At 39.0% G+C, this 144179-nt stretch overlaps 7 protein-coding genes, 2 long non-coding RNA genes and 1 other non-coding gene across 18 annotated transcripts in view; 3 read left to right on the top strand and 7 right to left on the bottom strand.

Moving 5' to 3' along the window:
• Positions 1–6003: 6003 nt before the first annotated feature.
• Positions 6004–14131, bottom strand: LOC137176960 (uncharacterized). Of its 2 annotated transcripts, XR_010925906.1 has the most exons (4): positions 13873–14129; positions 9653–13828; positions 8370–8431; positions 6004–8067 (listed from the first exon to the last, which is right to left on the bottom strand). It is a non-coding gene; the product is annotated as an uncharacterized lncRNA (long non-coding RNA). The 2 variants fall into 2 exon arrangements; XR_010925905.1 differs by having other exon boundaries at positions 9653–14131.
• Positions 14132–23054: 8923 nt separating this feature from the next.
• On the bottom strand, positions 23055–29365 carry LOC137176961 (uncharacterized). Its single transcript, XR_010925907.1, has 3 exons — positions 28923–29365; positions 27914–28876; positions 23055–23191 (listed from the first exon to the last, which is right to left on the bottom strand). It is a non-coding gene; the product is annotated as an uncharacterized lncRNA (long non-coding RNA).
• Positions 29366–31982: 2617 nt separating this feature from the next.
• Positions 31983–55324, bottom strand: LOC137176959 (protein NLRC3-like). Its single transcript, XM_067583011.1, has 7 exons — positions 55234–55324; positions 42335–42484; positions 40408–40530; positions 38628–38750; positions 36848–36970; positions 35069–35191; positions 31983–33936 (listed from the first exon to the last, which is right to left on the bottom strand). Exons 1-7 carry the CDS (start codon positions 55248–55250, stop codon positions 31983–31985), a joined length of 2613 nt encoding a protein of 870 aa, XP_067439112.1. The 5' UTR covers positions 55251–55324.
• Positions 55325–55993: 669 nt separating this feature from the next.
• Positions 55994–66031, bottom strand: pwp2h (PWP2 small subunit processome component). Of its 2 annotated transcripts, XM_067583009.1 has the most exons (21): positions 65862–66031; positions 65378–65490; positions 63715–63809; positions 63491–63590; positions 62128–62271; positions 61911–62046; positions 61592–61827; positions 61223–61366; positions 61071–61141; positions 60727–60863; positions 59646–59794; positions 59364–59511; positions 59106–59256; positions 58661–58841; positions 58384–58531; positions 58066–58174; positions 57711–57776; positions 56985–57203; positions 56703–56853; positions 56515–56589; positions 55994–56293 (listed from the first exon to the last, which is right to left on the bottom strand). In XM_067583009.1, exons 1-21 carry the CDS (start codon positions 65877–65879, stop codon positions 56128–56130), a joined length of 2757 nt encoding a protein of 918 aa, XP_067439110.1. In that variant the 5' UTR covers positions 65880–66031; the 3' UTR covers positions 55994–56127. The 2 variants fall into 2 exon arrangements, with proteins under 2 accessions (XP_067439110.1, XP_067439111.1); XM_067583010.1 differs by lacking the exon at positions 56515–56589.
• A 1804-nt stretch (positions 66032–67835) lies between these two features.
• pjvk (pejvakin) lies at positions 67836–73399 on the bottom strand. 2 transcript variants are annotated; one of them, XM_067583441.1, is made up of 6 exons: positions 72678–73399; positions 71727–71922; positions 70997–71138; positions 69603–69720; positions 68312–68359; positions 67836–68182 (listed from the first exon to the last, which is right to left on the bottom strand). In XM_067583441.1, the coding sequence occupies exons 1-6, from the start codon at positions 72886–72888 to the stop codon at positions 67836–67838; spliced, it is 1062 nt and encodes a 353-aa protein (XP_067439542.1). In that variant the 5' UTR covers positions 72889–73399. The 2 variants fall into 2 exon arrangements, with proteins under 2 accessions (XP_067439542.1, XP_067439543.1); XM_067583442.1 differs by lacking the exon at positions 68312–68359 and having other exon boundaries at positions 67836–68137.
• Positions 73400–76473: 3074 nt separating this feature from the next.
• On the top strand, positions 76474–106683 carry col5a2b (collagen, type V, alpha 2b). 2 transcript variants are annotated; one of them, XM_067583290.1, is made up of 55 exons: positions 76474–77054; positions 89956–90174; positions 90255–90482; positions 90780–90796; positions 90899–90931; positions 91027–91059; positions 91677–91730; positions 92351–92443; positions 92550–92624; positions 92745–92789; positions 92889–92942; positions 93102–93155; positions 93292–93345; positions 93893–93946; positions 94061–94114; positions 94598–94642; positions 94735–94788; positions 94877–94921; positions 95010–95063; positions 95465–95563; positions 95652–95696; positions 95859–95957; positions 96065–96118; positions 96230–96337; positions 96518–96571; positions 96675–96773; positions 97040–97093; positions 97242–97340; positions 97854–97907; positions 98002–98055; positions 98145–98198; positions 98359–98412; positions 98573–98617; positions 98772–98870; positions 98965–99072; positions 99270–99323; positions 99547–99600; positions 100051–100104; positions 100195–100248; positions 100373–100480; positions 100768–100821; positions 100937–100990; positions 101828–101989; positions 102119–102226; positions 102328–102435; positions 103155–103208; positions 103306–103413; positions 103563–103616; positions 103761–103868; positions 104048–104101; positions 104219–104326; positions 104444–104801; positions 104914–105104; positions 105394–105636; positions 105719–106683. In XM_067583290.1, exons 1-55 carry the CDS (start codon positions 76961–76963, stop codon positions 105863–105865), a joined length of 4773 nt encoding a protein of 1590 aa, XP_067439391.1. In that variant the 5' UTR covers positions 76474–76960; the 3' UTR covers positions 105866–106683. The 2 variants fall into 2 exon arrangements, with proteins under 2 accessions (XP_067439391.1, XP_067439390.1); XM_067583289.1 differs by lacking the exon at positions 76474–77054 and adding an exon at positions 83972–84224 and having other exon boundaries at positions 90261–90482.
• On the top strand, positions 83189–83261 carry trnar-ccu (transfer RNA arginine (anticodon CCU)). The gene has a single exon. It is a non-coding gene; the product is annotated as a tRNA-Arg (tRNA).
• Positions 106684–119103: 12420 nt separating the features above from the next.
• LOC137176798 (calcitonin gene-related peptide type 1 receptor-like) lies at positions 119104–131387 on the bottom strand. Its single transcript, XM_067582732.1, has 13 exons — positions 131204–131387; positions 127842–127917; positions 126845–126992; positions 126630–126740; positions 125694–125806; positions 125484–125575; positions 124498–124624; positions 124238–124391; positions 124076–124136; positions 123924–123990; positions 122795–123013; positions 122524–122565; positions 119104–121545 (listed from the first exon to the last, which is right to left on the bottom strand). Exons 2-13 carry the CDS (start codon positions 127908–127910, stop codon positions 121339–121341), a joined length of 1410 nt encoding a protein of 469 aa, XP_067438833.1. The 5' UTR covers positions 127911–127917; positions 131204–131387; the 3' UTR covers positions 119104–121338.
• Positions 131388–131832: 445 nt separating this feature from the next.
• On the top strand, positions 131833–138587 carry zswim2 (zinc finger, SWIM-type containing 2). Of its 4 annotated transcripts, none has more exons than XM_067582729.1 (11): positions 131833–131922; positions 133139–133295; positions 133429–133505; positions 134125–134165; positions 134485–134719; positions 135051–135302; positions 135396–135480; positions 135863–135945; positions 136296–136464; positions 137705–138122; positions 138231–138587. In XM_067582729.1, the coding sequence occupies exons 2-11, from the start codon at positions 133146–133148 to the stop codon at positions 138410–138412; spliced, it is 1692 nt and encodes a 563-aa protein (XP_067438830.1). In that variant the 5' UTR covers positions 131833–131922; positions 133139–133145; the 3' UTR covers positions 138413–138587. The 4 variants fall into 4 exon arrangements, with proteins under 4 accessions (XP_067438830.1, XP_067438831.1, XP_067438828.1 ...); XM_067582730.1 differs by having other exon boundaries at positions 137705–138038; XM_067582727.1 differs by having other exon boundaries at positions 137705–138587.
• Positions 138588–138680: 93 nt separating this feature from the next.
• The window catches only part of fam171b (family with sequence similarity 171 member B), a 12978-nt gene continuing 7479 nt past the window's right edge, over positions 138681–144179 (bottom strand). The window contains exons 5-8 of one of the 2 annotated variants that reach the window (XM_067582726.1): positions 144152–144179; positions 143836–143952; positions 143616–143739; positions 138681–143171 (exon numbers count right to left, since the gene is read on the bottom strand). The exon at positions 144152–144179 is cut by the window's right edge and continues 143 nt beyond it. In XM_067582726.1, the coding sequence (XP_067438827.1) occupies positions 141848–143171; positions 143616–143739; positions 143836–143952; positions 144152–144179 (1593 nt within the window). In that variant the 3' untranslated portion in view covers positions 138681–141847. Of the gene's footprint in view, positions 143172–143615; positions 143953–144151 lie in introns of both variants that reach the window. The other variant, XM_067582725.1, reaches the window with a different exon arrangement.

The following is a 144179-nucleotide window of genomic DNA, read 5'->3' on the forward strand; positions in this document are numbered from 1 at the left end:
CATCAGCCCTTTTTTTTTTTTTTCAGAGGTGAGATTGAAAACCAATGACTAAAGCTCCAGAAAGGGTTCGACTCTGTGGCTTGGTGTGTTAGACAGCAAGTTCATGTTCATGTTTTAAGGGTCTAGGGTTTGATCCCGCATCAGTCTGTGACTTTTGAACGAAATCACTAAGAGGTGAGGTTGAAAACCAATGACTAAAGCCTCAGAAACAGTCAGACTCTGTGGCTCAGTGTATTAGACAGCAGGTTTGTGTTTTAGGGTCGTGGGTTCGATCCCGGGTCAGTCTGTGACTTTTGAATGACATCACTCAGAGGAGAGGTTGAAAAGCGTTCAGAAAAGAGGCATGAGTGCGAAGGGGACCTGGTGGAGCGACGGCTTCGTCAACACAGATCTCAAATACGTCTGCGGACGTGAGGTGGCTGGTTCGATCCCTCTCCTTCACCAGTAACTGGAGCAAAAAAACTGTGTCCCACATGGGTGGGTAAGGGGGGGGGCCTTGTCCTCCCCCGATGTTCCGCAGGTCTGTATGCAGGGGGTTATGAAACAGGAAGTCCCGTCCACCTGAAGTTTTACCGTTGCATCAAGGTGCGAACAAGTTTTTAAAAATGTTGGAAGTCTCTTGCCATCGCATGTTTGTTGCTTATTATGTCCTGTCTTTATTAATACACAAAACCACCGCCTTCCTATCGGGGTAAAATGCAAAATTCTCAAATGACACTTGGTGTCTACATACTGTTGTAGACTGCTGTGATACTTATATATGTACTCTTATACTTTATATGCACTCTTATACTTAGATATATGTACTTTGTATTTGGTTGGAGCCGATATCAATACTTTGTAAACCAACATTACAGACAGAACAAGCAAGAAGATCTTTATCCCTGGGCAGGGATTGAACCAGCAACCATGTGCTCAGGTGTATATTACCTGTGACTCATCCCACTGAGCTATCCTTCTGGTTAGACAGATAGGTGTTTATCTCATACATGTGTTATTCTTGCACCCCTCATGATACACTTAACATTTCATGAAAATGAGTTAGTTGTACATGGAGGGAGTAGAGCTTTTGTGTGGTCACACCTGCCTTCTGCAGGTTCCTCTGGCTGAGTTGGGGATTGAACCAGCAACCTTGTAAATGCCAGCCCTCTTCTGTAACCACTCAGCCAGTCAAGGTACCCTCTGGTCAACCGAAAATCCTAAATGAATTAATACCATATGCATCATGCCAAAGAAAGTATAATTAAGACACTCTGTTCTTGTAAAGCACAAGCGGAAATCCATTTTCATACTGATATTTTGGTGACCCTGGCAGAGTTAAGAATATGATCCTTGGAACAGGGTGATTTTGACACTGTAAGACTGTGATTGTGATGCTAAATCACTTAAAATTTGATGTAACATGTTTATATCTCAAACACATGTTGTTCCTGCAGCCTTTATGTTACAGTTAATGTTTGATGAAAAAACTGTTGTTATTGTAATTTGGGTATCTGTTGTGCACAGTGACAGGGTGATTGGAACAGGGTGATTTTGAGACTGTGATGCTAAATGAATTAAAATGTTTTAGTAGAAAGCACAACAAGTTGCACCTGTGGAGTCCATAAACGAGCAGGAGACAGGGGTGTGGCCTCACTGAAAGAAGCCAGCTCACAGCCTGGCTGCCCGGTGTTACGGACAAATTGGTGGTGGTGGTTGAGCCAGTGGTCTGCACCGAAGCATTTTTACGTGGAGTGGGGTGTTTCCCACCCTTGTGGTGACTTTCTGACTTTGTTGAAGTTGTGGGTTGAACCCTGAGGCACTCAGCAGTGCAAAACTTTAGCTGACTGTGTTTGACAGCAACACTGAAGTATTGAAGTTGTGGGTTGAATCCCGACTTGAGCAATGAATTTTTAAAGTTAGCAGCTGTATGTAAGATGTAAAACCCTTGTGGCTGACTTTGTTAAAATATGATAATGAAAGGTTTTAAGGTTGAAGCCAGAGCTGCTTGGAGATTTTCAATCTTCAGGAGTGTGTCTGACAGAGAGTGCTAGAAGTGAACCCACAACCCTTAAACTTCAAAGAAGCTGTCTAACACAGTGAGCTTCACAAGCAGATGATGCATAACACTTTTGATCGGAGCTGTTCAACCTTTAGAAGTGTGACTGACGTGGAAAAAGCTGAGTGACAGACTGAGGATTGAACCCGGAACATGAAAATATTGAAGCTGCTGCCAATTAGGCCGAGCTACTGGACTATGCTGCTGAAAGAATGTTTTGTCAGAGCATTTGTCTTTAATGAAGATAGTGGTTTTAAAAAGTTCCAAAATGGAAACAAGTAGAAGTCATTAAATGTTTCAAATCCCCAGTGGTGTATCTTGTATCTGACTGATTGAACCTTAAAACCTTTAAGTAGCATAATTGAACACAGTGAGCCTCAAGGGTCAAACCTTTACCAAGGGTTTTCAATCTTAAATACAGCTGCTAACTTTAAAAGTGGTTAATCAAGTCAGGACTGAAGCCACAGAGTTTAAACTTCAATGCTGCCGTCCAACACAGTGAGCTAAAGCTCTATGTTGTCACAGAGTTTACACTTGGTGTTTTCACTCCTCAGTGGTCTGGCTGGACTGAACCCATAGCTTCAACAAAGTCAAAAGTTACCAAACAGTTCACGCTACCGGATCAGGTCCGTAAAAAGGTATTTTGACAGAGCATCTAAATCTTTAGGCACGTTATTGGATTTAAAAAAACAAAAACAAGCATCCTCTGAATTGAACCCACAATCTTAAAGGTTAAGTGCAGCCATCTAACACCTTGAGCTACAAAGTAAACCTGCAACCAAGAGGTATCACCAAAGGTTTTCAATCTTCATCAAGGCAGCTGAACAAGCCAGGATTGAAGTCACAATCTTAAAGCTTTTGAACCCACAACGTCAAAAACTTTAAAGAGCTGCCAAACAGACTGAGCTACTGGACGAGGACAAGCATCACTCATGATATTGGTTTTAAAAAATCTTTGGGCAGTTCTGGCTTGAACCTTAAAACCTTTAAAGTATATTTTAAAACAGTTAGGCTGAAGGGTCAAAGCTTTTACCAAGGGTTTTCAATCTTAAATACAGCTGCTAACTTAAAAAATGACTGATCAAGTCGGGATTGAACTCACAAATTTAAAACTTCTGTGTTGTTGTCAAACACAGTGAGCTAAAGCTTTACATGGCTGTTTGGCTCAGGGTTGAACCCACAACTTGAACAAGGTCAGAAAGTCACCACAAGGTGGGTAACACCCCACACTACGTAAAACTGCTTGAGTGCAGACCACTGGCTGAACCAGCAGGACCAGTTTGTCCGTAACACCGGGCAGCCTGGCTGTGAGGTGGCTTGTTTCAGTGTATGTGTTGGATCCAAGAAAATGATCCAAAGAAAATGTCTGTTAATGAAATGTTAAGTGTAACATGAAGGGTACTCATACTCAGACAAATACCAAAGTCACTTTAATGAAAATGTTTTCAATAATTTAACATTACACTGACAGCTTTACAGGGTCAAAAATATCCAATTTCAAGCATTGTATATTCTGCAGTGGTGGGTGGTTGAAATGGCCCAAATGTTAAAGAAAAGGGCAGCTCTGCTGCTGAAGGAACGTAGCTCTGCAACACAGCAGTTCTACCTGGAGTGGGCTGATACCCACCTTTTTGGTAAGTTTTTAAGTGAAGACAGAGAACCTCAAATGAAATTCTTTTTCAACCGGTATAAAACTTTAGCTCAGTGTATATTGATGTAACTTTCGCCACCCCGGCAGAATTAAAGACATTGTTGGAACAGGGTGATTTTGACACTGTAATGCTGAATCAAATGAAATGTTTTGGTAGAGAGCAGAAACAGTTGCACCTGTAGTGTCCATAAACAAGCAAGAGACAGTGGAGTGGCCTCACTGAAGCAAACCATCTCACAGCCCGGCTGCCCAGTGTTACAGACAAACTGGTGGTTGAGCCAGTGGTCTGCACTGAAGCAGTTTTACGTGGTGTGGGGTGTTTCCCACCCTTGTGGTAGCTTTCTTACTTTGTTGAAGTTGTGGGTTCAACCCAGAGCCAATTAGCAGGCCAAAGCTTTAGCTCACTGTGTTTGACAACAACACAGAGGTTTTAAAGTTGTGGGTTCAATCCTGACTTGATCAGCAATTTTTTAAGTTAGCAGCTGTATTTAAGATGTAAAACCCTTGGTAAAAGGTTTGACCCTTGAGCCTAACTGTTTTAAAATATACTTTAAAGGTTTTAAGGTTCAAGCCAGAACTGCCCAAAGATTTTTTAAAACCAATATCATGAGTGATGCTTGTCCTCGTCCAGTAGCTCAGTCTGTTTGGCAGCTGTTTTAAGTCTTTGAAGTTGTGGGTTCAATCCTCAATCAGTCAGATACAAGATACAGCACTGAAGACTGGAACCATTTAATGACTTCTACTTATTTCCATTTGGTAACTTTTTAAAACTGGTATCTTGATTAAAGACAGAAATGCTCTGACAAAACATTCTTTCAGCAGCATGGTCTAGTAGCTCAGCCTGATTGGCAGTCTGTCTCAAGTCAGCCACACTGCTGAAGGTGGAACAGCTCAATCATGACGTCAGACCCCCTTTCTATATCGTCAAATAACTAATTAAAAACAAACTTATAAGAAAAATGAGCACTTGGACAAACATCAGCATGATAAGAACTACCTGAAATGACAGAAACCATCTTTGGGAAAAAAGTATTTGACGTGTACTTTGACTTTGACTCGTTTGGCTCATGTCCCATCCACTAAGATGGAGGGGGTGGGACTTATGACCTATACTGCAGCCAGCCACCAGGGGGCGATGGAGATGTTTGGAGATGAATGTTCAGCAGTGTGGCTGACTTGAAAAAGCTCAATGAGAGACTGAGGATTGAACCCACAACTCAAAACATTGAACCTGCTGCCAAACAGGCTGAGCTACTGGACTGTGCTGCTGAAAGAATATTTTGTCGGAGCATTTCTGTCTTTAATCAAAATATTGGTTTTAAAAGTTACCAAATGGGAACAAGTAGATGTGATTAAATGTTTCCAGCCTGACAACAGGCTTGAACCTACACCTTGAACTAGTGGACCTGAGGGGTCTCAAGGCATATTTTGGAGTTTTCAGATGATAGCATTTTTCAAGGAACACAAACTAATAAGGCAGGTTGATGTAATATTATGTGCGGCTGAATAGAAAAAAAAATCAATGGCATGACTGAGAATTGAACTGACACCTTCAAGGCAACCTGTAAACTGTTGCCCAACAGGTAGAGCTAATAGACCATGTGGTGTTTTGTCAGAGGATTTCTTAATGAAAATACTTATTTTCAAAATTAGCAATTGGCCACAGCATAAACTGTCAACCCTTAAAACTCAGCTGTAGCCGTCCAATACAGTGAAACACAAGGGTCACACAGTTACCTCAAGGTTTTCTATCTTCAGCTGAGTTAAAAGTTTAGTGATCAAGTCAGGATTGAACCCAAAACCTTAAGTAGTCTAACAGATGAGACAGTTTCCAAAGGTTTTTATCATTAGTTTACGCTTCACTTAAACTTCAAATTCAATGAGCTGTGGAGTCAGACAGGAACAGTGAGGTTGACTGAGTCAGAATTGAACCTATAACTTCAAACTTCAAGCGAGCTGCTACACCGGGGCCCTGAAAGCCTGTTTTTGACAGAGCATTTCAATCTTGTCATACAATTTGTACACCTATGATGAAAATACTGCTACCAAGAAATTTTCACCAAAAGGTTTCACTCACTTACAAAATTGATTAATGGTGATTAAAGATACTAAGTCAAAGAGCATTTCAAGAGTTTAATTCAATTAAAATATAGCATGTCTTCTGTGCCATATTTTTACCAATTATTTCCAGAAGCAAGCTATATCCATTCTCTTTCATTTTTCAAATTTTAATGCTCAATTTGGACTTGTTTCTTATTTCATCTATTTATTTTAATATGCACAGTGACCTGGAGACAGACAGAAAGCTGAGAAATACTGTAAACAATATCCATTTAATCTGATATTCCAGAAACAGTCTGATATACTGTCGCTTTATTGGAACTTTACACAAAGAAGACATAATTTGACATAGACAGCTTACATTTAAAGGGAACTCATGATGAAACAGTCCAATGGCCCTCTGAATAAAAATGCTGATGCTCCTCTGAAATTCTTTCGACCACATGTCTTTAGAGCTCAGTTATTATTAATAACAGTGCAATTTAAGTTTTGTATTGAATGAACTGAATTGAAAGCACAAAGAGAAGCTGTGTCCTTTCCCACTGCATAAGTTAACCCTCTTTAATCTCCATGTATCCAAATATTTTCACAAACGGCGACACACGTAATCAAAAGAAATCAGTAAAAGTCTAACACAGCAATGACATACAGCATAATAGAGAGAAGCAGCCAATAAGAAAAGACTCACAGTGCATTGGTGTGAATTATGGCACATATTGATCCTGTATTATGTGACTTAACATCATCAGTATCATGATCAATCATTAATGGACTGTAGCAGATTTTGTCCCAACTTCTCCTCTAATAAAGCCATGACTTAAAATATATTAAAGACTCAAATATGTCAGGTATAAGAATCAGGGCAGCAAAATTTAAGCTTTTCCTTAAAAGTGGCTGTTATTGGAGGTATGAGGTTTTCACTGCACAGAATAAACTCATCTTAAACAGACGTGTTGATATGGACAGACGTGTTAATATTTCTCCGTTAAGGCATGGAATGAGCAACGAAGTGACAGCTATCTACTGCATTGCTTCAGTCGCAGTAAGAGGAGTGTTGCCGCCTGCTGTTCTGAACATCACAGACACAAACAAAACAACATAAACGGCACTGCAACATGTGAGAGCTTTTTTTCAGAATTGCTATTTTGAAGCTGATATAACTTTGGAGACCACTGAAAGACAAGATAAAGCTACAGTCTTTGGTCACAAGTAAAATATTCTGCTGCACATTATACACTGAGTTAATAGGATATACAGTATGTTTGACATTATGATTGCACGACGACAGCTGTCAGCTGCAGTAAACTCAGTTTTGGTTTAACTACCTCTGAAGCCAGACTCTAAAACTGCATTCAAATGTATGTACATTAAACAAGTCGGTGGTGGATTTAAATCCTGGTTTCCTTAATTGAGTGAGACGATTTCTGTCATTATCAATGCTGTCTCACTAATGCCAGGAAGTTTTTTGGGGGGGACAGAGACAAGGCACACTGGACCCACACAGAAAGAGATAGAGACAGGTAAGTGGGAGGTGGCGGGGGGAGGTGTGACGGGCCAAGGCGATTTGATTGGATGTGGATGAGTGATCAACGGCGAGGCGGCCAATAGAGGAGGCTGTCCTGAGGCGATACCCCTCCCAGTGGCGGACAGATGCAAGAACGCACCAACGGGACATACACAGAGAGAGGGCCACTGTACCTAGAGAGGTTACCCTCCTGCAGAAGGCATTGGGACTCATCTAGCACATTGGGTTCACTGTAAAAAGGGGGGGTGAAGGGGAAGAATGGGAGTTTAGTTGAGATCAAATCACCACCCGAGTCCTGAGCCCCTTCCTTTTGAGGACAGCCAGAGCGTTCACTCTGTCCATAATTAGCTAGGGCTAACAGTCTTACCAAGATACAGAGTCTTAGCTACAGTACTTCACCATGCTGCTCTGAGACTGGTGAACAGAAAAACATTATAAATCAACAGATATACACACAAAAATATGGGATATGACAATGCAAGTTGTAACCAGACTGTCCAAAGTGTGTGTTTATAAAGGTTTGTAATGAGCGAGTGAATGACTGAGAAAGTGACTGAGTGAGTGACAGTCATTACGAGTAACCGAGACTAACTCAGTGAGTAAATGAAAAGTGTGGCTAAGAGACTGATTGTGTGGGTGGGTGAGAGGGTTTGCTGATTCATATCAAGTCCAACTCAAAAGTCCATTAGTTTCTTTAGGAGACTTAATACACAAGGGTTGACTGATGTCATCTTTCTCCGTCTTTGGTGAAAGGACGGGGTTCTTCCCTCAGCGTTTATCCCTGTGAACTGCCTGAAAAACAAAAACAGTGTGTATTATAAACTGTATTATTATTATTATTATTATTATTATTATTATTACTATCATTATTGTTAGCTATAAATAGCACACCATTCTTCAGTGTTGCATCCATCCAGGAATGCAACACTGAGGACTGGAATATTGCTGCAAATTGCTGATGTGTTTCATACAGGCCACTATAGTAATAAATCTACTAGTACACACTACTACACAGACAGCAACGGGACATTATCTAAATAAAATTAAGTCATTTGGACACGTTGGCATATAAAACAAAGTAAAATGAAACTAACCATATAATTTGGAGCATCAGAATCACAAGTCCAGCTGCGCTCTCAGAAATGTTGACTTGATGCTGAAACAAGACATTATTTTAGCAACAGTACAGATGATGTAGTAGTTAGCAAGACTGATTTCAAAACTTAATTCTTGCGTCTCAAGTCCTATGCTTTTCGTATTTTATTGGAATAAAAATCAGTATGCAATACTGCATCATTACACATGGTGGAGCTGCAACACAAAAATACTGCAGTGCCTGTAATCTTTACAGGAGTTCAGCCAGCAGTGGTGGAAAGTAACTGAGCACATTTACTCAACTACTGTACTTAAGTACAATTTTTACAGTTCAGCATCATCGCCGATAGACAGCGACAGGTCAGGTGCACTGACTCAGTACCATGTCTTTCTTACACAGGAATAACAACAACACAATAGACACGGCGGTCTACAACACCACAGGCAGTGACACAGACAGGTGCCGAGATGCGGTAAACATGGAGTTAAACAACACATTAATTTCACATTATGACTGATTTCTTCATAACCAACATTTAAATTAAGAAAGACTAATTATGGATGTTTGTATCTTTGTTGAGCCCTGAAAAGGTGAAAACGTCCAGCATTTCGCAAGAAAAGAGCAGCGCAATTAGAGAAAAATCTGAATAAATGAACAGAAATTGCTCTTTTTTTGTATGATACTTTTTTTTATCATCTTGTGACCTCAAACATTTATCAAGGTTAACTAAATTAAGTGTGAAACTAAGCATTAATAATATCAGTACTGTGGTCAGAGAACAAGTCAGACAGGTCATTATAAAGAAATAAGGTATACCGGAGGATAACATGTCATTTTATCAAAACAGAGTGTTTCATAGTGGTGTAATACAACAAACCACATTACATTCAATTAGAAAACTCTAAGATGGCATCTAGACAGCATATTCATGTTCTCATCAAAAAGAAACAATGCACATATCATACTGTAGATGCATGACTCACACATATTTCTTTATGTTTATTCTTTATGAGTTTTTGTTCATGTAAAAAAGTATCACTGCATGTATCAAATACACGACTTACTCTTGTTTTCTGCAGGAATGAACTCTCACAAGCAACAAGCAGCTTCTGCACAGGCTCATTCTCAAACCACACAGTCAACAGGTGACTGAACCACTTAGAAATGCAAAACTGGGGAGATGCACCTTATTCAAAACCTCGGCGAGTTTGTCAGTCCCAGTACAAGATCCAGTACATCATATGACTTCCATAAGTTATGGAAGTGACATGTTTCACTCACCAAGTGTTGTCGCTGCTCAGCCTGCTGTAGTTTAGTGTAAATTAGTCCATTTGTGTCTTCCACCATCCTCCATAGAACAAAATAATTCCAACAGGTTAATCAACTTTATACATATCACGATCCCTTTTAAAACTTCATCCTCCTCTCCTTCATGGTGCCACTTTGTCTTTGTCGATGTTTATGTCCCGCTCAACACACAGCAAAGTGAGGTTGGATAGTCTGGCCGTTAGCCGCTGTCAGGCTAGTAGTGCTAGCAATAACGTTAGCTTGATGATCCGCTTTTCTTACTCTCTCGCTCTTTGCGTTTTAATGCAGCCGATTTGTACTTTACCTCCTACCTAGATTTAAAAAAACACAAACATCACCTTGATCGTTAACTTGACAGTGTGCGACAACATGACGCATTCAGGGACACACAGGCTGCTGGCTTTTAAAACTCCCGGCAGCCAAATAGAGGGGCAAGGGCCCTATTAAGGGGGTACTAAGGGGGTGGAATCAACGACAATACAAACATACAAGACGAAAACCTCTTGGCAGTGGTGGGGGCTCGTCTCTGATCTGCAGAAGACACGACGTGGTCTGAGTCTGACTTTTTATTATTTGCCACTATCAAGACAAATAAACACAAACTTTATTCACAATATTCAACTAAACAACAAAAATACAGTTAGCAGTTGACAGCTAGCTAGTTGTTATATCCAAAGATGATAATATATATTCTGTTCTTGCTGATTAATGCTGTTACCTCTTCTTTAGAGTCCTTTCTAAAGATTATTTGACGGTTATTTTGCAAAATGTTCCACTTTTTAGGTCCAAGTTTGAGATGTGTTCAGGAGCTCATTTCGGTGCAGCTACTCTCTCATACAACTTTTTTTTCCAGATGTCAGATGTCTATGAGTTGTTAACAGCTCCACCAAATAGTGATTTTTCCCTCAAAACTTCTCACATGGTTTCATTTCAATAAATGTTCAAATGATCTAATATTTCACCAAAAATCAAAGATGAGAGAAAAAGTCCAAAAAGTGAAAACAGATTTGTGTATCAGAACTTTGTTTTTCCTTCTTTCCTCTCCCATGAATCATCTCACGACCCCTCAGATTTATCTGGTGACCCTTTGGAGGGGCCCAACCCCTAGGTTGGGAACCACTGGACTAAACTAGCTAACTGTATACAGGGTTCAATGTTAATGTTTTTTTTTGGTGGGTCAGAAATCAAATTGCCCAGTCAGTTTTTATTTGCTACTATACAAATTGTTTTATTTATTAGCAGTTATCAAATAACAAAGACTAAAGTTTATTGTCTTGTTTAATCTTTAATTAAATGAAACAGAACAAACACACAAAGTGCCATAGATGTGAAGTAACAAACATTCTTGCATATCAAAAATGTTATGACTCATCTCCTATATTTCACTGAACACTAAATTCTTTTGATCAGCCCAGTTTCTTTCATATAATGAAACAGACTCACTAACCTGATGGCAAATACATTTTTTAGACTAATTTCTTCCACTTCAAGCTTCCTGATTTCCCTCTTTAATGTTTCTCCTTCTCAGGAGTATTTATGACAGTGAAAAATTACATGCTGCACTGATTCCTCTATTTGACAGATCACACATAATTCTGAGGGATGTTTGTTTCACGCATCACACTACTAGCCTACTAAATTTTTGATTGGCTGCGCCAATATTCTCATGCGTGCAAGGGGGAGGAGGCTATGCTGTGTGCCAAAGAAGGAAAATATAATTTATGACACAAAGATCAAAGAATGATTTAAACTTTTTTCTGATAACGTTAATAAATATAAGATAAAATAAAGTGAATATACAATACATAATATGTAATATATATGTGATATATATATACGGTGCATAGGTCTCTGAAGAACCTCCCATTTCTCCATCAGACACAGACTCACATCGGAACATCTTCCCTCGGGTTTGACCTCACTGTGGGTCTTCTCTGTGTCAGGTGCAACCCAAAGCTGACCAAACACAAACCACAGTCTTTTTTCTCAAATCTACCTACCACTGACCTCAGCACCCGTGTAACATGAAATGGAAAATAAAGCCCACTTGATAATAAAAATAAGATAAAATAGATGAAGTGAAAAATAAAGTGAAAAATACTAAAATTACATGGATTGCATGATATAAGGTGGAAGATAAAACCCACTGACACATAAAATAGAATGCATACTGAATAATAATAAGAAGAATAAGAATAAAATAAAATTAAATTAAAACAAAGTGAACACATAAAATACATAGAATGTATAAAATAAAGTAAAATATTTAGTGAGCTGGCTTCCCTGATATCTATCTGTAGTATGTTCCATAGGTTTGGGGCGTAATTGACAAAGGCTGCATTCCCGATTTTCTTTCGGCTATTGTTGGTCATCTCCAGATGATCGCAGTGTTCTTGAGGGCAAATAGTTAACAAGGGAGTTAGCAATGTAGCTTGGTCCTAGCCCATTAAGGGCTTTGTTTGTATATGAGGAGGAGGACCTTAAAGTCAATACTGAATGTTACAGGAAGCTGGATCAGAGCAGCTAAAAGTGAACTAATGTGTTCTCTCCTTCTTGGTTCTGGTTAATATCTGAGCTGCAGAGTTTTGAATGAGCTGAAGTCTCTCAAGTGTTTTTTTTTGGGAGGCCAGTAAAAAGTGCATTATAGTAATCAAGTCAGCTTGAAATGAAGGTATGAATCAGCTTTTCAACATCTTTTTAGATTTATAAATGGTTGTACTTTGGCTAGCAGTAGTAAAGTAAATTCAGATGCCATATTATAAATCCTGTAAATTAATTAATAATTATAGTGTCAAGTGATTCTGCAATAATCTGCAGTGTCACTCTGGTTTCAACAGATACAGATGGTCACATGTTTGAAAGTAAAGAGGAATTTAAGACTTAAATACAAAGACATGATTTTTACAAGTGTTTCTAAACAAGCCTCTGCTGGAGATGATCCACATGGACCAAAATCCAGACTGAGACTCAGGTCCAGAAGGAGGGTGGAGGAGGTGGTTGAGTGGAGGAGTCTGGGTGTGTCTGCAGAGACTGTGTAGAAGGACAGAGCAGTAGCAGAGCAGTCCAGATACACTGATGATACTCTGTCAGATCCAGAGGAACACACAGGGATGATGGTGGACTTGACTTTGTGTGTGACAGTGGAGCTGTTCTCAGATCAGTTCAGACTGCAGCACTGAGACTCATCTCCACTTCTTCTGATTCCTCTGTCAGTCACTGCTGGATGAAGCTCTCCTCTCCACTCTACCTCCCAGTAACATGGCCCAGTCAGAGTCTCTCTACACACAAGCTGCTGCTGCTGCTTCAACCTCTCTGGATCATCAGGATACAGCTGATCCTCTCTCAACACGAACTCCTGGATGTTCACTCACTCTGACAGAGATCACTAGTAGAAGCATCTGATGAGAGAAGAAGAAACAACAGAGGTCATAAATCAGTGTTTAGTGAGACTCACTTCATCAGCTGTCAGTCAGTGATGCAGCACATCCAGTATAAAGACCAGCAGGGACTTCAGTCCTGTTCAGACCAGAAGTGGAGCAGCTGTGCAGCGTAGCCTGCTTCCTCTCAGCTCTCATGTTAATGTGTTGGAGTGAACACACTGAGCTCCGATCTCACAGACCTGCAGAGACTTTTGGCATCAAGTCTGTTTACTCTGCAGATTTCACTGAAGTACACAGAGGAATTAAAGTGCAGAGAGTCATGAACACATCATTACTGCACAAACACTTTAGTGACACATTTACTGTTGTTACATGTGACCTGCTGTTAAAGTGAAAGCAAGAGTCTCTGTGTGTTGATCAACATCTTATCTGCTTTTGAAATATCATTTGACAAATAAAAATGGAGGCTGTCATTGAAAATATTTGGAGGAAAGAAAATAAGTGATGGACAGATATAAAGATGTGATTCCTGGACTTCAGCAGAGGTTCTGGTCTGTATAAAGACCACATGGTTACTAAACGTAATGATGGTTCTGTGAAATCAGAGCCAGTGATTTGCAGGCTTCAGTCAGACTGATCTTAGAACTCTGACAAAGATGAACTGATCAATTCTTTAGTGTTGAAATGAGAGAACAAACACTTTCAGATCAGATTTGATGGTACGACAGTTGGATGAATGAGGACCACTGTCTTTATACATCTTGTAAGGCTGTCAGCTGTAATCCAGCTTTATTTCCTGCAGACATGAACAACAACAACAACAACAACAACAGTCGTCTTCACATCGACTCAAACACATGATCACAACAAGCTTCTGGCTGATCTGATTGGCTGACTGTTCTCTCTCTCTCTTTGTCGTTGTGTCCGATCCTGAAGCATGTCACCGTTCTCCTCTCACAGCTTCACTGAGGAAGGCAGCCACTAAGAAGTTTGGAGGTTCACCAGGAAATACTGGATCTTTGCTTTGATACTAACTGTGTTTAATACAAAACTGCTGAAACCAGCACGGACTGACTCCAACTCTCTACTCACATCAGAGTCTTCAGTCTACAGTCTGGACTCTTAAGATCAGACAGCAGATTCTTGTCTGAAGAACTCAAGAAGTTTCCACTCAGATTCAGCTCTCTCAGATGGGAGGAGTTGGACTTCAGAGCTGAGACCAGAGAAGCACAGCTGATCTCTGACAAACTGCAGCACCACAATCTGAATAAAGAAGAAATCATGTAGCGTTAGAAGCAGATTATTGTGTTTGAAATCATTCAATGTTTCATAATCTGTTCAGAGCTGAAGAAGGTTTAGAATGAACAAGTTTAGAAAATGGAAACTCCAAACACCTGAACCCAACAGGATGCAGGTTAAAAACTGTCAAATACAAACAGTGAAAAAGAGCTTCATTAATATTAATGACGACATGCTGCTACTTCAATAAACACACAGTGACTTAACAGTGAATTAGCCAGTGCAGCTTTTTCATGTTATATTAAATATGAAGACCAAAAAGATGCTCAGTGTGGATCAGTATAAAGTCTATGTGGTCACAGATGTTTTAATGTTATCAAAATTGATTTAAAATAAAGATCTGAATGTTTGAAAGTTTGTATCCACTCTGCTGAGGAAACTGATGGACTTCAAGTGGGACTTCATGTAAGATGGTGAGATTACTCAATCCCATTACTCGCTTCTATTTATCAAAACACCAGCTGGTCTCATTCGTCTAATTCTTTCTCCCTCTCAATCTCACACACACACACACGCACACACGCACACACACACACGCACACACACACACACACACACACACACACACACACACACACACACACACACACACACACACACAGTCAGAGGGCTACCAAGGCTGGACTGGGAGAACTGGTGTCTTTGACTGGGCCATAAGTCATTAACTAACTCACTCCCCTGCCATCGCCCAATACTTGGACTTCTGCACTTAACCGTGTTCCTTGTTAGAGCCTGACATACAGTTCATATTTGGACATGATGTAACATGTCTGCTGCTGTTCATTATATTTTCATTTATATTTCAACTGTTTTTGACAGACAGCATTATATTGACAAAACATCTTTTATTTATGTAATGTTCATCTTTTTATTTGTACCACTGACATGCCTTAAGGCTGGACAATATCTCCAGTATATTCAGATGTTACATGATATAGAGCCAGATATTATCTGAGAGTTTGCTTGTAATTCTGTGATGTAGCTCAGTTGTCTGTAACTGTTGCTGCTCCACAAAGCAAGGTTAGTAAGTTTACCACATGACTTTAAAAATGGTAAAACTTGTGAAATTTGGTTTGTTATCATGAACTTGAATTGTGAATCATAATTGAATCATATCCAAATAGCTCATTCAAATGTTGCTTTACAGATTCAAAACACTATCATGATGATGTCATCTTTTCACACTTATCTGCCTAACTTTCTAATCCTGCTTTGTGGAACAGTCCTCTGGTTAAAAGCTGCTTAACAGCAAATGATGCAGTTTTATTCTATTATTTAGCTCTGTTCTTCATTCCTAAAGAACATTTTGTTCTGGTTTGCATTATGTGCTTGTAGCCAGCTTTGGACAGAGATTTTATGAAGAATGACAACCAGGTCTATTAAAAGCTTTTTCTTAACAAAAGTGCCTTTAATTGTATGTATTGTGACTATTCCTATGTGTTTAACCTGCTCAGTCAGTATTCATTTAGGTTAAAAAATAGGTTTATTAAAATGATTGTAAAAAAAATACAAACTAAATAGTTCAATCAAACAAATCTGTCAACTGTAAGATACTGTAAAAGAAAAAAAAAACAGTTATATTAATAAAGCAATGAAAAAACAGATCATACTGTATTTTTCATTAACAGCACGAAACCGTAAATTTTAGTAACAGTAAAAAAATGTTAATTTTACAGTAACTTAATGCAACCCTGCTGCCAGTTGTTGAATGTTTTTACAGGAAGTTTTAACAGTGTGTGTGTAGAGGTGTGTGTGTTTCTACTGTAGCAGCCTGGTGTCATCAGGAGATTTAATGAAGTTAAACACAGTGAACGGTGGTGCGTAACGGCACTGCGCTCTGGCGCAGCACTTCTCAGAGGCTGCAGATTTATCAACATATCAGTCCTGCTGACTTCAGATGCTGCAGGGATTTAATGAAGTGAAGGAGAAGCTTTTCATACAGTATAAACAGCTGTGGACAACAGATACTGTAACAATCACCCACATTCATTTATACATCACTGCACACCGATTTACTGACTTTCCTGCTTTAACCACATTAAACCTTATTTTCTGTGCACATGTTGGTTGGAGAGTGTTTAACTGAAATAAATGATTTATATTTGAAGCATTAATCTGTTGTTGCAGCACGTCTGCATCCAGTAGACTATTTAGTATGAAACACAGGCGCCTGATACTGTATCAGCAGCCTATGTGACGCTCACAAAAACAAAGGGATTTTATGAGGATGACGTATGACTGCAGCGTTCTACTATAGTCATACGTCATTGTTCAGTTTTAACAACAGCTGACATTTTGGATCTTTGAGCACAAAATTAAGTTATTTGTCCACAAATATTTGGTGAACATTGTGGCTAATCAACATGGTCAGAAAATGACTCAGAAAAATATGAAATATCTCAAAAATGCCAAAATACACTGGAGGGAGGCTTTAAATAGTATTTAAATGTTTGAAAACAACATTTGAATGTGTAAATCTGAAGGAGATTTTACCTGATAAAAATCATCCTTATGTCTGCAGTTTAGTGTCACCACAACTTTCACATCATATTAATCTCAGCACAGAAGTAAGAAATGGTGTCTGACCTCAGAGTCTCCAGTCTACAGTGTGGACTCTCCAGAAAATCAAACTGCAGATTCCTTTCTGAACCGTTGACACTGGAGTTTCCACTCAGCTCCAGCTCTCTCAGACGGGAGGGGTGGGACTTCAGAGTTGAGAGCAGAGAAGCACAGCTGATCTCTGACAAACTGCAGCTCTTCAATCTGAATAAAGAAGAAATCATGTAGCGTTAGAAGCAGATTACATGGGTGCAAGAGCTCCGTCTACAGACGGATTTCCATCAAAAGTGAATTATTTGTTCCATCATAGTCTGTTTATTTTTACCACTAACACAAAAAAGATTTTACTCTGCCACCACATTTCTGCTTTTTTCACTTTGTAAATGATTAAACGGCGAGGGAAAGAGACGTTCGTTGTTCCAGACATCAACGCTTGTTTCAGCTTCCTGCGGTTGTTTATACATCGATTTATACGTCTGTTTCCTCCAAAATAATCAAAGGTATGGCAGTTTTATTTAATGTGCACTTATTTCTCTGTAGGGATGGGTACCGAAACCCGGTATTAAACGAGCCCCGAGGATAAATGATTAAAGACTGTAGTATTGATAAGCTCCGATGTTACCGGTTCTTTTATCAGCACTTTTTATTGTTTTGGTGTAATTTATTCTCAAACTGCAGCCTCTCCTCCACACACACACACACACACGCACATGCACACACACAAAAACAAACTCTCACACACACACACACACACACACACACACACAGTCAGAGGGCTACCAAGGCTGGACTGGGAGAACTGGTGTCTTTGACTGGGCCATAAGTCATTAACTAACTCACTCCCCTGCCATCGCCCAATACTTGGACTTCTGCACTGAACCGTGTTCCTTGTTAGAGCCTGACATACAGTTCATATTTGGACATGATGTAACATGTCTGCTGCTGTTCATTATATCTTCATTTACATTTCAACTGTTTTTGACAGACAGCATTATATTGACAAAACATCTTTTATTTATGTAATGTTCATCTTTTTATTTGTACCACTGATATGCCTTAAGGCTGGACAATATCTCCAGTATCTTCAGATGTTACATGATATAGAGCCAGATATTATCTGAGAGTTTGCTTGTAATTCTGTGATGTAGCTCAGTTGTCTGTAACTGTTGCTGCTCCACAAAGCAAGGTTAGTAAGTTTACCACATGACTTTAAAAATGGTAAAACTTGTGAAATTTGGTTTGTTATCATGAACTTGAATTGTGAATCATAATTGTATCATATCCAAATAGCTCATTCAAATGTTGCTTTACAGATTCAAAACACTATCATGATGATGTCATCTTTTCACACTTATCTGCCTAACTTTCTAATCCTGCTTTGTGGAACAGTCCTCTGGTTAAAAGCTGCTTAACAGCAAATGATGCAGTTTTATTCAACTGAACTCTTCTGTTCTGGTCACCTGCTTTGGTTTTCTAAACACTGTTTCAGATTTTTAAATATATTGTTAGTCAAAAAAGGTGATACTGTATAGTTGATCATGTCAATATTTCTGAGCCTAAGTGCCTTGTACTACTATTTCCATCAAAAAGCCAAAGACAGTTTGAGAGAGAACGCTCTGTTTCAGCTTTTTGTTTAACATGCAATTGTTCTGCATGTGAAGTTTCCAACTTTATATTCAAATAAAAAGTAAAGTGCAATAAGAAGCTGTGTTTTTTTCTCTTACATTGTAATTACATGATTGAAATATCAGTGATTTAGCTCTGTTCTTCATTCCTAAAGAACATTTTGTTCTGGTTTGCATTATGTGCTTGTAGCCAGCTTTGGACAGAGATTTTATGAAGAATGACAACCAGGTCTATTAAAAGCTTTTTCTTAACAAAAGTGCCTTTAATTGTATGTATTGTGACTATTCCTATGTGTTTAACCTGCTCAGTCAGTATTCATTTAGGTTGAAAAATAGGTTTATTAAAATGTTTGTAAAAAATACAAACTAAATAGTTCAATCAAACAAATCTGTCAACTGTAAGATACTGTAAAAGAAAAAAAAAACAGTTATATTAATGAAGCAATGAAAAAACAGATCATACTGTATTTTTCATTAACAGCACGAAACCGTAAATTTTAGTTACAGTAAAAAAAATTTAATTTTACAGTAACTTAATGGCAACCCTGCTGCCAGTTGTTGAATGTTTTTACAGGAAGTTTTAACAGTGTGTGTGTGTTTCTACTGTAGCAGCCTGGTGTCATCAGGAGATTTAATGAAGTTAAACACAGTGAACGGTGGTGCGTAACGGCACTGCGCTCTGGCGCAGCACTTCTCAGAGGCTGCAGATTTATCAACATATCAGTCCTGCTGACTTCAGATGCTGCAGGGATTTAATGAAGTGAAGGAGAAGCTTTTCATACAGTATAAACAGCTGTGGACAACAGATACTGTAACAATCACCCACATTCATTTATACATCACTGCACACTGATTTACTGACTTTCCTGCTTTAACCACATTAAACCTTATTTTCTGTGCACATGTTGGTTGGAGAGTGTTTAACTGAAATAAATGATTTCTATTTGAAGCATTAATCTGTTGTTGCAGCACGTCTGCATCCAGTAGACTATTTAGTATGAAACATAGGCACCTGATACTGTATCAGCAGCCTATGTGACGCTCACAAAAACAAAGGGATTTTATGAGGATGACGTATGACTGCAGCGTTCTACTATAGTCATACGTCATTGTTACGTTTTAACAACAGCTGACATTTTGGATCTTTGAGCACAAAATTAAGTTCTTTGTCCACAAATATTTGGTGAACATTGTGGCCAATCAACATGGTCAGAAAATGACTCAGAAAAATATGAAATATCTCAAAAATGCCAAAATACACTGGAGGGAGGCTTTAAATAGTATTTAAATGTTTGAAAACAACATTTGAATGTGTAAATCTGAAGGAGATTTCACCTCATAAAAATCATCCTTATGTCTGCAGTTTAGTGTCACCACAACTTTCACATCATATTAATCTCAGCACAGAAGTAAGAAATGGTGTCTGACCTCAGAGTCTCCAGTCTACAGTGTGGACTCTCCAGAAAATCAAACTGCAGATTCCTTTTTGAACCGTCCCGACTGTAGTTTCCACTCAGCTCCAGCTCTCTCAGATGGGAGGGGTTGGACTTCAGAGCTGAGAGCAGAGAAGCACAGCTGATCTCTGACAAACTGCATCTCTTCAATCTGAATAAAGAAGAAATCATGTAGCGTTAGAAGCAGATTACATGGGTGCAAGAGCTCCGTCTACAGACGGATTTCCATCAAAAGTGAATTATTTGTTCCATCATAGTCTGTTTATTTTTACCACTAACACAAAAAAGATTTTACTCTGCCACCACATTTCTGCTTTTTTCACTTTGTAAATGATTAAACGGCGAGGGAAAGAGACGTTCGTTGTTCCAGACATCAACGCTTGTTCCAGGTTCCTGCGGTTGTTTATGCATCGATTTATACGTCTGTTTCCTCCAAAATAATCAAAGGTATGGCAGTTTTATTTAATGTGCACTTATTTCTCTGTAGGGATGGGTACCGAAACCCGGTATTAAACGAGCCCCGAGGATAAATGATTAAAGACTGTAGTATTGATAAGCTCCGATGTTACCGGTTCTTTTATCAGCACTTTTTATTGTTTTGGTGTAATTTATTCTCAAACTGCAGCCTCTCCTCCACACACACACACACACACACGCACACACACGCACATGCACACACACAAAAACAAACTCTCACACACACACACACACACACACACAGTCAGAGGGCTACCAAGGCTGGATTGGGAGAACTGATGTCTTTGACTGGGCCATAAGTCATTAACTAACTCACTCCCCTGCCATCGCCCAATACTTGGACTTCTGCACTGAACCGTGTTCCTTGTTAGAGCCTGACATACAGTTCATATTTGGACATGATGTAACATGTCTGCTGCTGTTCATTATATTTTCATTTACATTTCAACTGTTTTTGACAGACAGCATTATATTGACAAAACATCTTTTATTTATGTAATGTTCATCTTTTTATTTGTACCACTGATATGCCTTAAGGCTGGACAATATCTCCAGTATATTCAGATGTTACATGATATAGAGCCAGATATTATCTGAGAGTTTGCTTGTAATTCTGTGATGTAGCTCAGTTGTCTGTAACTGTTGCTGCTCCACAAAGCAAGGTTAGTAAGTTTACCACATGACTTTAAAAATGGTAAAACTTGTGAAATTTGGTTTGTTATCATGAACTTGAATTGTGAATCATAATTGTATCATATCCAAATAGCTCATTCAAATGTTGCTTTACAGATTCAAAACACTATCATGATGATGTCATCTTTTCACACTTATCTGCCTAACTTTCTAATCCTGCTTTGTGGAACAGTCCTCTGGTTAAAAGCTGCTTAACAGCAAATGATGCAGTTTTATTCAACTGAACTGTTCTGTTCTGGTCACCTGCTTTGGTTTTCTAAACACTGTTTCAGATTTTTAAATATATTGTTAGTCAAAAAAGGTGATACTGTATAGTTGATCATGTCAATATTTCTGAGCCTAAGTGCCTTGTACTACTATTTCCATCAAAAAGCCAAAGACAGTTTGAGAGAGAACGCTCTGTTTCAGCTTTTTGTTTAACATGCAATTGTTCTGCATGTGAAGTTTCCAACTTTATATTCAAATAAAAAGTCAAGTGCAATAAGAAGCTGTGTTTTTTTCTCTTACACTGTAATTACATGATTGAAATATCAGTGATTTAGCTCTGTTCTTCATTCCTAAAGAACATTTTGTTCTGGTTTGCATTATGTGCTTGTAGCCAGCTTTGGACAGAGATTTTATGAAGAATGACAACCAGGTCTATTAAAACCTTTTTCTTAACAAAAGTGTCTTTAATTGTATGTATTGTGACTATTCCTATGTGTTTAACCTGCTAAGTCAGTATTCATTTAGGTTAAAAAATAGGTTTATTAAAATGATTGTAAAAAAAATACAAACTAAATAGTTCAATCAAACAAATCTGTCAACTGTAAGATACTGTAAAAGAAAAAAAAACAGTTATATTAATAAAGCAATGAAAAAACAGATCATACTGTGTTTTTCATTAACAGCACGAAACCGTAAATTTTAGTAACAGTAAAAAAAATTTAATTTTACAGTAACTTAATGGCAACCCTGCTGCCAGTTGTTGAATGTTTTTACAGGAAGTTTTAACAGTGTGTGTGTAGAGGTGTGTGTGTTTCTACTTTAGCAGCCTGGTGTCATCAGGAGATTTAATGAAGTTAAACACAGTGAACGGTGGTGCGTAACGGCACTGCGCTCTGGCGCAGCACTTCTCAGAGGCTGCAGATTTATCAACATATCAGTCCTGCTGACTTCAGATGCTGCAGGGATTTAATGAAGTGAAGGAGAAGCTTTTCATACAGTATAAACAGCTGTGGACAACAGATACTGTAACAATCACCCACATTCATTTATACATCACTGCACACTGATTTACTGACTTTCCTGCTTTAACCACATTACCCTTATTTTCTGTGCACATGTTGGTTGGAGAGTGTTTAATTGAAATAAATGATTTCTATTTGAAGCATTCATCTGTTGTTGCAGCACGTCTGCATCCAGTAGACTATTTAGTATGAAACACAGGCGCCTGATACTGTATCAGCAGCCTATGTGATGCTCACAAAAACAAAGGGATTTTATGAGGATGACGTATGACTGCAGCGTTCTACTATAGTCATACGTCATTGTTACGTTTTAACAACAGCTGACATTTTGGATCTTTGAGCACAAAATTAAGTTCTTTGTCCACAAATATTTGGTGAACATTGTGGCTAATCAACATGGTAAGAAAATGACTCAGAAAAATATGAAATATCTCAAAAATGCCAAAATACACTGGAGGGGGCCTTTAAATAGTATTTAAATGTTCGAAAACAACATTTGAATGTGTAAATCTGAAGGAGATTTTACCTGATAAAAATCATCCTTATGTCTGCAGTTTAGTGTCACCACAACTTTCACATCATATTAATCTCAGCACAGAAGTAAGAAATGGTGTCTGACCTCAGAGTCTCCAGTCTACAGTGTGGACTCTCCAGAAAATCAAACTGCAGATTCCTTTCTGAACCGTTCTGACTGTAGTTTCCACTCAGCTCCAGCTCTCTCAGATGGGAGGGGTTGGACTTCAGAGCTGAGAGCAGAGAAGCACAGCTGCTCTCTGACAAACTGCAGCTCTTCAATCTGAATAAAGAAGAAATCATGTAGCGTTAGAAGCAGATTACATGGGTGCAAGAGCTCCGTCTACAGATGGATTTCCATCAAAAGTGAATTATTTGTTCCATCATAGTCTGTTTATTTTTACCACTAACACAAAAAAGATTTTACTCTGCCACCACATTTCTGCTTTTTTCACTTTGTAAACGATTAAACGGCGAGGGAAAGAGACGTTCATTGTTCCAGACATCAACGCTTGTTTCAGCTTCCTGCGGTTGTTTATGCATCGATTTATATGTCTGTTTTCTCCAAAATAATCAAAGGTATGGCAGTTTTATTTAATGTGCACTTATTTCTCTGTAGGGATGGGTACCGAAACCCGGTATTAAACGAGCCCCGAGGATAAATGATTAAAGACTGTAGTATTGATAAGCTCCGATGTTACCGGTTCTTTTATCAGCACTTTTTAATGTTTTGGTGTAATTTATTCTCAAGCTGCAGCCTCTCCTCCACACACACACACACAAACACACACGCACACACACAAACAAACGAACACGCACACACACAAACACAGACACACGAACACACAAACAAACACACACACACACACAGCAAAGTCAGTGAACAGCAGATCACATGTGAAGTGAACGTTAATCGAGTTGACAACTACGCTCGTTACTTCTTAAGTGCAATTACACCTTAGCGAGTAAAAAGCCAATACTCTATCAATACACCTGATCAACAAGCATAAACATGTAGAAAAGTGATATTTTCAACTGCTCTGTCCGCAGTCTCTCATCCACCGCCGCTATGTTTTACACAACCACAGCGCGCTAGCTCGGCTAATAGCTAATTGTTAGCAACAAGCTAAAACTAAAGCTGTCTGTATGTAGTCTAACTGTTTAGCTTAGTTTGCCACCAATCTTCAAATGTGGCTCATTCTTGTAAACTCAGTTGCTGGCTGAGACAAAGCAGCCTCTCCTCTCTACCAGCGGTACCTGCAGCAGTCAATCACATCAGCAGCAGAGGGAGGAGGAGGAGGACAGGAGGAAGGACTGATACTGACTGATGTCTGTCTTCTTCTTTCTTTCTAAACTTCACTCAGTATTTTCATGTCGGGAATATTATTTATTTTATTGACATTTTACATTTGTTTCCAGAGATATTATTGAGTTTATAAAATGACTTTGCTGTTGTAAACATGACTGTTGCAGCTCTAGAAACAATGTTTAGTTATATTTATAATATAAATAAATTCTAATCCTGTTCTGAATTTATTCTTTTATCATTTATTTTTTTAAAAAGGATTTATTTAGTATTGATAACAAACTAAACCGATAAGGAGGATCAATAAGACTATTGATTATCAGTGTTCAGTCACATATGTTAACATGAAAAGTTTAAAGTTGATAAAGATAATAAGTTCAGATATTTGTGTTATTTTTATTCTAAAATATAGTTGAATAGTTAAAATAAGTAGGCCTACAAGTGTTTTGTCAGTAAGGAGAGAAATAGCATACTTTATGAAGGTCAAATATTTTATTTTATGCTTTTCATGTATAAATTGGTGCCTTTGCCAGGAATAAAAATCATGACCAGAATGCACCAAATTGCATCATTTAAAAAAAGATTTTGCAGGGGGGGCATGCCTCCAGACACCCGAGGTGACTTCATGCCTTGGCGCTCGTCATTGGACACCAGTTGAAAAAAAGTTAAGTCAAAAATTTTTTTCCCTTCAGCATCCATGAGATTATTGTGTTTGAAATCATTCAATGTTTCATAATCTGTTCAGAGCTGAAGAAGGTTTAGAATGAACAAGTTTAGAAAATGGAAACTCCAAACACCTGAACCCAACAGGATGCAGGTTAAAAACTGTCAAATACAAACAGTGAAAAAGAGCTTCATTAATAATTAATGACAACATGCTGCTACTTCAATAAATACACAGTGACTTAACAGTGAATTAGCCAGTGCAGCTTTTTCATCTTATATTAAGGTTTCAAATCTGCAGCTCTGATACAGTCAATAGATTAAACTACTGAAGAAGAAAATAGACGTTAATAGTAAGATACTCAGTGTGGATCAACATAACATCATCCTTATGTCTGCAGTTTAGTGTCACCACAACTTTTACATCATATTAATCTCACAGGGATTACAGCAAAAAAAAAAAAAAAAAAAAACTTTTCAGTGAAATTTTTTTCAAGGCGCAGCCAGGTCATGTTATTCACCTGTAATTTGTTAACCTATATTACTTGACACCTGCTAAACAAATAACACAAGATGTAAAATTATGAGATTTCAGCACCACTTCACAAATAATCATGGAGCTCTTTTTGACTGGTCCTTGGATCTTGGGCTACTCTTCTGACTAATTTTCTTACTGCTCGGTCAGCGGTCTTGTGAGGAGCTCCTGTGTGTAGCCGGTTGATGGTGGAGTGAAGCTGCTTCCACTTGCAGATAATGGTCCCAATGGTGCTTATGGGAACATTTAGGAGTTGAGAAATCAGTCAGTAACCTGTGCCATTCCTGTTGCTCAACAATCTTGTTGTGAAGGTTTTGGGAGAGCTCTTTGTCTCTAATCATCATGAGATGGTTCTTGCATGACAGCTTGGTAACAAATAATATCTTCACAGATGTCTAACCCTTTTTAAAAGAGTGGAAGTGCTAACAGCCACATGCACTAACCCAGCTGATTGTAATTAGCACAGGTAAGAGGACTAATTAATGGAATCACTTGGTTCAGTGCTTTTTTTTACTGCCTGTTCAATACTTTTGTCCTGTGTCATTCCAATTCAATGCACATAAGTTTTTTGTTGATTGGGATGTTATGATTTCTTTAGCTGTGTTGCCTTATTGATTTAATACCAATGTCTGCTCTTAATTTCATATGAATAGCTGCACTGGAAATATGTCTCCTGAAAAAAGGTTGATGTGTTGAATACTTATTTCCCCCTGCTGTACATTTCTATTTTCTTATTAATTAATGATTATTATACACATAAGATTAAGGGAAGACAACGCACCTGAAATAATTATATTTGTTCTGACTGATTACATAAGTTTGCCTAATTTGCATAATTTCATAATAAAAATTAAAGGTTATAATACAGAAATATATTGGATGAGAGTGTATATTACTAAGTTTCATTTTGATAGAAGAACATGGATTATTTTGTCCTTATTCAACTGTGGTGCCTTAAAACACATCCACCCTCATCCATGTTTAGGTTATTAAGAAATTTCACATAGACTTGGCTATGCTGCAAATTGAGCCTACTGGTATAGAAAAAATAGATGATATAAATTAGGGATGTCAATGATTCATCGATTATGGGTTAATTGCCATTAATAATTCAACTGATTGAGTTACAGGTGTTTGTGGTGACCGCCCGTAAGGGCCGCACAAGCTGTAAAACGAACGCACCTCCCTGCCTTCCGACGAAGAAAAACAGTTGCAGACTCGCAGTGAGCCTCAATCTGCTCACTGTGTCGTCTGGTTGAACTCTGAAGCATAAAGCTGTGAAAACTCCACAGAGTTGTTGTCTGGCGGCTGTGCGGTTTAGCTATCTGAGGCTCATGCTAACGCTAAACTAACATGTTGAACAGAAGCAGCTGCTCGGTTAATGCAGGCTGAGAGCTGACTGTCAGACAGCAGGACTCTAATTACACATGCTTCCAACAAAATCAACACAAAAGCGATGAACTGTCTAAGCAACACTCCCCTGATCTGAGTATAAATGCATTTTAGCGGTGACAGTAAATGGACAGATAAAGTCACAGCAACAGTATTGTTTCGTCCCCGGGACATCCGTCCAGCTGAGCAGCTGTTTCCAGCAGCTGGACTAACGTTAGCTACAGTAAACACACGTCACTCCATCATATAGATCACGTCTGCAGACTGTTTTATATAAAACTAACCAGATGATGTCTGTTGTGGGGAGATTGGGGTAAACTGTTTCACATTTACATTGTTACACTATAATGTCCACTGTACCAACAAATTATATACATTTATTTTAGTCTAAAATACAAAATGTGTAATATTTCACTCACATCATTGTATATCTGAGCAGGCTGCAAGTTATATACTGTAGATAAACACCTACTATACACTATGTACTGTACATAAAGTAACATCATTTTACCATTTACCATTACCTATGTTTGACACAAAAGAAGAGTAGACTACATTAGAAGTTAAAACAAAAAAATAAGCAAACACCAGGTTACTTAAATGATAAATAACACAAATAATGACTTAATTCAGAAATTACAGAGCTCCCGTCTGTTGCTATTCAACAACTGGTCCGCCACTTTCCAAAGCATTAAACACAGCAAACAGCTGCACAACTTCCAGCTTCACTAGAGGACAGCCCGAGCGCCCCCGCCGGCGGGAGCAGCGCTGCCATCGTAGAAGCAAACGCGTCACAGGGTATTTAACACGGAAGAGCATAATCACACCACGTACCGTTTTGTTGAGAAGAAGCTCGGCTAGTAAGCCAGCGTAACCATTTCTTCCTAAACGAAACACAAGTCAAACACCAAGCAACTGTGAGCGTGTAACAAAAGGCGCCCCTGATATCTTTCATTTCACGCTATCCACACACATCAAATGAATCCTGAGATTTCACCGATTCCAGCAATATAACTCGTATCACTATCCGACCAAAACTCACTGGAAAAAACGTAGAAAATATAGAAAAACTTCCGTTTTTACATCAACAACTACAAATTGTGTCTTACCTTTGCTGTTTTTGTAATCAAAAGTTGCGTCTGGCCGCATAAAACCACTAGTAATGGCTACTGCAAAGTCTCTGGGTCATTTTGAGTTGATTACAGCCTTTCTGTATCCACTTTCCCGGTAGGAAGGACAGAGTGAAGTCGGCCATCGTCTAAGCCTTCCATGCGAACACACGGTCTATGTCTCCATCTAGTGGTTGAATCGTAGTACTGACACAGATTCAGTCAAAAGCAATCGATAGCGGAGTTTGTGAGCTTTGATTAGAGGCCTAAACCGTCCAAATATGGTCCAAATCGACCAATGGTTTCCGGAGATATTGATGCCTATTGCTCAGGTTAGCTGAGATCGTTGCTCAGATTACATTAGGATTACATTACCTTTGATGTAATTACAAATAGCTAATTCGGAATTTTTTCTCCACTAAAACTTCTCTAACTTTGTTCTGCCTCACCTTCTTAGCGTCATTTTTGGGACAGGTAATGTTCACATGTTATTTTATGGTTTACTAGAGGTTTTGGGCTGTGACTGCATAATTTCAAAGGGGATATTTACTATAATACTGTTAATTTTTTTTTTTTTTTAGGTGGAAATGAAATCTTTCATTTATGCCATGTTCCATCTTCATTTACTCTGACCCAGTAACATCTATACTGATGCTTACACCTCTGCATAAATCTCATACGTGTTACCTTTATTATGATATAGAAAGTGTTCAATAAACTTTATAGTTGCAGAGATATACTATATTTATTATGAGTATGCCATTTTCGAGCAGGGGCCTCAGCCAGAGGCCTAGGGCTTAAGAGGTTAATTAGATCAGACTAGATGTGTTGGACAAATCTAACAGTTAATCAACATTTAATCAAAATTGCTGGAGCCTTCAATGGTAAATAACCCGTAACGTTATCCTACAAATCAGAATCATCTTTATTGGCCAAGTATGTTTACACATACAAGCAGTTTGACTCCGCTTTAGTGGCTCTCAATGTTCTTACACAGAACAACAACAACAATCTTCAGAAATATACACAAGGAATGAATATATACACGTGAAACCGTTTCTGTGAACTGTAAACAGGATTCAAATAGTGTAAAGAAGTGAAGAGTGCGAGAAGTGATGAGATAAATATTAAATGGTAAAAAAAAACGTTACTTCATATACATATATTAGGTGGTCATGTACAGTATATACAGCCTGTTCATACACCCACCGGGCGCACGGGCCAACAGTTAAGTCTACAGCCAAGGGGCACAATTAAACATCTATCTGCTTGTTATTTTCTTTTAATAATAATGTGTAATTTACGTGCAATTAGTAGGATAAACGTGAACTTGCCCAGCGCCAGGCTAACGTTAGCTGACCAACTACCATCTGTAGCAAACTGTTATTTATCTGTCCATCGTTTATCTTTTCACTGTCACTGACTCACTGATTGAACTTTCAACAACAATAATATGAATCTTACCGTTTTTATTCCATCATGTTGAATTCCGATGTTTGTTCTGTCACTCAGAACTATGAGCTACAGTTGAGCGATGCTTTGTGTTTAGATATTCCGCGCTGTCTGTGTCACGTGATTCATGTAAACAATCCCATTGGCTACTGAGATGTGACAATCTACGAAGAACAACATCTGGTTGATGCAGCTCTCACTGTTTTTTTACATCATCAAAATCCACAAACGAAATACTGAATGAATGGGAAGTTTCTCTCTCTCTTTCTTTTTTTTCTCCTCGGATCTACATTGATCTCATAAATGGCCTCTATGGACACAACAACATTCAGACACCTATTCATGTCAACAAAAATCAATAAAATGCTGCTGACTGTAAAATGGATCAAATTAGACATGTTGGATTTAAAGCTTATGTATTACTTTTATTTATCTTCTTCCTGTAAATGGTAACAATTAAGTGTAACTTCATTAAAACACTACAGAACTTGAGCATATACAGAAAAATTAGTATTTTCCTCCTACTGGGGAACTTATTTCCAACCACAGATTTACTCTCATCATCACCGCTGACTGACTGTGATCAGTGCCAAACACCAGACTTTCACATGACTTCCCTTTTAACTGCTGGTGCAGCTACACAAAGTAACATCATTTTCTGCCAGGAAGCATCATGCACATGTTGAAGTGTAGCAGCTAAAACACGACTTGAGATACAAACTGCATTTGGAAATATGATTTGCTCTCTCTGTCTGTTCTCCTGTATGAGAGTATTAAAGTGTGTGTGAGAGAGACTTTATGTATAAGTTCCTACAAAATAGTGTGTTCTCAATGTTTAATATAAGACATTATTCCTGAATATGTAATGAAAGTCTTGAACTTTTTTCCCATTTGGTTTATAGATTTGAGTTTCACACACGTACAAAAAAATATTAAATATTAAATTGGTCTAACATAAAGTTGTCCAATAATTTCAATAATTTCTTACAAATATCAGACCCTTTCGATGGTAGACTAAATTCAAAGTGAAATCAACTGTTCAGGCATTTTGGATTTTAAACATTTTAGTGATTTGTGAAATACAAATTAATCAAATTAAATGTGAAACTTCTATTATGAATTTAAATAACTGGGTCTATACAAGATGTACAAGAGGAAAACACAGTCGATGAACTGACCTCAGAGTCTCCAGTCTACAGTTTGGACTCTCCAGTCCAGCAGACAGAATCAATCCTGAGTCCTTCAGGTTGGAGTTTTCACTCAGGTCAAGCTCTCTGAGATGGGAGGGGTTGGACTTCAGAGCTGAGGCCACAATTTCACAGTGAGTCTCTGAGAGTCCACAGCCCTTAAGCCTGTTATTACAAATTATATTACATTTAAATATGTTAAAATCAAACACCTCTATGATAAATATAGACACTATGCATTTTGATGACAAAGCAAATTGTGTTTTGAGGGGTCAGCAGCTCCATATAGTGCATTTATGGTAAAATGCTGTCTGTTGTGATAAAATGCTGACTGTCAAAACACAAATCCTTAAGTCCTGAAGTTCCTTTGCTGGATTTGTATTAAAACTAGGAGGTGAAGGATAAACTGTAAAATGTAACATTGTTAATAATTAAACAGAATAACTGTGTCCATAAGTGTAAACACATCAACTACAAAGATTTTCTTGCTCTCAAAGTTTTGGTTACAACTGAAGAACAATTGTTGTGAGAATAACTGGTTTACAATTTTGGCAACAAGCAGCTGTAACACAAGCTGAACACAATTTAATAGTTTGTATGTTTTACAGTGTGCATGTATGTAAAGGAGGGATGTATGATATGTCAGTGGCTGATATTTTATTGGCCAAGAAATGAGAAAATGTAACTACTGTATTGTTATTGTTTTGGTGATTGAATTTCAGTCAATAATTGTGTCCGATAATGCAGAGCCTTTTACAGTGACTGTGGACTAGTGACATCATTGTAAACCTGGTTGTGAACAGGGAATTTTTTTAAGGTCATTTTTAAGCATTGTTGGTACTGGAGCGGACTGAGAGTAACAGAGCAGACATGGTTTTAGAGTAGATTATAGTAGTCTGTACAGTCCTGCCTCTCTTACCTTTCTCTCCTCTGCTCTCTGTGTTGCTGCCTGTTTTCAGAAGGCCAGCATAACTTACAAACAAACATAACCTACATTGTTTTAAGATTAATAATATTGGTTATCGTATTGGTATCAGACACAACAAACATAATTATCAATTGTTGTCATTGGCCCTGAAATTCCACATCAGTGCATCTCTAATGTAAAGTGATTCACACTTTACAGCATGCACTATACATTTACATTACACTTTACTGTAATATTGATATGATTGATGTAATATTGGCTTTATAATGTTGATATTTTTGTTTCCCAATCACTCTCAAACACTGTAAAACACACCCTTAAAAATGTTTATCTTTGTTACAGGTACAAAGAATACAACGTTTGGAGACCAAATAGACTCTTCAGAGTTGGGTAAAGAGGCAACAGGAAGTATCTAAAACATTTTGGACTGAGCAGATGGACATGAGAGATGTGTGTGTGTTCTGCAGTGATTGATTTATAGTGTTGATAATCACATCTGGACTTACACAGCCTTTCTGCAGTTCCTCACAGCTGGGATCAGTCTCCGTCGTCCCTCATCTGATGTGTTGTACTTCTTCAGGTCCAACTCATCCAGAACCTCCTCTGACATCTGCAGCATGTAGGCCAGAGCTGAGCAGTGGATCTCAGAGAGTTTCTTCTCAGATCTGTTCTCTGACTTCAGGAACTCTTGGATCTCCTGATGTACTGAGCGGTCGTTCATCTCCGTCAGACAGTGGAAGATATTGATGCTTCTGTCAGGAGAGACATAAGTATTCATCTTCTTCAGGTTGTTGATGGCTCTCTGGATGATTTCTTGACTGTTCTCGGTCTGACCCAGCAGGCCTCCTAAGAGACTCTGGTTGGACTTCACCAAGAGGCCATGAAGGAAACGAACAAACAAGTCGAGGTGGCCATTTTCACTTTCAAGAGATTTCTTCATGGCTCCCTTCAGGAACTCATCCAGGGATGAGTAACTGTAGTCTTTTCCCAGGAAGGCCTTCAGTACCTCTGAGTTGCTGCTGGTGTAACAGTGGTACATGTAGACTGCAGCCAGAAACTCCTGAACACTCAGATGAACAAAGCTGTAGACTGTTTTCTGGAAGATCACACTCTCTGTTTTGAGGATCTCTGTACAAAATCCTGAGTACACAGAGGCCTCTTTGACATCAAGACCACACTGCTCCAGGTCTTCTTGGTAGAACACAATGTTTCCTTTCTCCAGTTGTTCAAACGCCAGCCTCCCCAGCTTCAGAAGAACTTCCCTGTCAGCCTCTGTCAGCTCCTGTGGCCTCGTCTCATGTCCCTCATTATACTTGTGCTGCTTCCTCTTTGTCTGAACCAGCAGGAAGTGTGAGTACATGTCAGTCAGGGTCTTGGGCAGCTCTCCTCTCTGGTCTGTAGTCAACATGTGCTCCAGAACTGTAGCAATGATCCAGCAGAAGACTGGGATGTGACACATGATATGGAGACTCCTGGATGTCTTAATGTGTGAGATGATTCTGCTGGACAGATCTTCATCACTGAATCTCCTCCTGAAGTACTCCTCCCTTTGGGCGTCAGTGAAGCCTCGTACTTCTGTTACCCTGTCAACACATGTAGGAGGGATCTGATTGGCTGCTGCAGGTCGGGAAGTTATCCAGACGAGAGCCGAGGGGAGTAGATTCCCCTTGAAGAGGTTTGTCAACAACACGTTGACTGATGACTTCTGTGTGACATCAGACACGACCTTCCTGTTGTTGAAATCTAATGAAAGTCTGCTTTCATCCAGGCCGTCAAAGATGAACAAAACTTTACAGACAGCGAGCTTCTCTGCTGTGACCTTCTGTAATGTTGGATGGAAATCATGGATCAGCATGAGAAGACTGTACTGCTCATCTTTGATCAAGTTCAGCTCCCTGAATGAAAACAGAATCACCAGACTGACATCTTGGTTTTCCAAGCCCTCTGCCCAGTCCAGAGTGAACTTCTGCACTGAGAAGGTTTTTCCAACACCAGCGACGCCGCTCGTCATAACGACTCTGATGTGTCTCTGTTGGTCAGGTAAGACTTTAAAGATGTCGTGACACTTGATTGGAGCGTCATGGAGGATCTTCATCTTGGAAGCTGTCTCAAGCTGCCTCACCTCATGTTGGGTATTAACCTCTTCACTCTGTCCCTCTGTGATGTAGAGCTCAGTGTAGATGCTGTTGAGGAGGGTTTCACTTCCTGCTTCATCAATTCCTTCAATCACACATTCACATCTCCTCTTCAAACTGAGCTTATGTTCATGTAAAACCTTTTTGCACACTGAGGACACGAGAAGTCCCCTGATAAAGAAGACTGGTCCCAGTATGAGTTGATGCACTCTCTGCAGAACAGGTGTCCACAGCTGGTAGAGATTGGATCCTTCAGGACGCCCTCTTGACACAAAGAACAACTGCTCTTCCACACAAACACCACTCCTCTTCTTTTTCTCTCTGTAAAGTAAATTCTTTATCACTAAAATGCTTTGTTGATTATTGTTGAAAAATATTAAGATTTGGCCAACACTGTCTAGAAGCTCAGACAGTCACAGAGAACAGTAAAAGTTTGTTTTATTTAAACTCTCCTGCTTTCATAAACACATATTTAAGTCTTGTAAACTGACATAAAGAGATTCATTTGTCTCTCTGCTGAAAACAACCCTTAACTGCATTTCTTATCTGGCTGTCTTACTAAACATTTAGTGATCTGCTTGTAGTTTGCTATTAACACAAACTCAACACTTCCTGCAGCTGCTTCACTGTAAAAGCCTTCCATTAAAGAGAGATGATTATGTCCTTTACTGCTTTACAGTCCCTTTGGGCAGCTTATCTTGGGTTAGGTAGGATTGAACTGAGGTTAGAAGTGGTCTAAAACTTGTGGTAGACCAGCAGTCTAAGACAAACAGCATGTAACACTATGTTTCATGCATTAGTAAGGTCCACTTACTAATGATTCAGAGCTTTCAACCGCAAGCTCCAAAAATGTGGATCTTTGAGCTTAATTTTCTTCCATGTTTTCCACACTATATTTTATATAAGCAGTTAGCTGAAGAGAAAAAAAAACTCAAACACACATAATCAAGGTGAGTAAAGCATTTCTACAAATAACCTTTTCACCACATAATGCACTATTATAATATTCACTGATTCAACACAACATCTGGTAGCTTATAACAGCTGACCTGAGGTATGTTTTGAGTAAAAACATGAGAAAAGGAATTACACCTTTGAAGCACATTCGTTCAGGTTTTGAAGGTCGCAGATCTTTAAGTGACTTCAACATTGGGGCAAAGATGTCTGAATATCTTCTTGAAGTGTAAATTCTGACATGGAGGTTCTCAGGTTGCTACAGAAATACCATCTGTAGTTTGTGGCTATAAAACGCAGATTAAGATCCATCTTACTTTGAAACAGTGTCTATAATAATAGTTCTGCATCATGAATAGAAATATAAATAATACTTTATTCCAACATGGCTCTGTGTTTGAGGGCGCTATGTAGTAGGCGGTGCTACACAAGTGGATCATTAATGCAGCAATACATTTAGTCATTAGTCAATCAGTTTACAGCACAAACAGTCTCTTACTTTGTGTCTGAGGGTCCAGGTTCATTACTGAAGGTCGGAGGTTGACGGTTGGACCAGTCACTCTTCATAGACAGACAGTCCGATGCTGGAGACTCTGCTCTCTGTCTGTGGTCTGTCTGACGTCTGTAACACCACCAAGATGTTTTTATTCATAACATGTGAATCCTTGATAAATTCTCTGATGACAAAGCCATTGAAGGAGCTCTAAATACACAAACTGCTGCTCCTGCAGATATTAAGTCGCAGATTAGATCACAGCTTTTCTAAATGACTGACAGCTGTCACAGATACTAAGGGGAAGATGGGACAAATGATTTGAATGTATGTTAAATTTTAGATACTAAATAAATATTAGTAGAAATTTTAATATACAAACACAAAATCAACCATTGGGGACAGAAAACAATGTCATTGGCAGAGGTAATTTAAATTAAAGCAGCAAGCAGCGATGACCAGGCCCTTGCACCTCATGTGCATCGGAGGGAGCGGCAACTGTGGTATCACTACTGGAGGTCGGTTGACATGGCTCTGAATTTTCAGGAGTACTGGACACTGTGTGAATGGGTAAAATATTATTTCCTGTGTGCGGTACGTGGCGCTGAAGATGACATATTGGTAATTGTATATACATTTGATGAACAATGTGTCATTTAGACTTCACATCCTGTTGCCCGTAGGATATACTATATAAGTGAGATATTAATGCAGCGATTCATTACCAGAGAGCAACTGTCATGAAAATTGGGCATTGAATGCAGGAGATAAATACCACTTCCTGTGTCCACTATGTGGTGCTAGAGAACACCCACTAATTATACGTCATGTTGCTGTATATCATGTGCAGACCACACCATGTAAATTTCATGTAAATCGTTCCACGAACACTCAGAAACTTTGCAATTTAGCATCGTAAAGGTCTTTAAATGTCACCTACCAAATTTTAAGCAATTTAGCATCGTAAAGGTCTTTAAATGTCGCCTACCAAATTTTAAGCAATTTAGCAGCGTAAAAGTCTTTAGATGTCACCTACCAAATTTTAAGTCCCACTGCTTAATTCTCTAGGAGGAGTTTGTTAAAACGTCTGTCAATGGCTTCACTTTGCAAAAAAATTGCACTGTAAATTAAAAGTGGCTGAATTCCTGTTGGACTTAGGGTATGACTCCAAGAGGCGTTTTTTTAAAGTCTGGAGATGTTTCATCTGCGTACCAAATTTCGTAAATCTATGTTAAATTTAAAGGTGGGGGCTTTGACTTTGAAATTTTCTAGGGGGTGCCATTGAGCATTTTGCCACATTCAAGCCCAAGATCCATATCAGATATCAAGTTTTGCCACTTCTGATGCATGTGCAAAGTATCCTGAGTTTTTGAGCACCCCTAGCACCTCATAAATGCAAAAAGTAATTAGGGGGCTAACACAACCGATGTGCCATGCCTAAACCCAATTGTTTTATCAAATCAAAATATTTACTAGTTCGAACATGGCTGCAAAGTTTCTTGAATTTTGTGCATCCTAAAGGCCAAAAACGTGTTTGTGAAATGAAAATTGATGCACGAAATCCTAAATGGCTGATTTCCTGTTGGGTGGATTTTTTTTTTATTATGTCCAGAATGATGAGAGCAATGATCCCACTGAATTTCATGGACATCAAAGCAACTTTATTCCAACATGGCTCTGTGTTTGAGGGCGCTATGGAGTAGGCTGTGCTACACAAGTGGATCATTAATGCAGCAATACATTTAGTCATTAGTCAATCAGTTTACAGCAGAAACAGTCTCTTACTTTGTGTCTGAGGGTCCAGGTTCATTACTGAAGGTCGGAGGTTGACGGTTGGACCAGTCACTCTTCATAGACAGACAGTCCGATGCTGGAGACTCTGCTCTCTGTCTGTGGTCTGTCTGACGTCTGTAACACCACCAAGATGTTTTTATTCATAACATGTGAATCCTTGATAAATTCTCTGATGACAAAGCCATTGAAGGAGCTCTAAATACACAAACTGCTGCTCCTGCAGATATTAAGTCGCAGATTAGATCACAGCTTTTCTAAATGACTGACAGCTGTCACAGATACTAAGGGGAAGATGGGACAAAAAATTTGAATGTGTGTTAAATTTTAGATACTAAATAAATATTAGTAGAAATTTGAATATACAAACACAAAATCAACCACGGGGAACAGAAAACATAATGTTATTGGCAGAGGTAATTTAAATTAAAGCAGCAAGCAGCGATGACCAGGCCCTCGCACCTCATGTGCATCGGAGGGAGCGGCAACTGTGGTATCACTACTGGAGGTCGGTTGACATGGCTCTGAATTTTCAGGAGTACTGGACACTGTGTGAATGGGTAAAATATTATTTCCTGTGTGCGGTACGTGGCGCTGAAGATGACATATTGGTAATTGTATATACATTTGATGAACAATGTGTCATTTAGACTTCACATCCTGTTGCCCGTAGGATATACTATATAAGTGAGATATTAATGCAGCGATTCATTACCAGAGAGCAACTGTCATGAAAATTGGGCATTGAATGCAGGAGATAAATACCACTTCCTGTGTCCACTATGTGGTGCTAGAGAACACCCACTAATTATACGTCATGTTGCTGTATATCATGTGCAGACCACACCATGTAAATTTCATGTAAATCGTTCCACGAACACTCAGAAGCTTTGCAATTTAGCATCGTAAAGGTCTTTAAATGTCACCTACCAAATTTTAAGCAATTTAGCATCGTAAAGGTCTTTAAATGTCGCCTACCAAATTTTAAGCAATTTAGCAGCGTAAAGGTCTTTAGATGTCACCTACCAAATTTTAAGTCCCACTGCTTAATTCTCTAGGAGGAGTTTGTTAAAACGTCTGTCAATGGCTTCACTTTGCAAAAAAATTGCACTGTAAATTAAAAGTGGCTGAATTCCTGTTGGACTTAGGGTATGACTCCAAGAGGCGTTTTTTAAAGTCTGGAGATGTTTCATCTGCGTACCAAATTTCGTAAATCTATGTTAAATTTAAAGGTGGGGGCTTTGACTTTGAAATTTTCTAGGGGGTGCCATTGAGCATTTTGCCACATTCAAGCCCAAGATCCATATCAGATATCAAGTTTTGCCACTTCTGATGCATGTGCAAAGTATCCTGAGTTTTTGAGCACCCCTAGCACCTCATAAATGCAAAAAGTAATTAGGGGGCTAACACAACCGATGTGCCATGCCTAAACCCAATTGTTTTATCAAATCAAAATATTTACTAGTTCGAACATGGCTGCAAAGTTTCTTGAATTTTGTGCATCCTAAAGGCCAAAAATGTGTTTGTGAAATGAAAATTGATGCACGAAATCCTAAATGGCTGATTTCCTGTTGGGTGGATTTTTTTTTTATTATGTCCAGAATGATGAGAGCAATGATCCCACTGAATTTCATGGACATCAAAGCAACTTTATTCCAACATGGCTCTGTGTTTGAGGGCGCTATGGAGTAGGCTGTGCTACACAAGTGGATCATTAATGCAGCAATACATTTAGTCATTAGTCAATCAGTTTACAGCAGAAACAGTCTCTTACTTTGTGTCTGAGGGTCCAGGTTCATTACTGAAGGTCGGAGGTTGACGGTTGGACCAGTCACTCTTCATAGACAGACAGTCCGATGCTGGAGACTCTGCTCTCTGTCTGTGGTCTGTCTGACGTCTGTAACACCACCAAGATGTTTTTATTCATAACATGTGAATCCTTGATAAATTCTCTGATGACAAAGCCATTGAAGGAGCTCTAAATACACAAACTGCTGCTCCTGCAGATATTAAGTCGCAGATTAGATCACAGCTTTTCTAAATGACTGACAGCTGTCACAGATACTAAGGGGAAGATGGGACAAAAAATTTGAATGTGTGTTAAATTTTAGATACTAAATAAATATTAGTAGAAATTTGAATATACAAACACAAAATCAACCACGGGGAACAGAAAACATAATGTTATTGGCAGAGGTAATTTAAATTAAAGCAGCAAGCAGCGATGACCAGGCCCTCGCACCTCATGTGCATCGGAGGGAGCGGCAACTGTGGTATCACTACTGGAGGTCGGTTGACATGGCTCTGAATTTTCAGGAGTACTGGACACTGTGTGAATGGGTAAAATATTATTTCCTGTGTGCGGTACGTGGCGCTGAAGATGACATATTGGTAATTGTATATACATTTGATGAACAATGTGTCATTTAGACTTCACATCCTGTTGCCCGTAGGATATACTATATAAGTGAGATATTAATGCAGCGATTCATTACCAGAGAGCAACTGTCATGAAAATTGGGCATTGAATGCAGGAGATAAATACCACTTCCTGTGTCCACTATGTGGTGCTAGAGAACACCCACTAATTATACGTCATGTTGCTGTATATCATGTGCAGACCACACCATGTAAATTTCATGTAAATCGTTCCACGAACACTCAGAAGCTTTGCAATTTAGCATCGTAAAGGTCTTTAAATGTCACCTACCAAATTTTAAGCAATTTAGCATCGTAAAGGTCTTTAAATGTCGCCTACCAAATTTTAAGCAATTTAGCAGCGTAAAGGTCTTTAGATGTCACCTACCAAATTTTAAGTCCCACTGCTTAATTCTCTAGGAGGAGTTTGTTAAAACGTCTGTCAATGGCTTCACTTTGCAAAAAAATTGCACTGTAAATTAAAAGTGGCTGAATTCCTGTTGGACTTAGGGTATGACTCCAAGAGGCGTTTTTTAAAGTCTGGAGATGTTTCATCTGCGTACCAAATTTCGTAAATCTATGTTAAATTTAAAGGTGGGGGCTTTGACTTTGAAATTTTCTAGGGGGTGCCATTGAGCATTTTGCCACATTCAAGCCCAAGATCCATATCAGATATCAAGTTTTGCCACTTCTGATGCATGTGCAAAGTATCCTGAGTTTTTGAGCACCCCTAGCACCTCATAAATGCAAAAAGTAATTAGGGGGCTAACACAACCGATGTGCCATGCCTAAACCCAATTGTTTTATCAAATCAAAATATTTACTAGTTCGAACATGGCTGCAAAGTTTCTTGAATTTTGTGCATCCTAAAGGCCAAAAACGTGTTTGTGAAATGAAAATTGATGCACGAAATCCTAAATGGCTGATTTCCTGTTGGGTGGATTTTTTTTTTATTATGTCCAGAATGATGAGAGCAATGATCCCACTGAATTTCATGGACATCAAAGCAACTTTATTCCAACATGGCTCTGTGTTTGAGGGCGCTATGGAGTAGGCTGTGCTACACAAGTGGATCATTAATGCAGCAATACATTTAGTCATTAGTCAATCAGTTTACAGCAGAAACAGTCTCTTACTTTGTGTCTGAGGGTCCAGGTTCATTACTGAAGGTCGGAGGTTGACGGTTGGACCAGTCACTCTTCATAGACAGACAGTCCGATGCTGGAGACTCTGCTCTCTGTCTGTGGTCTGTCTGACGTCTGTAACACCACCAAGATGTTTTTATTCATAACATGTGAATCCTTGATAAATTCTCTGATGACAAAGCCATTGAAGGAGCTCTAAATACACAAACTGCTGCTCCTGCAGATATTAAGTCGCAGATTAGATCACAGCTTTTCTAAATGACTGACAGCTGTCACAGATACTAAGGGGAAGATGGGACAAAAAATTTGAATGTGTGTTAAATTTTAGATACTAAATAAATATTAGTAGAAATTTTAATATACAAACACAAAATCAACCATGGGGAACAGAAAACATAATGTTATTGGCAGAGGTAATTAAAATTCATTTGCATGCGTCAGAGGGAGTGGTAGCCATGGTATCGCTGCTGGAGGTCAGCTGACACGGCTCTGAATTTTCAGGATTATCGGACACTGTGTGAATGGGTAAAACTTTATTCCCTGTGTGCAGTAGGTGGCATCCCAAGTCTCTTAAATTGCATCCATGTGTCCCTAACTTGCATCCTTTCCTTGCATCTCAGTCCCTCCCACCGTGGATGCAAGGAAAGACGCAAGGAAACCAAGTGAAGAGAGAGGAAACAAGGAAATATGTTTTTAAACACATGGGACATCCTTTCATCTGAAGTGTCACATGAAGCGACACCTGTTTCTGATAACAGCTGGATCAGCTGTCATTCGACTGTCACAGCTGTGGCGATTTTTCATGGAGTTTGAGTCTGCACACATGTGCACTGTGATAACACTAATAAAGGTGAACAGTTATCACTGGCAGAGCAGCTGTTTTCTCTCTGCAGCCTGTTAGCTGTTTAACAAACACCTGCACATGAATAACAACCTGCATTCAGTATTTATACTGTGTCCTGCTCAGAGGCACATGAACCATTTCTACTGGCAGAATGTGTTCATATTATTTATCAATTATTTGAGTCTGTATTTATTGATATTCTGATTGTGTATTCATTATTTAATAAACCAGAATATGATCAGGGTGTCTTTTGAACACTGGAAATTGTTTATTTGGCTAAATATTTCAGGGAAAATTTAAATTATGTAACTCATATCAAACCCGATGCTCAGGAATTTTCAGCCTTGCATGTGACTGAATGGATATGACGACAAAAGAGCCCAATCACTATAAAACATATAATTTCCCACCACTTCTAACACATGTGGAAAGTTTCATGAATTTTCGAGTACTTTGAGCCCAAGACCCCATGAAGAGCACCAGGCTTTGCAGCCAGTTTGACACAACGGCCAAACCACATAATTACAACTTCCAGGTCTGTCACTTGATGCACATTAGCCCAAAAAGCATTTTTCACAAGTTTTTCACACAATCATGGGAAAAGGCTTAACCAGAAGTAGCTGGAAGTAGCCGGCTAGGCTGGGGGAAGTCTCTGGTGCTCATGCTCTATGGGCCCCACAGATGCGGAAGATCTGTGTAATTTTATACCCGGAATTCAAACTTTTTAGGCTTCATGCATGGATGTATAAAGAGAACTGGATACAGCGTCAGAGACGGGGCCCTGTTCATTCCTATGGACGTTGTGGCAAATGAAGCTAAAACAATGAATAAATACTATAAAAAATATAAATTTCCCCTCACTTCTGACGCATGTGCAAAGTTTTGTGAGTTTTCAAGCACCTTTAGCTCCTCAAAAATGTGATTCATTGCAGAGAAGAAGAAGAATTGCTTCAGATACAATAGGCCTTCTCACCACTCTGACCTAATAATCTCTACAAAAACAACAGGTTCCTCACACTTTCAGTGCCAGGGCCCTAATGAGTCATATAAATGAGTTGGTAGCAGCTCTCTTACTTTGTGTTTGAGGGTCCAGGTTCATTACTGAAGGTTGTAAAATGATCGTTGTACCCGTCACTCTTCATAGACAGAACGTTGGATACTGGAGGCTCTGCTCTGTCCTCCTCTTCCTCCACACGAGCACTCATCTTGTGGACTTCAGTCAGTCTGAGAGGTAAACCAGTAACACTGACTGTGAGATTAGAAAGCAACATTCAAGAGAAACAAATTACTCAAACAAGTTATTATCTCCCCGTTTTATTTCCTCTCTTTATACCCACACAAGTTCATTCTAACTCTTCTCCCCTCTACAGTCCTCAGGGAGGAAACTGAGACTTTCATAGTAAAATAAGAATGTTTTATTAACACTCACCCTGCGTCAGATGTCAGTTTTTATCCATCTGCTCTGCTCCGTTGAAGACTTTCAGTTCCAGTACTGCCACCTACAATAAATCACACGACTCTGTCAACGTGTGTGTGTGTGTGTGTGTGTGTGTGTGTGTGTGTGCGTATGTGTGTGTGTGTGTGTGTCATAAACATGTTTATGAGGATCTTTTTTGGCTTAAACAGGTTAAATTAAAATAGGTTTTGGTCAAAATGTTAGTACTTCAGGTAACCCTTTATAATACAGTTTGGAGTGTAACTTCCAGTCATTACCATGTAATTTACCAGAACTTGCAGTGTTATATAACTTTTTTCTTTTGAATTTTGCCTTCATTTGTTAGTCTAGGACAGGTCTTCACACTGAGTTGCTGAGTTCAGTGTCATCCTCAAGGGAACATCAATAGTAAATGTTAAATAAAATTTGTCTTATCAAATGTGTTGTGAGGATAAAACTTAGCCTACTTTTAATCTTTGGAAATTATTTCTAGTGTTTCTACATCTTCTTATTCTGTTGTATGATTACAGGCTTGTTTACATTTTCACTTGGTTGAACATGACTTTTTGCTGTTCCTAAAACAGAAGTTTTCTGCAGGTACTTGGTATCAGCGTTTCATCTCATATCATATTAAGTACTTTATTTGTGGTTCTGATGACGTCGCTTGTAATTAACAACCCCTCCTCTTTCACACACTTTGTTTGTTCTATTCATAAACGTTGAGCTGTTCTTGGGGGCGTTTGTCTGTTTTAATGCCAGTTTCGTTCTACATTCGAATACACATTTTCACAATTTCATCATTAGACTTCAGGGGTTTCTTATGTTTTTTCACAGTGCTGTCAAGTCTTTTTTCCTTTGGTTTTACCTGCATAACCACATAGAAATTTGTTTTGGGCTTCTCTAGCTTCTCTGTCCTCTCCTCTGCTCTATTTGTTGGTGTTTGTGTTTAGCTTAGTTATTATCGTGTATTAAAATGTGTTAAATTCCTGTAAATTTAGCTTCTGGCTGAAACAGCCCCTCCTCTCAACCAGCAGCAGAGGGAGGAGGAGGAGGAGGACAGGATGAAGATACTGATTGATGTCTGTGTTCTTCATTCTTTTTAAACTTCACTGAGTATTTTAATGTCAGGAATATTATTTATTTTACTGACATTTTTTTATTTCTTTCAAGTGAGATATTATTGAATTTATATAGTGACTTTGCTGACTGTTCTGAATTTATTCTTTCTTTAATAATTCAAATATCCTCGAATTCTTTGGTAATGAAAAAGAACCTATTAGAGTATTGATAAATACTCCTATTTCATTCCACCAGTGCAGTCAACAAAGCAACATAACTCATCACTATAACGACCATCTCTACTGTCATCAGATCATTTCAACACCCGCAGACACAAACATGGTGAAAACTGTTGGTTACGTTACCTTTAGATGCTGAAAATAATCTGAATCAAGATGATGAATGAAGGTGAAATTAATCAGCAGCTTCAACCAGGAAACCTACCAGAAGAAGAACAAACATGTAACTCACAGCAGGAGGTTTTTAAGGTCTGTTGATTCACAGTCTCAACTCTCTGTATTCATCTTTAACCTGAAGTGTTCTTTAAGGAAATCTGATAACAGAACAGCAGCTCTGAACTTTGGACTGAAAAACCCGGAACAATAGTCAAATATTAACAGACTTTATAAATCTTTATGGTTGGATCATAAAGTCTGATGCAGGGACGCTGGAAGTCAGTCAGAGTCTGGGTCGCTGAAGAGAAAGTCTATATAATGACGTCATATTTAATGCTGCGCAACATTCATGATTTCTGTATAAACTTGAACGGCCAACAATAATTTACACCAGTTTTAGAACATTTTACACTTCAACAGAAAGCAAACTTGAACACCACCACTACCGAATAGCTTAATAATTTCGAGCAAATAAAAAAAACTTAACATCGTTTTTTTCTCATCCTCCGGAGCAAGATTGCTACCTATATTGTGAACAAATGGACTGCATTTAGAAGAAATGATTACGGCTTAATTTGCTGACAACAGAACGGCAAAAACTTCCTGTTCTTTCAGCGAGGGCTTCGTGAGAAAGTTCGACACAACACCGGAAATACCACACAAACAAGTTATCTACCCGTTTTATTTCCTTTCTTTATAGCCATAGAAGTGCATTCTGACTCTTCTCCCCTCTACAGTCCTCAGGTAGGAAAATGACTGAGACTTTCATGGTAAAATAAGAGTATTTCATTAACACTCACCCCGCGTCAGATGCCAGGGGGAGAGAGAGAGAGAGACGTCAAAACTCTCCTTTCTCCATGTCATCCAGTAGTTGCTGAGTTCAGTGTCATGCTCAAGGGAACATCAATAGTAAATGTTAAATAAAATTTGTCTTATCGAGTGTGTGTTGGGATTTAAACTAGTAACGTTGTTGTAAATATTTTTTTAAAAAAAATACAATCAGCACCTCTTGGGATACTTTGAAGGACAAAGAATGCTATCACCTCCCTTTTTTAGAGATTTTTGAGCCATCCGGGCAGATGTAGGACATGCTTGAAGGACTACATCTCCCAGCTGGCCTGGAGGAGTATATTGCAGAGTCAAAAGACCATTTGTGCTGCTAGATTCTGACCAGAAGGTTACTTGAAAAGGGGAAGAAGCTTCAACTGCATATGCCAGACTATCTTAAAACTATCTGTAGGAGCCATTTATGTTGATTGTTGGCATGTCATTTGTTTAGTTATAACTTGCAGTATTATTTTGGACACTGGGTGGCGGTCATGAGATGCACAGGGTTGTATATTTAGGGGCATAGGTGACAGGAAACGGAAGGCACAGGCAGGTGGAGCACATACAGTTCTTACCAGATCGGGAACAGACGCACACTACAGCTGGCAGGATAGAAACCCGGTATGTTCATGACATGTACAAAGACTTCAATAAAACAACAAACTAAACGGCAGCCAACGGACTGGAAAATCTGTTCTTGAATCTGCGTAAGATCACTCCTAACTTAACCTACCTGTGTAGTAATGGTAAACTGGAAAAACAGGAAAAGAAAGGACATCAAAAAATGAAAATTGCCATTACACCTAAGTAAGAACTGTGTCTTCGAGTGATATTGGAGCTCGTGATTCATTCAGACGGACTGAGCATTGTCTCGCGGAACAACAAAGAGGACGCCGCCATTACCAAACCAGGTGGACATCTTCGTCACCTGCGCTTACCTGACGGTGATTGAAAACCGCAAACTGAGTGAGTACATGCAAGCATTAAGCTTTATTGGAGAAGCTATATGCAAAGCCGTATTGGAAGACGGCTATTATAATGGAGTTGGTTGACTGAAGACTGAAAGCTACGATCGCACATCGATCAGCTGTTTGAAACATTGTGCCGGCAGCATACGGCTTTCGTCAACAAGTCTTAAAGGGACAGTGAACAAATATGTCTGTTGTTAAGTCTGATGCTCAGTCACAAGATGACGATGTTGAAAAGGAAAAAAGAGTTATCAAACACACTGCCAAAGGCTTGGAATTGTTCATTGCAAATTGTCAGAAGACAAGAAACAGGAAATGTAAACAAGCTAACAAGTTGATGGAAATGCTGAAAGAGCTCATGAAATCAAAGGAAAATGCAAGAGAAGTACAATCTAATTTGTTTCAATTAATCAAGCTCTGTGATGAAGCCAAGGAAAACCATGAATCACTGGTGAATTTACCACTGCCTGAAGATGAACTTGAAAAGCAAAATCAGTGGTTTCAACGAAAAATGGAAATCTTTAAAGGGTTTATACAAGATGTAAAGGTGTGGTTACCTGAGGCTGGACAGCAAATTGCACACTCCATTGCTGAAAGTGTCATACTACGAAGTGTAGTAAATTCAGATGACATTGGACCTGATGACAGCGTTTCAAATGCCTCAAAACCTAAATCAAAGCACAAATCCAGTTCTTCATCACGTGCATCTTCAACATCCTCTGCTCGCATTAAAGCTCAGGCAGAAAAGGCTGCTCTCATGGAACGTGTTGCTGCCCTGAAGGAAAAACATGAGCTTGAGGCACAAGAAGAACAATTGAAAAGAAAGAGAGAGCAACTGGAACTAGAAACTGAACTGGCAGCAACCAATGCAAAAATCAACATACTTGAGGCCTTGGGATCAAGAAGCAGCTCTAGAGTTTCTGATGGGATGAACTCTTATTTGAGAAAAGGAACTGCTCAAAATGAAACATCAGCTAAATTAAATCCACACACAAATGAATATTTACCAGATCAAGTGCAGCAAAGACAGAATGTGTTGATTGAAACTAACTCTTCTTCCCAGCAACAGGTTGTTAGACCAAAAGAAACAGCTCACGGACCATCTGTTCGACCTCATGATACAACCCATCTAATACAGTATTCTCCTCAAAGGCAAAATGTACAGAGTTGTATGCAGGGGTATGTTCGCACTACACCCCCTGTATTGAATGATGGCAATCAAGGTGATATGTGTAACCTAATACAGAGGCAAAATGACATCACTGCTCTCCTGGCTCAACAAAGTCTCTCTTCTACTTTACCACCAAGAGTCATTCCTGTTTATGATGGTGATCCTTTACAGTACGAAGTTTTCAGCAGGGCATTTGAGAGAGGAGTGGAAAAAAAGTGTGATGACTACAGTGACTGCTTGCATTTTCTAGAGCAATATACAAGAGGACATCCAAAAGACTTAGTCCGCAGCTGTCAACATCTGCCCCCAGCCCAGGGCTATCAAAGATCTGCTCAAAGAACATTTTGGTAATGAACATAAGATTGCCACTGCATATATGGACAAAGCATTTGCCTGGTCAGTGATCAAATCAGAGGATGTGGAAGCATTGCAAGCATTCTCACTGTTCCTTAGAGGTTGTTGCACTGCAATGGAACATCTCACCTATATGGAGGAAATGAATGTTGCTTCCAATATGAAGACCATCCTTCTGAAACTGCCTTACAGGCTCAGAGACAAGTGGAGAAGTAGAGCATGTCAGTTACAGGAGCAGCGTGGACATCGAGCTAGATTTTCTGACCTGGTAGACTTCATAGAGAGACAAGTGAAGATACTATCAGATCCACTTTTTGGAAACATTCAGGATGCTAAGCCAGCTGCAACTGTCAAAAGCTCTACTAAAACGAGAAAAGTCAAGACCTAGAGGAAGCAGTTTTGCAACAGCTGTAACACCTGTAAAAACATCAGTACAAGAAAATTTGACAACAAATGGAATGAAAGGAAATGTACCTACTACCAATTCTCAAAGTTCTTGTTTGTTCTGCAACAAGAGTGGTCACACATTGGGGCGGTGTCCACAGATCAGGAAGAAGATGCACAGAGAAAAAATAGACTTCTTAAAGGAGAAGGGAGTCTGTTTTGGATGTTTAAAAATAGGACACATGAGCAAAGACTGCAAGAGTCGTTTGACTTGTGATGTGTGCAACCAAAATCATCCTGAAATACTTCACATTGAACAAAAGGACAAAGGAAAAAAAACAGAACATGCAGAACAGAGTGAAAAAGCAAGTGGGAGTAATGCTGTTCCCTCACCTCATACATGTGGGCATATTGGGGCCGGTGATGAAAACTGTACCTTTTCCATTGTACCAGTACAAGTAAAGAGCCAAAAGGGGGACACAGTGTTGCAAACATATGCATTCTTGGATCATGGAAGTACATCTACCTTTTGCACAGAAAGCTTGATGAGAAGGCTGAACATAACAGGGCAAAGGACCAATATTCTTTTACGTACCATGAACCAAGTGAAGCCTGTGACCAGTCATCATATCTCAGGTTTGGAAATATCTAGTCTGGACAAACACTATTTCATTCAAATATCTGATGTGTTCACACATAAAACCATGCCTGTTTCCCAGCTCAACATTCCCAGACAAGAAGATCTGACACAATGGCCTTACTTGAAGGATATCAAGATTCATGAAATAGACTCTGGCATTGACCTACTCATCGGGACAAATGCTTCAAAGGTATTGGAACCTTGGGAGCTGGTCAACAGCCAAGGGGAAGGACCATATGCTGTGAGGACCCTACTGGGGTGGGTCATCTATGGTCCCCTGAGAGGAGACAAAAGCATAAGGGATGAAAATGGCTGCCCTGCTGCTGCTGTCAATCGAATATCCATTGTAAACTTGGAGGAGCTACTGATCAAACAGTACAATCATGACTTCAGTGAAGGAACCAGCAAGGAAACAGAGGAAATGTCTAGGGAAGATGTAAAATTCTTGGACATTGTGAATCGCTCAGCAAAAGTGACAGATGGACACTACTGCCTAGACTTACCTTTCACACAAGAAAAGCCCAGCATGCCAAATAACTGTTGCATTGCAGTGCAGCGCATCCAAAGCCTGAAACGCAAGTTTGCCAAGAATAAGAAATTTCATGATGAATATACATCTTTCCTCACAGAAATGATTGTCAATGGTTATGCTGAAGTGGTACCAGTCGACCAGCTGAATCGAAGCGATGGAGAACTCTGGTACATCCCACATCACGGAGTGTATCACTCAAAGAAAGTAACCTTAAGGGTAGTGTTTGACTGTGGTGCAGTCTTTAAAGGAACATCACTTAACTGCCAATTGCTGCAGGGTCCAGACCTTACCAACTCACTCATTGGAGTTCTCATCAGATTCAGACAAGAGCCGGTTGCTTTGATGGCTGACATCAAAGCAATGTTTCATCAAGTCAGAGTATCAGAAAAGCATGTTGACTATCTGCGATTCCTGTGGTGGCCCGATGGTGATGTGCAGCAAGATCTTGTTGAATACCGGATGAAAGTACATCTCTTTGGAGCCGTGTCGTCACCAAGTTGTGCAAACTTTGCATTAAGGAAGACTGCTGATGACAACAAAGGTCACTTTCCATCAGAGGTAACAAACACAGTAAAGAACAACTTCTATGTAGATGATTGTTTGAAATCCCTGCCTTCGGAACAGGAAGCAGTTCAAATGGTAAGAGACCTGACTGCTCTCTGCAAAATGGGAGGATTCATGCTGTCAAAGTGGATCAGCAACAGCCGTACTGTATTGGCATCCATTCCCCAAGAAAACCGAACCAAAGAGACTAAGGAGTTGGACTTGGACAAAGACAATCTGCCAATGGAAAGAGCCCTGGGATTGCACTGGTGTGTTGAAACAGATGTCTTCAAGTTCAAAATTGCTGCACAGGAACGACCATACACCAGACGTGGCATCTTGTCCGTAGTCGGCTCTATATACGATCCTTTAGGATTTGTAGCACCATTTACTCTGCCAGCCAAACTGATTATGCAGGAGCTCTGTAAGAAAAAACTTGGATGGGATGAAAACATACCCCAAACCTTCTTGCATCGGTGGACAGGATGGCTAGCAGACCTTAACAAGATGGTAGAGTTTAAAGTAGACCGGTGCATGAAGCCCACAAACTTTGGTCAAATCAGATTTGCACAGCTACACCACTTTTCAGACGCCAGTGAAAGTGGCTATGGTACTGCCTCATACATAAGACTGGAAAACTATAACAGAGAAGCGCATGTTGCATTCATAATAGGAAAATCCAGAGTGGCACCATTGAAACAAATAACGATTCCCCGAATGGAGCTCACAGCTGCAGTCCTAGCTGTCAAAGTTGACACAATGCTGCGAAAGGAATTACAGCTTCAACTGGACAAATCCATCTTCTGGACCGATAGCACAACGGTGCTTAAATACATCAACAACGAAACCAAACGCTTCCAAACATTTGTAGCAAACAGGACCTCTTTTATAAGGGATGCTACTGATGTATCACAATGGAGATATGTTAACACAAAGGAAAATCCTGCAGATGAAGCCTCTAGAGGACTAACAGCAGACCGCTTCTTGAACTGCAAAAGATGGATCCAGGGACCAGATTTTCTCTGTAAGCCAGACAGAGAATGGCCAAAACCTCACTTGGAATCTGCAATCTCTGCTAATGATCCAGAAATCAAACAAGACATCACAATAAACGTTATTGTCCAGAGTCCATCGAACCCCACAAACTCTCTGATCAACTATTTCTCATCATGGAGGAATCTGAAGATTGCTGTGGCTTGGCTTCTTAAAGTAAAGACAACACTCCTGCAGCTGGCTCGAATGAGAAAAGAGATTCAGGCTGCTATGAGTAGCTTTGAAAAAGATCCTGGCAAGCTAAAAGAAAAGGTTGAAAAAGAGATGCAAGTGTTTAAAACAACACTCTGTGGACAGTGTTTATGTCCTAAAGATCTTATCCAAGCAGAAAGCGCCATCATCTCTTTCAGCCAGAGACAAAGATTCAAAGAAGAGCTTCTTGCACTAGAAGCTGGTAAACATGGCGTAAAAAGAAGCAGTCATTTGTACAAACTGGATCCAGTGTTGGATGATGGACTTCTGAGAGTAGGTGGTCGCCTGAATAGACTAGCGATGCCAGAAGAGGCCAAGCATCCAATTATTCTCTCAAAGGACTTACACATATCCACACTATTGTTACGACATATTCATGAACAACTTGGACATGGAGGAAGAAATTATATGCTGTCTCGCCTCCGTAAAAAATACTGGATTATCAAAGCTAACTCTGCCGCAAGAAAGGTCATTACAGACTGTGTTGTGTGTAAACGACAGCGGGGCAGAGTTGGAGAACAAAAAATGGCAGACTTGCCCCTGGAGAGGATTCTACCAGACAAGCCTCCATTTACAGATGTAGGAGTGGACTACTTTGGTCCTATAGAAATCAAGAGAGGACGAAGTCTTGTGAAAAGGTATGGTGTAATCTTCACCTGCATGGCAAGCAGGGCAGTACATCTTGAAGTTGCATATACACTTGACACAGACTCCTGCATCCATGCATTACAGAGATTCATCTGTCGACGAGGTCAAGTTATGTCTTTAAGATCAGACAACGGCACAAATTTTATCGGAGCGGAAAAAGAATTGAGAGAAGCACTCAGTGGCTTGAATCATAACAAAATCCAGAGTGCTATGCTTCAGCGAGGGATAAAGTGGTACTTAAATCCCCCAGCAGGATCCCATCACGGCGGTGTTTGGGAACGACTGATCCGCATCGTTCGAAATGTGCTGCGCTCTGTTCTTAAGCAACAAGCTTTGGATGATGAAGGATTGCAGACTTTAATTTGTGAAGTTGAAGCAATCTTGAATGATCGACCCATTACCAAAATCTCTGATGATCCAATGGATCTGGAAGCACTCACACCAAACCATCTTCTTCTGTTGAAGTCTAAGCCAATACTACCACCTGGACTCTTTGTAAAAGAAGACTTGTACATCAAACGCAGATGGAGACAAGTGCAATACATGGCAGATCTCTTTAGGAAACGGTGGACACAGGAATACTTACCTCTTATCCAAGAACGACAACGGTGGTCAAAGGTAAAAAGAAGCTTTGCTCCAGGTGACATTGTTGTGGTGGTTGATTCTACTGCACCACGAGGCTCATGGCTAATGGGCAGAATACTGGAAACTAAACCAGATGCACAAGGACTTGTGCGCACAGTTCGACTACAGACGAAGAGCAGCATCTTGGAAAGACCAATAACAAAGATATGTCTGCTCCAAGAAGCCGAGACCTAAACGGCAAGAAAAAAAGAAAAAAAAAAAGGGAAGATTGAAGAATCAGTAAAGAAGAAATGCCAACACATAGTAGATGCATTTTTTGAAAATTGTATATATAATGTATAATGGATATGGCACCTTTTTTATTATTTATTGGTAATTGTTTTGTTATATACATAAAACAATTAGGGGCCGGTATGTAGGAGCCATTTATGTTGATTGTTGGCATGTCATTTGTTTAGTTATAACTTGCAGTATTATTTTGGACACTGGGTGGCGGTCATGAGATGCACAGGGTTGTATATTTAGGGGCATAGGTGACAGGAAACGGAAGGCACAGGCAGGTGGAGCACATACAGTTCTTACCAGATCGGGAACAGACGCACACTACAGCTGGCAGGATAGAAACCCGGTATGTTCATGACATGTACAAAGACTTCAATAAAACAACAAACTAAACGGCAGCCAACGGACTGGAAAATCTGTTCTTGAATCTGCGTAAGATCACTCCTAACTTAACCTACCTGTGTAGTAATGGTAAACTGGAAAAACAGGAAAAGAAAGGACATCAAAAAATGAAAATTGCCATTACACTATCTAAAATATTTAATCATAAGCACTGCACACCCACACAGGTGTTCAGTTTCTACTTGATTAGACCTGCTCAGGTTGAATGTGGACGGAGGTGTGCTGGCAATTATGTGAGGTCTCAAAACTTAAACGGCAGAGTCAGAGAGATATAAATCAATCTCAATCTGTACATACATGCTCACACAAGTCTATTCAGCCACAATAAGTGGAATCACATGTCTGAGTTGAGCAAGACCTTTAACCCAACTGAAAGCAGACCAAAGAAAATATAAAACTTGCACATTTACATATGAATTTAATAAAAAACAGTTTACAATCATCTTTTAAAGAACAAATAAATCTGTTTGCTTTGACAGTCCAACATTATTATTCTCCATTTGTGGCGATGTTGTTGGAATGAGGTCAGGCCTACAGCATCATCTCTGCATCCTCCACAGAGGCTTCGCTCATCTCCTCAGACAGCTCCTGTTGAATATGACTTTTTGCTGTTCCTAAAACAGAAGTTTTTGATGATGTCGCTTGTAATTAACAACCTCGCCTCTTTCATATGAACGTGCTCGTAGCTGGAAAACCCAGAGTTGACTGAGCTGGTTGATATCAGCTTCATTGTACTGGTTATCTGGACGGCCAATGTGAGACCCAATGTAGCCTGCTGATTAAAATATATCCTGGTATGTTGAACTCACTGATGCCAAATTAGCAATTTTGTTGCTAGGTTTAGAAACTTTTTAAACTACCCTGGCAACTTTTTTTTTCAAAAAGCACCTAGCAACAAATTTAGCTACTTCTAAAATTTAGATGGAACCTTTTAGCAACTTTTGAAAAGTGACTCAAATGCTAAAATGCACATATTTTCCATCTAAATGACACAAAAATGATTTTTTCTGTCACACACTCAGTCATAACATACGGTCTGTCTGCCTGGCGGCAAAAGTGCATAGACATTTTTTAATTTTAAATGACAGATACAAGAAGTGGCGACACATTGTGACACCGATGAGAGTGTCTCTCCCCTATCTGTGCATTAAGTAAACGGCTGAGTAAAAGATAAGTTATTGCTAAGAAGCATTTTCTTCTTGTTCCTACAGTTGGATGTTTTAGCTTCACTGTGCAGAATGATGTATGTACAGAGTTTGACACTAGAAGGCTGTTTTCACATTCATCTGCTGAAGTGGAAAGTTTCCCTGAGGTCATTGAAAATCCAGTTTGAAGAGGCGGGCATACGAGCATAATTTGTGACATACAAACACGTTTGGAGCCAATCCTGATCCAATATTCAATTTATACAAGTGTGATGTGGAAACTTGAAGCCTCCAGTGCACAAACATTGAAAACTGACTTTACAGTGAAGTAGGAGACGTCTTCTGTAAAGTAGTTAAACTTTTAAAATTAAATATATTTACATAGACTGGATTTTTTAATGGGGAAGAAGGAGTTTTTTAGTGGAAAAAACATATCAGTCACATACTCACATATTGTTCAAAGCAGAGTATTTTTATATGTCTTAATCATAGCCTGTATAGGTCTTAATACATGTCTGGAGGGGATCTTAAAGAGTTGGTTACAGAGGTGACGTGATGTAGATGCGTCTGTGTTATCAGATCAGATGTTAAGTAGAGAATAAACGACACGTTTGTGTTGTCAAGAGAAGTAAGTCACGGTCTTTTCTATCCCAGCGACTCCTACATGATCATAAAATATGTTGTGTTTATATTACTTTTACAAATAAAAACGTGATAATAAACAAACACATCTAAACTAACAAATTTCAAATCATACTTTTCCCCGAGATGGTCAGTCAATTTGAGTGATGTCGTTGTGTATTCTACGTATTGAGGTAATGACGTCATCGCACAATGACATCACAACGTCATTTAGCAACTTTTAGAAATAAATCTACCTTCTTGTAGCAACTTCCCCTGAAAATTAGTTGGCAACACTGGTTGAACTTGCTTCGTAGTACAGACCCCTTTTCTCTCAGCGACGGCGTGAAAAAAATTTGATACAACCCCGGAAATACCACACTACCGAATAACTTAATAATTTCGAGCAAATAAAAAAAACTTAACATCGTTTTTTTCTCATCCTCCGGAGCAAGATTGCTACCTATATTGTGAACAAATGGACTGCATTTAGAAGAAATGATTACGGCTTAATTTGCCGACAACAGAACGGCAAAAACTTCCTGTTCTTTCAGCGAGGGCTTCGTGAGAAAGTGCGACACAACACCGGAAATACCACGCAAACAAGTTATCTCGTTTTATTTCCTCTCTTTATATCCATAGAAGTTCATTCTAAGTCTTTTCCCCTCTACAGTCCTCAGATAGGAAAATGACTGAGACTTTCATGGTAAAATAAGAATATTTCATTAACACTCACCCCGCGTCAGACGCCATTTTATCCTCCTGCTCCGTTGAATTTAGTTTCACTTGTACAATTTACAAGAAATCACATGACCCTGAGGGATGGGGGGACGTCAAGAGTCTTCCTTCTCCAAGTCATCCAGTAGTTGCTGAGTTCAGTGTCATGCTCAAGGGAACATCAATAGTAAATGTTAAATAAAATTTGTCTTATCGAGTGTGTGTTGGGATTTAAACTAGTAACGTTGTTGTAAATATTTTTTTAAAAATACAATCAGCACCTCTTGGGATACTTTGAAGGACAAAGAATGCTATCACCTCCCTTTTTTAGAGATTTTTGAGCCATCCGGTCAGATGTAGGACATGCTTGGAGGACTACATCTCCCAGCTGGCCTGGAGGAGTATATTGCAGAGTCAAAAGACCATTTGTGCTGCTAGATTCTGACCAGAAGGTTACTTGAAAAGGGGAAGAAGCTTCAACTGCATATGCCAGACTATCTTAAAACATCTAAAACATTTAATCATAAGCACTGCACACCCACACAGGTGTTCAGTTTCTACTTCATTAAACCTCTGCTCAGGTTGAATGTGGACGGAGGTGTGCTGGCAATTATGTGAGGTCTCAAAACTTAAACAGGAGAGTCAGGGAGATATCAATCAATCTCAATCTGTACATACATGCTCACACAAGTCTATTCAGCCACAATAAGTGGAATCACATGTCTGAGTCCAGCAAGACCTTTAACCCAACTGAAAGCAGACCAAAGAAAATATAAAACTTGCACATTTACACATGAATTTAATAAAAAAACAGTTTACAATCATTTTTTAAAGAACATATAAATCTGTTTGCTTTGACAGTCCAACATTATTATTCTCCATTTGTGGCGATGTTGTTGGAATGAGGTCAGGCCTACAGCATCATCTCTGCATCCTCCACAGAGGCCTCGCTCATCTCCTCAGACAGCTCCTCTTCATCCTCCTCCTTGACCCCCTCATCCTCCTCAGCTGCTCTCTTCATGCCCCTCTGCTTGGACAGGGCCACGGCATAACGGATGTTGTACATGTTAAAGTCACACCTGAACACAGAAAATACACATGCAAAATTACTGACTTAACATGAATCGGTTTGAATTTGGGTTTCGAGATTCTCTGTGGACACTTGTACTGTAACATGACGGCATTCAAGGAACAGAAAGAGGAAAATGTATAAAAAAAACAATTTATTTAATGTTTTGACATTGCTAAAGATCTTTGTAAGTGTAGGGAAATTGTGCAAATGTAAAATATTGACACTTACAGTTTGGACATATTGTCAAAGTGTCTCTGGATGCTCTTCTGCAGCGCCTGCAGGGTGGGCAGTACGGCTCCTGACCTGCACAGCAAACATTATCAGGTAGAGTCAATCAATCAAGTTTACTTAAAATCTTGTGCCACATTATAATTTAAAACAGATGAATAAAAACTAATAAAGGACTGGAAACGGACCTGTTCTTGAGTTTCTGTCCGTGCAGCATGAGCAGGCTCTGGGCCCAGGTCATGTAGAACTGCAGGTGACCCGACTTCTCCAAGCACGCTGCCACAAAGCCCAGCAACTTCTCAACGTAAATGTCCGGAAGAGAACCACAAACCACTCGGACTGGAAAACACACACACACACCCCCAATCCATATTGTACAAGGATTTTCAGCTTCAAATACACAGTAACATTATTTTACATTTAACTACGACACCAGGAGGCGCTGCGTTGTGGGAAAGATGGTTACTCACTCTGATCATGTGGCACCGTTTCCAGCACTTCCTGCTTGAGGGCTTTTTCATTGAGTCTGAACGCCAGAACGATGGCCGACGCCCAATCCTGAAGCCGCAGCTGCTTGCGTATGCTGGCCGGCGTCACGTCAAGGTCGAGGTCATAGGGGTCAAAGACTAGAGATCCATCAAGGGAGTAGACCAGCAGGCCCTCGGTGGTGGTGGCGGCCCAGCTACGACCTGAGAGAAGGAAGAGGGAACTACTTTATTTACCAGCTGACAGCAGACATTCCCCTCAAAGGCTCCATCGTCTTCTTAACGTGAAAATAAATTAAATTTTAAGTGTGTAATGTGAACAGTATGTGTTTTTATTTCCTTGATGTTTATAAATCCTTTAGTTTCCCCCCTCATCTAAATTCCTGAGCTTCTTCAACTTAATTTTAGACCATATTTGAAGATTTTTGTTGATGCACATTATGTTTTATTGTGAGAGCTGCTAGGCAACTTTATGATTGTACCTAGAAGTATGATTGGTGACCAGGCCAAAAATTAAAATATTTGGACTGTTTTTGCTGAATTAAAATGTTCAGAACTAACAAACATTTCCAAAACTGTAAGGAAAGCCATCCAATTTTATAACATATCATTTTTTTCTCCTCGGTCAGATTTTACTCCTGAATATTTGTTCAAAACACTTGGTGATGCCAACTTCTCTGCATGAGGAAAAAAACCCTCTCTGTTACTTACCAGTAGGGGAGAAACGCAGCGAGCTGACTCTGATGTCTGGCTTGAAGTGTCGGGAACTCATATCACCTTTAAAGAGACACACAGAGAGAAAACAACAGTGAGCACAGGGAGTGAAGTGATACAACATCAACAGAGATTGAGGGAACACGATCTGAAGACCTTAAGCAACAACAAAGTGTCTTTAATTGAACACTTTGTTGAAAATATGTCTATTTAAGGAGAAAAACCAAAGTGACTAACAAATAAACCACTGCTGTTGGGTGAAAAAGATAATAATAATAATGATACTTATAATAAAGATAATGATTGTTTTTCTTTATGAAAGCTCGTCTGACTGTTGAAGGACACTTCGCACCTCTCCTGACTCCAGGGAGGCTGATGTTGACGCTGTCTCCGTCTCCAGCTCCCTCATCCACCAGCGCCAGGCTGCCGAACTCTGTCATCTTCCGTCGGTCCAGGAACTCCTGAAGGCAAAACAGGACCACAGTCTCTGGTCATGTACATTTGCAACTGAAAAATATTCTTCTATCTTTTTAAATTACATTTTTTTTTACCAGGATACTATCTATTTCTACATTTGAAAGCACTAACAAGTCCTTCTAACTGAACAAAGTTTCAGATTTCATGATGCATTGCTCTAAAAGCTGTGGCTGAGCTGAATGTGAGGCCTTACCTCCATGGCATCGAATGACAGGTTGCAAGAGATCTCAAACTTCTTCATGAGCATCTGCTCCTTGACGTTGTAGATGCAGACAAACTTGGACTGGCCTCCTGCCAAAATAGACTCCCCATCCGCAGAGTAGCACAGCGACGTGAAGGACCTGATAGACAGCAAAGATGACACATAACCTGAATCAATCCTACAAATGAAACATTTCCTCTATGGTTTGGACCAGAGGAAATAAACTGTGAGAGAACTGCAGACAGAGGGTGTGATCCTGCCCACTCACTTGCCCTTGGCCGACTGCTTGGCTGTGATTTTATCGGTCTCTTTGCGGCCCATCTGCAGGTCGTGGCGTCCAGCCACCGAGCCGCTTTGTGTGGCTGTGTGGGGGTTCCAGAAAGAGATCTCACCGTTCAGAGTGGCCACGGCCAACTCTTGACCGTCAGGGCGGTACGTCACTGACAGGCCTGAGAAAAACATGGAAAGAAGTGTGTGTTTGGTCACTTTAAGCAGAGTTATGCCACATTATTCTGATTAGCTTTAGTCTTTGTGTTAATTATTTCAAAACATAAAGAGCCTTGAAATTCTCAAAATAAGTTTGGATACTTTTAGAAATTTTCTACAAATGCACAGGAATCAAACAAAACCTGAGAAAAAAAAATGTGTATAACCACTTTAAAGAATAATTTAAATCTTTACAAATTCATGTGCTTCAACCAATCATTATTTACCATCGGAGGTTAGGGGAAGTGTTTCCTTGACCTGCCAGCTGTCCATCATGTCCCACAGCCGGATGGTGCGATCCCATGAGGCGCTGGCCAGGATGGACTGGACTGGACTGAAGCACAGGCAGCTGACTGGACCCTCATGGCCCCCAAGGACCTAGTCACCCACAGGGAGGAAGGAGATGAGGCCAATAAGAACATGTTTAAACCTAAGCCAAGTTTTTTTTACTGCATTTCACTGAAATAATGTCATTATGTGCCTACCTCCAGCAGTCTGCCTGTCTGCATGGACCAGAGAAAGATCTCAAAGGAATCCTGGGCTCCTGCACTCACCAGCTCTCCACTGACATCTACTGCGAGGGAGGAGAACTGCGCAGGCCGAGGCGACGTGAACGTCCGGAAGTTTCGGTACCTGTAATGAATAAATGCAAACACAAACTCCTTCATACATACACTGCTAAGTCACGGATTCATATATTACATCCTCATGCTCATTCTCCATCTCTATCAAACTTTGGAAGCGAACCGGCTTCACTGTAAGTTCACCTGTGCAGGTCGAACGCTCGGACCGTCCCGTCCAGAGAAGCGCTGACGATGACGAAGCCGCTGGAGGTGAAGGTGACGTTGGTGACGCTGCTGGTGTGCTCTGTGAAGGTGACGAAGCAAAGGCCGCTGTTGGTGTTCCACACTTTGACCTGCGGAAATGAAACCACAGTTTGATGTCAGATACAAACACGCTGAAATCAAAGCACAGGGTTGTTTTTTTTTTGGTTTTGAAATACAATGAAAGCAATTCAAAGCCTGGTTAAGCCTGGTAATATAATACATAACTGAGTGAAACATTTCTCTGTTCCTGTTTGAGAGTTTTCATCCTTACAGATTCAAACACACTGGAAATTAAGTCACTTATTTTGATTTTTGACATTTTTACATGAGTCCTGATGTTTTTCATGCTCATTTCAGCCTTGCAACAGACTAACTTTTCCTTTTCCAGATTTCAATTTTCTTTATGATTGAAGCTGAGCAAGAAATATTCTTCATATAACTTATTGCTTGTGGTTATTATTACACAAGCATGAGAGCTTCTTAACAATAACAAAAAAGTGCAGATATATGTGTAATGAAATAAAATCATCTTTTATTTCTAGACTTGTTTTTTTATTTCATTTTCTTCAAGCTCTGACAATCATCATATTATTTCTCCCTTTTTTCCACAACTGCATATAAATTGAGAAAAATGCTGCATTTGGAAGACTAGTGCAGTGCCCGTTCAAAATGTGAGAGCTGTGCCTGTCCCCTAAACGCTTCTCACGCAGATTATCAGTAGACGCTATAATTTACCGATGCTCCCTAAACACCTCGCACCTTCAAAATGTGCAGGAGACATCCTGTGTTATGTCTTGAACATACATACAAAGTTCCTGCTTGTGAGAAACAGGGATAGAGCTTATCTCTCTACTTTTTTAACTCAACTTTTTAAATTCATTCTCTATAGTAGTTCTTATCGCTACAGATGTAATCCCATCTCCAACCGCAGTGTGGATTGCAATGGCAGAGTGGTGCTGTCTGTATTTACACACATACATACAGATTCCTTGCTTTATATAGAGAGATGTGGAGCACTCACTTTGCCATCATCGCCTCCTGTTACGATGTACTGTCCGTCAGGTGAGTAAGCCAGCGAGGCCATGTTGTTAAAGTGTCCCTGCTGCTTGAAGACGTACGACTCGCTCTGCCACTCCCACACCAGCAGCTGACCCATCCCTGAAATACACGAGTATCCACAAATATCCCAGAATAATAAAACACTTCTATTTTAAATTCTGCAAACAAATTTCTGAAAAACAGTTGAACTCAGTGCTACTTATTGAGTAAAATATTAGACTATTCAACTAACTCCATGCAATTTGAAGACCTTAAATGGGCGAAACACAAAAAAGAACAACAACTAAAGAGGAAAAGACTTCTTACCCGAGCACCCAAAGCCGATCCAATCTCCAGAGCTGTTTATAGCCACTGAAGCGATCCTCTGGTCTGAAATACTGAAAGGACTCAAATAATCAGCTAAAGTATTATAATTTAAATGAGAAAATGTGACGAATGTAAATCAGCTTTTCTCTCACCTCAGCGAGTGAATAAGGTTGAACTCTGGAAGTTCGTGCAGGTGGAAGATTCCCGAGGCAAAACCTGTGACCAGGATGTGTGTCGGCTTGTGGTAGGCGGCAGCTGTCAAGTTGTTAAAATCCCCCTCCTTATTGAAGAAGTGTCTACAAGAGCACAATCCTGCTCAATTAAACCCATAATATACTGTCTTTTTAATGAGATTATTGCATGTATATCCACACTTGAAAATGGCTGTTGTATATTTTAATTATGATGCATCATCAAATCCTAACTGACAGGTCTGGATTTACCTCCCATTATATGATAGAAAAAAAGAGATTTCATTAACAAAATCAGCCAAAAAAAGAATGAAAAATAAAAGTTCTTACTTGTTCCTCTGCTTGTATCGAACGTTCTTAGTCTCCTCCTTCTCTTTGGGAGCTTCAGCTTTCCCTCTGATGACCTCTCCCTCCTCTCCCTCCACCCTCTCCTCCTCATCCTCATCCTCATCCTCCCCTTGTCTCGGGGGCTTGGGTTTGTCGCGGCTTTTCTTCAGGACGAGGCCGTCCAGTTCGGTGTCGCTCTCCCACACGCACAGCGTCCCGTCCTGGCTCACCGTGTACAGCTGGAGACACAGGATTAACATACAGTTTGTGGTGATAATGAGGATTTCATTCTGTGAGCAGAGTCGTCTGTATTGAAACTCACATCCAGACTGTCCTTCTCAAAGAAACAGCCCACGATGAGGTCCTTGTGTCCACCCAGGGAGTAGTAGATGAGGTTGGCCCAGCGCTCTGCGCCGAACACCCACGTTGACATGTCTTTGCTGCCAACCACAAAACACCTGAAGGAAAAGGATTTGTTCGATCAGTCGCAGGCTTCTTTTACACTTTGGTGTCACACAAATCATTTGACTTTTACTCACTTGGAGTCATCTGTCCAGTCGATGCAGGTGGTTTCATCGTAAGGACCGTAGTAGCTCTTGTCCAAGACGAAGGCGTTAAACTCCCGCTGCTTCCCAGGTGCGTGGTACATCAACGCTACATTCTCCTTTGTGACAACAAACTTCCTGAGGAAGTCACGGTTTAATAATGGTGAATTAAAAGCATCCAGGAGAGTCACAAATATACTGTAACATTAAAACAGATTAGCAGCAGAGATGGTCACAACCCTAAGCAGTATTTCAAAATGCCAAATTTAACAAAACTAGTGCCGCACCCGTTCCAAACATGCCTGTTCATAACGGGCTGATTGCTTATTATTTCTTGAGAGCCACATATATATGTATCAATTGATAAATCTATCAATTAAAATAATAAGGATTTAATAAATTATATTTTAATCCAGACAGACTAGACAGAAGTTGCAGTTTATGGCCTTCCATTGGTTGATTCTGCTGCCAATGAAACGTGTCTGTGCTCCTATTGGCTAGTTTTACTGCCTGCGCCTCTGTTTTGTTTCTCCTGTGTGCTGGTTCTCCTCTCTCGGGCAGTTTATCTGAGCGGGGCGCATGCCTTTGTCCCACTCAGCAAGTCAGAGACCAGAAGCCCCGCCCCGCTGTGATGTGAAGGTGTTTGTATCAAACAGTCCCTGCTCCACTCAGACAAAGAGCAGAGCAGCTAGCTGTTCGTTTTGTTAATTCAAAGTTTATTAAACGTGACGTGTGTCCAAACAACTTCACACTTGACACTGCACAAAGAGAGATATCCTCCCCTCCTCCCTCTGATGGCACGGTTGTAAAGCTCTAATCATGACATGCAGTAGCAGAGCCCAGAAGTGGATCGGCTGATGGCTTGTTTATTCAGAGTTTAAATTCATTAATATTTATCATGCCGTGTGTCCAAATTGCACCAAATTCGACACTGCGCTCCTTTTCTTCCCCAGCCATACACCTGCCAAGTGTTGCATCAATCCGATGAACGGTTTAAGAGATACACGAAGGACATACAGACAGAGATTCCTTCCTTTCATAGACAGATGCAGGAAAGGACCCCATAATTTATGCCTTTATGATGCTCATATGATTTTTCTTGAATGCAAGTTGTATCTGATACTAAAAAGGATGAATGAAAGTGTTTAAAGGGAGAAATTAAAAATCTGTGCATACTTCTGTGCATAAATTCATCTTTATGTTGTTTCTTTCAGTTTCAAAAAAATCTTCCCACACATCAATAAAATCAAACCTGAAATATTATAAATTCTCGACCTTTCCTTTTCATAATAAATAGAAAACATGAGGTCTGTTGAAGTGTTGATTCTTCAGTTAGAGCTCCCTCAGACATCTTTACCTGCCGTCAGGGGAGAAGCGGATGCTGCTGACAGGTTTGTGAAAGTGGAAATGATGGAGGATGGCTCGGGTGATGAGACTGACCAGAAGCGCTGCGCCATCTGTACGACACAAACATGAACAGACGCATTTGGGTTTTTAATGTTTTCTTATTATTGGGTATCACAAGACAAAACAGGAAGAGAAAGAAAATTTTTATTTAGTACAGTCAGTATAATTTCTCACCTTCATCCACCAGGATTGCCAGGTTCCCGTCAGGAGAGAGACCCACACATGTTATGTTCTTTGTAGTGGAGACTGGCAACGTCTCAGATGTGTTGCTAGAGGACAGAGAAGAAATTGCTTCAGACTTGCTTTGGCTTTTATTATTAATAAATGCCAACTTTGCTTTGATTTTCATCTGTTTACACATACAGGTTTCATTTTAGTTCAGTACCATTCTGAAAACAAGTTCATGTGTCGGCTGCGTTACTGAATTACAGCAGTTTATATTTGAGAATGTGTTTTGTTTCATCCTGCTGCTACATTTATTCACCAACATCTGGTAATTCATATTGTACTGTATATAAAAACAAAAGTTATATGGAAGGTTAGTCGGAAACACCCTGGGCCAGATTATCCATACATTGCATCCGCTCGGGGGAACCATACCTTCACATCACCTCACCTGACGCTCTATGATCACTCAGCTGTTGAAATGGTTGCTTGCAACAGTTGTTATTAGGCTTTTCTTATTTGGTATATGTGTGTAATGATTTCTTTAGACATATTCTGTAATGGTTTTTGCATGTAGGCTTCATACAGGTAATTTATGATGGAAATATTCAGTTGCATTCAGATTTGAGCATCAGTGGCCCTGTTTACACCCGGTATTATCATGCGTCTTGGGTCGATTCGGGTGGCCACTTGTGATCGGCTCTCACTTCCCTGCTCTATATGAAAATAAACACGTCCATCATTTCCGTTTGCAAAGACCAAATTCATTGTTGGTTTGAACCGGCGGGAGGACCAGGGGTCCGTGTAACCTCCGTCCAAAGCTATGTTCAACTTGTTTGATAACAGGATAAACAAATATATTATGAGTTAATGTTCATTAATGTTCTGTGCTCTTCTGCACATCCAAAAGGTCAGTTGTTACACACACACACACAGTCCAGGTTCATACAGTGAAATTGTTTGGAGTAAAGCAGCTGTCCGCAGCAAAACTAAATACTGTAGTTATCAACTTGACAGAACAGAGGAAACTATTCAACAGTGTTTAGCTTCTGAAATATTTTTTAGACAGACAAGCGAAAAACAAATCATTTTCTGGTTTTGGTTTAATTTCTATTCCAACTGCCAATTTGATGAGGAAACGGGAAAAACAGGAGAAAACGGGAAGTTGTTTTTTTTTGTTTTTTGTTTTCTTTTTTTCACATGAAAATGGAAAAACAAAATAACGCATTTATCCCGTTACCAAACAAGTTGAACACAGCTTTGGATGGAGGGCTCATGGACCAGGAGGCAGCAATGCAATTCCTGTGTCTAGTCTGGCGAAAAATAGAGGACAGCACTTGAATAGGCGATCCCTCAATGTGGACCAGGCCACATTGCGTTTACACTACTAAACGAATGTGACCACATGCGGGACAGACCACCTCTGAATGTGGTCTGAGTGATCGGATCTCAATGCGTCTTGCGTGTGTTCACATCTTGTAATTAGAGCTGTCCACTTGTGATCGGATCACCTGAGACCAGATGTGTGTTGAGCCTGTACTTCAGCTATAAGTTCATGTAAATCTATGGTCTTTATAGATAAAATAAATTTCACTTTTTTATATGTAAAGTGGGAGGAGGGGGGCACCACACTGTGTTAATCAGGCCTGTAAACACCCAACTTAAAACTTACTTTTTCAGGTCGAAGACAGAGACTCTGTTTCCAACTGGACTGATCACAGCGTTGCCATCTTTGGAAAAATTCAGATTCCCCTGACGATAGACTGCTCCGAGTAGATTTGAAAACTACAACAAACAGCAGATTGCTTACAGGCAGATATTAACAAATAAACCCACTCATACCAATTTACAAAACAGTAAAATGTTCTGCTTGAGTTGAGACTTTATTAAAAGACCATCAATTCATTGGCTCTTCAGTTGTGAGTTATTTTAGCTGAAAACGGAGAAGAACCCATTTAAAAACGATAAAAATTAGACAACCAAATGATTTTTGGTGTGACAGACGTCAGCACAAGTTAAGTGTGAATGCTCACACTTTAACAAAGCCACACAGTTTACACCTCACTGATGTGCAATAGCAGTCTAAACTGAACAGTTTTTGAATGAAGTTTGGTGTGAGTTCTCTCTCATACATTAGCTAAACATCACGTACTTACCCTGTAAGCAAACTTCATGTTTCCAAATATTCCTTACACTTCATGCATTTATCTGGTGTCTTAATATTTATATAGCCCGAGTAAAAGTATTAATATTACACATGCTTCTTCCTCCGCTGCTGCTACACCACACGTGTTTGCATTTTGTTGACACTTCACACATCCGGTTTGATTTGAACTAAACCCAAACACACTGCGCCCCCTGGCGGAGCGGAGGGTAAACGACTGAAAATGAGAAACATGGCACATTAATTTTAATAATAGAAATAACGCCTCGCGGTTGCCAACCAGTCAAGTTACAGTTTCCATCCAAGTCTATCCAGACTCATATTATATTTATAGTGGAGACTTTGAAGGAATTTAATACAATCACCACAGTTTCAAGGTGAGTACCCAAGATTGGTGTCACCATCAATATCCGACCACAATCAGAATACTATGATGACACAGTGAAGTTGACCTTTGACCTTTTGGATATAAAATGTCATCACTTCATCATTTTATCCTATCAAACATTTGTGTGAAACTGTGTCATAATTGGTGGGTAAATTCTTGAGTTATGGCCAAAAACATGTTTTATGAAGTGACTTTGACCTTTGACCTTTGACCACCGAATTCTAGTCAGTTCATCCTTGAGTCCAAGTGGACGTTTGTGCCAAATTCCCTCAAGGCATTCCTGAGATATCGTGTTGAAGAGAATGGGACAGACACCGAAAACATAAAAAAAGCATTCATGGTTGGTGTAGGTTACTTAATCTCTGTTTGAAAAATCACAAATGTTTTGTTCTATCTTTGTGAAACCCTCCTAAAATTCCCAATTAAATATCAATATTACACTTTTAAATTCATAGTATGTCTGTTTTACTTTGTACTGGGTTACAATGGGTTTGCTCTATGGTTTGTTTTAGTTCATGTGGTGTTACAAATATTCTTTTAGCATGTCCTATTGTAGGAATAGATCCCTTCTGCAACATTCAGGTGTTTGACTATATAAGGCTAAATACAACTTTTTTCAGAAGGGAAGCAGTCAAATCTCTGATGCAAGTCTTGCAGGGTAAGAATGAATCGACTGTCATGTCAAATTTCAATACCTAATAAGGCTGAAAATAGGTTTTTCAGCATCTCTAGCTAGTGTTAACCTTAAATAATCATTTTAAAAACAATTACAGTACTATGAAGCAACTGAAATCCCATTAAACATATAGGGTGACAGTATGTAACTTTTGACAGAAAGAAGAACAATTTTTTTTCTTTTCCAGACACATAACTTCTAAAATATACACACTTAAAGGTTTTGTTGCTACAGCCTTGGTCTGATATGACCAGTAGCTTATGGTAACTAATGTTAACTAATGTTAGAACACTTTAAATACTGCCTGACTGACATTGATGGTAAAGTAAATTGACTTTATGCTTCTTCTGTACTTGAGCTCTTGTTACACTACATCACAGCATGTCACAGGTAAACATGATGATATCTTTAAAGGGCCTTTAGACAGATGTCGTAACTACAAGATTCACACGCTTCCATAATGCACGTGAGCTGCATATGCCTCACTACACATAGTGAGAACAAAAAGTCCTGCTCAAAATAAGTGACACACTTGGATCTGAGCAAAACCAGGCCGTCCTTTCCAGTTGCTGCCTCAGCAGCCTTCACACGATCCCTCCTGTCCACTTTCATCCAATACCCTCTGCTAAATAATTCAGCATCTGGCAGCTACAGTACGTACACGGCACACGTGTGGAAATGGGTTGACGCCAAACTGAAAACAATACTGTACATTACACCACCAAGTTTAGCACTTAAAGGACACAAAAAGTCAAGTTTCCATGGCCATTTTTCAGGACTTTATTTAAAGAACTCCAAGATTAAACATCCCAAAAACAGCCTAGTAAACAATTACACTTGTAGCAATTTGCACCACCACCAGCTCAACAGAAGTGCTCACTTGTGTAAGCACCTCTCTTTTTTCACCTCAGCGTTTTGTGCCAGAGGTCAAAACAGGGCACCACGTGCAACCGGACATATTTTTGGCCCCCGGTCGAGCACTCCAGACAGCCGTAAACGGTTTCCCGCTTCTGGTTTCCCATGCCGCACAGCGCGCAGGGGCCCTTGGGGATGTTGTGCTTGAGGAGGTTGACGCGTGTGTGGGAGCTCTCCCTCAGGTAGGCGGTGGACACGTCCGTCATGCTGGCGGCTTTCTCATAGTAGTCGGTCACCATGTCATCCATGTAGGTGTCAGAGTGGGTGAGCTCTTCAAATGTCCGGTCATCTATGCAAGTGGAGGTGAATGGGGAAAGTAAAGTGAAAGTAGAGTGTATTTATTATGTGCAAGAGATCATTACTGTACCTGCCCTGAAGGGGTTTCCATAGATGATCCCTGACAGGAACCGGCGCAGTCGGCCCATGGAGAAGCGACCGATGAAACCACCCAGCTGCTCCCTGATCTGCTCCCTCTCAAAGCCCCCTTGAGACTCCGGGGCAACACAAATATCTGTCATAGAGGAATAAAATGTTAATTTTTGGTTTGGAAAACAGCTTTAGCAGTTTGTTAACCCAGAGTCGACCAAAACGTGAGGTTTTCCATTTCAAAAATGGAGCTCCAAAAATTAGACAATTAATCAATGAGTCGTTCAGCATAAAATTAACTGGCAACAGTTTTGATTATTGTTGGGTTCTGGCCAATCATCATGACATCAGACATCATGGCTACATGGGATCAACGTTTTGACATTCTGATCGACAATTTGCTGACATTTTATAGGCTGAGTTCAACAGGATTTTGTGGAGCAAATACATCGTATTTACAGTACCTTAGGTGTGTATACCTTTGGCAAGACATCAGCTACTTTTAGATTTCCTGCTCCTACAGAGTCACCAGTATGGGGATTGATCCCATGACCTTGGCGTTATTAGCATCACTCTCTAACCATCTGAGCTAACTGGTCTGTTGTTTTACAGTTTGACAGACAGGAAGTCAGTTTCAAAATAAACAAAATCAGTTTAAAAGTGTTGCTGATAGTTCAGCTGCTTTCATCACTTGCACATAAACTGACATTTCAGCTGCAGCATGCATCTCTTTAGGACTATATATTTGGGGCTTATTGCATGATAAGTAATTCCAGAGTGAAACCATTAAATTAACCCTTTCTCGGGACAACCAGTTAAAAAATTCAGCAATATCAAGTTCTTCCTATTCACTGTTTAATTCCATTTGCCACAGTTCAGTCATGAGACTGAATGACACCACGACTGTAGATAAAGAAACCACCCTTTTCCATGTATAATGGTGGAGAAATTGCAGTGTAACATCATATAAGATAAGAATGCACGGCTGCTGAGGAGTCTCAGGTGTTAACCACAGCTGATGCACCCACCGCCTTTAATGTGGGAGGCAGCTTTTAACTATGAAAGGAGTCAAACCTTTAATTTTTCACAAATAACATACTACTTATCCTTTAAGTGCCCTATTGACTTTCATCTCTGCTTTGTTAGTGGTGGATTAAAGCTGGAGTCAGCAAAAATGAAAGTCAGCAGAACTATTTCAGTCAACTTTTTAATTTAAAGGTTCAAATTTCAGCACTGAAAGCTTTATTTAGTCATTTTTATGCATCAGAGGAGCATGTTTACTCTCTGATCACATTTCAAAGAACAACGACACCAGTCTGCTGAAGTCATTAGAAAATATTTTGTGAGTATAGGTGAATGATGGGGAATGATGTAGGTAGATTTCCTACCGAGCCGCCCGTCCAGTCGAACGAACAGCTCGCAGATGCTGAAGGCGATGGTGGTGTGAGCCGGGATGACGATGGCCTTGTCTCGACCTTTTGGGTTTCTGCCGTCATCGATCTGAAACTGTAGCAGAACAGAAAGCTGAGTGACACACCTGCTCAGGTGATGGAGGAATAGTGGGTCCAGTTGGGAGAGGAATCTGCATTTTGAGGCAGATTGTTGGGAGGCGTGTATATGATATTTCAATATTTTGCAATTATAAGTTACATATAAGTTACACAGTGCTAAAATATTCCAAACAATTAAATTTTTTTATTCTTGCTGAACTCAAACAAGACTATGTAACTTATGCTGAATGTAGCATATAGAGTCCAACAAGTCCTCCAAATTAAAAAACCCCATAGGTTGATTGACCATGCATGACCCATAGGAGCGTTTCATAATCAGGCGCCATCAGCAGTAATCAGACAGCATCATTTCTCACTTTTAAACATAATGATTTTTTATGGTGTGACAGCACTGTGATTAAGGTCTGCTTAGGTTTAGGCACAAAAACATTTGGTTAGGGTTAGGGAAAGATCAGGGATTGGGTTAAAACGTTGTAATATGGAAATTTGTCACCTTATATGGACGTAATATGAACAGCGCTGCTCCTCTGCAGCATAATTACTACGGCCGCTAGATGGCGTCTCTCACTCAAACGTAACTACAGATCATTTTTGGCGACTGACATTACGACCTATAGTGACGTTTTTCTAGAGAGGACATGCTCCAAAAGTCACAAAGTCAGCAAACTGTCTAAGTAATGTTAGTTACACAGTCATATCTTAAGTTTTAGAATCAGTGACATCTCTAAATCACTTCTCAAAACGGATTTAAAAGAAATGCCTGTAGTTTTTTTATTGTTTTTTATCTTATATTTGAGATATTTTTTTCCGCTTTATTCCATTTTATTTTAATTGTCTCATATTACTGCCTAATTGTAGGCAACTACTTAAATGTTTTAATCCCAGTTCAACCATGTAAAGCAAGCGCTACTTAAATAAAATGTATATTCTTATTATTTGTTATTAATCTGGCTAACATTTGCCATCATAGTCTTATAGTCTTATAATAGTCTCAGCCTGTAGCCTGAAGTTTAAATATATTTCATTATCATTAAAGGAATTTCAAAAAGTGTTCCAACTAAATAAAATGTTAAAGGAAACTGGTCCTGAACTTAAACCTGTACATTTGGAACAGCTTGGGATGAACTGGTATCAACATGATTCCACTGCAGTTGTATTTGGCACGAGTTGGTTAGGGTTATTTATGTATTGGTTAAGGAAATCAATGTAAATCAGTGTAATATCCTCAGAATTGACCTAAACCAACACTGTTTTCGTATGTGACGGTTTACCCTCATGGTAGTCCCTCTCATCCCGGCGTGAACCGTCAGAGAGCACTGGCGTGTGGTGCGGATGCTCTCCACGACGACACAGAGAATGCTCCGTCCGCTCTCTCTGGATTGACGAACCAGACAGTGATCCAGGTCCACTTTCCTGAAAGACCACAAAATGAATTCCCAGCACTGTGTGCACTCTCTAAACCTCTCCCCATTAGTTGTTTGGTTGTGTGTTCTTGCAGATAATCAATATTACCAGCACGACTACAATTTAAAGCCCGACAACACAACATTCACACTTGATTTTCTGTGTTGCATGTAGCTCCTGTCCTGTAGTATATGTGCCAGTGTAGAATAACACAATCATTTATTCATATTCTTACAGGGAAACCCTCTTCTCACATTTCCTCTGCCACAAGGAGGTCAGAGGTCAGACATCAATGTGTTGCTGCTGTCAGGAGAAAACTTGAATCTAGATATCTAAAATGTCACATTTTCCCATTTGTTATTGGAAAAAACCCATAACAGATGACTTTTGTGATAGCTTTTAGATCTCTCTTTTCAGAAATATAAATATTTAATCAAAAAATAGATCATATAACTTTATAATTAATAAAACATCACATAGATGGCACTTTATCTAATCAGCCTTAAAGTAATATGATGATGATGATGGTGAACATGAAAATAAGAGCGCACATTCAGCAGCTGCTGAAAGGATAGAAAAGCAAGACTGTATTGATACCTGGAGTTGAGTTCCCGCAGTAATGTGGGCACCTCCAACTCGTGTTTGGTCACAATGCCAAAGGAGGCTTTGACAGCCACAGAGTCGGACCCGCTGATGTTGAACCCCACATCGTTGATGATGTGGTTTCCCAGTCGACCGTTGAGAGCCAGGTCAGATTTGTCCTCATAGTTGAGGAGCTGATAGGACGACACTCCTGTATATATATAAAAAAAAGATATTCAGTGGAACAGTACTTGTATTTTTAAAAAAGTTAATTTCTTCTTGAAACATTATGAATATGTACCAGAGGTTTATATATCTGGCACTGTCCAGCATTATTACAAACAACAGTAACAAGTCAAGTAATGGTAGCACTAAAATCTATGTATTCATGTTGACACTCTGGCCCATAAAGGGAGGAACCTCCAATTAAAGCTGGTGGTTATTCTCTCAATAAATTGATTAATAATTTGGTTTATAAAATGTTAATAATGGCAGAAATGCTCATCACATGTTCCCAGAGCTCAAACTGATGTCTTCAGAGATCTTATTTGGTCCAACCAATGATCCAAAACCAAAAGGTATTCAGTTTTCAATGATGTAAAACACAGAAAAGCAGCAAATCCTCATATTTAAAAATGAAGCATTTTGGTATTTTCTTACTTGAAAGATTACATTTTTAATTTTCTGTTGAAAGATTAATTGACTAATTGTGTAAGTTTTACCTCCAACATATTTGTTTGAGTGGCTCAAAATCTTTTCTTTGCTCTGATATTTTAGCAGGTAAGACTACACTTCTAACTCTAGATTTGTTGGGGGTTCTTTTGGCCAACAAATGAAGATATGAGCTAAAAATCTTCATGCAATCGTAGTACATTTAGGATATTGAATTGCTAAGTTGTCACATCTAGCATCTCTCTAAACAAATCCTCAGATTTGAACCAAAAATGTCAGGTTTCATCCATGTACCTGCTGTGATCTCCTTCTCCCCTACCAGGATGTCTTTCAGTGAGAAAGGGGTCGAGGCGCACTTGTTCTTCTTCCAGAAATGCCTCTTCCTCTTCTTGGTGACCAGGCTGAGGGGCTGGTAGCGGTCGGCCTCGCTCAGGCTCGGGACGGGGATCAACCTCCCCGTGTCTCCAACCTGCTTCACAAAGTTCTTAGTGGCTGCGGCGAACATCTCGAGTGATGCATGAGTGTCAAAAATATTCTGGACAAATACCTCCTGCAACTACAGTGCCACATACACTAGTGGGTTTGCTGGTCTTGTCTGGCGAGCTGAACAATACTCTTCTCAATGGGGAAGCAGGAGTGTTCTTTCAAACTTGTGAAATGTTAAATAATGCACGTAGTGTGTAAGGGAATATCTGTGTTAACCTGATAGGTCACTGTAGGCCAGCAGCTTCCTGTCACATGACAAATGAAATGGAAAAACAAATTACAGGAGTATTTTTTTTTTATCAGCACATATGACCTTTTTCTTTTTTTTTTAACCTGTATTTGAACTTCTTATTTCTAAGACGCCCTAAATACTTATAAAAGTCTCACTGTGAATTCAAGAGGTGCAGAATTAAAACAAATTACAAAAGATTAAAAATCAGTAAAATTGTTGCAGAGAGAGTATATTTTTTCACCTCTAACTGCTGAGTGAAACTATAAATATCTGTATCCTGTCCTAGATGCATGTTTCCTTCGACTCTGTGATACATGGAACATCTGCTTTGAGACTTTCACTGAAAAACGGTCTGGATTATTTTTTTTTTTAGGGATGTCTCTGTGGTTTTTGTAAGATCTAATGTTTTTTCATCTAAGCTTTTTTTAGTTTGGATAATGTCCACCTTTTCTGACTGGTGGCCTCCACTCACTGTGTGTGTGTGTGTGTGTGTGTGTCCTGCATGATCATGGGCTGATCTCTCCTCTCTCTTGTGGTTTCACTACTGTCTAGTCTATACAACCAGAAATAGCTGGTACGTCGTGCACGTGGCATTTAAAGCCACGTGCACGACGCTTTCTTAAAAGCTGAGGTCAGTTTTAGTTTTCTATACGTTACATTGCACTCTGTAATTTTCACTTCTTGGCCAAAAGAGGTCATGTAATTTTTGGAAAGCATGATTTAAGGATAAAAAAAAAAATCATCATGCTGCAATTTATGCTCAGGCATGCAGCCTCATGTGCCCTTTGTAATTTCAGGAATAGCTACTGAATTTTATAATGGGTTAAAAGCAGCTGTCATGTAGCGGAGAGCAACATGTGTCATTTTAAGCATTTTTATTTTATATCTGTTAGTTACTTTTGTTATAATGCAGCAAGAAGAGAAGCAAAAAGTGCGTGCAATGATGTGGTCACACAGAACGTGAGGCAAATTCTAGACGCAGGAAAAAAGTAAAAACCAAAGTGATATACAACAAATCTGTATGCAGTTTTTGAGCTTTTCTCTGTTCTTTACTCTTTTATTTGTAAAATATTGGATAATTCTACCTCAAACAGTTAAAATTAAACGATCTGAGACAACTTTGGTGGAATGGCTAACAACTCATAGACATCTGAAATGTGTCAAAGAGCCTCAACCAGACATGATGTGTTGTATTTTATAAACTTAATCCCTTCATAATGTGCTTAGAATGTATGTGGTGGGCATAGCTTATATGAGGCTTCAGCAGTCTGAGTTAGTCATATCAAGTGTATATCTGCCACATTTACAGTGTTTTTTAGTAAATAAAAATCCCTATTTGTCTCTCGTCAGACACTGTTTTCCTGTTCAGCTGCAGTGGAATGATAGTAACAAAAAGAGGGAATTTGGCTCTAAAAAGACAAAAAGATATTGACTTGATTCGACTCGTTTGGACGACTGAAGCTTCATATTAGCTTCAAATAAACACATTTTTGCACAGATGGAGGACTGTGGATTTTGTCCCTCATCCCATTATTAAGGGATCTTCTAATGGTCAGTATGAACAGGAGGAATGATCACAGCAAGAAAAACATGTTTCAATGTTCATCTGGGCACCTAACTGTTGTTTTAGGACAGACTTTGAAGAATAGTGATCCCATCCTTGAAGACAAGACTTTACCTAAAGTAGTTTTAAGTACTACAGCCCTGAGAGGAAGTACAGCAGCTGAATAATCTAATTATCCTTTGAAATAGCCTAAAATGACATGCTCAGTATCTCAGGAGGAAATTGATACTGGCTGTTTCAGGGACTGACACTTATGACCTTTGGCAAAACGGATATGTTTTCAAACTGCTAGTTCATCACGCTGCACAAAAAAACTACAAATGTGCAGAAGCTTAGGTCTCATCTGATGACTCCCTTCCCATCTGCTTCAGTTTCTGTCTCCTGTGGCTCTGCCCCGCTCTCTGACTCCTTAATGGAAAACCAGTCTGTTGCTTCAAGCACCTTAAACACTTCCTGAAGTTGTTCCGCAAAGGAAACAAGTGGAATCCACCTCGAAACAAGTGAAATCCACCTCATCCATGACAGAAATGTTACTGTGAAAAACTTTGATAATTCAATTCAAGACAAAAATCACAGCTGAAGATTACAGTATAGTCTGTGTAGGAATCACTAGTGGAGACGATGGCAGACAAGTCATGATGTTTGTTTCGTTGTCTACCTCCGGGACATCCCCTCAGGGATTGGCAGTCTGCTTGACGCACCGACCTGGCAGAGTTTTGCCCTGGAAAACACATCAGATGAGCGTAACATGCACGTTGCAAATCGCTCAAGCTGGAGTGCACAGATCAGCAAGATGAATTTCAGGTAAATAGCAAAAAAAATTGACAAAACACAATTTTTTTTTGTCTAAATGTTGCTTTATTTTCAACACACATTTTCATTTGCAATTGATACATATTTGTAACATACAACCTCCCTTTTCTTTCCAAAAATATGTAGCAGGAGACCAAATCTTGTAAAAGAAAGAACGTGATACGAAAATTGCAAATAGAAGATGCTGTACTCTTCATTAAAAAACTTATATTGGGGTTAAATATGTGAACATACGATGAGTGTTTTTTTTTCATATTCTTTGCCTGTTTTATTATATGAAAAAATGAACAAAACCTATATGTCATATCTGTGAAATAATAACAGTTTGTAAGAAATTCAGTTATTCATTATTAATGATAGCCACGTGTTTTTTTTTTTTTTTTTGGCCTTTTTTAAAGTTAAACATAGAAGGTCAAGAGTGAGATGAGAAGATTGATACCACTGTCATGTAAATATGAAGCTATAACCAGGAGATGGTTAGCTTAGCTTAGCATAAAGACTGGGAACAGGGAGAAACAGCTAGCCTACTTTTACCCAAAGATAACAAAACCAGCCTACTAGCACCTCACCAATGTATACGTTATATCTTGTTTATTTAATATGTACAAAAAATGCAATGTGAGAATGCCAAGTTTTAATTTTGGGGGGCGATTACGCTCTGGAACTATTTCTTGGCCGGGTGCAGTGACTTCCTTTCCCCAAATTTCCCCAAACTTTGAACTTTCCTTTAATTCCATGTTTGTATAATTGGTAATAACATTTGCTAGCAATTGCATTGACTTTTTGGTGTATTTTGTAGTTTATTAAATAAAACATGTCAAACATGTATTTACATATATAAACCTTGTAAATTCCTCAAGTTTAAAAGTTTAAAGTTTATTTGTAATGGAGGTTTTGTCCATCAAACCAAAGAGAAACATTATGAAAAGGAGGGATTCTGGCATGCCAACAGTAGCAGAAACTGCTGATTTTGTGCTTCTTCCATGTGCAAAATTTGGTTGCCTAAGTCTATCAGACATAAGACAGTTTGTCAGAGGGGAGGTTTTTGCTCTGAATACTTGTTTCATACTTGCAAAAGCAGCACTATCTTGAATAAAAATCCTCAACTTAAACGTTCAAAAGTCTTTGTTCAACAGCATTATGCAGGCCATTTCTTCTTTCATCAGTTTCTTGGTTGGACAGATTTAATGCAGCCTTTAATTAGCTGCATCTTTCAAGGCAACTGTAAGAGCCTGAGGAGGAGGCTGGCCTTGAAATGAAGCAAGAAAAAAATGATGAGAGGAGGAGGAGAGTGAAAGAAGAAGGGGGACAGAGAGAGAGAGAGAAGGAGCTTGTTTCAGTGTGCAGTAATCACTCATCCAGGAGCCCGTTCCACTCAGGGATATTTGGATTTTTTCAGTCTGGATGCTGTAGCTCAGGGTTGGGCTCTCTGACTTCGCTGTCTGTCTGTGTGTGAGGACGCTGCATGTCTGGCGTGCAGACATGGGCCCCTCGTTGCGCTCTAGGATTACTCTCTGCCTGGCCATCACCTTGGCTCAGGTGATCGCTGTGACCTGCCAAGAAGATACGAAGAACGGTGAGTGACAACCGCCCCAGATATGACTCTGTCTTCTTTCTTCTGATTGGTTTTCTGTGTTGATACCTGATATGTTCAAGTGCAACTGAAAGCTTGGAACAGAAAAGATCGTAAAGATGTTTTGGCTTGATGAAGTCAATGAAATATTCCTCTGCTTCTGTGCTAACACAGAAACTGAAAGTTCATCAAATCACTCTGGAAAAATTACTTTCAATCCCACTCGGAAACACAAATGTTTCAATACTGCAAATGCTGGCTATATGTCATTATTTTTTTAATGTTTGTTTCATGTGTGATTTATGACAACAATGTTTCCTCAAGATCTGCTGTCTTCAAAAGAGTCATGATTGAGTTACTACATTTTGATATCTTTGTAACTGATGCCTGTAAAAACATTTTTCTCTGTATTTCTTATGAAACTGACAAGTTTTTTTTTTCATTTCTGTTTGTTTTTCTCATACTCCTGGTTTATGTTTTTTTTTCTTTTTAAAAAAAATTAAGGATGTGGTTAGGGAATTTGCTCCTCTCACTGTTTTAATTTATAAGTTAAACTGGGGCTGCTCTTCCTCCCAACAGCTGGACCACACTGACCTTGTGGTTCGGGAACTAAAGGTTGAAATCACACCCACGGCGTGGACCAGAAAGGGCTTATTATGCCTTAATGAAACACCATTTTACTGTTCATGAAGCTGCTAAAAGCCACAAAATGATGATGATTAGTGCGTTCAAGTGGTGTGGACACACAAAACATCTGTAAAAAAAAGTGAAAACTATCAGGAATTAATTGGAAAGGTGATAACAAATGATGTGATTCTCTTGGAAGAAAGAAGTAATATTGAGACAAAATCTCTGATTCAAAATGATTTCTTAAAAGAACAGGATGTGGCTTAACCTGTTTGGGCACGTTTTCTAAAATAAAATGTCCCAGTAGATGTGATCTTGGGTCAAAAATACCCCCCCCGCCCCCTCCCCTTGCAGGCTTCAGTATACACTAAAGAGCATGCAGGGCTGGCTGGGCTATTTCAGTGCGAGGTTGAGGCTGAATGAAGGGGTTCTGAGTGCCACGGCTATAATGATGTGGCCTTGTGGATGGGGTGGACAAAAGCAGGCCACTAATTTTGGTCAGACTCCGGGCCAGAAGCAGACAAGACACACCCAGAGTGAGAGGATGCTGGATATGAAATATGCTCCACTCGTCTTTTATCCAAGATTACCTCCACTGAAGCGTTTACGCTTCAAAAGGAGAAAGAAAAACTTAACTTACAGATGTTCACCTACATCTGAGTTCATTCTGAAAGGTCGTGACATGTGCAGTAGCTGTTTTATGACTCTGTCATCTTTCAGTGCAGTTCTGCTTGGTGAAGGCGTTTTCTCCAGCTGTGGACTGACAGCTGTCCCTACAGGCCCAAACTTTGGAGCTGGGTTGATTCAACCAATAAAAAGTGAAAAATGTTACGGGACAATAATTTACACAAACACTGCTGTGTTCTAATACTGCTGATATATGTCTTAACTTTCATTTTTTTGCTTTGTGCTGCATCTTAAGTTACAGTTTTACGTTGTTTTTTCTGTTTTAGAGGATCATCTGAAGTCTGTTTATGGACACTTCAAGCCTCAAGAGGCCTTTATAATCTTGGTCCCTTTATATTATTGCCTCACTATGCTGCTGCTGCTGCTACTATAACTACTAGCACCTAAACTACTGTGCTAATTTGGCTCTTTTCTTGACATATTACAAAGTTGAAAATAAAAACATTAAGAACTGATAAAACAATAATGTTCTCTGATGATAAGAGTTGTTTGTTGACCATGTAATCCATCCCCTGTCATCACTGGCCACTGTGAGCTTCTGTTTAGTATAATAAAATAATAGTTCAATATCTTAGGAAATATTTGCTTTCCTGCTTAGAGTTAGATGAGAAGATTGATACCACTCTCATGTCTGTTGAGTAAAAATGAAGCTACTGCCAGCAGATGGTTAGCTTAGCTTAGCACAATGCAACAGACGGAAACAGCTAGCCCGGTTCTGTGCAAAGGTTAAATATCCGCCTACCTACCTATAAAGCTCCCAAATTAACATTTATCTGATTTGTTTAATCTGTATAAAACCAAAGTGTAAAAACTGTTATTGCTAGCTGTTTGTTCTTTATGCTAAGCTAAGCTAACCAATGCTTAATTAGCCTGCAGACGTGAGAATGGTCTCAATCTTCTCAACTCTCACTCATATGAAAGAAAATAAGCATATTTCCTAAAACAACTTCAAGCTTCAAACAACTCGTAAACTATTTAATATAATTTTAGCTGTCAAAATGGGAATTTAAAAAATAAGTAATTCCTAGAGGCCATCGATAGCATGGAAGTAGTGTAGTTATCAGATTTGCTCCCAGGTAGCATGACCTGGAGAAGGGACACAGTTCAGATGACGTTAATATAAGGTGAAAAATGTCTATATTAGGAGGAGTTGGGCTGGTAGATGGCAAAATGTGGACTTTTTGCCATCCACCCAACCCAATTTTAAACTACTTTACTTTAACTGTAACCCACACCATGTTTCAAGTGATCATTTTAACCCAAACTATGATCTTTTCCAAACCCTAACCAAGTAATTTTTGTGCCTAAACCTAATCAGACCTTAACCACAGCGTTATCACACCATAAAACATCATTATTTTTTAACAGTGATTTGTAACAGTTTTGGAAAGCACCGATATAGGCGACGTAATAGAAAACGCTCCTATGGGTCGTTCTGGAGTGCTGGTACAATCGACCTATGAGGTTGTTTAATTATGAGGATGTGTTGTCAAAAAAACAATACTTGTGATTTTTTGGCTTTAATTTGATTATTTAGACCCCTGAAGGTGTAAAATTATCCAGATTATCCAAAAATGCGAGGAAAGCGTGAAAAAAAATTATCATAACTTTGTGTAGCAGAAATATGTTTTTCTGCTTTCCTGTCCTATGAATCATCTCACAACTACATGTGTGTATGTGTGTGTGTGTGTGTGTGTGTGGGGGGGGGGGGGTCCCTATTCCCAGATTAGAAACACTGATCTAAACACCATGCTGAGGGATCATGTCAAAAACTGTGTCAGTCATAGGTAACAAAATATAGACTCTACATTAGCAGGCCAAAGTCTTTCCTGCAATTAGTGTCGAAAGAAACAATTTGGTTGTCTAAAAGTTGAGAAATCAAGTGTAGATCAAGTGTAGTTTGAGACTGAATTCAGCTGCTCTGTTTGTTTCGGGGCCAGGTATGTCAGCTGTTGTTGTGTTGAAACAGTGTGCTGAGATTTATGATACTGGCTGTCAGCTTGTTAAGACATTGACTAGCCATTTAGCATTTTAGTGTGCTGTTTTTGGCTTAGTGTGTGAATGTGTGTTTGAATGGGAAAAAGTAGATCAGAGACCAACACTTGCAGGTTTAAAGTGGATAAAACTTTCTTTTCTCTCTCTCTAGTGGCATATTTTTCTCACTGCTCTCAACACAAATCAAATTATGATTTTAGATTAAACAGGTTACTAATCTGTAAATTGCTGTAGTTTGAGGTTAGGGCGGTAGTTTCCAACATTTTTGGCTTGTGACCAAAACTTTCCCTTTTTTGGATTGTTTTATTTGACAGACCCAGACATGAAGAGGTGAAAGTATACAGTATCTCACAAGAAGAAAGCAACAAGTGTCTCAATTTCCAGCTTTTTTCTTCACTGAAGTCAGTTTATGTGGGCTGAATGTTTTTTTTAATAATAAACCTGAGTTGAGGAGGTTGGGGGGTCTGCAAAACCACAAGGTGAGAGAGCAGCACAGACATATTCCACTTAAAAAGAAGCCTAGAGTTAGTCATGATAAGCACTCACATATTTTAAAATATCTGCCCCCTGCCTAAAAATATATAAACTTTAAAATCATAGGGTTCTGCAGGTGACAGCTTTACTGTATGTGTTCAGTTTAAAAGATGTATTTTATCTGTAAAGCTCAATGACAAGGTTGAAAGGTTCAGTATTCCAAAAAACAAGACAGTTGTAGAAGGAAAGAAAACTAACAAATGCTGGAAAAAAATAGCCAAACTCTGTGGCCTGAACAACCTGCTGAATAAAGCTACAACTCTCTTTTGGTTATGTTTTCATAAAGCGAGCTACTCTGCAGGGAGAAGCAGGTTTCAAAGCGGGAGGCTTCTCCGGGTGTGGCGTCTCTGCGCTCTCCCAAATAAAGGCAAACCACAAGTTTTACCCCAATCCCAACGTATAATACAGCAGCTGTGGTTTTCCCTGAAATAACTTGTGCTTTTGAAAACGAGCGTCTCTCGCGGGGAGAGGCTCCACCGCATAATTAGTACTTAGGACGTCACTAAACTGCCTGGGTTGAAATATGCTCAAGAAGTCCTTATAGCAGGTGGCTATATTTGCCCCCCCCCCCCCCTTCTTTTTGGTGCTGCACTTTTTCCTGATAGTTTTTTATAAAACACTGATGGACAAAGGAGATATAATCCTAGAGGGAGTACACTTTACCAGAAAAAAAATGTTCTTTTTACACAGCAAAAAACATTCATCATAACATGTCATTTTGTCTTTCATGCCATAAAACCTTATTTTCTTAAAGCAAGACAAAAATCTGCAAATAAGGAATAATAATTACACTTCTGAACATTTTCCCCTCCCTGTCAGTATATGGAAACAAGTATTTATAAAATGTCACTATTTTTAATTAGATGAAATGATTTCACACTGCTGGTTTATCAAAATTTTTATTCATAACTTGCTAAAATTAATATAACACCAACATTTTAACAACTTCTTGAGTGTCAAAATCTTATTTTTAACACCCATTAGAGTGAGGCAGCTCCAATATTTCCTTTTTTTCTTGAAATGGCTGTATTTTGTACAAAAAAAAAATAAATTATAGGATTGCACTGGCACATTTTACTCTGAATCTTGGCACATACCTCTTGATTAAATTACATGTAGATGGGGTTTGTGTGCCATGATGAAAAGTATAGGTCTCATCTGGTTTTATGTTTAGAGAAAGACACTGCTGCTGCAGAGATGATTGCATACTTGCATACAGACACATTTATAGACATATTTACAGCCAGGAGCTGTCAACTTCAACCGCAGTCTAGTCACTCTGACTGGATTATTGAAATGCCTTGCTCAAGTGCGGCTCAGGGGCAATTTAAATTAATTTAATTTACAGACATATACTGCTCATTCTGGTTTCTTTTTGACCTAATTTTAGCGAAAACTAAAATGTTACAAAATGCAAAACAAATGTACTTCATATCATTTTGCCACTGTATATATACTATTAAAAACAGGGTTTTTAGATTGCTATATATGTATAAAACCTTAGTTGACTTGTTGCTTAGAAAAAATTATATTCAAAAGAAGCACTCCAGAGATCTAGTTAAACATTACCATAAAGTTTGGCGACTTGTGAAAGACAGATCAAAAAATAAAGGCCAGGATATCCCAACTTTTGGTCCGTAATGTTGGTCAAATTCTAAAAACTGATGAATACTACAATTCCCATAATACATCTTGATAGCATTTTTACATTAGACCCTCCCTGCCTGGTAAACGCTCATGTCTGTGGGATTCCACACCCCTGTTTTACATCAACTTTCCTTTAAAAACCTGTAATCTCCAAACTGAAGTCGATATGATCCTGATGACCTCACGAGGACTATTTTCATCCTCCACAACCACAGAAGACAAAACTGTTTTATTCTGGACTGAACAGTTTTCTCCGGGACTCAGTGTGTCATGGAGTGTGTGTAAAATCCGTGGAATTCCCCTTTAATGTTCATGGGTTATAATCATGGTACACAGTCGATTTTATTGGCCCACATATATAATTTAGGTCTTTCTCTTCATGCTGACAGATAAGTACATTTACTCAAGTACAGTTTTGAAGTGTTTGTGCTTCTCTACAATTAAAAGGGAAATATTGTACTTTTTACTCCACTACTGTTATTTGACAGCTACAGTTAACAGACTGTACTGTTGTGTGTACAGAATAGACCAGATAACAAAATCACAGTAATACAACATAGAAAAATAGAAAAAATCTATAATACGAATGATCACAACTTTTATTATATTTGAAGCAGCTTTTCATTTGAGTTTTTAGCTTTAGAGAAGCCCCAGTGGCCTAATGGATAAGGCACTGGCCTCCTAAGCCAGGGATTGTGGGTTCGAGTCCCATCTGGGGTGATTTCCAGCAGAGTGGTGCAGTGAAAGTGTTCTGGGCCTGTAACCCCGACGATGATCAATGGATCAAAACCATCCTCTGTCAGGAAATCTCTATCTTTCTTCGCAGTGCTTTGTTCTTAGATTACCCTCATGCAGGTATTATTGCAAAGTGGGAAGATAAAAATTAATGCTAAAATGCTTAGAGGGCGCTACAATAGATGGCTGACAATGACACAGCAATGCCATCTGATTTTTATTGTGTTACTTGGTAAAGGCTGCAGCCTACTGGCCAACAGTGGAAAGTACAGTAGAGTGCATTCCTTCATTGTTGTGATATTTTGGGAGGATTTTATTTCTCAATCTAATATGACATGTTTTGAGACTTAAATATTTTGGGATCATGTGGAAAATAAGGATTCTCATCTTGCTATGTTATATGTTGGATTCAATTATGTTTTTTAGATCCATAAATAAGAGAAAAGACTACATTTATTTTGTGTTGGCCTATTGGTTCACATGTTCAAACATTAATGCTTCTGCTGTGGTGCAATTTATAGAATAACACTGATCATGTCCTCCAAAAATGCCTGATTTTATTTATTTTAGAATTAAAGCCATACTTTACTTATACCTAATGTCTCCTACATGCAAAGAAAATGATTCATGACCTTTAGAGTATTTTCAAAAAGGTGAAAATGAGACATTCACCAAGTCAGTGACACACCTTTTAGATGGTTTCCACATGTCCATTGCTGCTCTGCTTGACTCAGACAGCTGCACCGAAAAACAGCAAAACCTATTCCAACAATCAGATATGGAGCCCAGAGCCGTGTCGAGTCTGTGTGTGCGACACAGGGGCTGTAGTGTGTGAGGACGAGGTGTGTGAGGAGCTAAGTGACTGCCAGACGGCTGTGACCCCAGAGGGCGAGTGTTGCCCTGTGTGCTCCACTGCAGCACCAACACAGAGTACAAACACTAAAGCAGGTAAATGAAGTTACTACTGTTGCACTTTCCTCCTGAAGGGATCGTTGGATAACTATCATTATGGGGTTTTTACAGTAATACATAGCATTTAGCTTCTTATCTTATACACGCCAGTTTTATGCTGTCATCCAGGGTGTTTTTCACCCTCTAGCAACAGATCTAGAGACTCCTTACCATTATGGGAGACAATATGTCGTCTTCAATTATAAGAGCCAACAAATCAGAGCAATTGTTACTGATCTACTAGCTTTAACAAGCAAATAAGGGAGAGTAGGAGTGATTTAGCAAGTATATTGGTGTCTAAATTTGTTGTTGTCTTGAGACTGACTATGAAGGCCCAACAGGTTCCTGCAGCAACTAGACAGGTGTTTTAAATTATTTTAGCTAATTATACCTCCCCTCTGGACTGTGTTGATGTCTAAAAACTGAGCTTGACTGACATCACGCCCCCGTTCACTTATTTACTGCTCCACATACAGTATAACAGACACTAATAGTTTACTATATAGTATGCAGTAAATCAAGATTTTGGACAAACTTATAAATATGCATATATGTATATATATTTTTGTGTTTTGTGCAGTTCCATATGTATTTTATTATTCAGTTTTGTGTATTTTAAAGGCCCATGAAGGGATGTGCATCGCAAACTAGTTTAGGCAATAAATGTTGCAGTATATGGCATTAGTTCATGCTATATACTTGTCCCTATACAAATAAACATAAATAAATAAATACATTCACTGACAAGTATAGTGTTGCAAGACTGTAATATTTGCAGTCATAAAAAGTGACACATTGCATTGTAGAATTGTTAAAAGTCACTAAAAGAACTGCTGCACATTAATATAGTGCACTATGTAATAAATAGGGAGCGATTTTGGAGAAGAGTTTTCACCTTTCTCTTTCTTATTAGTTCATGATGTTTGGGGACAACTTTCACCTGAGCAGAGGTCTAATCAGCTAGAGTGATTGAAAACACCTGTGTGGGTGTGCAGGGCTGTTAAGATTAAAGAGAGCATATAACAAGGACGTACTTACAAGTAATGTTGTAATATCTAAAGTTAATGTAACTGGAAATTTGGTACACTTGTTCAAGAGAAGTGTGCAAACCAGAACATTTAAATTTTAAAAAGGATATCTAGTGTCCTATATTTTCATGGAGACTAATATAATTAGTAATATATGCTTATACATTTAATGAGCCATTAACTGTGGTTCTGTGATGTTTACATGAGAGGTTATTAAGTATTAAACATAAGGAGGTAAAATAACAGCCTTAAAATGTCTACTGGAGACTACTACCAAAGAATCACATTTTCTGACTTTGAATGAGGCCTGCAGAAGAACAAGAGGATTATAAACATCATACAGTAGTTGTGAGTGAGTTCTATATTTCACCAGTGGTTCCTCTTTATCACCTGATTACCTGAAACAATGAGATCATTCCTGCTTTCAGACAAGTTGACCCGCAGTAAGAGGATCGTTTATATAACTGATCTTCTCGTCTTTAAACAGGAAACAAAGCTGTAGATGGAAACCCTGAAAACCTCCCTGCCAATATACACTGGTAGTCTTTGCCACATGGTCCAGTTGAAGCCAACTCTTTGGATCACTGGTTAACTCACGAGCGCTATAAACTGTCAGTCCTCTGCGGTTCAAGTGTTACTTTTGCTGTTTGCTGACACCACAAGTTCTGAGTAAAACCAGTTTTCTCAGTATTATGTTTAAAGGTTTTTGAGCAACTGCTGTGAGAATCCCGACCGCAAGAATCATAATTGTTTTCTCTTGGTTTAAACGTCTCGAGAATAGTCTGGATTAGCTCCACTGCAGCGGAGTAGAGCTAAAATAGAACATCTACAAAAAACTTTATATATACTTTTATACTCTTACAAAATTTAATACACATTTAAGTGAGAAAAAAGCTTGGAGAGAAGTGGTGGAATGTAACAAAGTACATTTTTTACTTGAGTTTTTACTTTACACTTCTATTCCACTAGATTTTGGATGCAAATATACTTTTCACTCCAGCTTTAGTTACTTTGAAGATTCAGATTATTAATACAAAATATTATACTAATACACTCTGAGGTATTTTCATAGATTAAGATACCCAGTAGTATATAAAGTAGGTCAAACCTTCCTTTACCAGCTGTGACATTTGTGATGTGTACACATAATTGCATCAATAATGATAATGCAGTAATATAATGTACTGTGTATTATTCAGGAATGGGACATTCTGCATAACTTTTGGTACTTTAAGTATATTTTGATGCTAATTGATACTTAGTATTTTTACTCAAGTAAAATTTTGAGTATTTCTACACTGTGGTATTGCTGTTTTTACTTAAGTAAAAGATCTGAATTCTTCTTCTGTCACTATTAGGATTAGTTTAAGTTTTTTTGCTTTCTGTGAAGTATTCTTAAAACATGAAAACTGCAAACTATTCTAGAGTTGCATAAGAAAAGAAAAAACTTATACATCGTTAATTTGGTGGATGCAGTGAAGTTCAGATATAATTATTGACATACATTTGGTTTCCCCGCTCCTTAGCTGTGATCAACTTTGTCTTTCTTTGAAAGTGCAATGTATGTTTGCGTTGATGCACACAGAAAGTTCTTTGAGTGAAGGTTTTTCTTGATGTACTGGAGGTTTTGATACAACAAGTAATGCAATATTGCTGAGGAAAATTGCGAAATCCTGATTTAAAGCCCCATAATGATGCACGAAATACCAACTGAAAAGGAACCACCCACGATACTCACGTGGCTCCTGTTCTGTCATGAGGGTACGTGCACAGAAAACGGCAAGACCTACTCCAACAACAATCAGATATGGAGCCCAGAACCGTGTCTAATGTGTGTGTGCAATACGGGGACTGTGGTGTGTGAAGAGGTGGTGGGTGAGGAGCTAGGGTGTTGGCCTGTGTGCTCGACAGCTGCACCACAACCTCCTAGCAAGGACAATAAAACTGGTAATAAAAGTTTAAGAAGCATCTTGATCCTGATATTTGGCAAGGAGAATTTAAACTGGTCTGTCTGCTCCATAAATATCCACATTGGGGGTACATATGTGGATTTTTATGATGTTTAACAAATAGAGGAGACTTTAGAGTACTAGAGTGTAAATGATGCCTCGTAGCCACTCTACATTTCTTCTTATCTCATTTGCATTTGAAGATGAATGTCCTTACCTCTTTCAAACCACTTCCCCATCTCTTGTCATTGTTTCTTGCCAAAAAACAAACTCTTCAGTCTCTTCAGCCAAAAAGTTCATCCATTTCTTCACGATTTTTGTGTTTTTTAGTTTTCATCTCATCATTTTCCTGTCTTGTTGTCTCTTACATTTCTTTGTATCTACTGTGGTGTCATCATAACAAGGATGACATATAAGTGTTTACTATGCTCTGTTTTGCACATATTTTAAGTTGCTTTCAATGGAATTATGTACTTAATACCCTGTTTACATCTTTTACTGTCATGAACTAATAATTTTGGCAATATTAATGAAGATTTTCACTCCCCAAAAACAGCCTCATGTACCACATGAGTCCTCACAACCTAACACTTTAGTTTATTCTTTTACAGATGCTTATATATCCAAAATAATATTCCAATAGCATAAAATTACACCTTGGTAATGTTTTGGAGAGACTACGCTGGTTAGCAATGTATATAAAGAGATCATGAGAACTTTAGATGTGAATTGCATGCAAATTTATGGAACTTCATTGTGTTGTTCACTAAAATTTGGCTAATACTGACAGATAAATACCTCATCTTAACTTTGGTGGAGGAAAAATCAACCAATCAATGGACTCTTGGGTGACTGGCACTTGGGATGAGAGAGTTTAAATAAAGAACATAATCAAAATCAAGCAATCTATCAAAAAAAAATGCAGTACATACACTGCACGCATAGCATTCAACCAAGTTTTTAGTCATATTTTTATTCAATTTTCATATTTTTCCATGTTAATTTAATTACAGTGTTCTACTTGATATTTTTTTTATAATGTATGGATTTCTCTAGGCCTGAAAATGGTCCAACTTAGTCTAAAAAAATATATGTATATATGTATAACAAAAGCTCACAATGTGAGCTTGAAATTATAAAATGTAAACTGCACTTTGGGTCCCTATATTCCCAGAAAAAAGTACATTACAGAGGGCTTGTGGTAGGTGCAGCCCTGATGACATTTTAAATCTGAAACCACATCATACCCTCAAGTGCATATGCCAACAGCATGTCTACAAATAGAGACTGGAAACCAATAAACAGCTGGTCTCATTCCCCAAAATGATGTGTTACACCAGCTATATCAGCTGACCGTGAATGATTTCGGGGTACTGATGTCAGTTGATGTTCTGTTTCATCAAGATTCCTGTACAGAGGATGGCAAAGTCTACTCCAACAATCAGATTTGGAAGCCCGAACCGTGTCGAGTCTGTATATGCGACATGGGGACGGTGGTATGTGAGGACGTGGTGTGTGAGGATGTAGGTCACTGCCAAACCTCGGAGACTCCAGAGGGAGAGTGCTGCCCCGTGTGCTTGGCAGCGGCACAGCGCCCAAACACAGATACTGACACTGGTAAACTGTAGACTGTCTGTAACGTGCAGAAATATTACATGGATGCATCTTCTTTCTTGCAGTGTTCAGTGACTTTTTTCAGGACTGCTGGTACTCTTCGTCCTCTCTCACAGCCTGAAAGCCTCCTCTTCAGGCTCCATCCTGTGCACACCACCTTGAAATGTTTTTATTTCTACAGTATTGGGCTCTGAATTTCCCTTTTTGACTGTATTTTCAGTTTATGTAGGGAATACATTAATTTTTTGCCGGATAAGATCACTTCTCAAACAACTTTTGTGCTGCAAAACTGTTGGTAGCACTTTCATCTGCATTTTTTTGTTTTAACGTGTAACTGATCAGAAGAAATTACAGCCTTTTTCATTATGAAAAAGTGGACATACTACCAATATTACTGCCACACAAAAGGAGATTGAGCAAGTAACTTATTTACCAAATAAGGTGTATTCCTCTGGGAAATCACTTCGCCCTTCGCCATGTTCAATGTCATGTTGTTCATTGCACTTTTTATGCACTTTTGATGATGGTAATTACTACTTTTATTGGTGTTTGCATTTATTTTGAGTTGCTGTCTGTTTCAGCACCATGAAAGTATTTAAATGAATTATTTCTTTCTTTAAAAAGATTAAAGCCCCTATGTGTAGTATTTGAAAAATTGTGACTTTAGCGACTCCTAGTATCAAATAAGACAGCAATGCATGCAATGTTATGTACTTATCCCACGAATCTGAGACACTGAAATTAGTGGACTGAAGCAAGAACGTCACATTTTTCTGCAAAAACATCTAAAGAACCAAAAAAAAATCCCGCACACTGAATAGATGCATCCAAAATGTTGATTTATTGAGCACAATTATGATGTTTTGACTTCACGTCTTCAGTAGGTTTCACAATTTTTCCACAAACAAAAGCTTCTTCTCTCAGAATAATTTGCTAAAATCACAAAAAAAATCTACACATATGGACTTTAACCAACAGGGCTACTCCAAACTTTTCAGAATGATTACTGGCATGAAAGTTAAGCATGTTGCAGTATGCTGTTAATGTTTTTCTGTTTTTGACTGTTGGATTTCAGGTCACATGGTCAACATTAATTAAGACACTAGTTTAATTTCCCTACGTTTCTTTTTCACAAAGGCACCTGCACAGAAAATGGAAAAGTCTACTCCAACAATGATATGTGGAACCCAGAGCCGTGTCGGATCTGTGTGTGCGATATGGGGACCGCCGTGTGTGAGAACGTGGTATGTGAGGACCTCGGCAACTGCCAGAAAACTGTGACCCCAGAGGGCGAGTGCTGCCCCGTGTGTTTGACTCCAGCATCAACATCAACTCCCAGTACAGACCCAACAGCAGGTAAGTGTCATTTATTCTGTCACCTTACTGAGGGCTTGTTGTGCTACTTTTAAAATATTCCACCCTGTTTTCATCCTCAGTTGCAGCTGCAGAGTTGAAAGGCGAAAGCTGCACAGTGGAGGGGGAGCTTTACCAGCACAACGACATCTGGAAACCCGAACCTTGTCACGTGTGTGTCTGTGACAACGGCGTCGCCATCTGTGATGAGGTGCAGTGTGAAATCCTGTCGAACTGCGAGAAGGTCGTCACACCTGAGGGAGAGTGCTGCCCTGTGTGTGATAGCTTCGCCAGTGCCAGCAGGATGATTGGTGAGAGGGACAAGAGGAACTGTTGTAAAAAATTTGGTGGTTTCAGACACCATTAGTCACAGAAATATCAATTATATCAACATTGACACATATATCAATTATGTTAATTTTACTATAATTGTTTTTTGTAGTGCTTTACGATTATAGCATGATCAAGTGTCAATTTAATTAAAGAGTTATTAGAAATTAACCACTAAACTACTAAATTGCATACAGTTAAGAGAGCATATCACTGTGTAGATTAAGTTTAAGTATAAATGCAATTAACTTTCTTATTTTTCCCATATTTTCTTCAAGCAATCATGGGTTACAAGGTAAGTCACAATTACTACTAACATGGATTCATATTACAATAATTGTGTTAACTATTAGTTGCTCTTTTGATAAAAAATAATGTTGATTTATTTGCTTTATAGGGACAGAAAGGTGAACCTGGTGATATCCCATATGTAAGTAATTACAATGACAATGCATCCAATTAAATCTCTTATTGAATGTTTTCTGTGTCTTTTTGAACAGTCTTAATGATGTTTTTTTCTATCAGGTGGTGGGGCTCCCTGGACATTCAGGACCCGCGGTGGGTTTTTACTGCTTTTACTCTCTCTATGGATAACTAGACAATTTATAATATATTTTTTAGTTAAGCACAAAGAAGAAAAATAGTCAAATAAAGGATTTTCTTCTTTATAATATATCTAAACATGCTAATTTGGACTCTAGAGGGCGCCAACATTGCAACAGCTGCATCTATTATAACTTAGCAGGAGCAAACATTGTACAGCAATCTTTTTTTTTTTTTTTCTCCAAGTATTTGTGATTGAAAAAAAATAAGTTTTATGTACAGTGCATGCTGATTGTGTGTGATAGAAACATAAAAACATGCTGGTGAGGCAGACAGGCATATTTGATGCTGCCCTTCATTTAAAGAGTGCAGACAGCACAGAGTTACATGCAGGTGTCTGGTGGAAAACTAAAGGATATAGTGCAATAATCACTGGAACCAGGAAGGCAAAAGACATTAAAATGTATATATATTATTCTGTGCAAAGACTGATGAGCCTGTATTGAAATGCTGATGACTGTAATGCACTGTAGCACATTTTACCAGCAGTTTGAAGACAATGGCTTTGATGGTTGTATACGGCAAATCTCATCCATAAACATTTTTATTTATCTCATGTGTTTCTGGTTCAGGGTCCTCCAGGAGCTCAGGGACCCACTGGACCAAGAGGCTTTAAAGGCAGACGGGTATGCATGTGATCATCTGTCAAACTATTCTAATGGCATAGGTTTTTGTTTACGGAAAAACGTGACAATCCTAGTGTTGAAACTAGTGTTTTAACTGGCTGGATCATCTTCTCTGAACTTTGTACTTAAATTTTTGTACTCTTCTTTCACTTCATCAGTTTGTATGTAAATCAGACACCAACTCCTTGTTAACATAAAAATGCTTTTTTATTTTGCAACCTAAAAACCTAAAAATCCCCTGTAGAATCTAATCTGTTGACACTTTGCAGTTTGTCAACACCTGCTTAACCTAAAATACCTGAAATATGAACTGATATGAGTTCACATCCAGCGAATTTATGCATAGTGCTACATTCAGCTGCAGCAAATGAGTGTTAGTGAAGAAATCAGATGTTTACTCATTCACTCAATCACTATTCCAAACACACTAGTGGTTTATTAGAACCAAAATCACAAATTGTAATTTAAAAAAACTACCAATCTTACCAGAGGAGCGATAATTTGGTTTAAATGAACAAGGTATAATGTTATGAAGATGCTAAATGTATCCGATTTAACAAATGATTAATTAATTGTCTTTGCTATCCATCATTAATGAAATTTCACCACACAAACTGCAGGGATTCACGGGGCCTCCAGGATTTGATGGAGAGCCCGGTGTTCCAGGAAATCCAGGAGAGCCAGGACCCCCAGGCCAGCCTTCCCCTCCTGGGGTGAGTGTCTCATCTCTGTAGAAGAAATACAGCAGTTTATCAGAACATTAAACCACTCCTCTACAACGCTTTAAACATTTAATTGAAATCATTCTCCTCCTAAAAGGGACACCTGGTGTCACAGATGGCTTCAGGTTTCGGTGAGAAGTCTGGTCTGGCTTCAATGGTGTCAGGAACAAGGGTGAGTGCTGCAGAGCTCTGTTAAAGCAACTGTTAAAGACATATTTTGCATTTATGCAAAGTTAGGAAGTTTGCTATGGGATAAAATATAAAGGAGTGTGTGAATTGTTGCTTTTTTCAGGGTGAAGCAGGACCACGAGGACCTCCAGGACAGGCCGGTTCACAAGTAAGTTTTCTTCAACTTTCTAAGAACACAAGACTTGATGTATGAACATATTTACAAGTTTCTAAACTGAAATGATTTTACCTCTCCACTCTTGTTCAGGGCCCAAGCGGCGGTCAGGGAATCCCAGGAGAAGCTGGAGAACCAGGATTAATGGTGGGAACACTTCTGCTTCCTAATTTCAATTTCATCCGAATCAAGTGTGTGTGGAGATCAAACCTTGTTACTAAACCAGTGATGTTGGAATTGAGTCAAACTAATCTGTATTGAACCTGTCAAAAATTGTGACATTTCCTTGTTTTTGTTTGTCCACAGGGTGAGCCAGGTCATCGAGGACCAGACGGCCCACCAGGAAAAGCTGGACCCGATGTGAGTGAAACATACATACATCTGTTTTTGTTGGCATCAGTGCTGTCATTAGCATTAGACATTAGTCATTATCACTTACTGTTAATATTATCAATGGTTATTTACTAGTAATGATTACATTTTTTTTTCTGCTCAGGGAGAAGCTGGACCTGCTGGTGCAACAGGAGAATTAGGATTCCCTGGATCACCGGTAACCAACCATTTCCAAATGTTCATACTAAAACTAAATGACTATATTACGAATCCCCAACCAGTGACACAGTCAAGCCATAATGAAATAAAATGGTGCACTGACATCTATACGCACATCATCTCTCCTAATATAGCATATGTGCATAGAATTTGATCTATAGACAGATGCTCTTTGCTGCCCCCAGTGTGTGTCATTTTATATTACAGCGTTTAGTGTAAATGACAAAATCACAACAGCCAAGAATCCACACAGTTTAATATTTGAACTTGCACATCTACAAAGTGACATCTAATGGCAGCAGGAACTTGCCCTCAGTGAAACAACATTAGAGACCAGTAAAATTTGGGCATAATCCAAAGGATGTTAGTTTACTGTTTTGCAGACAAGAGAGCCTGAAAATGTTGGAACGTGCATGTTTGTCAGGAAATTTTCATTTTATTAGGTGGTTAGTTGGCCAAATTGTATTGTACATTCATTGTTTGAATCTAATGTTTTATTTGATCATGTAAAGTATATGTCAATAAACCTATTGACTCTAAACTAGGGTGCGAGAGGATTCCCTGGTCTTCCAGGTCTTCCAGGACTGAAAGGTCACAAGGTAAGTTATGTTTAATTGAAAAGTCAAACGCTGCCTTTTCAGACTTAATTTTTTTTTTTTTTTACTCTTGAGACACGTCTGGAACTTGAATATGAATTTGAATCTTTCCATCAGGGTATGATCGGACTTCTCGGGCCAAGAGGAGAGACTGGAGCAGTTGGTTCCAAGGTATGAACCTGTCGCCTGATCCTGTGATTCACAAAGTGGACTCTTTTAATTAAGAATAATTAGATTCCTAGTATATTAAGAGAATGAACAAGAGGATTAGGGAGGCTGAATCATTGGCTACACACCTTATATCATTGTTGGAGGTGTTAAGAACCCCTTTAAAGATGTTCTTAATAGCTCCATGCTGCTCTTAAGAACCTTCATCGTCCTATAAAACCTTTGCTGTGAGATTTCGTTAAATTTTTCAAATCAGCAGCTGCTTTGGGATCACTTGAGAATTTTTTCTTCTATTATTTTAAATTATTTAAAGTCACACAGAATGACTAACCTAACCAGAGAACCATGAAGGAATAATTTACTTTACAAAATATTTAACAAAAGATCATATTGATGGACAGTTATTTAATGCTAGCCATTATTTACTGGTTTTTTTCTTTTATAAAACTGCACTGTGCAAACCTGCTTCCTTTTTGTGTTTTGCAGGGTAAATCCGGTACGCCCGGTACAATGGGTCCTCCAGGTCCACCGGTAGGCAACGCATGCTGTAAACAGATCACCAGAGCAGTTTATATAGAGTCACATGTCATTCAGACAGATACTGAGCACGTCTTCTGTTTCAGGGGCCCGTTGGCTTGCAGGGAGAAAGAGGCAGAGCTGGCCCAACTGGTCCTACCGTAAGAGGAACACATTTACATCCATTTGAAAAATGTCCAAAAGTGTGAAAAGATGTTGAAGAATTGAAACATTTTCTGTCTATCTCAGGGAAAACGCGGAGCACCCGGCCATGTTGGTAAACCAGGTCCTCTGGTAAGGATTTATATCTTCAGTATAAATTAATTTAAACTGTAATATAAGTCACAATGTGCAATTTTAAACATATTTTATTCAACTACAGGGTCCAATGGGAATCCTTGGTGTGCCAGGTTTCCCTGGTAGCCCAGGAATGAAGGTGAGATTGATTGATAGTTTTGTGAGTCATTTCCAGATTGGCGAAGATTTGGTACAATATGAATCCATATAGGGCTTTATACTGTTTGTACTTTAATCTTGAATTGGAGGGAACAGTACCCAAAAATGTTGGTAGTCTTTATGGTATCACTCGATTTGAAAGGGTTTTTTTAGGACTAAATTTGAGATATTGGAAAAACTCGACAGCCAATCCAATTTGTTGTAGTTATTTCACAATATAGACATACAGCAGTACTTTAAAACAGTTTAATAGCATCATCGATTTGTCATGATTGCAAGTAGAAAATTAGACTCTTGTTCTGACAAATTTAGACATAATAAGTCTATTAATAAAATAATAAAAAGTCCTTGAATAAGACCTGAATCTGTCCTCTGTTGCAGGGTGAAGCAGGTCCGACAGGTGTGAGAGGAAGTCCAGGACAGCAGGGAACCAGAGGGGATGCTGGTCATGTCGGACCATCCGGGCCCACAGGACAGCAGGTGTGTCATGATATCAACATCCTGTCTAAGTGAGCACATTCTGTAGGAAGATATTATAATTTGGGATTACTTTTTTTTTTTTTAACAGGGTGCTGAAGGACCTGACGGAGCTCCAGGTGCCCGTGGCCAATCAGTGAGTGTCAGAATGTCAGATTTACAATAAATCTCTCAGTTAATGAGAGGTGTTTTTACATAAAATCTTATGAATATATCTAAAAGTTTAAATATTATAGATATTTATGAAGTTTTAATTGATTATTTTTTTGATTGTGTGACTGCTCCTCCTCCCTCCCAGGGTGTAGCAGGTGTCCAGGGACCAGCGGGGCTGCTGGGTCCCCCCGGCCCTCCCGGCCCCCAGGGAACTACAGGAGCACCAGGACCAAAAGGCCAATTGGTATGAGCTCTAATTCTGAATATATATTTGTAACTTATGAAATCTAATGTGTTGACTGAGGTCATTTAATCTTTTTTTTTTTCATCTGATCTTTTCCTTTTTCACAGGGTGATGTTGGCGTGCCTGGATTCAAAGGAGAAGCTGGAGCTAAGGGAGAAAGAGTAAGTTTTCCAAAAAACATCCTGACATAAAGAATAATTTTAATTGTATGTAATGTAATGTAATTGTTGGAAGGCTGATTGTCTGGTTATTGATTTGCTGTGTCATGTTAGGGTGACCACGGTGCTCCGGGTCCGTTGGGCCCGATGGGAGAGGATGGGAAGCGCGGACCCCGAGGTGATGCCGGGTCCATCGGTCCTGCAGGACCTCCAGGAGAGACAGTGAGATGACTTTTTCTTGGGAATGTGGGATTCTTGGGAAAAGACATTTACTTTATACTCTTGAATCTGACACAAAAACCATTCTTTCTTACTATATAATGTCAATTTTCACTTAAAAAGTCTTTATTCACCTTTATCCACTTAATATGTAGGTAACTGAAAATCATTAATTCATTTTAGGGTGCTCCAGGAAACAGAGGTTTCCCTGGTGCAGATGGTTTACCAGGCCAGAAGGTGAGTGGATGACAGCAGAAATGAACTAATGCGATTATTCCGAGCATTATCTTCATCATCTCTGTTTCTGTGATTTTCAACAATTGATGTTTGGTTGAAACAGGGAGCCCAGGGTGAAAGAGGGGTGTCAGGATTGACCGGCACCAAAGGTTTAGACGGAGATCCAGGACGGACCGGAGAGCCAGGTTTAACTGGAGCTCGGGTAAGACAGACATATGTGTCTGTTCTTGTTGTCTATTCTTGATGTGAAAATAGCTCCAATCCTCTATAAGTACTATCATCATGTCTTTATCACCTCACTCTTAACTGGGGAATTTTGGTGAGGAGGAAAATATATACAGTGTGTTTCCTCCCAAGTTCACCAAAAATATGACCCTTGAAACACATAAAATCTGACAGCATGAAATTGAGGATGAAACATCAGTAACCTGTTAATCTAAGGTGGATCTCTGACATGTTATTTCACAGGGTCTAACAGGACCTATTGGGGCTCAGGGATCAGAGGGAAAGCAAGGACCAACGGTATGCAAAACTTATTCATTTTCAAGTGTGTTTCATTAGTTCCCAAACTAGCTAATAAACAACTCAGTCTTGCGCCAAACCCAGAGTACAGCATGTATGTTATTTGTTGCATGACAGCATATATTAACATTTCTTTCTGTCTTTGCAGGGCTCATCAGGAGAGGATGGGAAACCAGGCCCTGCTGGCTCTACTGGAAACCGAGGGTCAATTGGACAGATGGGCCTGCCAGGACCAAAAGGCTTTGCTGTCAGTGTGAAGTTTGTCACTTGCTGAGTTTACCAGACAAATATTATGTGTCTTTAGAAAAAAGTACAAAAAAACAAATAAGACAGTATTTTATACCGTTGGAATGAGTAGCTTCCATTTTCCTTTTTTTGTCAAATTTTACTTGTAGAATATAAAATGTAAAATATAAACATACGTTTTATAAAAGTTTGTTCATTAGAGTTTTAACATGGAGTTTGTTTTTTTTGGGATCTAATTGATCCCAAATATGAGTGACATCACTCTGAAAGATGATATAGTCTTTGTACATAACCCATAAAACATCACTACTTTTGTACATATTTGGTTTTTAAGATCAGTAGAAAAAAAATATGTAAAGGAAAAAAATTGCTTGATTTTGCAAATTTTCTTACAAAAACAGATGTTAAGTATGAGAAGGAGTTAAATATTTTAAAAGCACATTTTATTATGATTTATTATAACAACGCTGGTAACTCCACAGATAATGATATGATTTTGGGTGTTGATTTTTAGGGTGATGCTGGGAAGATTGGAGAGGCTGGCACCCCTGGACCTCCAGGTCAAAGGGTATGTTATTTTCACTAATGGATTAAAATAATTAATATTTTTTGTGGGACTCTGTCAAGGAACAAACCTGATAAATACTGTGACTGTCTTGTAGGGAGTGAATGGAAAAGAAGGAGAGGAGGGCGCTGCTGGTCCACCTGGCCCAGCTGTAAGCATCTTTCTCTGTAGAAACAGTACATCAACAATTTAATAATATTATGTTGAGATCATGTTAAAACTCAATTTGCATTCCTCTAGGGTACTGCAGGGAAGAGAGGAGAGCAGGGACCTCAGGGAGTGATCGGTTTCCAGGTATATACCATTAATTAATTTTAAAAATATATATTTTGAGGACAAACTGCTTGCCAGTTGACTGTTGTTTTTAATATATAATTTATTAAATATATGAGCTTTCACAATGATTCACTCTTTAACCGGCATGTTTATACTTGTTCATTATTGCATATTGTAGGGTTTGCCTGGACTGCCAGGAGGACCTGGAGAATCAGGAAAACCAGGTGCTGAGGTAAGACAAAATAATACAAATAATGAATTTGCAAAACATTTCAGTTTTTTTTTTTGACACCAGCAGTTCGACAGTTGAGATAATGTACAGTACATCAGTGTAAGCCTCTGAGAAACTCTCCATATGCTGATACATATTGAGCATTTCATGTTTTCTTCAGGGTCTAGCTGGAGAGGCAGGGGCTGTTGGTGCTACAGGTCCGAGGGTAAGTCTGTTACTACCTGTAATTACTGACTGACACAGTATTCCAGTCACTCACAGAGTCTGAATCAGGTGCCTTCCACTCACAAGTCTTAATGTTTCAGCTTTGAATGCATTAAGGGATTGTTTTTGTCTTTAATCCCTGACTGTTCCTGCAGGGAGAAAGAGGCCCTCCAGGAGAGAGAGGTGAAATCGGACCCAACGGACTGCAGGGACCTAAAGGTAGTCCAGGTGGACCAGGACCAGATGGGCCAAAGGTATCACAGTAGATGTTGTACATAATATCTGAGTTGTTGCATGTAGATCTTGTTTACAGTAAGTCTTACTGTGATATGTCTTTGTGCATTTTAGGGTAACTCTGGTCCAAAAGGGAGTGTCGGAGAACCAGGAGGTCCAGGACTTCAGGGGATGCCAGGGGATAGAGGTATCTCAGGACCCTCAGGCCCAAAGGGAGATGCTGTAAGTTAAAGAGTATGATTAGTTCCCCAGCAAAGATGCACAGACACCAGTTTAATCATATTCCTCAGTAAAGAAGAAAATACAGTATCTGCTAGTGGGGTTTCTCTCAAAATTCCTCAAGTTCTTTGGGGGTTGTCAAAAGTAATACTGGAAAATGCTGTCAATCACTAACATCGGAAAATGTCTTCTTTCTTCAGGGCTCTGTTGGAGACAAAGGACTTGAGGGCAAAGCAGGAGCTGACGGTGCACGGGTGAGTTTACAGTTTATTGCAATTTATTGCAGATTTGTCAGAAAGTGAAAACAAAAGTTTGTGGCAAATTATTTGACCTGATGGCCCTGCATGAGGGTGAAAATCTCAATATCAGCAGAAATTATTCATAAATTAGCCGCTACACTACGGTAAACCATAGTATAAGAAAATTATTTTCAAAATTCATACAATATTCCTAATATATTTTTTGTTTTATTAAAAGGGTCTTCCTGGACCTGTTGGACCTGCTGGTTCCAGTGGACCCAATGGCGAGAAGGTGAGATCAAAAGCATGACTTTTAGCATTTACTTTAAACCCGGAAATGTGATTGTTCAGGTTTGTGTTATCAGCTCATGTTAGCTCATGTTTCTTTGAAAAATACTACTGCAAAATCACTAGAATTGCTAAAATATTGACTGTATTTGAGCAAAATTGAGAAGTAGATAGAAAATTTTAAAAGAACAATATAGGTATCAAATCAAAAAGATGGAAAATGCAAACTATAATATGCATCTTGCTACACAACAAGTAACTGTGTAAAAGGTCTTCCACTTTTGATTCAAGATTTAATAGCCCACTTGATACATGATATGCCATGATCGTAATAAATAATTTCAAAGTCTTTCAAACCTTAAACCTTTGGCTTTGTTATAAATGAAACAATAAATTATTTCCATGTTTTAGGAACTTTCTAAATGAATTTGACTGTACTGTTCCTTTATTTCAGGGTGAAACCGGACCACCAGGACCTGCAGGTCGCCGAGGGTCAAGAGGAATAGCTGTCAGTAGAACCTACTTTATCTTATATCTGAATTGAATGGATGTACTTCCTTCTCTTCATTTTTAAAGTGTACATTTATGATATTAACAGGGTTCTGCTGGTGAGCCTGGTCCAACTGGTGCAGTCGGTTTCCCTGGACCTGCTGTAAGTAGTTACTAAGACAGCTAACATGGCTATCATATTGAAATTATATCAATAAATATCTGCAAACTGCAAAATCACAGCCAAAGGTTCAAACATCATAAAGCATATAAAACTTCCTTCCCAGGGTATTGAGGGTAAGCCTGGGGCCAAAGGTGATGCAGGTGAGCCAGGCAAGAAGGGAGAAGGAGGATCACCTGGACCACAGGGGACGGCTGGGAAACCTGGACCACAGGTATGCATTAAAAACATGAAGGATCACATAAACTTCTTTTCAAAACATCAAAGATAAAACAATTTCTAAAAAATATTTTGGTCTGAAATCATGATGTAAAGACCCAGTAAAAGGCAAAGACTGTTTGTATTGACTTACACTGTAAAAAACATGTAAAACACGTCAGTTAAGGTAAAAAAAAAAAAAAAATCCTAATTATTATTTGTAAAGTAGTTTTGCTCGTCTCATTACTCTGTTTTAAGATATTTAAGATGATTTAATCTACCCATGTGTGTTTGTGTTTGCAGGGGCCTGTTGGTGTGACTGGATTGAAAGGCGGCAGAGGAACACAAGGTCAAACGGTGAGTTAGGCTCTATATTTTGGCCAAACAGTCTATTTCTGTAAACAACTATACAAGTGTTATTTACATTATCATCATTAAAGTATTCCTTATTGGTCATGTTTTCTTTCCACAGGGCTCTCCCGGTTTCCCTGGGTTACCTGGAGGAATTGGACCACCTGGCTCTGTTGTAAGTTAGTCTGTTACTGAAAGGGGACATATCATGCACATTTCCAGGTCTATATTTATGTTCTGGGGCTCTACTGGGATGTCTTTGCATGATTTACAGTTCAAAAATTCTTTATCTTATACTGACCCCTCAGTTCAGTCTCTGTCTGAAACAGACACCTACCTGAAACAGAAACCAGGTCAAGGCCCCCCTCCCAATGAGCCCCCTCTGTTCTGATTCTTTGGCTCCCAAAGACTACGTAAACAAACAATAGCAGTCGGATTTTGGATACTTTTCTCATTCTTTACATGAAATATAAACTTCTCAAATACATCTGTAAATGTTTGTGCCCGAATCCGATCCGAAATATGCAAGTGGACAATATGAACAACCAGTGGAACAACCTTAGTGACAGACTTAGCAACAAAGGCTACCAACGGATGGCCGTTTGCGGGCATGTGCGAACGATCTGACGTCCATTCAATAGAAAAGTATATGTAACATGGCTTTTGACTTGAAGGCAACATTTTTACATACAGTAATCTCGTGTTTTGGAACTTTGCACATGTTTAACATAGACATTTGGCATCATAACAGTATATAAATGAGTGAAAATCACAAAAAACATGTGGTATGTCTCCTTTAATAAACCTTAGATTAATGTGGAGCTTCAGTTTCAGTACAACAGAAATATACTAAAACTGTCGAATGAACCACTGTTTTCAGTCGTCAGCCACTTTCAAGATCTCAGTGGGTTTCACTTTACTTTGCAGACTCTCATCACTGTTAGAGTGTCACTACATAAACAGTTACACTTTCAAAGATTTGTACTGAGGAGAAATCATGTGTATGTGCCAGGGTGCTGTTGGGGCAGACGGGAACATCGGCACTCCAGGAAAGCAAGGCCCTGCTGGAATTCGAGGGGAGATTGGAGCCTCTGGACTTCAAGGAGAGAGTGGACCTCCAGGCCCAGCAGGCAGTGCTGGAGAGAAGGGAGAGTCTGGAGAGGATGGTCCTCCGGTAAGGTGCAAGGAGGAGTTTAAAAACATATCCTCCAACAACTATACACAAATAAATCTTGACAAATTTCTATTGCTTGTCTTCATTCATTGTCTCTTGTCACTCTCAACTCTTGTGTTTCTCCGTCAGGGTCCTGATGGGCCTCCTGGACCTGCTGGCACCTCAGGACAGCGAGGCATTGTGGGTCAGCCTGGACTCAGAGGAGAGAGAGGCATGCTGGGACTGCCAGGTCCTGCTGTATGTATTCCTGTTGCTTATTGTTAGCCATTCGTGTTGAACCACTGAGTGAATCATCAGGAGTCTTTAGATGATGACGTTGGTGTTTATTTGTCTCTCAGGGTCCACCAGGAAAACCTGGAGCATCTGGAATTAAGGGCGGCAAAGGGCCTGCTGGTGGAGTTGGTTTACCAGGAGCCACCGGGCCAAGAGGAGATGCTGGCCCAGAGGTTTTTCCTGCCAATCTGAGTCATTTCACAGCTTGTTTAGCTAATTATTTTACTTAGATTTTCTTGCAGCAAATATTGCTTTTTTCTTGAGAACATGAACCAAATAGAAAAAGTTGTTTTGAATACCAAAAAAAAGTTGACAAAGAATATTGTTTTTCTGATTTCAGCTCCAGAAATACAATTTTAACTATTTGGCATTAAACGTTTTCTCCAAAATGCAAAACTTCAAAACCACAGTATCTCAGAAACTGACATATACTTAAATGCAAAAAGGCTAATCTAGCTGTTTTCTGTTGGATAAGAGAGTCTTTCATCAATATGCAACAAGTTTATCATGTTTGTAGAGTTTAGTATGACAGTCGGGGCATCAAATATATCCACAGTAAATCAATCTGAGTCCAAAATGCCTGTAGAAGTTTAATAGTCTTTGTACAAAAATATTTGTACTATCTGAAAATTGTCTTCCAAGTAATCAAACACTGGAAAAAGAACATGGGCAAGAAAGAAAGCTTTGGTAACTTCCTCCCCAACACATTTTTAATGGATATGTTTTCTTAATTGAAACCTACTGTAATTTTTTTGCTGACGATTTGGCTTTTTATTTCACAGATTTGTGTTTTTGTTCTTCCGTTTTCTGTAGTTTGTCACCACATGTGCACAGTTTTTGTTTTTTCCTCAGATGAGAAGTTTATCATGTCATTATCTGTGTTTTTAATCAGGGTGTTGCTGGAGCAGAGGGGTCTCCTGGTAATGATGGTCTTGTAGGAGATAGGGTAAGATTTACTGTAATACATGGTGAATGTGCATGTTTAGTAAGGCATTTGTTTTTTGTTTGTTTTCTTGCTGTAATCAGTAGTGTGTTTTTTACAGGGAGACAGAGGTAATCCTGGTCCAGAGGGTCTGGCTGGTGGCCCAGGTTCTCCAGGAAATGAGGGTCCAGTGGGAATGACCGGCAGTCCAGGACAGAGAGGCGAAAATGTGAGTTTCACCAACAGAAATACAACCAGCTACAAAAAAATGGCTACAGCAAGACAATATTTTGGTTTACAACCATCAAAGAAAAAGAAAATCTTCTCAGAGACTCTCTAGTTATTTCTGTCATGTCATGTCATGTCTGTCATGTTTAGGGTGCCATTGGCTCACCTGGACCCCAAGGAGCATCTGGAGTACGAGGCAAAGTGGTAAGGAAGACATCACAATGTTTCTGCCCATAAAACCAGCCAACCCAACAATTCAAAACATTAATCAAACTTTGTACTAATTTAAGTGGGAAACAAAGAATGTTCCAATGACCTGTGTTAAATTTTGATCATGTCTGCTTTTAGGGCCCTCAAGGACCCCAAGGAGAGAAAGGAGCAGCAGGAGACCAAGGAGAGAGGGGTCAGAAAGGACACAGAGGTTTCACCGGGCTCCATGGTTTGCCAGGAACTACTGTGAGCAAAATGTTTATGATTTAAAGCTTCCAAAAAGCTGCGTCATATACTTATATGTCTTTAGATAATTCAAAGGCTTCTATTTTCTGCAATCAACCAGTTTCTGTGTAGAGAAAAGAATAGAAATAAGATAACAGTGAAGGCAACAGCAGATGAGATATCATTCTTTTCTGTTTCAGGGTGCCACAGGGGAGCCAGGAGATAAAGGTATTGTTGGACCAGCCGGGCCTAAGGTAAGTGCATAATAGCACCAGGTGTGCAGTGAAATTTCTCTTTGTTTCTCTTTAATTTCTCTCCTTTATTGCCTTTTTTTTACAGTGTCAATCTCTCAATGTCTCAACATTACACAGGGTCCTCCAGGAGTGGTGGGTCCTCCTGGGAAGGAAGGAAACATCGGCCAGCCTGGACCAATGGGTGCCCCTGGAAGCAGAGGATCCAGTGGAGACATCGGGGCACAGGTGATATTTTTTCACATTTTAATAATCAGCTGATGGTCTTATCCTGAGAGAATTACAGTGACTGTAATAATCCAAAATCATTAAAACTTATTGAGATGAAAAATCTTTCTTTGTCAGGGTCCGCCTGGTGAAGCCGGACCCCCCGGCCCTCCAGGCCCTCCTGGACCTCCTACCGCAGGTGTGGAAGACCTCTATGCTGCTCTAGTTGATTATGACGAGAATGGCGGCATGCCGGAAGCTGTGGAATTCGTGGAGGACGATGTTGCGGCTGACCCTCCTCCACTTCCAGAGTTCAACAAAGATGAGGCCCTTCCTAATAAGATCCCAGCCATCCTGCGTGCTGACACCGGCGTCCATGCCACACTGAAGACCCTCAGTGGACATCTGCAGAACCTCCGCAATCCTGACGGCAGCAAGATAAACCCTGCAAAAACATGCCAGGACATCAAGCAGTGCTACCCTCTGAAAAAGAGCGGTGAGGGTTTTCTTCTCTACTGTTCAGTGCTTACCTAGAGAAACAATTTTTTAATACAAGAACATTTTACAGACTTGTATTTGAATGGATTTTGTTTGTGACTTTGATACAGGTGAGTACTGGATTGATCCAAATCAAGGAAGTATAAAAGATGCCATCAAGGTCTTCTGCAATATGGAAAGTGGTGAAACTTGCATCTCTGCTAATCCAGCCAACATTCCCCGCAAATCATGGTGGACTAAATCCACTCCCAGCGCCAACATACCTGTGTGGTTTGGAGCCGACATGAATGGTGGAAATAGAGTAAGCAAACAAGTTTTATCTCTGCAATATTAATGCTTATGTCATTATTCAAATACATGCATGTTGTGGAAGCTTTGAAATAGTTCAGGACATAAGGGTTTGATAGATGTTTCCATGATGTAAAACAGGTTTCTTGGTGTGCCAGATATTTTGGGGTTCATTTCTATTCTGAAACATATCTGTTGGTAATAAAAATCTGTATCAAGTCATCTGTGGAATCCAACATGTGCATTTGACAAAAACTGTCTGGCCTGGTTGTAATCATGTCAAATGTGAAATTTAATTTCAGTTCCGCTATGGAAACAAGGAGGAGCAGCCAAACGCGGTGGCAGTTCAGCTGAAGCTGCTGCAGCTTTTGTCCAAAGAGTCACACCAGAACATCACCTACCACTGCAGGAACAGCATAGCCTATAAAGACGAAAAGAACAGCAACCTGAAGAAAGCTCTGGTCCTCAGAGGCTCCAACGGCCAGGAACTGAGAGCACAGGGCAACAACCGTCTGCGATACACTGTCATCGAGGACGGCTGCTTGGTAAGTCATCAACAAAACAAATACCAACATGTGAAAAAAAAATAAGCCAGATGTTCTGATTTATCTTTTTTTTCTCCCTCAGAATTCAAATGGTGAGTGGGGCAAGACAGTGATTGAGTACAGGACTCAGACTTCGGCCAGGCTGCCCATCATGGACTTGGCCCCAATGGACATTGGAAAGGCTGATCAAGAGTTTGGCCTGGACATCGGACCTGTGTGCTTCTCATAAAATGCAAACCCCCAATGCAACATGGACAGAAATAGCCCTTTTTTAGAGGAGCAACATCATCATCAGAATTTATAGAATATGGATAAATGACTCCTCTTTCTGTGAACGTACAAGTCGATGAAGGTTAGAAGGTTCATTGCTGCCGTTCTTCACACATGGCTGCATTACAGTACTTGCTGCGTCTGCAAAGATTCTGGTGTGAATGAGGACTGGTAGAACGCTGACATTATTTATTCATCTTGTCAATACATCTAGAGCACAAGTACTCTACGGGGAAAGGTGGTACAAATAAATGCCTGAAGTGCTCAACAGGAAACTCAAATTTATGCAAAGTGGGGGGTTACATGGCTTGAAAACTTGCACAAACTGGGAAAACTGCCAGTAATATTAAAACGTAATGACCTGTAATGTCTTTATTAGGAATTTAAAGCAAATTGCGTTAAAATTGAAGGTTTATGGTGAATAAAGACTTATTTTTTAGAAGCTTTTTATTCCAGTAAATGCACATCCACAAGCCTGGCATGGGCAAGAGTTGATATGTCTGTAGTATTCACTTTTGATGGAATAAAACATGAAAATCATGCTTGAACCTAAATTATTATGTTCTGTGCAGGAACCTTATTTACTCCTACAGAAAGTCTTTTTTATCTCCTTTTACAACTTTCAACTGTAAATGCAACATATGACTGTAAATTACAAATGATTTGTTTATTGTTGACTATGGATGTGGAATAAATGTCTTTCTTTGGAATGACTGTGCTCTTCCCACAAACCCAAGCGAGAAAAGTTGAATAAACACTCACGGAGAGCAAAAATTAGCTTTGAAAATGAGTTCATGTTTTCAGAAATCACCAACAATTAAACCATCTCACCACTGGAGGGAGACAGAGTCATTTATTGGAGTAATCAAATCACAGTTAACTGCTCTCACCTGACATCCCAGGTGTAACAAGTTCTTCGATGGCTGAAATGAAAACCAGCAGTGGGGTTCCACCTCAAGGGGTTTAAAATCAATTAGTGTGTTTTTGTTTTTTTTAATGTAGTGTCAACCTATACTTTAGACATGGATTCATCTTGCATGAGTGCTTATTTCTTTAAATTTAACAACACACTGGCTCACTGATTAAAAAAAAACAACATAAATCAGACAGTAACCTATTTAATGATCTAATTCCAGCTTGAAAGCATGTCCTGACCGCCTGCTTTTCTCTTTTGTGTGCTTGTGTGTCTATACAAATGGGTGTGTGAGCGAACAAGATGAAATAAAAAAGAACCAGAGAGAGGGAGAGAGTAGGCGTCCTTACCTACATCCATAGTCCTTACAGGAAGAAAAAGAGCCAAAGTTCAGGCAGCACATGTTTCTGGGTCGACCTCTCCTCTCCGTGCACGCTGAAAGACGTGCCACTCTCATCGTTTCCTGCAGCCCAGGCTCGCTCCACCACATCTGTGGAGGTGGTCATTTTTAGCTGGGGCTGCTATTTTCATTTCGGTGCATGGAAAATTTTAATAGAAGGAGGTAAAAGTGGTTGAAAAATATAGTCTTGTGTGAGCTTTGCAATTTTACACAACAGTATTTTCATGTTTAAGCTGCTCAAATGGAGTATCAGGACCAACAGTAAATTCAAAGACAGAAAATGACAGTCGCAATACTCTAAAACTTTTTATCATGTTGAACTTGCGGCTGTCTAATCAGTGACATCACACATTTTGCTATCAAAGCTGTAGCCAACTGTATATATAAAGTTACGAGAACTGTCCACGGCCTTGAAATTTTAAGCAATGTCAGTTCCTTGAGCACACTTATTTGCATTTGTCATTAAAAACACGAGTTTGGAAGTCTTTGGTGCACTTTTAATGTGTTTTGGTTCAAGTCAGTTAGAATGATTGAAATAATAATTTCATTGTGCACTGCTTTTCAGAAAACAAAAGGAAGAAGTAAAAGAAAGAAAAAACACAGATGTGCACAATAAGTTTTGAACATCCCAGCCAGATTCTTTACTGATTAAAGAAAGAAATTGTTCTTTTTTTAGTCTTCTACTGACTCCCATTTATTTTAAGATGTATTTATCACATTTAGGGGCAATCTGAACTGTTATGACATCAATGAGCTTTCAACTATCACTATTAAATCTCTATTTAAGATTAATTTCTTTGAAGATTTTTGATCAATTTGTGTTTTTTCAATATAATTTTAAATTATCATTAATATCTGTATTCTATTATTATATCCATATGTCTTGTTTCAATGTTCTATTTTCACTGCATCTGCTCATTATAACACATTTAGCTTTTAAAATGTTACACAAATAAATATTGTCATTGTTATTGTTGCACATGGACATATGGGGGTGCTAGTTTACAGAACCTGGTTGACCCACAGAAACCAGTTGCTTGGTTGGCTTTATACTATCAGCTTTAATTAGCCTCCTGTCTTGCTAATCTCAGAGAGGAAGAAGTCATTTCTCATTTCCCGAGGAAATATATAAGCCCAGAGGCTAAATTTTTTCTTCTTTTCATCTCCCCTTGCATGAATTTATGTGTGTTTAAAGTCTTTCTGCAAGCCTGATGCAGTTTGCTTCAATTTCTAAGAACAACCGAGTGTATTTCACTTAATGTATTTGTGCCTCCTTCACCCAAAGGAGGCCTGTTGAAGCGACCCTGAGATGACTTGGCAGCGACGCCCAGATCCTGAATGGGGTGTCTCTTGTTCACTGAGGAGCCTCGATGAGATTTCCCAGCTACTCCTTTTCCTTCCTGTGCACCCTCCAACCCCACCTCATCCCGCCCCTCCAAAACACTTAAAGAACACTGGGAAAGGATCATGAGAAAGGATCAAACTATTGGGCTAATTTATTCTCATTGGCATAGAAATCCGGCTGAAAAAATAATTCTTACAATTAAGGGAAAGTATTAAGATAAAGTTTCCCTCTTCATCAAAATGATAGTGCTGGCTATAGTGGGAATATAATTAGTTTATTGTGCTGATTTAGAAGATTTGTAGCCATTTCTAGATGGGACATATTAAACAGTTCCTCAAAACACGTGGAACTCTTTACTTTAAATGAAAGGAATCTGGTGCATGTATCCCGTACTTTCAGTACCATGGAGACAACTTTATATTTAAATTTTGCACTCTTTTGCCTGCCAGTTCCAATATGTTTTGTCATTCCAGAGCCAGACACATCTATCCTGTCCAGCAGTTCTCCTCAGTCTTCACCTGATCAATTATTTCTCATAATCAGTCACATATCTGCTCTCTTGCTTCACTCATTTGATCTTTCTTGAGGCCTGATCACACCAGAAAGTGCCAAAGTGAAACTCATTCGAGCGTCTTCTCAAAATATGTCGATAGAGGCTTGGTGACTATATACTTGCAGGCTAATTGGTAAACTATTGTAGTTGTTGAGCTAATTGCTAAAGCTTTGTTTATACTTGTGCGAGACACTGTGACGTGGGTCTCCACAGATGACATGTAATCTATGAGCATGCACAGAGGCATTTATGCTCAACGTGTTGTCCGTTGCAGTATACTCTGAAATGCCAGGGAGTGTACAGTCAAAATATTCAGTGAATAAGCAAGAAGTCAACAGAAGAACGTCATTATCCAACATGGCTACACACTCTGTCCTGGAGCTTGCCGTTGCTGAGGAAAAATTTTCTGCTTGTGGCTATTAAAACTATAAAGACGACACAAGAAGAGATGGTCTGTCTTTCTCTTACATGCAGAGAGACGTCTCGATAGAGAATTTAGCCGTATTGGGCTATAGGCTGACGCGTGCTATCGACGAGGAATTGCACTTCAGCTACTTTGTGCAGCGCGCGCCTAGTTACAAAAATTCAGAGATGCACAACCAAGTGCCGCGACAACTTGCAGAGCCTTCATGCTCGACGGGAAAGACGCAATGATGTAATTTTTGGTGTGTGCCACTCATGCCAGGGACACTGCGTCGAGCATAAACCTAGCTTAACACACCAAAGCCACCAGGGCAAGTGCTAGTCAGTCACTGTTTTCTCCTCTTAGCATTTTGTTCTCATGACATTTTGTTCTCAACATTTCATTCAATAAAGAGGTACTGAAGAGAGATAAAAGCTTTCCAAAGTAGCTCATTGGCTTGGTTGCTCAATTCACGCAGTTTATTCAAAACACAAATTTGTACCAACAAATCTTGAATCAGATCTGTTTGCAAACCAATCTTCATTTGTGGAGCACTTTTAACTCTAAGTACTTTGAGGATGGTGCAACACAGCTGATAACCTACAGTACTTTTATTTGGACTCTCTGACTCTTTGTTTCCTCAAAGGTTCAATGCTGTCAAGATGGTTTGCTATTGGTCAACAGCTGAAATTTGCATGTCAGAGTTCACTGAAGTTAAACGTGAAAGCTCTGTTTTATTGGAATTAATTGATTGCCATTCAATTGCTTTTGTGTAAATTATACAGCACTTTCTTTATACCTAACATGCTCTGCCTCTTCGTCATGCTTTTCACTCACGACAATTACCAGATGTGTCACAATCAAGATGTATTGTGATGCAGATCTGAATCTAACTGTCTCAACTGTCTGACTGCCATTAAGGATTGATGTCTAACAACTTTTACAGCCTGATACAGACAAGACGGAGGTTCTTATCATTGCTCAGACAGTATAGCTCCCAGGGTTGCTCAAAGTATGGGGTCACTGTCCTCTGGTGTTTGGCCATGTTATATTTAATCAGGCTATGCAATTCGATCAGTGTATTAAATCATTAACCCATACATGTTTTTTCCAGTAAGAAATATCACAAAACTCAGGTCAGTTGTATCACAACCTGAGCTAGAGGTGATTATTCACATTTTCATATCATCTTGGCTGGACTATTGTCTCAACAAGTCATCTCTGAACTGTCTACAAATGGTCCAGAATACTGCTGCAAGCCTATTAACCAGGTCCAGCAGGACGACTCACATCACACCCATTTAATGTTCTTAACATCGGCTTCCCATCAGTTTTAGGATTCATTTTAAGGTTCTTGTTTTCATGTATAGATCCCTGCATGTACAGACAACTGAGTACATTTGTGACCCTCTCCATCCCTATATCGTCAGTAGGTCACTTAGGTCTTCTGACCAGGGCCTACTGGCTGTCCCTCGCTCTCAACTGAAAACAAAAGGTGATCGTGCCTTTGAAGTAGTGGCTCCAACACTGTGGAACCCTCTTCCTTTAGACATACTGTCTGCTGTCTCTGTCGAAGCTTTTAAAAAGCAAATGAAGTTTGTTCTTTTATGTGTCTCTTTTGGTGTACCCTGTTGCCTATGTTTTGTTTGTGTGTTTGTATGTTTTTTCTTTAATGTTTTATGGTCTTATTTTTAACTTTTATTCTTGTGAAGCATTTCATGAATTTTATTTCTGGGAAAGGTGCTATACTAAATAAACGTATTATTATTATTATTATTATTATTATTATTATTATTATTATTATTATTATTATTATTATTATTATTATTATTATTATTTACAGATCAGATTAAATAACTATTTTTATGATAAAAATAAAAAATTCTCTCTGAGTGCTTTCGGTTTTTATGTTCACTTCTTGATATCACTTCGTCAAAATCTTTAGAAAATAAAAGGACATTTCATTACTGTGTGAATGTTTGGGGTTTATAAATTTGTATGATTTCCGAACATTGTCTGTTATTATGTGTGTTTAGTCTACATGAATTCAAAAAGTGAAATTAAGTGAAACTCTACATTCTCCCATCGCATACAACAAAGCAAGTTGCACTTGAAAATAATTAAGTTGTTCATATATATATATATGCTTCCTTTCTACTCACACACGCACACGTTCTCTCACACACACCCCTCCTCCACCGGCTGAGGTTGCAGCCGATCGAAAGGGAAATGGGCCGCTTTAACATCCCACCTTTTCCCAGATCCTGGGAGGAGTCTGCGCCTGGTGGCAGCAGAAAGAACAATGGCAGGAAACTGGGAGAGGAGCGAGGGAGTTCCTGTTGGCAGGACGATGCTGAAGATGAGAGCAACGACGCGCCTGGTACAAGTGGATACTGGCCCGCCGCCCTGGCCAGTAGGAACTAGGCTCTTTAAAACTGTAATAAGCTTATTGTTTGAGGTGTTTGGAAGAGTTTGATTCCAAATGTCTGACGTTTGACGTTGGGATGTCTTAGATGATCTGCCACTAGTCTTTAAAAATGAGTATGAGGTCAAAATTGCTTGCAAAGCAAATAGAGTTCATAATTGTTTCCTATGAATGACGCAGGAATCAGTAAGGTCGCTTTCACACCTGTTGCTCAGTTTAGTTGGTTCAGACCAAGGAAAAATATAGTATATATAGTATATATAGTATATATATATATAGTATATATTGTTGCCTTATAGTTCTGGTCCATTTCTCATTCTCACTGGCTTTTTACAAATACAACAAAACTAACGGTTTGTTAGTTGTTGCACCAGAATTTCCTTGATACCAACCAAACAAACCAACAAAACCAACAAACACATCAGAGTTGAACTGCAACAAACAGGTTAGATGTGAAAACAAAAGATGAATCAGCCCTTTAAATGATAATTCCGGTTTACTAAAAAGTTTTGTGAGTGTCGGCATAATTTCTGTAAAAATAACAGTATAGTCACCAAGTTAATTGCTAAGATCTGGGAACGTGGCAAAAACCTAAAGCCAGAAAGAATGTCTCTGGATGATTGTGCAAAACATTGTTAAACACCCAGTCCATTTTAAATGATTTCTTTGGCTAAGGTATGCAAGTGAAGCAATTAAAACACTTGGTTAAAGTTCAAAAGAGACTGGTTACAGTTAAACAAGACTAGGTCAAAACCTAGTATATGGCTGGACCGTGGGTCGTCAATGTGTGAAATTGTGGCCAGTTTGTTACAGGAATAGTTAGTGGTAGTGTCTATAATGTGAATTCTTGAATGTTAAATGTTCATTGGCAATTTTCTGTAGTGGTCCCAGTAATATTTGCTGGTAAAGTGTATGAAGTAGCATCACACGACATGGTTAAGCTTCGTTTGAGTAAAAAAAAAAAAAGGTTATAAATGCAGTTGTAAGATCAATACTTTCCACTCATATCTTGGGATATTTTAATTGTAATTATAACTTGTAATTATCTGTTAACTCCCTCTGCTCTGTCATCTGTTTCATTCTGTGAAGGTCTCTCGTTTTTCACTCTGCATTAAGTGTTTTGTCAGATTGATGGTTATTTGGGTGCTTTAACTGTGCGCTTTGCCTCTATGCACCTTTTCTCTGCCTCTTTCCCGGTCGATGATCATGGAGGCTGCAATGGAAATTGCAAATGAAAGTTTTGACAGCATTTTGGGTGCAAATTCAGGAGCCTTATCTCTGCCTGGTTACTGCACTTACAGTAAATCAAGCGCACCTTCAGAGCAGCTGGCTCACACAAAACTGTTGTAACAGCCTTCATGAGTCTCATTTTTTACCTACAAGACTCGTGTTTTAATGCTGTTGTTCATCGTTTGTGGTGTGAAAACGTCAGAAATATAAAAAGTATGTATCGTATTATGTATAGTAATAAAATCCAGACACACTGCGGAGCGTCTCTCCTGTTGGCTGCTGACAGCACTGCTAACTGGAGAGTCGATCACACTGGATGGTAGAGGAGGAGACGCACAGATGCTGGTATAGGTCTGTTTGAACAGGAGTTTAGCCGACTTGTCTGCATTTAACACCAGAGCTGAGAGCGTCACAGCTTGGAGCAGAAACATAATGGCTCTGCATCGCCGTGCTGTCCTCCACTTTCTCACACCAACTCATTTTGAAAGAGCAACAGCCAATGAGGAAACTCCTTGGCTGGCCGACCAATGGTGTAACTTCATCACTCACCCGCTCACTTAGAACAACTGCGGTTACTGGGCCGGTCTGTTGCCAGTCCAACTAAAAACCTGAACTGCTCGATTGTGACAGGATGCAAACTCTGGTCTCCTGTATGAAAGTTAGTTGCTCTAATTGGCCATTCATCACTCCAATATCACCATTATCCTAAATAAAAAGTTAATTATTTCCTGCAGTTTAACTGTAAGTTGACACTGCACATAAATGGTGCTCTGCAGGTTCGTCCAATATGTTTGAAGGTCTGATACTGGTCTGCTCAGGGACTTTACAACAAAGAAGTCACACAAGGCAAGAAACACTATCAGTCAGATATTTGAAAAAAAATCAAAACAAAGCTCAAGGTTAGGCAAACTTACTTAGAAAAGCATACAGTAAACAGTCATTGCAGTTTATCGACTTCCTGGATCAGTTTTTTGACCTTCCATACTTTCCGTATCTGTGTGCACACAGTTTTCCTGTGCAGTGGGGAATTATTAACAGTGTTTTGGGTGCATTCACTTTCGGTTTTACCTTTGAAAAGTGTGTTTTAGATCATCTAGATGAACTGTTGATTTGTTGACAACCTGTCTAATCATCTGACTGTTGTGGAGATGTAGTGTTCCCAAATCTCAGCAGTTACTTTAAGTATACTGTTACTATAAGTGATAGAAAATACAGCCTTCGGAAGTAAGATCCAAGTTGTTTTAAACAGGATTTATCACCAAAATTAGCGCAGTTATGAAGCAGTTCTTTTGAAATTATAAACTTCCTTCATATGACAGTTTTCAGAAAAGTTATTTACAGTGTCCAATTTGACTCATAGCTATAGAATGAGGCATTTAAAACATATTTTAAATCTCTCATTTCATAGAAATATGGGATGGGTTTTTCTTTTTATTTAGATGCAGTTGCAGCTGGGATGAAAGGTGATGGCATTTCTGGAGGCCCACAGCTGCAGGAAGATTACTTCATTAAAGTGTTCCCAGACCCAGAGCAGTATTCTTACAGGGGTCCCAGTTTTCCTAGCTACGCCCCTGGCTAGCACTCTGGAAATGAACTCTCCACATGATGTATTCACACATCATGACCAAAGCCGTCAGACTACCAGACAACTAAGTGTTGACATCACTGTGTGATGAGCTGCTCAGATAATTCATGACCCTCCAGCGGTGAGGCACAGCGGTCTGAAAGGGCCGTGCAGCCAGAGGCAGACTTCCTGTGGTCCCACCCAGACCCGGGTCACATCCATACACCCGGGCCACATTGCTCACCCCAACCCCTGTACTGTACGCCCTCCACACCCTTGAGTACAGCCAAGAACTCATTCCATTGTTCTCAAGAGTGAGACATCCCTATGCACAAGTGGCCAGATCACTATGAGCCAGATGTGTGTATGGTATGTGTATGTGTGTGACAGTGCATGGCAAAGCATTGTTGTGGGAGTGCGGTTTAACCCGAAAATTCTGCGAACAGTGAGGGGTTCTAATGAGGAGGATTTACTGGAAACGGCTGCAGTATATTGTTTTAAGTTTGAGTCATTCTTCCTTGAAAAGAGATTAAATAAGCTCTTGTTAAGTGGTTATGCATAAGTTGCTGTTTGTTTTTCTCCCTCTGGCGATTGGTGGGATGATCCCTAACTGGATATCCCAGAAATCCCCAGTTAATCAAACAACGCCACAGGTGATAAGACACCTCCTTCCTTTTCATTTTCTGTAAAGTTTCTGATGTGTTCACTGAACAGCTCAACTCTATTTCCTGTTCATTCCAAGCATATCGTTTCTACTTTTACTGGATTGGTAAAGTGCATCACGTCTTGTACATCAGAGGGGGTTTTTCTAAGGATGGACTCATGACAAATGGGAAATGGGAAGTTTCCTTCTTCAGGGAAGGAAAAATCCATTTGAACAGATCCTCAAACTCTGAGTGCTGCATGAATCTGCATTTTATCTGAGCTCCAGTTTGTGGAGTTTTTTTGTAGACTTTTGAGTGTTTGTGTTGTTTGTGAAAGGCAAACTTTCAGATCACATAGTTGAGTTAATTTATTAGTAAAGCTTAAGTGTACCCTGTGGGGGTTTTGTCCTTTGTTTTGGTGAGTAACACTGAATGTAAACATAACTTTTGTTTGTTTACAAGAAAATTCCCTGGGGCACCTTTAACTCAAGGCCCACTCATCTTCTTTTGGAGCTTTCAACCACATCTAACAGTCATGGAAATGGCTCCGTGGTACTTTTAGTCCTTTTTATTTTTAAAAATTTTTTATTCCATCAGTATTTTTAGAGGAGCCAAACTATTTACACACTCTGACATGGGGCCTGAGCTACAAACACTGTTATGTCTGCTGTTTATTTTCATAATGTTGGCCTCATCCTGCCAATTTACCAAGATGAACCCTCCCCTCTTTCTAATATTAGACGGTAGACAAACTCTAGTTGGCTCCTTTACAAAGCCATTAGACTCACTGATTAGTCCTGAATTCTGAAACTGTGATTGTCTATGTATTAAGTACTATGAATCAGCATTACAACTTCAAATCTATATTATTCTTGTTGTTACTTTCAAATTCAATTCAATTTTGTTTATATAGTGCCAAATCACAACAAAAGTCATCTCAAGGCACTTTTCACATAGAGCAGATCAAGACCATGCTCTTAGATTTAGAGAGACCCAACAATTCCCCCCATGAGTAAGCACTTGGCTTCCTTTAATGGGAAGAAACGTCAAGCAGAACCAGACTCTAGGTGGGCGCCATCTGCTTTGACTGGTTGGGTTGAGAGAGAAAGAAAGAGGGAGGGGGAGAGGGGGGGAGAGAGACACAGAGAAGCATAATAACAACAATAATAACTATAGAGATATGACTGGTAATAATAATAGAAGTAATAGCAGGAGAAGACTTCAGAGCTGGATACCAACAGGACCGCAGCTCGGATCCTGAAGATTCTTGCGAGACGGGGAAGCACAAAAAAACAAAAAAATGTTTTAAAAATGTTTATTACTCATTAACAGGAGTCTACCTGTATGTTTAGTGCCTACAGTGAGACAAAAATGTTGCCTGCAGTATGAGAAATCATATAAAATAGGAGGTTGTGAAAAGTTACTTCTGTACAATACACAGCACACACTCACATATATGAAATATTTCACCCTATTGCATGCTTTCTCCAAAAAACAAAATATGAAATATACTGACAGATGACCAAACACTGCATATACATGTTAAAGGATATGGCTGATGATTTTCTATATTTTTCTTATTGTCAACAAATCTCATGTGCAGAGTCAAAGCAACAATGAACTGATCTACTTACAAGTATTGTGTGTGTATCCAAAGTCTGATATATCTTATTCCTCTGTGCCGTAAACCTTTATCGTTGTACAAAAAACTATTAAAAACACGTCAATGAACCACACGGCTGCACTGGGTGACATGTTCCTTCATTATGAATTTGGTCACGTTAGTTTGTTAAGAAACAGCTCCAAAGACTAATAACAGTGATCATGTTTTCAGTCTCAGGAGGGTAATTTTGTGTTAGATAGATGCAGTTCCATTTTAGTGCTTTACTAGCTTCTTGTGCTACATATTACAACCTCTTGACCTTGTACTTAAGTTATTTGTAATATATAATGTAGTAAATTAGTTTACTCATCATGTCAGCCTGTGAAAACAGTTGTTTAATGTCTTCTGTGGCTCCTGAGGAGTTCTATGAAGTCTGAGAAAATAACCCCTGTATATATGGAAAATGTAGGATGAAGTGTTTTTGAAGGACTAAAATTCAGGATATCTCAGCCTCCCTTTTGATTTTTTTTTTTTTAATTGTGTCTCTTGCCAGTCAACCAAATCTCCTTTATGTGCTCTTCTTCCCACTGTGGTAACCTGAATCTAGCTAGTTATTAGCTATCTTGTTAAAATCTTTGCTTAATTCAAGCAGAGTGTGTTCCTGATGACTGTTTGGACTCCTTTAAGTCCTCAGGAATGTGTTGAAGTCTAATGAAATATTGAGTCACCCACACTGTTATTGTTACATAAGTTTATAATTTTCTGTTTCGCACTCAGGGGGAATTACTCTAGATTAGTGCGTCAGCTACAGTAAATATCAAATTAAAACCATGACTATGACTTTGTGGAGCAGATTTATGTGATTATTTTCGACATTTTACATGTCTGCAGGATTGTCACCAAGCAGCAGAGCACATGTGGCAATCTGGCATACTCTGTGTCTCTTTTCGCACTCATGTCCTGTGGAAACGTCCTTGACAAAGACACAGAACTGCTAGCGACTCGCACATTGGGAACCGGTCTGCATGAAAACATCGGCTAAATGCTTTAAGTTGCAGTGGAAGCATGCGGAAGTTAAAGCAGTAAACAAGTGTTAGTCATGAGACTGAGGAAGTGTTTACTACCAGCACACAAGGGCTGACGGATCAAGAGTTCAATGGAAATGTATTCTTAGAAACAGGAAGCCAGCAAGACATCCACTGGTCTGATTTCCATTGAGGTAAATAAAGGAAGGTGGGGCTTGTTGGATGGTGTTGTGATAGGTAAACAACAAAAACATCGTCTCCATGTTGCATTCACTGGGAGCTCTTGCAGGTACACGCTTCAAGTATAGTTTTCTGCATTATTTTTATCTCTGCTTGAGAGAGGAAACAAGTGGCATCACAAACCGCACAGGATACTACACCATCTCTCATGTTGATATAACAGGATGCAAGTTAAAAGTGTGCTTAGTTGCACTGTAGAAGTGTCAGATGTTTAGTGTTCTGCACAGGCCAAAGTAACATGGGAGGGGACACTCTCATGATAACTGTGATGCTTAATGCACTGTCCAAAACCGCAGATACCAGAATCCTTTGTGGATTGAGGTCATGACTACGACAGGCATGCAAGTAGCTCGTAAATACAGTATCACTCGCAGCAATAAACGCTCACGCGCGCTGCACACATGCTTTTGATCATCATGTGTTCTGTTTTTTCATCTACACTCGTGTGCACATTTATTGGGACACTGAGATGAATCACTAGTTGTAAAAAGTGTCGTGTTAAGTGCTTTTACAGCTTCTCTGTCTCAAAGTTGATAAATGATGCATTGAAAGGATTGATATAGCAGTTTTTCCTTTGGGACTTCCTAATTGTACCTGTTCACATATACGTTTTGGACAAGGAACAGACAGTAACACACCCTGCTTTGTCTGGAAACAATATTCATTTCAGTGAGAAATATTTTCTAAGGTCAGACAAGGAAATCCCACCCTTACTTAAATATGTGGTGGGGGGGGGGAGGAAATACTGTTACATATTTTCTTCCTTTTGTCTTTGAAGGGAATGAAATGGAAGCTGCACCAGTCAGAAAAACACCAAAAAAAGACAAAAATACAGGGACTCTTTGTACCAAATCCCAGTTGAAAACAGCTTGTTTTTATTTACAGCATTATTACTCCAGTATAAACAAGCATTGTGAGGATTTATTGACAAAACTATGTTACAAAAATGAAAATGGGACTCATACTGTGACTAAAGTGACCCTCCAAAAATGAAAAACATTTGTAACGCTTCTGTGAGAAAACACACATCTGTGTTTGAAGAGAGAATTGTCTTAAAAGGAACGGTTTGACATTTCAGGAAATTTGTTTATTTGCTTTCTTGTCAAGAATTAGATGCTTAACATGAAGCTACAGCCAGCTTAGACTTGGACTAGCTGTATCCAGTTTTATGCTAATTAAGCTAACTGTCCATTGGCAGTAGCTTCAGTTTACATAAGAGTGGTATCAATCTTTTGATCTCAGACAGAAAACGGACAAGTGTATTTCTTTATTCACTTTAAGTACCCCTAATTAGCATCTATAAGCAGTATATTAATTTCGAACACTTTAAAGTTAATGTATAGTATTTGTCAGTGAATATAACTTATTTTATATTATTGCAACTGTGTTTTATTACTGTATATTGCCATTAATTATCTGTTGCCTGCAAGAAGAGTTACAATTATGTTAATAAACACTTATATCTCCCTACAACTACATTATATTTTGTTACAAACCATTCATTAACTATTTATATACTGGTTATAAAAGCTCAATAGGGGGACTTTAAAGTGAAGTGTTATCCATTAAGTTCATATTAGTCCTGAAGAAGTGACTGACCTGTAATTCCTGTTTTAGAAGGCTGAAACCAGCAGCTCTTCATTCATCAGAGTCCTGACAGGAAAGTTTCTTCTTATCTCTAACTGGAGGTGACACACTTAATCTTCACACATACTGCAGAATTACTGGATGCTAATGACTGGTGCTGGAGATAATAATTATCAACTAATATTTCAGATCAGTGAATCAATATAAGTCAGTTCCTGCTGAATTTGTGTGAAGTTCATTTAAAGGACATGTAGCATGACATTATTATTTTTTGTACTATTAATGAAACCAGCTGTAGATTGCGGATTTTAAAAATCTAAAAATAGTAATATATAACAATGTGTTCATAACGGTGTAAATACAAAGTTAAAATTCATATTTTGTGCCTCGATATAAGTCATATTTATACACAGTCCAATATATGTACAAACTTACTGTATGCACTTTTCACTCATCCCCCATTTCCTCCCGACTACCTCACAATCATCTCTCCAGCATTTTGGAATCATCAGACACGAAGCAAAACACAGTGAGCTTAACAGACAATGCAAGCTTATGTATCTGACAAAAATCATATTGTGAACCTCATTATTTGTTTAACTTAGCTAAAGGAAATAATACATAAATAGAAAAGATTCTCCTCAAGAGGCCCACATTCGCTAAAGCAGGAACGACATTTGGCAAAGCAGGCTATTTGTTTCTTTGTCTGTTTTAGCTTTTTTGTTTTTTACATTTAAATGCCCAGTTCTGTATGCTGCTAGCCACTGCTAACCATAGAAATCATGGGTTCTTTTAACTTAACGAAAGCAATAAACTAGGCAGTAATAAGCCAACTGCCAAAGAGCACTTTCTGTGGCTTTGTCTGAATTTTGACCAGTTCCCATTTTGGTATTGAACTTCCTATCAGGCTAACTCCAAGCAAATGTGTCTGCAGCGTCAAATGGGGCCACATATCCACTTTGGCCCCTGAAAAAGTGTGTGAGACAGACAATCTGAAATGCTCTTTCAGATACTGAGAGGTGAGTAAACAGTATTTTCATGCTTTGACCCTCCACTACATCCCACGCTGTAATAACATATTTTTTAAACTGAAGCAATATCCTCTAAATGCTGCCTGGTTAAAAAATAATGACTTCTCTCTTTGCAAGATCGTAACAGAACAGCGTCTTTTTTATCTTCAAGTTTAATCCACACGATGCAACAGGATTCATTCCTTTTGTTAATGCCATACAGTGAGGCTGGTTGATTCATGGGTGATCCTTGAGTGCAGCCTTTCTGAATATTCATGTGTATAGTAAATGATGAAGAAACACTGTCTTTGGTCTTCCTTTTTGGCAATATTCATGAGAAAAAAAGTAGAAAAATAGAGTTTTTTGTGTTGAAAGATCTAAAAAAATGAACTCCAAAGAGGTATAAAGATGGTGAAAGATGATGTTGAAACTTCATCTTGAAGAATCAATAAGCGCCAAGCCTCAAATGCCAAAAAATCAAGCACCACCTTCACACAAAAGGGCTATCCGATCTGAAGATGTCCGGGTAGCTCTTGCCGTTCATGTGCTCGGTGTGGCTTTCGATGCTGTAGCAGCGGTGGACCTCAGTGAGCGACGACGCCACGTAGGAGGCTGAGCGGAAGAAGTCGGCATTGGCGAAAGTGCCGGCAAACTGCATCCGTTGCTGGTTCCAGTGTCTTCGCAGAACGCTTTGAACCTGCAAGAGGAGACGCAAAGAGGACGTAAGAAGGGTGTAGGCCAATAGTAGGCCAAACAGTTTAACTTAGCTAAACAGCTAGAAAAAAGAACTACAGCCAGTAAATCTGATACCTCACCTCAGGTACAACAGCTAAAGTTTATCATGCAATACAGAAACTATAAATCTGAAAATAAAGTCTTTCGATGCAACCAGGAATGTATTGTTCTTCAATAACTAGTGTACACGTGTAGTTATATGAAAGCAGCTAAAGCAAACACTACTTAATATGTTCCTTAATGCAATGGTGGCTGTTAATACCTGTGTAAAGTAGAGTCTTGATACCTGACTTGACACATTGTTGGGATGAATCCTCTTGTTCAAAGCTTTGAGCTTTGGTAGGGATCATGTTTGGTTATTTTCAAAACAAATTTATCGAGAAATTTCTGTCTTCTTTCTCTCTGACTGTGCACTATCATCAATGTGTTGCAAGTAAAATAGGTAAACAGTGTCTTTGCGGTCCGTAATGAATTAAATGAAGTAAAAATAAAGCTTTTGGTCTTGTTTCGACTTCAGGTGTCAAATTTGGTGATAGCAGTCTAGTTCAGTTGTGGAGTCTTAAAGACCAGGGTATGGACTGGATTTGGGTCTCCATTTTTTTTCCCATGAAGAACTTGAATGTGAACTTCCAAGTTGCTCCGGGTAAAAGTGACAGCTGAATGCCAAAAAATGTGAATGAGAGCTCAAGAACTGTGGCTGAACAGCTGCTCTAAAATTTGACGTAGGGCTATTTTTTCTACTATACCAGGAATAATTTTCCTAAATACAAAATTACTTGACCAAAAAGAAGTTAAGGGTCAAAAAAACTGAGAGAGTTAGAATGAAAGCGGAACACAGTACTTGTAGGAACATGTGATAAAAGCAGAAACTTTAAAATTTCACCTTTTTCAAATAATGAAACATCATCAGCAATAAGAAGATAAATCAAGCATCACTTACCTCCCCATTGAAGAAGCAGAATATTGTAGAAACTAAGAGACCCTGCATGTAAAAAAAAAGAAAAGAAAAAAGTTTTTTGAATGAGTTCATGAAAATACACAAGATGGGAAATCCTTTAAGCTCAAACAGCTGCACCAGGGCCTGCTAGAAGTTCACACTGGCCAATATTCATGCCCTTATGCTCAAAATATTTGTAATTTTAAACCACTGCTGCACAATAATTGAGGATATTGTCATTGGGCAGTTATGAACTAAGTGTTGTCGTACTCACCTGGTAGTGCATGAGGATTTCCATGACATACAGATAGATCTCAAACACCCAGTGGTCTTCGGGCTTGTAGGGTAGCAGGACAAACTGAATACCCAGCAGAGGGATGAGGATGAGGGTGGCTCTCACAGCCCGCATGTAGAGGCTGGACTCGGCCTGATGCGTCACTCTCAGCTTGGTGATGAGAACCCGCACGATGTTCAACAGGAAGAAAAGGTTCACCTGAAATCATAAAATCCAAGCCAGCCACAACATTTATTCCCAACTGACAACGTTTAGATCCAAGTCGGATCCTCGTCAGGTCAAAGTGAGTGAAATATGTTCGTTTGCTTTCTTTTTAAACCTCATAATCTGGTTCCTCAACTCTGAATCATGGCTCACATCTCCACATTTATTCAGCAGTTCAGCATTTAGTGTAGTTATCAGACTACTGAAACCATGTAACCACATTAAGAAAGGACCAAATGATTAAAAAACAAATAAAATTACATGTCAACTACAGCTAAATTTAAAAAAAAATCCAGCAAGATTCAATAGCTTTCAAGGGCTCATTGGTATCACATACGAAGTTCATTTAAAAGTTTACTTTAAGTAAGAAAACTACAAAAATATGTGAGTACTTCCATTGTTTTGGCTCTGTCCTGAATCAGAGGAATGTTCTTGGCTGGTCAACACAGTCGCATGACCTCAATTTAATTGATAATGTGTTTCACTTTCATGATGACCACAATGTCAACAAAAAACCCCCAAAAACCTTAATAAAACAAGCAAGAAGTGAAGTTAACTGCAGTACAAGCAGAGACAAGCGTCTGCAAACAGGAATTGGATTTATTTTAAACACTTTCTGTTCCCGAAAATTTGGACACTATGAATAAAAACGGCAATAAATCTTACATTTTTTAATTTGGTGTGGATGTTAACACCCTCAAATTAAAACTGAATGTCAGCGTTAAACCTCATACTTTTTGTTTTATAGCCAATGAGCTGCAGTATAAATCCAAAACAATGGAAAATGGGTTACTTTGACGACATGATCAGTGGTTTTTATTTAATTATTACACAATCTTGAGGCTCCATTTTAAAATCTAGTTATATGTGGCTCCTGTATACATTTCTGGAGTTCAGTGCTTACCACCAATGCGGCGCAGATTGGGCCATGAATAATGTACAGCAAGGAAGTATCTGAGCTGACCCAACATCTGTGGAAACATAGATCAGATCATCAGCCTCATGGCGTACAAAGATATCTGTAAAATGTAAATGTTAATGTTCAAAAAGGCTCACTTGTCGTTGTAGTAGCAGTGGCGTGCTATTGAATGTATCACTGCTGGCACGAGAGGAAAACCTGTACACACCAAAAATACCAAATTGGCACATTTATGACATTTGTGTTTAAGACAGACAAATGCAGTAAGGTAAAAAATATTTATTTAATTCCTCACTTACCCCATCCCAGCAGATAATACCACATGAGATGCTGTTTTTCTGCAAACACCGCCACAACAATCAGAGTGTGCAGGTAGATGCCTTCGCAAAGCATCCAGAAGTAGTTGCAGCTCAGCAGATACAGGTGGATGAACATGAGCAGCTTACAGCTTGCCTAGAAGGAAAAAACCCAGCATGAGTCTTTGTTTTTATGAGAACTAAAATCCCAATCATATTTCATGTGGGAAAAAAAACATCAACATTTTTTAAAAGTGACTCACAGAGTCGTTATAAGTGTGTCCCTGTTTCTTCACCACTGTTGTCAGCCAGACAACAGTAATGACTGAATTAAGAACAAATGAGAGGAAGAGGTTTTTGTGGAGCGTTATCCTTTGGCAGCTCAGACTCCTAAGAAGAGGAGAAAAACATTAGACACATATTTTTTCAGACATTCTTTCAGCTAGACACGATAATGTTTTGTAAGTGAGCCATAGATTTGGCTTAATTACAACAGCTTAAAAGTACAATTGCCTTTTGAAAATGAATTTGTGCCAGAAATAAGGCAACACCTTGAAAAAAAACTTTTATAAAGTATACAGTAACTCAGGGGTTGATAATGGTGTAAATAATGGATTAATTAGTGTTAATAAATCCTTTATTAATACTTTATAGATAAATAAAAAGCCATTTGCAAGAGCCCTGCTTGTCATTGGAACCAAAATCTATTAATTTTACTCATTACATTTGACTTTATGGATTATTGTAGTGCAAGAACCATGTATTAATTATAATATTTATAAAAGCAGGGATCAGAATGATTTCATTATAAAGTGAGAAACTCATGACTCATTTTTAAATGATGTGCTCACTTGCTAATAAACCATCTTCCAGTCTGATGTTATAAATGTGGAGAAATCATTCATCAAGAGTCGTATAGATTTCTCATTTTCTTATAAATCATCATGTGTGAAGTCATGTTAATAAATGACTGTTAGTCTGGATGTCAGGAGCACTTTAAGTCTGGTGTTTAAATTATTATGTTTTCTGATGTTTAAGTCTTGTCTCCTGTCAGTTGAACATACAATTTGGCAATCTCAAAGTTGTCCTCAATGGCTGATTAGTATCATGATATTACAATTTATAAACCCTTTCTAAAGTAATTTTATACAATACGTAATGTATTTCATATATGACATCAAAAACACCAGATTTAGTAAAACATAGAAAGCTATAGTAGCACATTCATGTATTTATAGCACACACTTACTTAAAATGGAAGAATATTCCCAGTGAAATGAGCAATGACACCAGTGACAGTCCATGACCGATCATAACCAAGTAGAAATGAGTCATTGCCGTCTGTAAAAAAAATACACAATACTTAACATTCCTCAGTGCAAGTCTGAAGACAACAAAGCTGCTATAGTTTCCATGTCTTCCTTTCTTTATTTTATAATATTTTTTTATTCCTTCTTACCTTCCCGTGATGTGTAGTGTTGGCTATGCAGTTTGTGAAGTTCGTCCACGTCCTGTTGCTCTCCGGATGGCGCCCCCACTCACCTGTCTCTGTGCAGACTTTGGATGCCACCGCTGTCACAACACATTTTAAATTAGTGGAAAGAAAAGAAAGCAAAACATCACATCATCAATCAATCATATGTGAGATTTTACAGTTGAGCAAAACACAACCAACATACCCCACTGATCTAAATGGCATTTATTTAATTCAACATTCTTATTCACTTTGATTCTGAGAATTATTTTTCAGTAATTAGAAGATGTATATCGTTCTCATGTTCTGAACCAGGAGGTAATTAACCTAGCTTAGCATAAACCCTGGAAGCAGAGGAAAAGAGCTAGCTTGGCTCTCTCCAAAGCGCTAAAACATGTAATCCTCCTTAAAATCACACACTTACATTTCTGTTTTTACATTTACATTATTTTTACATTTGTTTGTGTGCAGATGAAACAAACAAGATGCAGTATTTGAACTTTGGAGAGAACCAGGCTAACACCTGTTCCCAGTTCAATGCTAAGCTAGGCTAACCACATCCAAATTCTAGCTCCATATGTAACACACCTAAGAGTGGTATAGATCGTCTCATGTAACTCTCAAAAAGAAAGGGTATTTCCCAAAATGTTTGTATTTCTTAAGTGTAAAATTATTTTTTTTTAACATTTTTAAAACTGTTATCTAAAAACTAGCTGAATATGTTTCGTTTAAAAATCATCTGCAGACCAGAAGTTATCTTTATGATAACCGATAATAATAAAAATGATATGACCATTTGTAAATGTCTAAACTTCTTACCAATTACACAATTTAAACTCAACATTACACTAAAATAGGTTATGTAAAGGTTAATTTAGTGTTACTGCGCTGCCAGAAATCACACGAGTTGGAAAAATGTACCATTAGGATCAAAATCGTCATAGTAGTCTGGACAGCTCTGCTCTGTTGTGAGGCCAGCCTCAGTTTCATCCCAGCACAGCCACCCATCCCACGTGGTGTTGCACACTGGCCCTGCAAATGAAATCACACACACACACAATATGTTGGTATCCAGTAGAAAACACAAGGAGTAACATCAGAATGCTTTCACAAGCTTAGTGAGACGATATTCTCACCTATTGTTTTTGTTTTGCGGTGTGATTCTTTCATCATCCGCTGGAAACATTCGTACTGGGCCGTGGCAATTTGGTTCCGTGTCGACCGATGTTCACCGCGATGGTTCAGATGCTCGTAATTGTCTTCAGGGTTTGCCGCCACAAGCAGCTGAGATGATTGGAATACAGCATGTAAACACACACAGACACACAAATATACATCTGTCAAGCAAGTTCTTAAAAAATAGAATTGAAGTGGATAAATCACATGATACAGATATCTTAATACATTTTTCCACCAAATATACATTTCACAGTCCATTTACTAGTCATGGGGAATAGAATAATGTCTTAATGTCTTCTGTGGCTCTTGAGAAGCTTTGTCAAATCTGTGAATATGACTCAAGGCACTATCACATTGCATTATGGGAAGTGTAGTATACAGGATTTATGCAGTTTGACCTTTAGTCAGGATATTTCAGGCTCCGCTGCATTGAGTTTGATCATTCTTTTTTCAAGTCCTGTTATCTTTAAGCGTGGGAGACTATTTCTGGAATGCCCCTTTAAGGACTGTATCAGGAGGATTCAGCCAATTAAATGAAGAGTTTAAAATGTCAGAATGTGACACTTTTAAGAAGCTGAATACTTGAGGGTTTTTGTTTTGGTAAGAGAGATTTTTTTAGAAGATTATAAACAGATTTAGTCGTATTAGATCAAATGTTACAACTACAACAAGTACAAAACCTAATCAAACTAAGTAAATAAATATCATAAGTAGCTTTGGTTGACAACATGGGAAGTCATTATAAATACTAGAGAATCCTACAGCTGAACATGCTGTAGGAACAGATTTAATCTTTTTTATATTTTAGCCATGAATTTTATGCTAATCGCTGTCAGTTAGGAACATTTGTGCAATTACTGTTCTAACAAAACTGTTGAATGATGTTATTAAAACATGAAAAAACTGCTTCTTTTCTTCAATCATGTGATACAACTGCAAATTTCAGACAGCTACCTTGTTGAGGGAGCACAGCACCAGGAGAAACATGATACCATTCAGATCCATCCGTGCTTTGATCACCATGGATATTCTGGGGAAAAAACAACAATGGGAATTTCATATTAATACTTTTTTTATCTGCTTCTGTACAGGAAAACACACACAAAGGAGACACATATTGATGACTTGTATGTGAGACCATACACTGAGGATACACTGAGGATACTGTGCAATAAGTCCATTGCCGTTACATTGGATGTTATTTTTATGTGTCATTGGAAGTTATTTTTATGCGATTTGGAGGAACAGGTAAAAATTTCAGCACCATCCCAAATAGTTTTCCCCCAGAGTTCGATAAGAAAAATGCTTCCTTCTTGTAGCAGCTGCTAACATGATCCAACACCCGATGTGTTGACAGGAGACGGATTAAAGCTCGGTCAACTTGACAGCCTCTTGTTCACATGTCACACATATATAGTAATGATTCTGGTTAATTTAATACATTATCATTATGATTTTTCTTTTGTTAAGTAGGAATTTGTTGTTTTGGATTCAGAAACCTTCATATTTTATTCTTTTTGCGGCCTAAGATTGAAGTTTATGTACAATTTTTCTGTTTGACTTGCATAACTCAAACAAAACAATGTTACTCAGTTTTACTTTAAAACACAATTCACAATTATTCAAAAATAATGTCCAGTCTCCTTACCTTTGCCCCCATCACAAGTCATATAAACAAAGCTGACAATAAAACTATGCCTCCAAACCCATGTTTTTAATCTGCAATGGCAGGTCTCCCCGTTTTGGACATTCAGGTTACAGATATGGCCTTTAGCTTCCTTTGTTCCCCACGGCTTCCTTCCTGCATGCTTATTATGCATGTTGAGCAAGTTTAACCAAGGTGTAGCCAAAAGAATGTCAATACGGTAAATTCAGTGAGGGCTTGTGCAGCAAAAACCTTTGAATACAGTATTAAAATGCTTTCATATGCTCACCACAAACTTAAGCCATGTCGACACAGGGAACATAGTTATATCAACGTGATATAAATGTCATGAAATATATGAAACTGTGAGCTACACCTTCCCAAATGAATTCAGGGAATCGACTTGTAATGATCATCTAGCCAGAGTAGATTAGCAAAAACAGAAATTGTTTTGCTATGAATGCTTTTCCAGACTGGCAGATAAGGATTTATTTCCAATTTTCTCCAGTCATAACAGACAGACTGTGTCCTGCTTGAGGCGTGACAGTTATAGCAGCAAAAGCAGTGGAAATCACAACAGTTTCTGCAATGGTAGTTAAATTAATAAAGGCAGTAGCAGTATGGGTGCGGTATAAACTATGTTTGGTATTTTCCTGTCCCAGTCACTCTTTGTCACATTTAGCTGCCGCACTGTGTTTGAAATCAAGATCTACACTTTGATTATGACATTATTGAGCCCTTAGTGATGATTTACACCCTTGATAGCATGCCTTGTTATTAAAAGCCTTGTAGATAAGGTGAATGGAGAGTTTAATTTCAAAAACTTTTGGAAAAGAAGTTACAAAACAATCAATACAACAACATGACAATATCATATGTTTAAAGTGAAAACATATGTATGGTAAGGTTAAAAATGGTAACAAACTGGCTATTTTATATGTTTTGAAATGATAATGATCTCTTAAGAGTAGTACCACTGTTTGCTTATTAAAATATCATATTTATTTCATGTTTTTTTATGGATAAGTAGCCACATAGCACTGCACCCGTCCCTATATGCATATAGGCCTTTATACACATACACATGCACATATTTCAACAAGGAGAAACATCCAAAACAACACAAACACTGGAAGAATAAAATACCTCAAAAAACGTGACCAATATTTTTGTTGCATGACTGATCCCTCTTTAAAAACAGTTTGATTAAAAAAAGATCCCTTTCATCATCCATGTTGAGTTGTGTGCAGTTCTGTGGGTAAGGAGTTCCATATTGATCCCTCAAACGAAGGAAAAGACATCTGATAAAAGGAGGGTTGTTTTTTTTTTTTTTTTTTTTTTACAAAAGGGAATCTCGTAACAAGCCCAGAGATACACTACACACGTTTTGAGGTGTTACTGAAACATTTATGAGTATTTTGTAAGAGCTCAGCAGGATCTTATTGGCTTCCTATCCAACATTTTATCACCCAAGAAGCTTTAGATTTATATTTACATGCATATGTTTGTGATCAAGAAGTTGCACAATAACTTGTTGTAAATGTGAAAACATCATGGAAAGCATTAAAAAAAAAAACTGCTCTGATTATTACTGTTAGTCTGAGGTGTTTTAAAGCCGCGTCCACATCATACAGGCGGCATTTTAAAATAACCACCATTTATTTAAAATAATTTCTGTTCAAGCATTTTGTCTTCTTCTATCCTTGATAAAGTCTGTTCTGTTCTGCTATGAGATGCAATTGACACTTTCCCCAAATTCAACCTTGCTGGTGTTCATTTCATGCCTTCAACTGCTAATTCGGGAAGTATTTGACAGTTTGGATGATTCATACCATCTCCGAGGACACACCATATACCTTTCTAATGGTCTAAAAAGACACTTAATAACTCAAAGTGAAGTTACTCCCTTATTGTGTGGGCCATCTGTGTCAGCACATGAGGGTCTGTACGCTTTTCCATGTGAAGTATCCTTTATTAGAAACACATTGGCCTGAGGAAATCCAATTTCACCACTTCATGTCCACCATGTGAGCAGCTTTTTGCTGTTAGGTGTGACAGAATTGCAGGTGGCATGAGCACATTCACCGCATGACTTTATCGACTAAAAATTCTTTTGCTGTAGTAATTCATGACATCAGCGAATGTGCTGCCAAAAATGTGCCGCATTTCCTACATTTTAGCTGCATATTTACTGATTTTGTCACAGCATCTCAACACCGGAGCGCAAAATACAAAGAATGTAGTGTTTTAATCTGAAAAACTGGAACTTGTAATTGATTTGCTCATTGTTGCTGGTATGTATTTAGGAAATCAGTGCCCCTTGGAAGAATATTATGCTTTTCTAAGTAATATTTGTAGATTTATTGGAAAAGAAACTGATGTTTTGTGCTTTCTTCATATAGACCGCCTTGATTTGATTGCTTTTCAGCCTGCCAACAGCAAAGTCAAGTGATATCTTGTTTTAACTTTTCTTCAAAAATATATTTCAGTTTATGGTTTTGTTTCTTTAACCCTTAACACCTTTATATGCATGTGTGCATCCCTGTTTTCCATGTGCCATGTAACACAATTCAGTGGCAAACTTGAACATTCAACCCGACCTGTCTTCAGTACTGTAAGCCTGAATAATAATCACTGTCTACGCGGTTAAAACATGAGTAAAAGAACTTACCTTAGCAGGAGTAAAAAAAAACACTTGATATAACACTATAGTTGTGTATTCTTGAAGAGTAATCCTTCAGTTTGCCTCTTGCAGAAAGAGAAGAATTATATAACACTGTGTTTTGCGAGTTCTTGAAGCGTAGTCCTTCAGTGTGTGTGTGTGTTTCCCACCAGAGCCAGAGTTAACACTGAGCTGTCCTGATAAAGACAGATTGGGGCTGTGGATGACATCATGTGCTCGCCTTTTGTGAAGGCAGATGGAGGGACATCCCCACAGTGCAGTGAACATTACATTACAAAGCTATAACATAACTGATAACCATTAAATATTATAATTATATAAGGTGTAATATATAGACCTATAAATAATAATATATGATATATGTCCTGGCTGTTGAACTTCAGTTGCCTGGGTCCTGTTTGTTTATCTTTGGTACTTTTTAGAACTATAAATTGCTGTCACTGCAAATGGGGAATACTCATTACTGTCACAGCAACCTTGATTTACATGACAGTTTCTCACATATTTAATCATATTAAGTCAACAAGTTGAGTCCTGGACCCAGGAGATCGATCTTATTGGAAAAACATTGAATAAATGCTATCTTTCCGGTTTCTGTTCCTAAGCAACGGCGCCCTCTGCAGGTCACTAACTTCCTGGCAACTGTCCAGTTGCCATGGCTACAGCGTTGCAGCTTTAGTATGAGTGGTATGAATGCTTTGACACAGGTGAGTATTTCTGACATGTGTGAGCCACGGAAGGTAGTATGTCAAGTTATAATAAGCTGAATAAGTTAAAGTTGGCTGCTACGTTAACCGCAGAGATATCAATACGCTGTTTTTTACGGACAGGTGTTCGTAACGTTAACGTTAGCCTAATTAACGTTAAGCTAGCAATTTCGTGTTAGCAACATACTACAATGTCATTTTGCCGTCTTAAAGTCGGATAATACGTGGCTGCGTCGTAGCTGGGGGGGAAATAAAAAAGCCCAATAACCCTAGGAAAGCTGAATTATTATTATGTTAGGTTTTGTTCAAAATTAAATTAGTTTCTCCACTCGTCAAGAGTACTTTGCTAGCTGTTACATAACCTGACCAAACTTCCTTTTCGTTGTTTTCAGCTGTTATAAAATGAAGTGGAAGATGTGTTCTTGTCTCTGCTAACCAGAAAAGTCTTAAAGTCAGTGAAGCTTCACATTGACGACTCCATGAGAAAACATAATGGACTAATTTAGTAAGATATTAAAGGCTACCTTTTCATTAATTACACTGATGACGAAAATCATCAAGTTAAACCTTGTATTCCTTAAATAGGTTTTTTCCCACTATGGACCGATGAATATTTGTATTTTGTTTTATTTGATATCTTATTTTATTATTATTCATATTATTACAGATATATTTTTTATCCCTCATCGATTTTATTTACATTTAATGTATTTGATCTATCTATCTTTTAATCTATATTTTTCAGTCTAGCTTTTATTTCACTCTATTATTATCATCATTATTATAGCTTTTAAATCTATTTTAATATCTTTAATCTAGTTTTTAGTTCACTCTATTTTACTATTACTACTATTATTATAGCTTTTAAGCTTCTATTTTATTACATCTTCATCATTTTTATTCCTTGTGTGTCAAATTGTTTCATTTATTTATTTATTTTTTTGGTTTTACAGTCTGCACTTGTTCTGTCTTGTAATTGGCTTGTCAGTCATCTGTGAAGCACTTTGAACTGCACTAACCTGTATGAAAGGTGCTATACAAATAAAGTTTGATTGATTGATTAAGAGAAAGAAAAACAGATCAGCGAGACAAGAGGTTTTTAAGCAACATTGCGATGTATATACGAGCCAAGACCCGAACTTTACAAAACATTTCATAAATGCTTTGTTAGTTTTACATACCCACTAGGTGATTGATACAGTTTTCCATTCTGCAGTAACAGGATGTTCAGGAAGACTGTCTGGAGGAACACAGTCAGTGATGCAGTGAGTTTCCACCAGGACCAAGCCCTCAACACAACTATATTTCTCCTTAAATCCTACGGCCCGACAGGATTTCTGCTCAGAGAGGACGGAAACGCCAGAAACTTCAAGGTGACTCTTGCAGTATTTAAGGATATTATGAAACTTCCAACGAAATTCTGTCTGTTCTTCAGCATCTCCAACATTAAAAACAGAATCATGGATGTGGGAAGTGATTTACAGTCTTACATGGTGTTCTTCACAGGTGTGCTTGGGTGACCCACATACGTGTACGTGCCCTGTGTTCTCCAGGGAGCAGGAGCCATGCAAACACATCTGCTGGTATCAATGACACACAAACTAATATAATATAGTAAAGAAATTTTAGCAAATGATTTACAAAGTTCCCTTTCTTATTCTTAAGTACAGTATGTGCAGCATTATGAGAGGAACAATGTTATTTTATGTATCCATAAGATAGAAAACCATGGAAGGGTAATTAATTTTTAAAGTCTTTTTGCAGGACCTCATAACTGGGACTGAGTATCGAGTCTCGGTACTTTTTGGACACTGACCAAATTATGTCTGTAGCACAAAGCATGAAACCGTCAAATAATGAAAGTTGGATTGTCAGTGTTGTTTACTTGTTTGACCAGATATTGACTGATTTAAATAGAATTTATTTCTGTTTTTGCTATATCTTACTCAGGCAAAATTCTGGCATGGCTGTGTTGTTAAGACAACACATGATTAATTTTAGATGTTTGACTTATTTTATTAAAGTAAAAGAAAATGTTTTCAGTTTTGATTACACAACAAAAATATATTTAAACAAATTATAACAATATCCTGATCTACAGATGACACAATTTATGCTAATTTATATTTATATATAAGTGATATATACTTATAAATGAGCACTACTACCTCTGGAATGAACCTCTAATCTTTATCATTACAGGATTTTACTGCGGAAATTCAGACTACCCAGAGAGCATGAATGTAAGTTGTTTGGATAATTTCCTTTATTTAAGGTTCAGTTTTATATTGATTCTTGAAGACATGATTTGATTAGTTTGTGACACATTGAAAAGTATAGTATTTGATAAAATTGCAAGTATTTCTGAGAGAAATTGAATGGTCATTAAAACCTCCATTACACCTAACATGTAGCTCCAGACAATTCCCCTGTACTTGTACCACCTTACAGCTACTTTATAGACTCTGACTGACGGTTTCAGGGTAAACAAAGAAGTAATGGACCCACCCTTTATACGTGCATGTTTGCTGACATACAATGTTAAAAATAACTTTGTACTAGATTCCTTTCAGCATGGACTTGTGGAGAGACAGATCTTGGAGGTGCTCCATGGTTTACACCAAACAAGAGCCCACCAGACGGAAAATGATTCCTCCGCTGCTTCTGGGACCCCGAGCCAACCAGTCACGGGCCAGGAGGCTGGAAGTGTCTGCCGGAAAGTGATCCAAGCCCAGGATGTGTGTCCTATCTGTCAAGAGGAGCTGTTGGAGAAGAAACAGCCTGTGTCTTACTGCAGGTGTGTTGGCGGCTGCGGTCGGGCTGGGGTTTGTCAAGCTGTTATTGTTTCAGTGCAGTCATGTTTCAGGATGATGTAACATGTTCTAGTCAACTTTTGTTGCACCACTGGCCAGAACATGACCCTTCTCAGCATTATCAGTCCCACTACAGCACATCCAGCTGTTGACATACAGCATGTTTGGTGGAAACCACCCACACAGATTTCCGGATGTAATAAAAATAGGTTCCATTTCTCACAGAGGAAGAGGACATGTTATTTAAATACAAATAAATGATGTAGAAAAGCTTTATTTGCAGGCTGATTCTGTTGCTTTCCTTTTCTCTGCCAGGTTCGGTTGTGGCAATAATGTCCACATTTCTTGCATGAAGGTGTGGGCGGATCACCAGCAGCTCTCAGACAGAGAAGAGACGGTGAGGTGCCCCTTGTGCAGGGAGGACTTCAGCTCTTTGAAGTTGCTGCAGGAGCAGGTGAAAAATGCAGCCAAGCTCTGCACTGCTGTTGAGAGAGAGAAGCCAGACAGACACCTGGGAGTTCTTTGTCACAGCTGCCGGGTCTTCCCCGTCACTGGCAAATGTTTCAAGTAAGCCAGTAGCAGTGTAGTGTATTTAAAGTGATTTAAAGTTAGATTTTGTGATACTAAGTAAGTGATCTCTTCCTCACTTCCTCTTTTCAGATGCACAGTCTGCAGTTACTTCTATCTGTGTGAGGACTGCTCAAAGAAGGGCTGCCACCCACAGCATCTGTTTGCTTCACGAACAGTGAGCCATTTGGATTTAGCTGAATTATCCTTGTACCGCATTAGCAAATCCCCCACACAGAGAGCTGGCATTGCAGTAATATACTGTAAATGCATAATGAAACTGCATAAAATGTGTTAATCATAGCACAGTGTGAGGTACATTATAACATGGATTTGGTACTTTGTATTATTGAAGAAATACAATATGTTAAATTTATTACAATATGATAGTACTGTCTATAGGACTTTAGACTATTAACCGTTTGTCAAGCAACAGGTTTAAACTATAACAAGGCCATTGTTTTAATGAACAAGCATTTCTAACATAATCTTAGAGTAAAACAGCCACTGTTAGACGCTGTTAGATAAATACACACATCTTAACTCTGAACTCCAAACAGAAAAGGAGAGAGAAGTGGCGGCTTGTGACAGAGGACGTGTGTGATGACCCAAAGGGAGCAACTGCTCAGCCAGCAAATGACAGGCAAGTTATTGAATACTCAAGAGCATCCTTTTCATACTTGGTAGATGGAGATGGCCAGATTGACTCTGAACACTGACGGTTTCCTGAGGGTGATCACAAGATGGTATGGAAGTTACATTTACGACCAGATAATCCTCAGCTATAAAGTGTCTGGGTCCTCACTTCTGATTTGATGAGTCACAAAACTATAAAATACCTGAAACCTGTGACCAAATTGCAGCTTATAATAGTATTGTGGAAACTAAAAATAGTCACTCATATGGATAGTCCAGCTAAATTTCTTGCTATACTAATAATATAATACAATTTATAGAATATTTTTTCTCAATATTTCCCATCTCGGTCCTCAGCATCATCCCCATAGCTGCAGACCCTCTACCAGAAAATGTGTTGAGTCGTCTGCCTACCATCAGGGTGAGATCAGGGTCTCGGCTCTTGGATGAGGGACAGCAGTGTCGGATTTGTCTGCAGTGTTTTACCTTGGGCCAGCAAGTCCGAACTCTGCCCTGCCATCACAAGGTAAAACTTTTCACTGGCATTATCTTAATGTCAGTATAATACAAAGTACTTCAAATCATACAATCTCAAATTCATGTTCAGTATATTTTCTTTCAAATTGTGTGTTAGTATACCAAAAATCCTAAATTTTCAAAAAAGTGGGCACAGCTCAGTACTTAAGTGCACAATATGTAATTTCTGTCGCTAGGGGTCTCTAAATCAAAACAGTAACAAAAGATGGAGTTTGATGATGTTGTGAAGTAGCGTGAGATCATGGTAGTGTCTTCATTGTTAAACAACCAGCTTCTCCCGGTTAGGATTTCTTCAGTGTTCATCGTTCAGGGGTTTTTTATTGGAAGCCGAATTATCCGCAGACGTCTCCTCCTCCCCAAAATAAACAGACCTGTGATTAAAACCAGTAAAAACACTGAATAAAGAAGTTTCACGTTAAAAATCAATGTTTCTCCGACAGCGTTTGGCGGACACAGGATGTAAGGAGGGGCTGTGAGCTGAGCTGCTGCTAATGTTTGCTCAGCTTGTTTCCCTGATAACTTAAGATCCAGACGTCCGATGACTAAACTCCTTCATCCGGTTGAAGATATACTTAAAAATGACCAAGATCTAAAAATTTTATCATAAAAATGTGGCTTAAAACTGAATAAAAGCCAATTTATGACAACCACAACATGACATATTATCTTGTATGCGTATACTCTTTGGTAGACGCCATTGTGGTGGACAACCACAAAGCTGACGCATGCGCACTAGATGATCATCATCTTGTGCGTGTATACTCTTTGGTAGAGGGAGTGTGACACCATTGACAGGCGACTAAATGAAACGGACCGCTACCTTGATTAAAATTACAGATTTCTCTGGGTTTGAAAATTGTCGGAAACATTTGGGATAATGTAAATACACAACTCAACAAAATATATAACATAGGTCTAGTTGTTTTTACACATTTTAATGTGGAATAGTTAGATATTATAATATGTTCACATTAAAATGTCTAAAATGGCTTTAATCAGGGAAGTTCTAACAAATTTCAAAAATTTATTAGAATTTCCTGCATAGTCTGCATAGTATCTGTGTATCAACATTTTAAGAAGTACATCAAGTATAGCAGATCCTAGAGTGCTGAGACTCTCTGTTTCTATTAAATCATAATGGCTAAAACAAATGTAACACAAAAAACTTTACAGAGTCCCCTCCTCTGTCTCACCCTCCCCTCTCCCTCACGTGTTCACACACGCTTTAGTTCCACACAGACTGTGTGGACGGCATCCTGCGGAAGTCGAACTCCTGCCCCTTGGATGGATATGTCATTTATAATCCCCTGACTTGGAGCACCAGTGAAAGGAAGACATCCCCTATGCTGGCCTCCTGCTTTTCCAGTGACTGTTCCAAACAACCAGAAAGTAACTTAAAGGACCTGTTTGTCCCAGGAGTGGCACTGCGGGCCAAGAATACTAAAGTCACTCCCTCACATGGTGCTCTAAACTTAGAGGTGCTGACAGGCTCTTCGGTACCTTTAAACATCCCACAAAACCAAATGGTTGACAGATTTGAAGACCTGTGCATCACAACAACAGGTACTGTAACACAGGAAGAAAAAAAAGCATCACAGAAAAACTTAATTTGTGTTTCTCCCGAGAGCAGTTCTTCTTTTCACCAAGGTAAGTCTGACTCAGATAGACTGAGCGCTTGTTCCTCAAAAAAGACACTATTAAAAAGCAGGTTTGCACCAGTGCCAAAAATCAAACCACAAGTGAACCTTTTTGTAGGTTTGTGGAGTCCAGAGCCAGACCACACAGCTACAGTGGCCTTTAATGCCAGGCGAACTAGACTACAACCCAAACCAAGAGGCCCAGTAACCACAAATGATACAAACAACAGACCTACGTCAGAGCTAAGAATGACTGGAGTCTTGATAAACACATGGCATCAGAGGAGGACGGAGAGCTAAAATGGTTTTTGAATGTTTGCTTTTAGATGGGTTGAATGTTTCAGGTTTGGATGAAATTCATATAGTGTAAGAAATCAGTAAGTTTACATGTATAACCCTTGATGTGAAATATATGAAATATTGTTTTTATGTGCAAGTTTGTGTCATTTTGCTAAAATAAAATGTCTACATAATACACTAGTATACTTGAAAATTCTTGAATGATTAAGCTTCAGAGCAAGAATTTGAATCAAGTAAGTTTATTAATTTAGTGCACAAAAAAGGCAAGACTAATAACACTACCATAATTACAGAGGTAAACACAAGAGGTGCCCATTTTGGAGGAAACAAAAGCCCATAAGGTTCAATGGCTAGACACAAGAGGAGCACACTATAGAACACATTAAAATCAGTACAAATACATTCAGCGAGATCACTTAAAAACAGGAGTGGCAGTAGGTTTGTTTTGCTTGTCAAGAACTGTCAGCACAAAGAGTTCACAAACTACTCCACATGTTGCTGTTTTAGCAGGGATATACTGTATTTTAAAGCCGATGACTAGCATTCATTTGTAAGCATACTGAATGATTAAGTGCTCAACTTGTTGCTACATTTAAAATGACAAAGCTCAGGTTTTTGTGCACTCCCTTGAAAAGACACGCACTCTTTAGGCTAAACGTAAAAAGATTTAATATCGATCACACATCTCACAACAGTTGCTTGAAAACCTTGTCATTCAGTCATTCAGTGAGACACACTGATGCACCTCTCAGACCTTTTAGATGAAAGAAAAACAGCACTAAATAAATTAAATCACGGTCACATAATACATAGAACGCTGCTTGACTACTATATACACACAAAAAGAACACATGAATGTACAAAATAGAGCTTTGAAGTGAACTCGGTGAAAAGGTTTAACAGTGGTACTATGACGGAAGACTAAATATAGCAAAACTGTTGCTGCAAAGTTTCATTTTAAATTTAAATTTTACAGTAAATATTGCTGAATCTTTTCTGTTATTTGTGGTGTGTGTTTTGCCAAACTTTATCATGGACGGGCAATGGATTGTATTGTTGCCATTGATGAAGTAGCCTATTTACACACTGAAAATGTTTCTGAAGATGCTGCGCGCCAATGTAACAAATGGGCACATATTAAAGTGTGGTGTGCGTTATTTGATTCAGCAGCTGCTATGTCAATTAGTACAGGACAGATATGAAAGGCAGGCATACATGTGACCTTGTTGTTTGACATTTTGAAAGGAAAATACTTTTCCATATACATATTTGTTGAAAATTGGTTACTCCCAAACTAGACAAAGACTCTACAGCCATGCTAGCAGCTCTGTGAGGCTGTATTTAGGCACAGCGGTGCTTTGAGCTAAATGCTAACAGCAGCATATAACATGCTCACAGTGACAATGCTCACATGCTGATGTCCAGATGGTATAATGTTTATCATGTTCACCGTCTTATTCTTAGTACAGCATGTTAGCATGCTAACATTAGCCAATTAGCACTAAACACAAACTACGGCTAAGGCTGGTGGGAATGTCATTCGTTTTGTAAGTATTTGGTCAGAAATTAAAAATTGTAATTTTGACTTAATGGTTAGCTATATTAAAGGTTAAGGGGTCACTAAAGTGGTTACAATTCATCTGGGGGGAGGGGGGGCATGAATGTGTCTAGCAAATTTATAACAATGCATTCAATAGCTGTTGAAATATTTGAATCAAAACCACAAATTTCAACCTCATGGTGGCGCAAGAGGAAAATCCCCCAAAATAATTTTGAAATATTTCAGTCTGGACCAAAGTGGTAAACCAACAGACCCACATTTACCCTCCCCAATGACCACTCTTTTGTTTAAAACCATCTTCATCTCCTTCAATCTTATGTCTAAAAACAAAAAGTCATCCCCTAGTCAAGCTATATTTAAATATATTTTTTTGTCATATCAGTATTACAATTTGGGTATACAAGTGATAAAAGCAAATCTCAGAGGCACCAAACTTAAACTAAAGTCAAGAAAATTGTTAAATACTGTACATGACAAGGTTTCCAGTTATAAAAATGAAGTAAAATATAATAATAATGCACAATTTGGGGGGGCTAAGTACTGCATGATGTGAGACAAAGGGATTTGGGCTGCTTAAATTAACATTGCAAATTGTTAACTTTTACCTAATATGAAAAAATGGTTAACTGAAAGCTGTGCAGTTTTTTTTTTCAGGCTGCGAACAGTAGTTTGTTCTACCTTGGGTTGTTTCAGACAGGTGATCTGATTGGTCAGACACTCTCCATTTACACTAATGAATCCCACAAAACAAACCATGCCATGTTTTAGTGCTTAGTCTTAGCCAACTCTAGTGGTATCCAGGGATGTGGCTAAAAATGGTATTTCTTGGGATATTTTGGTGTGATTCTTACATTGTGACACCCATAATCATAGTGTAGAAGTATTATTGTTGTAATAGTTACCCAGCAGCACAACACAGAGTCTCCTTGCGAAATGAGACAGTGAAATGAATCATTCAATCACCAAATATTCTAACAGCTACGAGGACGTAATGTTAGCTCTACAGTAAAATGTAAAATATTTTCATACACACAAGAAAACGTTCAGTTTCATGCATTCTAAAATAACGGAAGGCTTAAAACCTTGAATATCAGGTGTGATAAATTCAAGATGGCAGCTTAGCTTTACAATGTACATAAGTGTTTTACTCCAAAATGCAACAGGATCCATGATTGGAGTCAGTTACGGGTGGAAAGTTGAAGCTAAATTCTTTTACTCCAAAAATCTGATATGAAGAAGCATTTCATGGCATGAGTTAAAAACATGAATTTGTTTGACTGATTCAAATGACAAAACAAGAGTCTTTTTTCGTAAAACCCCAGAGTCTCTTTTTAAGTAAAATGAGGCAGTACGATCAAAACGAGATGTCAGCATTGCAAACCGGGAAAGCTTTTGTGTCTTATTTAATTTACAGCAGGCATTTATGGTGAGGATAAGTGCACTACACATAAACCTGTATCTGTGTCCCTCCTGCAAACTCACCAGATTTTTACTAAATATAGACAAATACTGTGCCTTACATAATCATAATTAATTATTACAGGCAGAAAGAAGGCACCCTGTATAATGCCAATACTGGGGACTGTGGGATATCGTGTTCACACGGACATTTTGCTGTGAAGAATCCCGCTGGTGATCTTCAGATTTGGGAGAATGAGTGAACATGGTGCGCAAACTTATGCATTCTTTGGCAAAGTTGTACAATCACATAACTCAAGAACAACAATGCCTGTGTGAGCACAAGTACAAACGAATTTGGATCACTCAGCACTGATGACACTATGTGATGAGGAAAGCTCAGCGTGTGTTAGATGATTAATGGGACATTTAAATTAAGAAACAATGCAAATCAAAATGCTTCAGTGAGCCATGCTCTAACTTCGCTTGGTCAGAGGTCTCCCCTCACGGACGTGCTTAGCACTCCTCTTTTCCGTTTTCCCCTTCTCCCTCACCTTCCTCAGGCGCCTTGGAGGTGGCGTCCCTCTGGACTCGCTGTCCTCCTGAGCGCTTGATGTATCCATCCCGTCTCGCTCCTCAGGAATATTGGGAATAGCCCCACTGCTCCCATCTAAAATGTTCCTCAGGGAAGGGTCCTCTGGCGTACAGGTGGCAGTGGTGCCACTCTCGCTACTGCTCAGGTCCTGTTCTTCACCGTACCGCCCCCCTCTGCTGTGGTGCGGCAGGGAAGAGGCCCTGATGGAAGGCCTGTCGCGCTCTGCCTCACGGATGTTCTGCAGAGGCTCGTTCATGTCCACCCCTGAGTCCAGGCTGGTGTCGTTGCTGCTAGGCGGGCGGTGGCGGCTCTGCAGTTCAATGATGGAGTGACGAACCTGGGCAGCAGGCTTCCCATCTAAAGAGACAAACCAGGCCCTGGGGTGAGATGACGAGGACTTGCCCCGAGTCAGCTCTAGCAAGGTGCGCTCTGAGATCCCCTGCAGCTCGCTGGGCACGCCATGCACACTGCTGAAGGCCTGCATACCAGCTGCCTCATTGAGAGTCCCAGGCACAGAGACGGAGGATTCAAGGAGGTTACTGTAGCATCCCCACACACCAGCGTTAGGGCCTTGGCCTTGGGGAGGAGTCTCCAGAGGCTGGGGCTCATCTTGGTTGCTCTGCTGTGGGCTGCTTCTACCTTGGGAGTGGTGGTGAGGGACTTTGGGTAGTGTCTGGGTGTAGCTGTCTTTACTCGCAGGCTCTGTGTGAGCGTCATACTCAACTCCATTGCGGGGGAAAGTAGCAGATTTGCAGCCTGACAGTTGCTGCTCCTGAGCACTGAAAAGCTCCGGGGCCTGAATAATGGCCACTGGCTGGTTGTAGATATGAACCAGCTTATCTTGAAAGAAGTTGTCAGAGTTGATGTTGGCCCGGTTCTGTTCTGACTTCTCCCGAATCCGAGCCACCTCTTCACTGTTGATGTAGTGAGAATGCTGCTGGGGACCTTTGATCCGATCTAAAGTGATATTCTCATAAAGAGAAGCCGCAGGGCGACTACCTGGGTCCTCCACGTAGATGTTATAGTTGGCTTTGTGCCTCGGCGTGGATGAGGGTTCACACTGGACACTGCAGGAGGCGAGGCTGTTGTCGCCAGAATGGAACAGCAAACCTTCTTCCATGTGGGTGGAAGTGGTTTGGTCTTTTTTCACCACCGTCAGTTTGGAAAAACGTGCTCTCCTCCTCCTGGGCTCTCGATGAGAACCTCTGTATATGGGAGATAAAGAAGTTACTCAGGATGGACTGAAGCTTCACAGGGCTGCTCTCCAAACATTTTAGGCTGATTATGGGCAAGTTAAAGGGGCACCTTGCCATTTTTCATTAATTTTACCTAGCAGACACTTATTGTGTTCAATATCCTTAAAAGAGGAGTGGTTGAATGCACTGGTGCAATTATTTGATATAATTTAGACATTCCATATTTTACTCCATTTAATTTCTTGTTTAAATTGTTCAGAAATGTCAAAAATGAAAGTGCTTTTTTTGAGACCCTCACAGATTTCTATAGCCATAGAAAAGTCATTTCGAAATTAAATTTCCAAATTAATATTTCTAAATGGAAAATCAGTAATTTAGGCAATATAAAAAATGTGTTTTAAATTAAACTTTAAATTGAACCTGACTGATAACCTTTCTGTGGATATTTCTTACCCGCAGTGACACAGCAACACAGAAAGAAATCCAATCACTATAGCCAGTGTTCCTCCCAGTATTCCTATCAACAGGTAGGTGTGGTACGATATGAAATCCAGAGAGCTTCCATGTCCCAGGTAATCTAAATGGTTAAATGTACAGATAGGCATACAATATTTATTAATACTACAAACTGTGTATAAATGACGTAATATAGGTACATGAAGCATGTGTTTACCATTTGATGAGGGCACAGGGGCAGCAACCCAGTAGCCGAGATGGGAAGCGGTGTAGGTCCAGACTAGCTCACCACCAACTGCTTTCACTATTCCCAGACCTTGATTCTCCCAGGCACCTTTAAACAGCAAAATAGTGCTTTGTCTGGTGTTATTGTGCATTAAAAAAAACTAGTTTTATGGTGAAATGTTGTAATTCCATTAATTTCTAAACTGCTACATATGCAGTTTGGATAATAGGAACCAATGAGTTCATAATTAAACTTTTGAGAAATATAAAGCTTCCAATTTTATATAATCTGTAACATTAATTCCTACCAGTCTTTAAGTTGAAAGCCCAGGCTGG

The sequence above is a fragment of the Thunnus thynnus genome, chromosome 24 (genome assembly GCF_963924715.1).
Source record: "Thunnus thynnus chromosome 24, fThuThy2.1, whole genome shotgun sequence".
Lineage (NCBI taxonomy): Eukaryota > Metazoa > Chordata > Actinopteri > Scombriformes > Scombridae > Thunnus > Thunnus thynnus.

Excerpts from the sequence above, each read along its gene's own strand:
- col5a2b (XM_067583289.1), top strand. The coding sequence starts at position 83,972 with ATGGTTTCCACATGTCCATTGCTGCTCTGCTTGACTCAGACAGCTGCA. Across the intron at positions 94,115-94,597 it reads CTGGAGCAGTTGGTTCCAAG|GGTAAATCCGGTACGCCCGG; the intron begins GTATGAACCTGT and ends TGTGTTTTGCAG. Across the intron at positions 95,064-95,464 it reads CTGGTAGCCCAGGAATGAAG|GGTGAAGCAGGTCCGACAGG; the intron begins GTGAGATTGATT and ends CCTCTGTTGCAG.
- LOC137176798 (XM_067582732.1), bottom strand. The coding sequence starts at position 127,910 with ATGGTGATCAAAGCACGGATGGATCTGAATGGTATCATGTTTCTCCTG. Across the intron at positions 125,807-126,629 it reads TGACGATTTTGATCCTAATG|CGGTGGCATCCAAAGTCTGC; the intron begins GTACATTTTTCC and ends GTGTTGTGACAG. Across the intron at positions 124,137-124,237 it reads GTATTATCTGCTGGGATGGG|GTTTTCCTCTCGTGCCAGCA; the intron begins GTAAGTGAGGAA and ends TGGTGTGTACAG.
- pjvk (XM_067583441.1), bottom strand. The coding sequence starts at position 72,888 with ATGTTCGCCGCAGCCACTAAGAACTTTGTGAAGCAGGTTGGAGACACG. Across the intron at positions 71,923-72,677 it reads GGAGAAGGAGATCACAGCAG|GAGTGTCGTCCTATCAGCTC; the intron begins GTACATGGATGA and ends ATATATATACAG. Across the intron at positions 68,183-68,311 it reads GGGCTTTGAGAGGGAGCAGA|ACTCTACTTTCACTTTACTT; the intron begins TCAGGGAGCAGC and ends CATAATAAATAC.
- LOC137176959 (XM_067583011.1), bottom strand. Across the intron at positions 40,531-42,334 it reads CCTGGACCCTCAAACACAAA|ACGTCAGACAGACCACAGAC; the intron begins GTAAGAGAGCTG and ends GTGGTGTTACAG. Across the intron at positions 35,192-36,847 it reads CCTGGACCCTCAGACACAAA|ACGTCAGACAGACCACAGAC; the intron begins GTAAGAGACTGT and ends GTGGTGTTACAG.
- pwp2h (XM_067583009.1), bottom strand. Across the intron at positions 61,367-61,591 it reads CGATACAAGCAGAGGAACAA|ACACTTCTTCAATAAGGAGG; the intron begins GTAAGAACTTTT and ends GTGCTCTTGTAG. Across the intron at positions 60,864-61,070 it reads GATCGGCTTTGGGTGCTCGG|GGATGGGTCAGCTGCTGGTG; the intron begins GTAAGAAGTCTT and ends CGTGTATTTCAG.
- zswim2 (XM_067582727.1), top strand. The coding sequence starts at position 133,146 with ATGTTCAGGAAGACTGTCTGGAGGAACACAGTCAGTGATGCAGTGAGT. Across the intron at positions 133,296-133,428 it reads GAAACGCCAGAAACTTCAAG|GTGTGCTTGGGTGACCCACA; the intron begins GTGACTCTTGCA and ends TGTTCTTCACAG. Across the intron at positions 134,720-135,050 it reads CAGCCTGTGTCTTACTGCAG|GTTCGGTTGTGGCAATAATG; the intron begins GTGTGTTGGCGG and ends TTTCTCTGCCAG.